This window comes from Nerophis ophidion, linkage group LG20 (genome assembly GCF_033978795.1).
Source record: "Nerophis ophidion isolate RoL-2023_Sa linkage group LG20, RoL_Noph_v1.0, whole genome shotgun sequence".
Classification (NCBI taxonomy): Eukaryota; Metazoa; Chordata; class Actinopteri; order Syngnathiformes; family Syngnathidae; genus Nerophis; species Nerophis ophidion.
Window position 1 is genome coordinate 8,619,377 of NC_084630.1, and position 105,000 is coordinate 8,724,376.

Below are 105,000 nucleotides of genomic sequence, written 5' to 3' on the forward strand. Positions count from 1 at the left end.
ATATATATATTATGCTCCACCAATGACTGAATAAAAACAAAAAATAAATAAATATGAAACCAATAAAAACAAAATAAAAACAAATATGATTAAAAACTATTTTAAAGGGTAAAATCAATTAAAACAGTAAAATAGAAATCAAAGTGTATAAAAAAACACAGAGGACAACAGAGAACAGAGGACCACACAACTCACGTAGTGTTAAAAGCCAAAGAATAAAAGTGGGTCTTAAGACGAGACTTAAAACACTCCACTGTGGAAGCAGTTTGAAAATTTGTCAAATTATCGGCCCATTTCCAAATTACCTTTTGTGTCAAAAATTTTGGAGAAATGTTGTTTTGACACAACTGCAGCCTTTTTTTAGATGAAAATAGCACTTTAGATCCATTTCAGTCTGGATAGAAAGCTTTGCACAGTACTGAATCTGCACTTTTAAAGGTTTTTAAAGGGGAACATTATCACAATTTCAAAAGGTTTAAAAACAATAAAAATCAGTTCCCAGTGGCTTGTTGTATTTTTTGAAGTTTTTTTCAAAATTTTACCGGTCCCCGAATATCCCTAAAAAAAAACTTTAAATTGCTTTATTTTCGCTATTTGCGATGCGACTATCCATTTCCCTGTGACGTCATACAGTGCTGCCAATGTAAACAAACAACGGCGAATACCACAGCAAGATATAGCGACAATAGCTCGGATTCAGACCCGGATTTCAGCGGCTTAAGCGATTCAACAGATTACACGCATGTATTGAAATGGATGGTTGGAGTATGAAAGTATTGAAGAAGAAACTGAAGCTATTGAGCGACTAGCTATTGACGCTATTCATAGCCATAGCATGGCCGAATAGCTGCGTTAGCATCGCCGGTAAAATGTGCGGACCAAACGATCAGGACTTTCGCATCTCTTGACATTGGAGCAACTTAAATCCTTCGATTGGTAAGTGTTTTTTTTGCATTAAATGTGGGTGGAAGGAAACGTAACGTAAAATTGGAAAATGTAGCTCTAAGTCAGTCCTACATAGAGGACTGCAGGTTATCCATACATCTCTGTGCCATGTCTGCTTTAGCACCGCCGGTAAATAGCATGATAGCATCGATTAGCATAGCATGTTAGCATCAATTAGCTGGCAGTCAACACCAACAAAACTCACCTTTGTGAATTCGTTGACTTTATAGTTGCAAATGCATCTGCAGGTTATCCATACATCTCTGTGCCATGTCTGCTTTAGCACCGCCGGTAAATAGCATGGTAGCGTCGATTAGCGTAGCATGTTAGCATCGGTTAGCTGGTAGTCACGCCGCGACCAAATATGTCTGATTAGCACATAAGTCCACATCAACAAAACTCATCTTTGTGATTTCATTGACTTTATAGTTGCAAATGCATCTGCAGGTTATCCATACATCTCTGTGCCATGTCTGTCATCGCCGGTAAAATTTGGAGACACTCTGGCACATTCATTGGGGGTCTGGCGGCAGACACTTTCGCATCTTCGGGCCAGTGGTGCAACTTGAATCCCTCCCTGTTAGTGTTGTTACACCCTCCGACAACACACCGACGAGGCATGATGTCTCCAAAGTTCCAAAAAATAGTCGAAAAAACGGAAAATAACAGAGCTGAGACCCGGTGTTTGTAATGTGTTGAAAATGAAAATGGCGGCGGTATTACCTCGGAGACGTCACGTTCTGACGTCATCGTAAAGAGAGCGATAAACAGAAAAGCGTTTAATTCGCCAAAATTCAACCATTTAGAGTTCGGAAATCGGTTAAAAAAATATACGGTCTTTTTTCTGCACCATCAAGGTATATATTGATGCTTACATCGGTCTGCTGATAATGTTCCGCTTTAATGACTTGCTTTTAATGTCTGATTTTGGCAGTTCTGCCATTTTAGTGCTTTTAGATCTTACAGCTGCTTTTGACACAATTCTTTTAGACCGCCTGAGAGACTGTGTGGGTGTCAGGGGGACTGCGTTTCAGATCCTACCTGTCTGAGAGGTCCTTCTCTGTCAGGCTGGGGGACGCCACTTCTTCTTCTGCCCCGCTTTACTGTGGTGTCCCCCAGGGATCTATTTTAGGTCCCATCCTGTTTCCTCTTTATCTCCTCCCTCTTGGAGAGATTTTTAAAAAACATGGAGTGTTTTATCACTTTTATGCAGATGACTGTCAAATTTATATGCCAATTTCAAAAGGCCACAGCCCCCTGACACCTCTTCTTAACTGTCTATGCGACGTCAAGGCTTGGTTAGCCCAGAATTTTTTAATAATGAATGAGGGAAAAACAGAAATTTCAGTTTTTGGTCCGGCCCTCACTGACTTGGGACCAATCCAAAATTATGTGCGTTCCAAAGTGTGATAGCAAAATTACTTGTACTCGTTTTAATTGATGACGTTCTTTGAACGGGTCGCCAAAAGTTGTTTATTGGGCTCAGGAATGTGACACTTAGCAAGTGATCTATTATCTGATCAAGCTCTGGCTCCTGTGTCTTTGATGTAACATGTGGACTTTAGTTGACCTGGGCATATGTGTCATCTATTCTTGACCCCCAACAGAGCTAAATTATTCCCCTTTCCCGAGTGACCCCCCCCTCCCCTTCTGGGCAAACGACACCCTCTCCCCTTCACAGGACTTTGGGTATTCATTCCACTGGTGTACTGTATGTAAATGAGCACGGAGGGTGGGACTTCTGAGAATGTATAATTGTCATGTCAAATTCTAAAGGAGTTAGAACAAGCTGGAACGAACGGATGTGTCGTTCTGGTTTGGTCTCGCTTTGCAAAGCTTGTTATTATTTGTTTGTTACTTTAATAAATCATTTTAAAGCTATTTGTCACAAAAGGATCGTCTTTAAGAAATTTCCACGACAAAAGTCACCATCCTTGGCGATTTTAAACTTGACAAACAAGTCAATGGCGTTTTAAAATCGTGTTTTTATCACCTTCGTCTTTTAGTACAGGTTAAACCGTTTTTATCTTTTAACCTTTTTGAACAAGTCGTGCATGCTTTTATTTCAAGTCGCCTGGACTACTGCAATGCACTTTATGCTGGCATTAGCCAAAAAGCTCTCTCCCGGTTGCAGTTAGTCCAGAACGCGGCAGCACGACTTTTAACAGGGGCCAGGAAACGCCAGCATATAACCCCAATTCTTCAGTCTGCACTGGCTCCCTGTTCATTTTAAAATTGATTTTAAAACATTGCTGTTTGTTTTTAAATCTTTACATGGACTGGCACCTCTGTATATCTCGGACCTCATCCAAATTTACACTCCTGCGCGCACTCTGAGGTCCGAGAGCCAGTTCCAGCTCGTGGTGCCCAAGACCAGACTTAAAACCAGGGGAGACAGGCGCCTTCTAAGCTCTGGAATACTCTGCCGCTCCTTGTTCAAACTGCTTTTAAGTCTCGTCTTAAGACCCACTTTTATTCTCCGGCTTTTAACACTACGTGAGTTGTGTGGTCCTCTGTCCTCTGTGTTTTTTATACACTTTTGAGTTCTATTTTACTGTTTTAATTGATTCTACCCTTTAAAATTGTTTTTAATCATATTTATTTTTATGTTGGTTTTATATTTATTTATTTTTTGTTTTTATTCAGTCATTGGTGGAGCATAATGTTTTTTAACATTGTTTTTAATGTGCTATATAAATAAAGTAGATTGGATTGGATTGGTAGCGGACATGACCGCGATAATTAAAAGAAGTAGGATTATTTTGATTAAAAAAAAAAAACATTTTTATGGCTAGAGCATGAAAACTGTTTATGATCAACAAAATATGTTTTTTTTTGACATAATCAAAGCTTTCTAAACATGAAATAACACCCTTATAGTCACCTGTACATAGGGCCTGACCTACAAAGATCTGAATACCATGCGCTAAACAGCGTGTGCAATTTATAAAATAGCGTGTACTATAAGTGGGCGTGTGATCTACTAAGACTGTGTATACAATTGAAAAGTGGTGCAGACTGCCTTATTTGAATGGATTTTTTGCATGTGCTATACGGCGGCTGAAGTGGAGAGTGCACCCCTTAAATTTGTCACGTTTCATGTGTCCGGTAAACCGCGACAAACCCCCTTTATACTGTAGATTTATGACCCACACACCCTGGCAACTGTTGGACTTCCGGTGCCAATCAGGAGAATTAAGGCACATTAAAGGCCTACTGAAATGAGATTTTCGTATTTAAACGGGGATAGCAGGTCCAATCTGTGTCGTGCTTGATCATTTCACGATATTGGCATATTTTTGCTGAAAGGATTTAGTAGAGAACATCGACGATAAAGTTCGCAACTTTTGGTCGGTAATAAAAAAGCCTCGCCTGTACCGGAAGTAGCAGACGATGTGCACGCGACATCACGGGTTGTAGAGCTCCTCACATCCTCACATTGTTTACAATCATGGCCACCAGCAGCTAGAGCGATTCGGACCGAGAAAGCGACAGTTTCCCCATTAATTTGAGCGAGGATGAAAGATTGGTGGATGAGGATAGTGGGAGTGAAGGACGAGAAGAAAAAAAAAAGACGAGGGCAGTGGGATCCATTCAGATGTTTTTAGACACATTTACTAGGATAATTCTGGAAAATCCTAGTGTTTTAGTGAGATTATATAGTCATACCTGAAAGCTGGAGGGGTGTGGTGACCGCTAGTGTCTCTGAGGGAAGCCACGGAGGAGCCAAGAAAGTCGCAGCTGCCTCTTTGACAGCTGCAGGAGCAACGACATGAGCTCCGCTCATGTTTACGGTAAGAGCCGACTTATTACCACAATTTTCTCACCGAAACCTGCCGGTTGACATGTGGTAGAGAACCATGTTCGCTTGACCGCTCTGTTCCATATTAAAGCTTCACAACAAACAAAGAAACACCGGCTGTGTTTGTGTTGCTCCAGCCGGCCGCAATACACCGCTTTCTACCAACATCGTTCTTCTTTGACATTTCCAATATTAATTGAACAAATTGCAAAAGATTCAGCAACAAAGATGTCCAGAATACTGTGTAATTATGCGATAAAAACAGACTACTTTTAGTTTAGCCGTGAGTGGTGCTGGGCTGAAATGTCCGCTACAACCAATAACGTCACAAGCACGCGTCAACATAAGCGTCATCATTCCGCGACGTTTTCAACAGGATACCTCGCGGGAAATTTAAAATTACAATTTAGTAAACTAAAAAGGCCGTATTGGCATGTGTTGCAATGTTAATATTTCATCATTGATATATAAACTATCAGACTGCGTGGTCGCTAGTAGTGGGTTTCAGTAGGCCTTTAACATATGTGTGTGTGTGTGTGTGTGTGTGTGTTCTGGCAATTCTTACTTAATGGGGACTTCGCTCTGTTTACACAGCCACCTTTAGGGGACCTCTGACGGTATGGGGTCAAAAAAAAAAACAGGTCCCCTAAAGGGAAACCTTTTTAAATGATAGTCAGATCCATTCTGAAGATGCCTAAGAGATTTTTAAGCTTTGGCCCATAAAACATGTTTATTGGTTAGTTTGAGTGCGAGACATTTGCACAGCAGCCCCCTCATCAGGCTGTAGCTGGTACTGCACTCGCTGCTCTGCTCACACTTCTTCCGTGTATAGTTAATCACTTACACTTGTCCTATAAGAAGACAGCTGTAGTGCTGTATTCTGAGGATCATGTCATATTTAATTTGAACTTTAAAAAAAAAAAAATGGTTCTCATTGTGTGTGTGTGTGTGTGTGTGTGTGTGTGTGTGGTGTGTGTGTGTGTGTGCGTGTGCAGTCCCTTGAAGCTATTGAACAGACACAACGAGGTGTGGTACGTGGCCGAGGGGGCGCCGGTCTGCACCGACCCCCAGGAGCCGACCCCCGCCCACACCCCCAGGACGCCCCCCAACTCACCCGCCGACCTCCCGTCGGAGCCCCTCCCTCACTCGCTCTCAGATTCCCCCTCCCCCACCAACCTGTCGTCGTCCAACACCTCGGACACGGACACGCCCACTCTTCCGCCGTCCGACGCTCCTCCCAGTCCGTCTTCCGCCCGTTCCTCGGCCCGGCCTACGTCCCTCACTCCGGCCCAGGTTTCAGTGGACCAGGACCCGGCCGCCAACGCCACCGGGCTCGACTTGGCGGCGCCCTCGCTGGAGGCCCAAGGGAACACCACGCTTTGGAACGCCACGGCGGACACACAAGCTGGAAATGGCGGCAAGCAACAAGAAGAAGATGGCATCTAAGGAGAGGAGAACGTTACTATTGCTCCAATGTCCGCCATGTTTAGTTCCGTGTTCTTTATAGCAGCAAAACCACAGCTTCTATCCGTCAAGTTTGCGTCATAGAAACACGTCAATGTTGCAAAGTTAGATCAAAGCTAATATTAGAGACAGGAAACAGTTGTGTATCATGAAACCTTTCAAGCTTCTTGGTCCCTTTTTAGCAAATATAACGTGATCCGAGGATGCAGCCGCTTGAATAGTTTCCTGAACCGGAACAGAAATCCACTCAATGAACTTTTCTCTCCATATTTTACCACGAGCCTACAAAATATTCAGCAAACTCCCGCAGTAAATGTCATCGTCGACTAATAGAACGTATTTGTGTCACTAAAAGCTACTTTGTGTGTTCTGAGGACGGTGAAATAAAAAGTCACAAACTCTTGCTTACTTGGTCCTTTTTATTTTTTTGTTTACCTGTATTTGAACGCCGCAAACAAAACGAAAAAAAGCTGTGAAAATGTCCGATACAAAGTCTGGAATTTGGGAAAAATATAGTAAAAACTGGTGGAATTAAAAAACATGACATACAGTGGGGCAAAAAAGTATTTAGTCAGCCACCGATTGTGCAAGATCTCCCACTTAAAATGATGACAGAGGTCTGTAATTTTCATCATAGGTACACTTCAACTGTGAGAGACAGAATAAGAAAAAAAAATCCAGGAATTCACTTTGTAGGAATTTTAAAGAATTTATTTGTAAATTATGATGGGAAATAAGTATTTGGTCAACCATTCAAAGCGCTCACTGATGGAAGGAGGTTTTGGCTCAAAATCTCACGATACATGGCCCCATTCATTCTTTCCTTAACACGGATCAATCGTCCTGTCCCCTTAGCAGAAAAACAGCCCCAAAGCATGATGTTTCCATCCCCATGCTTCACAGTAGGTGTGGTGTTCTTGGGATGCAACTCAGTATTCTTCTTCCTCCAAACACGACGAGTTGAGTTTATACCAAAAAGGATACATGGATGATACAGCAGAGGATGAAACCAAAATAGAACTTTTTGGTATAAACTCAACTCGTCGTGTTTGGAGGAAGAAGAATACTGACTTGCATCCCAAGAACACCATACCTACTGTGAAGCATAGGGGTGGAAGCATCATGTTTTGGGGCTGTTTTTCTGCTAAGGGGACAGGACGATTGATCCGTGTTAAGGAAAGAATGAATGGGGCTTTGTATCGTGAGATTTTGAGCCAAAACCTGTCTCTCACAGTAGAAGTGTACCTATGATGAAAATTACAGACCTCTGTCATCATTTTAAGTGGAGAACTTGCACAATCGGTGGCTGACTAAATACTTTTTTGCCCCACGCTATCTAGGATTCAGCTGGGTTTTTAAGATAGAAATGTCAATCAATCAATCAAAGTTTACTTACATAGCCCTAAATCACCCATCCATCCATTCATTTTCTACCGCTTATTCCCTTTCGGGGTCGCGGGGGGCGCTGGCGCCTATCTCAGCTACAATCGGGCGGAAGGCAGGGTACACCCTGGACAAGTCGCCACCTCATCGCAGGGCCAACACAGATAGACAGACAACATTCACACTCACATTCACACACTAGGGCCAATTTAGTGTTGCCAATCAACCTATCCCCAGGTGCATGTCTTTGGAAGTGGGAGGAAGCCGGAGTACCCGGAGGGAACCCACGCATTCACGGGGAGAACATGCAAACTCCACACAGAAAGATCCCGAGCCTGGATTTGAACCCAGGACTGCAGGAACTTCGTATTGTGAGGCAGACGCACTAACCCCTCTGCCACCGTGAAGCCCGCCCTAAATCACGAGTGTCTCAAAGGGCTGCACAAGCCACAACGACATCCTCGGCTCGGATCCCACATCAGGGCAAGGAAAAACTCAACCCAATGGAATGACAATGAGAAACCTTTTATTAGTACCTTTGGAAACCTTTAAAGTATTTTATTCTGAAAACAGGCTTTATTCAACTTGCAATTCTTAAATCAAGCATCCTGGAGATGTTGTAGAATCTTCAGACAAGGTATTGTGTGATATTTTTTTTAGTTATTTTCTCAATTATAATATTTTAAAACTAGAATAGAAACAATATAATTATTCATGCTAAAAATGAATAAAAGTCAATAACTAAAAAATAAGTAAATAGCTCTTAAAACCAGGGACATTTCTAGAGATAAAATGTTGAATCCCGTGCGTTTCCCACCTAGGCCTTCAGCTAATTCCTAAAATCGGGTTATTTTTTCAATTTCACTTCCTGTTAAGCCAGGGGTCGGGAACCTTTTTGGCTGAGAGAGCCATGAAAGCCAAAGATTTTAAAATGTATTCCCGTGAGAGCCGTATAATATTTTTTAACACTGAATACAACTAAATCCATGCATTTTTAATTGATAACATTTTTAGAGTATAATAAGTCTCCTATTATTTTTAATAACATTTTTATTCTGAAGCTAACCAATAATAAATAAAATACTTCTTACCAATAATGTGACTTCTTGAACAGGTGCGGTAGGAAATGGATGGATGGATTAAAATGCATGAGAATGTTTTATATTTTGAAGGTTATTTTTAACACTGTGATTACCTGCAAAATTATTCCTTACTTATCGTGTTAAGCAATGTCAGCTAAGATTTATCGGAGAGCCAGATGCAGTCATCAAAAAAGACCACATCTCGCTCTAGAACCATAGGTTCCCTACCCTTGTGTTAATCATTCTAATGTTGGGAGTTCATTAAAAATGTTTGGAAAAGCAACCAATTGCTTCCACAAACCGCCGCGTTGGGGAAATCCGCGTACTGCCACAACACATTCATTTATCAAATATTACAATTATAATAAAACATGGTGTCAGTTATCAAAACGACACAAACAATTAAACAAGGCGACACGGTAAAGAATCTGGGTATTATCTTCGACCCAACTCTCTCCTTTGAGGCACACATTAAAAGCGTTACTAAAACGGCCTTCTTTCATCTCCGTAATATCGCTAAAATTCGCTCCATTCTGTCCACTAAAGACGTTGAGATCATTATCCATGCGTTTGTTACGCCTCGTCTCGATTACTGTAACGTATTATTTTCGGGTCTCCCCATGTCTAGCATTAAAAGATTACAGTTGGTACAAAATGCGGCTGCTAGACTTTTGACAAGAACAAGAAAGTTTGATCACATTACGCCTGTACTGGCTCACCTGCACTGGCTTCCTGTGCACTTAAGATGTGACTTTAAGGTTTTACTACTTACGTATAAAATACTACACGGTCTAGCTCCATCCTATCTTGCCGATTGTATTGTACCATATGTCCCGGCAAGAAATCTGCGTTCAAAGGACTCCGGCTTATTAGTGATTCCCAAAGCCCAAAAAAAGTCTGCGGGCTATAGAGCGTTTTCATTTCGGGCTCCAGTACTCTGGAATGCCCTCCCGGTAACAGTTCGAGATGCCAACACAGTAGAAGCATTTAAGTCTCACCTTAAAACTAATTTGTATACTCTAGCCTTTAAATAGACTCCCTTTTTAGACCAGTTGATCTGCCGTTTCTTTTCTTTTTCTCCTATGTCCCACTCTCCCTTGTGGAGGGGGTCCGGTCCGATCCGGTGGCCATGTACTGCTCGCCTGTGTACCGGCTCGGGACATCTCTGCGCTGCTGATCCGCCTCCGCTTGGGATGGTTTCCTGCTGGCTCCACTGTGAACGGGACTCTCGCTGCTGTGTTGGATCCGCTTTGGACTGGACTCTCGCGACTGTGTTGGATCCATTATGGATTGAACTTTCACAGTATTATGTTAGACCCGCTCGACATCCATTGCTTTCCTCCTCTCCAAGGTTCTCATAGTCATCATTGTCACCGATGTCCCACTGGGTGTGAGTTTTCCTTGCCCTTATGTGGGCCTACCGAGGATGTCGTAGTGGTTTGTGCAGCCCTTTGAGACACTAGTGATTTAGGGCTATATAAGTAAACATTGATTGATCGATAGCTTTGGGATGTGGCTTTTGTGAACAAAGCCTGCCGGGACTTTAAGACCTCTTTTTAATTTTTAACTCCATATTCTTGTCATTGTGTTTCTTATACATGTCATAGTGTCTTCTTAGATGATCATTTTCATTACAGCCACACTTTCTCCACACATGTTTGCCTATTTTGAACATGTACTCTGCCTCCCACCTGGCTTGAAACCCCCTGTTCTCACTGTCCACCTTCTGTTTAGCCATTATTGGGGAGATTAGTTTGCCGAAAGTTAAAATCTGCCCTGGAGATAATTACATCGCAAGCCTTCACTTTGACACCTAGAGTAGTATTTTTCAACCATTTTTCAGCCTGGGATCATGTTTTGTTTTGTTTTTTGGACATTCAGTTCTTGCTCCTTTACTTCGTTACCATGCCAACTCACCAGTTTTCACCTTGTCTTCATGTCACGCTCCTGTCTTCATGTCCCACACCTGTTTGCACTCATCTTAGCTATTATTTAAGCCACAGTTACCAGGTAGTCAGTCCGGCAATATCCATGCTGCTTTTCTCATACCCTTGTCCCAGTAAGTTTTCTTGTTATTGATGCCACCGTGCAAGTTTTTGTTTCATGTTTATAGTTAATTGCCTTTGTGTTAGCCTTTTGTTTCATAGCCCAGTTTTTTGTACCGCCATTGTGCGCTCTTTTTGTTTGTTCCTGTTTTCAGTTTTAGTGTTAAAATAAAGATGTCTTTACCTTCACGCCGTTTCCACTCCATTTGCTTTGCACCTCGGGAAAACAACCCACGTCCAAGTCCAAGTTTGACCCATTTTTTTTCATAAAAAAAAAATACAGAGGCACACCCCTGGCAGAAAAGGTTAAAAAAACATGTAACTTCACCAGGTTGTCGTGCCTTATTTTGAGTTTGTTGTTGTTTCCTGGGTGTAGTGCTTTAGTTCCTGTCTTGCACTGTTATTTTGGTGACCCTTCCTGTTTTGTTGGTGTTTTCCTGTAGCAGCTTCACTCCTTTCTTTGAGTGCTATTCCCCGCACCAGCTTTGTTTTCGCAATCAAGACTATTTAAGTTGTCATTCTGATTGTCATGTCATGTACGGCTGTACTTGGTGGACGCCGTCTTTGCTCCAAACTCTGTAAGTTTTTGCTGTCGTCCAGCATTCCGTTTTTGTATACTTTGTAGCCAGTTCAGTTTTACTTTTGTTTTGCATAGCCATCCCGATGCGTCAGTGCCTGTATACCTCGGTTGGCCGTGACAGCAACTTGAGGGTTCCAGGTTCGATCCCCGCTTCCGCCATTCTAGTCACTGTCATTGTGTCCTTGGGCAAGACACTTTACCCACCTGCTCCCAGTGCCACCCACGCTGGTTTAAATGCAACTCAGATATTGGGTTTCACTATGTAAAAGCGCTATATAAATATAATTCACTTCACTTTTCCTAGCAGGACTTGCCTTTTGTTCATTTTTGTTTAAGCGTTACATACCTTTTTACCTGCACGCTGCCTCCCGCTGTATTGGGATCATGATAAACCATCCTCGACGACGTTCTGACTTATACAAAGCAATTAACTACCTGTTGCCACCTACTGATATTACTACATAGTATTACAAGGTTACCCTTCCAAGCTTTACACGGACAACGGCACATTATTATAATTATTGATTTGAAAACATTTTTGGGGGGGACCAATCAGGTGAAATTTCATGATTTCCCACGGTACACCAGACAATAGCTCACAGTGCACTAGTGTGCCGCGGCACATTGGTTGAAAAACACTGACCTAGGGCAGGGATCGGCTACACGCGGCTCTTTGATCACTCTGATGTGGTTCAAGCTGCATACTTAAAGACCTCCCCATTTTTTCCAGAAGGTTTCAGGACTTCGGTGTATCTTCTATTCTCCGATTTTCACCTGGACAACAATATTGAGGTAACCAATATTCACATGTAGTGTGTGACTTAAGTTGTCACACGTAAGTGACTGCAAGGCATACTTGCTCAATAGCCATGCACGCTACACTGAGGGTTGTGATATAAACAACTTTAACACTCATACTAATATGCGCCACACTGTAAACCCACACCAAACAAGAATGACAAACACATTTCGGGAGAACATCCGCACTGTAACACAACATAAACACAACAAAAACAAAAACCTCCGCCCCCCCCCCGACCACGCCCACCTCAACCGACGCACGGAGGGGTTGGGGGTGTATAATGTAGCCCGGAAGAGTTAAATGATAAATGGGTTGTACTTGTATAGCGCTTTTCTACCTCCAGGGTACTCAAAGCGCTTTGACACTACTTCCACATTTACCCATTCACACACTGATGGAGGGAGCTGCCATGCAAGGCGCTAACCAGCTCCCATAAGGAGCAAGGGTGAAGTGTCTTGCTCTGGACACAACGGACGTGACGAGGCTGGTACTAGGTGGGGATTGAACCAGGGACCCTCGGGTTGCACACGGCCACTCTTCGAGTTAGGGATGCATGGGATTCTGGGTATTAGGTCTGTTGTGTTACGGTGCGGATGTTCTCCCGAAACGTGTTTGTCATTCTTATTTGGCGTGGGTTCACAGTGTGGCGCATATTAGTAAGAGTGTTAAAGTTGTTTATACGGGCACCCTCAGTGTGACCCGTATGGCTGTTGAACAAAAATGCCTTGCAGTCGCTTATGTGTATTGGCAGAAGCCACATACAACATGTGATTGGGTTGACGCCATCATAGCACACCCTTACTTTGTTGATTGGGTAGAATTCATCAGACATTCGAGAGAATAGTTCTTCTGAAATTCAGGAGTCCCTCTGAAAATGTGGGAGGGTTGCACTAACATTAAATCTTCATATTAAGATGCGGGCCACGTGTCTGAGACCCCTGATTTATACATAGCACAAAGCAAAAAAAAAAAAACAATATATGCAGTGTTATTTAATTTTAAATGTCAAAAGAGTTTTGTAGCTCCTATTGTTTTCTTAATTTTGTGAAACGGGTCAAAATGGCTCTTGGAGTGGTAAAGGTTGCCGACCCCTGACCTAGGGTATAGTCCATATCCTTAAAGGCCTACTGAAATGAGATTTTCTTATCTAAACGGGGATAGCAGGTCCATTCTATGTGTCATACTTGATCATTTCGCGATATTGCCATATTTTTGCTGAAAGGATTTAGTAGAGAACATCGACGATAAAGTTTGCAACTTTTGGTCGCTAATAAAAAAGCCTTGCCTGTATCGGAAGTAGCAGACGATGTGCGTGTGACGTCACGGGTTGTAGGGCTCCTCACATCCTCACATTGTTTATAATCATGGCCACCAGCAGCCAGAGCGATTCGGACCGAGAAAGCGACGATTTCTCCATTAATTTGAGCGAGGATGAAAGCTTTGTGGGTGAGGAAAGTTAGAGTGAAGCATTAAAAAACAAAAGAAAAGGCGGCGGCAGTGTGAGCGATTCAGATGTAATTAGACACATTTACTAGGATAATTCTGGAAAATCCCTTATGTGCTTATTGTGTTAATGTTTTAGTGAGATTATAAAGTCATACCTGAAAGTCGGAAAACTGTGGTGAACGCCAATGTTTCAGAGAAGCCAAGATCACAGCTGCCTTTTTGACAGCTACAGGAGGAGGTCACATAATCCACTCAAGTCTCCGGTAAGAGACGACTTAATATCACAATTTTCCCATCCAAAAACTTGCTAGGTGACATAGAGAAACATGTTCGTTTGACCGCTCTGTGTTAAAGCTTCACAACAAACAAAGAAACACCGCTTTCCACCAACAGCATTCTTCTTTGACGTCTCCATTATTAATTGAACAAATTGCAAAAGATTCAGCAACACAGATGTCCAAATTACTGTGTAATTATGCGATGAAAAGAGACGAGTTTTAGCCGTATGTGGCGCTGGGCTAATATGTCCGCTACAATCCGAGATGTCACAAACACGCGTCATCATTCCGCGACGTTTTCAACAAGAAACTTGTAATTTAGTAAACTAAAAAGGCCGTATTGGCATGTGTTGCAATGTTAATATTTCATCATTGATACTCTCACTTCCCATTGGTCTTGTTTGCCGATAAAATGTTCAACTACATTAGCGGTATAGCTCGTTTGGTAGAGCGGCCGTGCCGGCAACTTGAGGGTTGCAGGTTCGATCCCCGCTTCCGCCATCCTAGTCACTGCCGTTGTGTCCTTGGGCAAGACACTTTACCCACCTGCTCCCAGTGCCACCCACACTGGTTTAAAAATGTAAAAATGAGATATTATATGTAAAGCGCTTTGAGTCACTAGAGAAAAAGCGCTATATAAATGTAATTCACTCTCACCTTAAAACTTGTCTGTATACTCTAGCCTTTAAATAGACCTCCTTTTTAGACCAGTTGATCTGCCGCTTCTTTTCTTTCTCCTATGTCCCCCCCTCCCTTGTGGAGGGGGTCCGGTCCGATGACCATGGATGAAGTACCGGCTGTCCAGAGTCGAGACCCAGGATGGACCGCTCGTCGGGACCCAGGATGGACCGCTCGCCTGTATCGGTTGGGGACATCTCTACGCTGCTGATCCGCTTGAGATGGTTTCCTGTGGACGGGACTCTCGCTGCTGTCTTGGATCCGCTTGAACTGAACTCTCGCGGCTGTGTTGGAGCCACTATGGATTGAACTTTCACAGTATCATGTTAGACCCGCTCGACATCCATTGCTTTCGGTCCCCTAGAGGGGGGGGTTGCCCACATCTGAGGTCCTCTCCAAGGTTTCTCATAGTCAGCATTGTCACTGGCGTCCCACTGGATGTGAATTCTCCCTGCCCACTGGGTGTGAGTTTCCCTTTCCGTTTTGTGGGTTCTTCCGAGGATGTTGTAGTCGTAATGATTTGTGCAGTCCTTTGAGACATTTGTGATTTGGGGCTATATAAATAAACATTGATTGATTGATTGACTTCACTTCACAACTTGATCATAGATGTTTCCAGAGATGAAAGTCGGTTTCTTAAGCACCATCTTTATTCGCCTGCACTCCTAAATAGAACAGGATGATAGACGGCCCCCAGTTAGTAACCTTCATGTTTCTAGTGTCCTGAAAAAAATAAAAATTAAATAAAATAAAATAAAAATCTGCTTCATTTGCAAGTCCTTATTTTGCAACCGGGAAAGAAGAGGTTGAATCTCACGTAACGACAACCCCCCCCACCCCCCGCATCATTATGACACATCATTCATGATAGGATGCTGGACTAAATAAAAACGTAGATAAAAAAACATCCTGACGGTTGCAATCATGTATAAAAGTGACGTGCGGGTGTAATTATCTCCTTAACAGACATTTTGACTAAAGCCTTTTACTGTATAGCAAATGCAAAAAATGTCTTCATGCACATCAATGACAACCTTGTTCATTACGATTCTTGATCTGACTTACAGTGCATCCGGAAAGTATTTAAAGCACTTCTCTTTCCCCACGTGTCGTTATGTTACAGCCTTATTCCAAAATGGAAGATCATTCATTCAATTCTACAGACTCATAATGACAATGTAATAGATTTTCATCCAGGATGTCTCTGTACGTTGCTGCGTTCATCTTTCCCTCTATCCTAACGATGCTCCCAGTTCCTGCTGCTGAAAAGCACCCCCACACCATGATGCTGTAGGGATGGTATTGGCCTGATTTCCTGTTAGAATAATTATGTTTGAGTTATCACACAACTCTTAGGTCCGGTGGTCATGGATGAAGTGCTGGCTGTCCAGAGTCGGGACCCGGGGGTGGACCTGTGCATCGGTTGGGGACATCTCTGCACTGCTGACCTGTCTCCGCTCGGAATGGTCTCCATGGACTGGACTCTCATCTCACTATTATGTTAGATCCACTATGGACTGCACTTTCACTATATTATGTTAGACCCACTCGACGTCCATTGCATCCGGTCTCCCCTATAGGGGCTGGGGTCACCCACATCTGCGGTCCTCTCCAAGGTTTCTCATAGTCATTCACATTGACATCCCACTGGGTTGTGAGTTTTTCCTTGCCCTTATGTGGGCTCTGAACAGAGTATGTCGTTGTAACTTGTGCAGCAGCCCTTTGAGACACTTGTGATTTAGGGTTATATAAATAAACATTGATTGATTATGCTTAAAGGCCGTTAGACTTTCTATTTGTGCAAGGAGAAAACTTCTTGTCCGAGGGGTGGCCTCGGCCGCAGATGTCATCTTTGTTGTAGCCCACTAACAGCCAAGGACTTCCAGGACCTCAACGAAGATAAGATGACAGCATGCAGACGAAGCAGAGACAAGGCAATCACAAAGCCCTCAGCACATTACGTCACATATTGTGCGTACTGGAGCAGCTTTGCATGAGATGTGTGGTCACGCTTTTTAGAGGCGGTCTCAGTGATGTTGACTGGGGACCTCCCAAATAGATAGAGGGACGCGGGAGCTGTACTTTAGAGCGTAGGGCGAGACAGTGACTAAGTGTGCAGCTCCATGCGTTCTCCTCATTGAGCCAAATTTAACTCTGTCTCTGCATGATTCCTTGCTTCTTGTCTGTTTAATAGATGTCATCAGTGCTTGAACCTGACAGAAACATGACACCTGGCATTCACGGCAAAGAATCAGATCAGAGAATTTGGTTTCTCGTGGTCAGAGTTTTTCAGGTGCATTGTGGGAAACTTTTACTAAGAAATGACTTCCGTCTGGCCACTCTACCATAAAGGCCTGATTGGTGGATTGCTGCAGAGATGGTTGTCCTTCTTAAAGTTAAAGTACCAATGATTGTCACACACACACTAGGTGTGGTGAAATGTATCCTCTGCATTTGACCCATCCCCTAGTTCACCCCTGGGAGGTGATGGGAGCAGTGGGCAGCAGTAGTAGCCGCGCCCGGGAATTCTTTTTGGTGATTTAACCCCCAATTCTAACCCTTGATGCTGAGTGCCAAGCAAGGAGGTAATGGGTCCCATTTTTATAGTCTTTGGTATGACTCGGCCGGGGTTTGAACTCACAACCTACCGATCTCAGGGCGGATACTCTAACCACGAGGCCACTGAGTACGTTTCTGGAAGGTTCTCTTCTCTTCACAGAGGAATGTTGCAGTTCTGACAGAGTGACCATCGGGTTCTTGGTCACCTCTCTGACTAAACTAAGATGAATGCAGCAATTTACAAACAAATCCTGGATGGAAACCAACACTTGCCATCCAACCTGATGGAACTTGAGAGGAGCTGGAAAGAGGAATGGGCAAAAACTTCGAATTCAAAAAGAATTGAGGCTGTAAATGCTGCCAAAAGGTGCATTAACAAAGAAATTAGTAAACATGTTTTGTCATTTTTATAAATTTACAAATGTAATTAAAAAATTAAAGCTGCAAGCAGCAATGGACGGGACCGCTTTGGCTGCTGCCCCTGTGACCCGAACCCGGATAAGCGTTAGAAGATGGATGGATAGTAGCTACTATTAGCAAACAAATACTTACCAACTTGGCGTAATATCTTAACATCAACACACTGGCAAAAATGACATTTTTTGGGAAAATTTTGTTTTGAAGGGGTCTTTGCCAACTTCCTGTTGATTTTTGCTGAAGGATGTCAATTATTAAAATGTAGGTCTAAGTGAGACCTACATAGATGTTTTTGTTTCATGTCTCTACGGCATTCCTAACGAAAGTTACAAGTAGTTTTGTCTGTGTTTTTCCTAGGGGGCGCTAGAGCGCAATTGTGATTTTTGGGGTTTGGTTTTTTATAAGATGGCAATTTTTGCCAGTCCTGATGTGTGTGTAAAATTTGGTGAGTTTTGAAGCATGTTAAGGGGGTCAAATTACAGCTTGGCGTTTCTGGATGTTGTTGATAAATGGCTTTCGCTTTGCATAGTAGAGCTTTAACTTGCACTTTGAAGCATTTTAAAGGGGCTCAAATTACAGCTCAAAGAGGCAAAATTGAAATTTTTTAGGAAACTCTGCGCAGGGATTCTTTGAAGGCGCGTAAAATCAAAACCGGAGCAGTTATTAAAACTCTGTCAATAACTTTTAATCAGAAGGGTTCAATCTCTGTTCTGTGCATCATGGGGTATTGTGTGTAGAATTTTGGGTCACAAACATGAATTTCTTCTCTTTTGAAATAAGGCTGTAACATGTGAATACCGATTTCTGAAGGTTTTAAGGACTTGGGAAGAACCAGTGAGATCAACAGAGTTCCAGACGGGCGCACTCATCTCCTTGAGTTTAAGAAACTACCTCAAGGTTTTGAAGATCAGTCAAGGAACGTCAACATCCATTCATCTGACCTTCGGTCTTCATTTTTCTCCGTCATCTGGGGTCCAGTTCAAAATACCTCCACTGTCAGGCACCGTGTAAAATCAATAAGACTCTCGATCCGCGCACCTGCTGAAAAACCTGTAACGGTGACCGTCTCGAACAGGACGTCCTCCGAAATCAACGAGAGTTCTTTTTCTGACCGTCTAAAGTTCTGGGTTACACCTCACCTTGTAGAATCCGTCACTTGGACACCAGCGCCTTCTTGGTGAGGCTCGCCCTCCTGCTTCCGACGCCGCCTCCGCCCGCCGCGCCTCCCCCGTGCCACAGATGGCCGGGGATGGTGAAGGCGTCCACACTCATGCCCATGGTCTTAGAGGGGATGGCGCTGAACTGCTTCCTGTCCGAGCTGTACTTGTACATGGACTCCACCTGGGCGCCGTTTATTGTCTTGGGCCCCACGCCGGCCAATCGCATGAGCTCCTGGGAGTCGGGGTTGGCGGTGTAGACGCCTCGGAACTGGCAGCTGGAGTCGCGGAAGAGGATAAGGAAGTGGTTGGCGGGGCTCTTCTCCATCTCCTGTGGTTGGAGGAGGAAAGAGTGAAATATGATATTAGTGGAGCCCCTAATGGGTTGCGGTCAAAATGCTTCGGAAGACATTCTATCCTAATTGTGTGAATGGTTTTCTACACCAAAATTCATCTATTTACTAAACTTCTTCTTCTCCAGATTTTGGCGGGCTTTACCGTCCACATTTTTCACCTGATTCAAAAAGTTCCAACTTCAAACTGTTCAGTTTATTCGGGAATCACGGGCTTTCCCTTTACAAGTTCCAAAAAATCCCAGATTTCCTAGAATTCCAGGTTTTCTGGGACATTTTTCCCCATTTAGGATGAATTGGCCATTGTGGAAGGGGCGTGGCCTGCGGACCTGCAGCGAAGCGGGGTGTGCCAGGACCGGAAATATGACATTAGTGGCGCCCCCTATGGGTTGCGGTCAAAAAGCTTCGGAAGACATGCAATCCTAATAGTGTGAATGCTCCAAGGCAACATATGGTTTTCTACACCAAAATTAATCTATTTATTAAACTTCTTCTTCTCCAGATTTTGGCGGGCTTTACCTTCCACATTTTCTCACCTGATTCAGAAAGTTCCAACTTCAAACTGTTCAGTTTATTCGGGAATCGCGGGCTTTCCCTTTACAAATTCCCCAAAATCCCAGAATTCCAGGTTTTCCGGGACATTTTTCCCCATTTAAGATGAATTGGCCATTGTGGAGGGGGGCGTGACCTGCGGACCTGCAGCAAAGCGGGGTGTGCCAGGACCGGAAATATGACATTAGTGGCGCCCCCTATGGGTTGCTGTCAAACTGCTTCGGAAGACATGCAATCCTAATTGTGTGAATGCTCCAAAGCAACATATGGTTTTCTACACCAAAATTCATCTATTTATTAAACTTTTTCTTCTCCAGATTTTGGCAGGCTTTACCGTCCACATTTTTCACCTGATTCAAAAAGTTCCAACTTCAAACTGTTCAGCTTATTCGGGAATCGCGGGCTTTCCCTTTACAAATTCCCAAAAATCCCAGATTTCCCAGAATTACACGTTTTCCGGGACATTTTTCCCCATTTAGGATGAATTGGCCATTGTGGAGGGGGTGTGGCCTGCGGACCTGCAGCGAGGCAGGGTGTGCCAGGACCGGAAATATGACATTAGTGGCACCCCTATGGGTTGGGGTCAAAATGCTTCGGAAGACATGCAATCGTAATTGTGCGAATGCTCCAAAGCAACATATGGTTTTCTACACCAAAATGCATCTGTTTATTAAACTTCTTCTTCTCCAGATTTTGGCGGGCTTTACCTTCCACATTTTTCACCCGATTCAAACCATTCCAACTTCAAACTGTTCAGCTTATTCAGGAATCGCGGGCTTTCCCTTGAAAATGTTTCCAAAAATACCAGAATTCCAGGTTTTCCGGGACATTTTTCCCCATTTAAGATGAATTGGCCATTGTGGAGGGGGGAGTGGCCTGCGGACCTGCAGCAAAGCGGCTGTGCCAGGACCGAAAATATGACATTAGTGGCGCCCCCTATGGGTTGCGGTCAAAATGCTTCGGAAGACATGCAATCCTAATTGTGTGAATGCTCTAAAGCAACATACGGTTTTCTACACCAAAATTCATCTCTTTATTAAACTTCTTCTTCTCCAGATTTAGGCGGGCTTTACCTTCCACATTTTTCACCCGATTCAAACCGTTCCAACTTCAAACTGTTCAGCTTGTTCAGGAATCGCGGGCTTTCCCTTGACAAGTTCCCAAAAATCCCAGAATTCCAGGTTTTCCGGGACATTTTTCCCTATTTAAGATGAATTGGCCATTGTGGAGGGGGGCGTGGCCTGCGGACCTGCAGCGAAGTGGGGTGTGCCAGGACCGGAAATATGACATTAGTGGCGCCCCCTATGGGTTGCGGTCAAAAAGCTTCGGAAGACATGCAATCCTAATTGTGTGAATGCTCCAAAGCAACATATGGTTTTCTACACCAAAATTCATCTATTTATTAAACTTCTTCTTCTCCAGATTTTGGTGGGCTTTACCTTCCAAATTTTCTCACCTGATTCAAAAAGTTCCAACTTCAAACTGTTCAGCTTATTCGGGAATCGCGGGCTTTCCCTTTACAAATTCTTAAAAACCCCTGATTTCCTAGAATTCCAGGTTTTCCAGGACATTTTTCCCTATTTAAGATGAATTGGCCATTGTGGAGGGGGGCGTGGCCTGCGGACCTGCAGCGAAGTGGGGTGTGCCAGGACCGGAAATATGACATTAGTGGCGCCCCCTATGGGTTGCGGTCAAAAAGCTTCGGAAGACATGCAATCCTAATTGTGTGAATGCTCCAAAGCAACATATGGTTTTCTACACCAAAATTCATCTATTTATTAAACTTCTTCTTCTCCAGATTTTGGTGGGCTTTACCTTCCAAATTTTCTCACCTGATTTAAAAAGTTCCAACTTCAAACTGTTCAGCTTATTCGGGAATCGCGGGCTTTCCCTTTACAAATTCTTAAAAACCCCTGATTTCCTAGAATTCCAGGTTTTCCAGGACATTTTTCCCTATTTAAGATGAATTGGCCATTGTGGAGGGGGGCGTGGCCTGCGGACCTGCAGCGAAGCGGGGTGTGCCAGGACCGAAAATAGGACATTAGTGGCGCCCCCAATGAGTTGCGGTCAAAAAGCTTCGGAAGACATGCAATCCTAATTGTGTGAATGCTCCAAAGCAACATATGGTTTTCTACACCAAAATTCATCTGTTTATTAAACGTCTTCTTCTCCTGATTTTGGCGGTCTTTACCTTCCACATTTTTCACCTGATTCAAAAAGTTCCAACTTCAAACCGTTCGGCTTATTCGGGAATCGCGGGCTTTCCCTTTACAAGTTTACAAAATCCCAGATTTCCCAGAATTTCAGGTTTTCCGGGACATTTTCCCCCATTTAGGATGAATTGGCCATTGTGGAGGGGGGCGTGGCCTGCGGACCTGCAGCGAAGCAGGCTGTGCCAGGACCAGCTTCGAGATCAGCAACAGGTGCGTAGATGGCCCACCTGGGCCTGCTTATCTAATCACCTGTCGCTCTTTTTGGTTTCAAAAAGGGGTCACCAACCTTTTTGAAACCAAGAGCTACTTCTTGGGTACTGACTAATGTGAAGGGCTACCAGTTTGATACACACTTAAATAAATTGCCAGAAATAGCCAATTTGCTCAATTTACCTTTAATATATAAATCTATATATACATTTAAAAAAATGGGTATTTTTTTTCCTTTTACGGAAGGTTTTTTGTAGAGAATAAATGATGAAAAAAACACTTAATTGAACGGTTTAAAAGAGGAGAAATCAGGAAAAACATGAAAATTAAATTTTGAAACATAGTTTATCTTCAATATTGACTCTTTAAAATTAAAAAAATTAATAAAAAAACTAGCTAATTCGAATCTTTTTGAAAACATTGAAAAAAATTTTTTATGGAACATCATTAGTAATTTTTCCTGATAAGATTAGTTTTAGAATTTTGATGACATGTTTTAAAAAGGTTAAAATCCTATCTGCACTTTGTTAGAATATATAACAAATTGGACCAAGCTATATTTCTAACAAAGATTATCATTATTTCTTGTAGATTTTCCAGAACAAAAATTTTATAAGAAATTCAAAAGACTTTGAAATAAGATTTAAATTTGATTCTCAAGATTTTCTAGATTTGCCAGAATAATTTTTTTGAATTAATAAATTTGAAGAAATATTTCACAAATATTCTTTGTCGAAAAAACAGAAGCTAAAATGAAGAATTAAATTAAAATGTATTTATTATTGTTTACAATAAAATAAATAAAAAATACTTGAACATTGATAGGAAGGAATTTAAAATGTAAAAATGTATATGTGTGTAAAAATCCTAAAATCATTTTTAAGGCTGTATTTTTTCTCTAAAATTGTCTTTATGAAAGTTATAAGAAGCAAAGTAAAAAAATAAAAGAATTTATTTAAACAAGTGAAGACCAAGTCTTTAAAATATTTTCTTGGATTTCCAAATTCTATTGAGTTTTGTCTCTCCTAGAATTAAAAATGTCGAGCCAAGCGAGACCAGCTTGCTAGTAAAGAAATAAAATGTAAAAAAAATCGAGGCAGCTCACTGGTAAGTGCTGCTATTTGAGCTATTTTTGGAACAGGCCAGCGGGCGACTCATCTGGTCCTTACGGGCGACCTGGTGCCCGCGGGCACCGCGTTGGGGACCCCTGGTCTACACAGTACTGCCAGCTAATGTCTTGGAAGAGCCACTGCATTCCAAATGAGACTCAAAATTTAATAAGAAAAGAAGATATAATAACAACCGAGCAGCGCAGTTATCATAATCAGCTCATTTTTAAATCTTCTACTGAAAAGTAGAACATTCAACATGTTTTAAATGTGTCTTAACATTTATAAACACATACAAAAGTACCGAAAATGTATACCGGCATCGATTCCCAGGTACCGTAAATTGGTATCGGATCGGTTAAAAAGTGAACCATAGCCATCCCTATTGGTGGGGTCCAACTTTAATAACAGCGCCACCATGTGGTGTATTTGTCAGAAAATTAAAGGCACAGTAAGGGTGCATGTTTTGACAAATTTCCCCCTTTTATGTGCAGTGATCAGGAGTAGAAGAGTGAGGCCACATATTGACATCACCGTGCATGTGGTGTGGTGGTCTGGCCTTGACACAATGAGTCATTACGTTCACCTCCACTATCTTGTTCTTTTGGCCCTCGTTGACCTTCCCAGCCAGGCAGCAGCGAGACAAAGCGTTGTGAATGATGAACTTGTTGGACTTGAAGCTTGGTTCTTTGAAGAGCTTTGGACCTGATCCAGAAAACACAAACATCAAAGCTTGTTGTTGTTGTTGTTAAATCGCTTGAAACCCATGCGTACTTCTGAAGCTGTGCTGGCAGACTACGTACCCGTGTATTCCGGAGCAGGCGAGGTTCCATTGGAACCAGTTTCCCAGTCTCCATTTTGCTTGGCCAGCCGACTTGGTGTCACATTTCCAGAAGGCGAAGCGGGTCGGCTGCCAAATGACATGACCCAGTCAGGGTGATGGCTTCAAACGTGTACAGTACTATGATTGTAACTGTGGTGGGCGTGGCCTGCGGCTTCGAGGTTGGCGACAGGTGAGTGGATGACACAGCTGAAAGTCTTCATCTAATCACCTGTCGTTCTGTTAAAAGGCGACGAGAGAGAGAGTTGGGCAGACGACAATGCCGAAAGGCAGAGCGTGACATTGGGAAGTGAGACAATTGCTGTAAAGCAGAAAATATTATTGAAGGAAATAAATATTGTCGAACTTGGAAGCTTGTCATGTTAGTCCTTGGTGGTCCCGAGAGCCCGGAATTTGCAAATTGTGGAAGTCTCCTGCTTCCAAGTTCGGCAATATTTATTTCCTTCAATAATATTTTCTGCTTTACAGCAAGTGTCTCACTTCCCAATGTCACTCTCTGCCTTTCGGCATTGTCGTCTGCCCAACTCTCTCTCTCGCCGCCTTTTAACAGAACGACAGGTGATTAGATGAACACTTTCAGCTGTGTCATCCACTCACCTGCCGCCAACCTCGAAGCCGGCCCTAACACACCCCGCTTACCCGCAGGCGCGCAGGCCACGTCCACCACAGTCACCATGCCAGAGTTGCAGTAGTCATTACCAATACCTTTTAATTTCCACAATTAAAGGCCTACTGAAATGAGAACAATGGATGTCCGCTAACTTTTTGCAACTTAACGCCAAAAAAAACGGAAATGCTGATTATCGGTCCTGCTAGACACCGACCTCTATTTAATAATACAACTTTAACATTTGACAACCAAATAATAAAACAAGGTGACTCGGTAAAAAATCTGGGTATTATCTTCGACCCAACTCTCTCCTTTGAGTCACACATTAAAAACGTTACTAAAACGGCCTTCTTTCATCTCCGTAATATCGCTAAAATTCGCTCCATTTTGTCCACTAAAGACGCTGAGATCATTATCCATGCGTTTGTTACGTCTCGTCTCGATTACTGTAACGTATTATTTTCGGGTCTCCACATGTCTAGCATTAAAAGATTACAGTTGGTACAAAATGCGGCTGCTAGACTTTTGACAAGAACAAGAAAGTTTGATCACATTACGCCTGTACTGGCTCACCTGCACTGGCTTCCTGTGCACTTAAGATGTGACTTTAAGGTTTTACTACTTATGTATAAAATACTACACGGTCTAGCTCCATCCTATCTTGCCGATTGTATTGTACCATATGTCCCGGCATGAAATCTGCGTTCAAAAGACTCCGGCTTATTAGTGATTCCTAGAGCCCAAAAAAAGTCTGCGGGCTATAGAGCGTTTTCCGTTCGGGCTCCAGTACTCTGGACTGCCCTCCCGGTAACAGTTCGAGATGCCACCTCAGTAGAAGCATTTAAGTCTCACCTTAAAACTCATCTGTATACTCTAGCCTTTAAATAGACCTCCTTTTTAGACCAGTTGATCTGCCGCTTCTTTTCTTTCTCCTATGTCCCCCCCCTCCCTTGTGGAGGGGGTCCGGTCCGATGACCACGGATGAAGTACTGGCTGTCCAGAGTCGACACCCAGGATGGACCGCTCGTCGGGACCCAGGATGGACCGCTCGCCTGTATCGGTTGGGGACATCTCTACGCTGCTGATCCGCCTCCGCTTGAGATGGTTTCCTGTGGACGGGACTCTCGCTGCTGTCTTGGATCCGCTTGAACTGAACACTCGCGGCTGTGTTGGAGCCACTATGGATTGAACTTTCACAGTATCATGTTAGACCCGCTCGACATCCATTGCTGGGTGTGAGTTTTCCTTGCCCTTTTGTGGGTTCTTCCGAGGATGTTGTAGTCGTAATGATTTGTGCAGTCCTTTGAGACATTTGTGATTTGGGGCTATATAAATAAACATTGATTGATTGATTGAGATGTTCTTATTTAAACGGGGATAGCAGGTCCGTTCTGTGTCATACTTGATCATTTCGCGATATTGCCATATTTTTGCTGAAAGGATTAAGTAGAGAACATCCACGATAAAGTTCGCACCTTTCGGTCGCTAATAAAAAAAGCCTTGCCTTTACCGGAAGTCGCAGACGATGACGTCACATGTTTGATGGCTCCTCACATATTCACATTGATTTTAATGGGAGCCTCTATTCGGACCGAGAAAACGACAATTTCCACATTAATTAGAGCGAGGATGAAAGATTCATGTTTCGAGGATATTGTTAGCGATGTACTAGGAAGAAAGAAAAAAAAGCGATTGCATTGGGACGGATTCCGATGGTTTTAGACACATTTACTAGGATTATTCTTGGAAATCCCTTATCTTTCTATTGTGTTGTTAATGTTTTAGTGAGTTTAAGTTTACCTGATAGTCGGAGGGGTGTGTCCACGGCTGTCTTGACGCAGCTAGTGTCTCAGGGAAGTCGACGGCAGCTGTATGAGCGGCACAAGCTCATCTGATATCCGGTGAGAAGCGACTTTTTACCAGAATTTTCTCACCGAAACCTGCTGGTTGACATTCGGTTGGGATTCATGTTCGCTGCGATCCATAGGAAAGTTTCACCTCCGTGAATTTTAAACAAGGAATCACCGTGTGTTTGTGTGGCTAAAGGCTAAAGCTTCCCAACTCCATCTTTCTACTTTGACTTGTCCATTATTAATTGAAAAAATTGCAAAGGATTCGGCAACACAGATGTCCAAAATACTGTGTAATTATGCGGTTAAAGCAGACGACTTTTAGCTGTGTGTGTGTGCAGCGCTCATATTTCCTAACAGCCCGTGACGTCAAGCGTACACGTCGACATTACGCGCCGTTTTAAAGAAAAAAACTCCCGGGAAATTTAAAATTGCAATTTAATAAACTAAAAAGGCCGTATTGGCATGTGTTGCAATGTTAATATTTCATCATTGATATATAAACTATCAGACTGCGTGGTGGGTAGTAGTGGGTTTCAGTAGGCCTTTAAATTTCAAAATCACGGGTACAAGGGGCCGAAATGAGCTTTGTGCACCGGGTGGCGGGGTTCTACCTTAGAGATAGGGTGAGAAGCTCTGTCATCCGGGAGGAACTCAAACTAAAGCCGCTGCTCCTTCACATCGAGAGGAGCCAGATGAGGTGGTTCGGGCATCTGGTCAGGATGCCACCCGAAAGCCTCCCTAGGGAGGTGTTTAGGGCACGTCCAACCGATAGGAGGCCACGGGGAAGACCCAGGTCACGTTGGGAAGACTATGTCTCCCGACTGGCTTGGAGAAGCCTCGGGATCCCCCAAGTAAATGGTACAATGGTAAATGGTTGTACTTGTATAGCGCTTTTCTACCCCTTTTTAAGGAGCCCAAAGCGCTTTAACAGTATTTCCACATTCACCCATTCACACACACTTTCACACACTGATGGCAGGAGCTGCCATGCAAGGCGCTAACCAGGACCCATCAGGAGCAAGGGTGAAGTGTCTTGCCCAAGGACACAACGGACGTGATTAGGGTGGTAGAAGGTGGGGATTGAACCAATAACCCTCAGATTGCTGGCATGACCACTCTCCCAACTTCGCCGCTCCGTCCCCAGGAGGAGCTGGACCAAATGACTGGGGAGAGTCTGGGCTTCCCTGCTTAGGCTGCCGCCTCCGCGACCTCACCTTGGATAAGCGGAAGAAGGGGGATATATGAATGGAAGTTTCATCCATCTCTGGATAAAGTTTCAATACTTAGACACTAAGGGCCAAAGTGCTAAAGCCGCGAATGACTGCTAATCCATCCATCCATCCATCTTCTCCCGCCTATCCGAGGTCGGGTCGCAGGGGCAACATCCTAAGCAGGGAAACCCAGACTTCCCTCTCCCCAGCCACTTCGTCTAGCTCTCCCCGGGGGATACCGAGGCGTTCCCAGGCCAGCCGGGAGACACAGTCTTCCCAACGTGTCCTGGGTCTTCCCTGTGGCCTCCTACCGGTTGGACGTGCCCTAAACACCTCCCTAGGGAGGCGTTCGGGTGGCATCCAGACCAGATGCCCGAACCACCTCATCTGGCTCCTCTCGATGTGAAGGAGCAGCGGCTTTACTTTGAGTTCCTCCCGGATGGCAGAGCTTCTCACCCTATCTCTAAGGGAGAGCCCCGCCACACGGCGGAGGAAACTCATTTGGGCCGCTTGTACCCGTGATCTTATCCTTTCGGTCATGACCCAAAGCTCATGACCATAGGTGAGGATGGGAACGTAGATCGACCGGTAAATTGAGAGCTTCGCCTTCCGGCTCAGCTCCTTCTTCACCACAACGGATCGATACAACGTCCGCATTACTGAAGACGCCGCACCGATCCGCCTGTCGATCTCACGATCCACTCTTCCCTCACTCGTGAACAAGACTCCTAGGTACTTGAACTCCTCTACTTGGGGCAGGGTCTCCTCCCCAACCCGGAGATGGCATTCCACCCTTTTCCGGGCGAGAACCATGGACTCGGACTTGCTAATTATTATCATAATTATATAATCATTATTATAATCATTACTAAAACCTACTCAGTGGCCTAGTGGTTAGAGTGTCCGCCCTGAGATTGGTAGGTCGTGAATTCAAACCCCGGCCGAGTCAGGCTCGATGCTCACACCAATAACTGACGTGTTTCAGCAACAAAATAGTTTTGGACAGTATTTGGTACTAACTATACTGAAAAACAGAAGGTATCTATGCATTTTCTGTGTGTTGGTATCTAAGTATCGATATTTTTGACAACCTTATAAGTCCTGGTTCATGGAGGATGTTGAACATAGAGATCGAATGAGCACCTGTGGACTTTCTTATCACCGCCATTGCTTTCATCGGCAGCTGCCAGGTTGAGTGACGAGTGAGACTTGGTCATCTTGGAGGCTGGAAGAACACAAGGTGACGGTCATTAAATTATTTGCATTCATCTAACTTGAAGACATTTTTTTTTTTTTTACAATTTGCTCTCTTGGCGGGGCTCAGAGACAACGGTTTCTCCTCCCTGGTCACGCTGCGAGGACGCGCTCGGGTCTTCCTCACAGGCGATCGACCTTGGCTTGTGGATTTCTGCTGCAGCACCTTGTCCAGGTTGTCCATGATCCTTAGCTGTTGGCGACGGGCATACTCTTCTCGTGTGAAACCTCCACGGCGGCCTGGAGTAGCCGGAGGGGTAGGGGAAGGAGAGATGGTTCCGACAGGTAGTGTATTAAAAGTGGAGGCTGCAGTCTTATCGGAAGACGGTGGTCTGGGGACAAAGGGAAAGTGAGTTTAGATTTGGTAACATTTGTTTTTGTAGTGGTACTTGCCTTTTTTCCTGTTCTTGTTCTTGACTTTGTCTCTTCTTCTTTAGCTCCTCTGCTCTCTTCTGCTGCCTCTCTAGAAGGAGAGCTTTGCGCTGAGCCATCTCCCCTTCATTAAGTCCGTCCTCCTGCAGATACCCCCATCTGTTTTCACAACAAGATTTGCAAAAAAAAACTCTTCTTCTAAGTAGCACTCACCTTGAAGAAAAATCCTATGCCTCCTCTGGCTCCAGGTTCACCGTTATTTCCAAGTTGTTCCACAGTGTCCACTTTTGCCTGCTCTTGACTGGATTCAGTTTGTTGGTCTAAAGAGTTCCCCGCTTCTATGGCCAAATCCAGTTGCTCTGTGGCATCAGAAGCAAGGGCTATGCCCATCTCCGCTGCAGATTCTATCCGGTCACTCATAGAATCAGAAGAAAGATCTGTTGGCTCATCGCTGACCCCGTCTGGTTCTCCAAGAGAAGAAAGTGACACCTCGATCATGCTGCCATGCTTCCCTTCATCTCCAGCTCTGACTCCATCTCTTCTCGTGCTGAATGCAGCAGAAATAGATAAGGTCTCGCTCTCAAAGGAGCATTCAGAGGGAGCGCCAGAGCTGCTGTCAACCCTTTGGTGAGGAGGTATGGGCACTACCGAGGCCCTTTGCCCTTCGGCTGCCTCAACATCTTCTTGTTCAAGCTCCAAGCTGAACTGGGTGGGTGTCTCACTCGATCCAGTGTCCGAGGTGCTCTCATCAGGTGGCGGTGCAGGCTGGGGGGACTCCTGAGGGGTTCGAGGCCCGCCAATGCGGAAGGAAGACGAGGTTTGCACTTGACACTTGCTGGGGGAAACCCTCCGCAGATGAGGGAGGCTGTCGACATTATAAGTCGGCGTCAAAACACGATTAAGAGGGGGGAACTTGAGCTCTGAGGGTCGTGGCTGAGGTTGGGGTCGGGATTGGTGTTTGGGACTGCGTGGCGTGGACAAGGTGTGGATCTTGGTACGAGGGGCAGGACAGGAGGAGGAGGTGACTGTTTTTGGTGAGGGTGATACAGAGAGAGCGGAAGTCCGACGGGATGGCGAGGAGACGGAAGAAGTATTGGGACCAGTGGGTATCATCCAGGCTTTGCTAATGCTCATACTAAGGTTTTTGGTGGGCGTTCTTGGGGGCGTCTTTGTGGGGGTATGGGGAGGGGTCTTGGTGGGTACTTTGGAGTTACTTTTAGGTTTTGACTTTGGAGTGGCTTTGTATGAGCTTCTGGGTCTTTGGTTGCCCAAAAGTTGCTGTTGCTGTTCAGTTAGCTTTTGCATGTCTTTCTGGAGGGACTGCAAAGCTTCACTCAGTTTCTGTACGACTTCATTGTACTCCACAAGAACGGCCTCTCCTCCTTTCTCTTGGCCTTTCTTGCTGTCAATTGAGAATGTGACCTGCTTCTCTAACCGAGGTGGGTTGGAGACGGATGGCATGGCTTTCTCCTTGTCTGCTTTGTTCTCTGTCTTTTCCTTGTCCTCCTCTTTTTTTAGCTGTTCCTCCATGTGAGTGAGGCGCTCCTCCAGGGTGAGACTGTCAACCTCTGATCCCTCTCCTCCGCCTTCTCCTTGCTCTCGTTTTATTTTAAGGAAAGCGGTTTTTCCGAGCCTTTGTCTGTGCTTGGCAAATATGGCTTCAATCCGTCTTTTTTGAGCTTCAATGCTTTTGCGTTTTTCCTCCAGACGAGCCCCTAGCTCCCAGGCTTCTGAGCCCGGCTCAGGAACTCTAGTTCCCGGGCTGTCCTGCTGGCCTGAAGTGCAGGGTGTGAGTGGCGTTCCAGGGGTGGTTGGGGTAGTGGTCAAGTCTTCCCCAGTAGCTACTGTATGTCTTCTTTTGCTGTCTCGTCGCTCAGCGAAGCTTGTCATGCGCGGGCTGCTGCTGGCGCTGTGGTGACCTCTACTGGGTCGCATATTACCAGGGGCATTTCTGGGAACGTCGTCAGATGCTTCCGATGAGTCTACGCTGCCATCTCGCAGTACAGAGTCATCATCACGTGACATATCAGAAGCTCGTGATGGCCTCTCCTGCCTCACCACGCCATTAGCCTCTCCACCGACCGGCCGGTACATGACTCCTGAACGGCAGGGGGCAGAGCTACTGAGCTGAGGATTGTCCTCCATTGGGCAATGCAGAAAGAAACCGGCGGGGGCGCCCTCGGGACACAACCTGGGCTCTGGCCTGGCTGCCAACACCCCCTTGACACCTTTCTCTGCAGTCCTTCCTTTCTTTCGATCCTTAACGCCAGGGGAAGGAACCACCTGAAGCGCCTCCTCAATAGTGGGCAACTCTCCCAGCGGCGCCCATGAAGACCGCTGTGATGGTGCCGCGGCGCTGACTAGATGGTTGAGGTCCTCGGCGGGGCTGTAGGGTATACACGTCGTCGTTGCTGGGACGGCGGCACTGAGGCTGTCCGTGCTGACAGAGCGAAACACAGAATCTATTGGGTTTCCCATGACAATATCAACATCACTGTCCAGCCCAAATGGGATGCTGAAAGTCACTGCTGACAGAGGACGACTGCAGGAGAGGTGGGGTGGGGAGTGGGGAGTGATAGTGTTGGTGATGGTGGTGGGGCAGGGATGGAAATGTGAGTGCGATGAGACCAAAGAAGCCAAAGTAGGAGGGTTTAGAAAATCAAGGCAACGTATGAATGCGATAGCACGTTGACTACAAAACCAACATGTAAGTGTCATACCTGATCTGTTTCTTAGTCCAGCTTTTGTTTTCTGAAAAGACAAGTGAGTGAAGTTTAATTAGTGGCAAAAACAGCTTCCGCTCTCTTGGCGTGGTCTTCCACACCAAACCTCTTTATGGGCCTCCTAACTGTTCCCACAAAGTTGGAAGCACACATATGTTCCGGCAATATACTGAATTTACGGGTGGAATCCAACTCCATCCATTTACTACCGCTTGTCTCTTTCGGGGTGGCTGGAGCCTATCTCAGCTGCATTCGTGCGGAAGGCGGTGTACACCCTGGACAAGTCGCCCTCTCATCACAGGGCCAAAACAGATAGACAACATTCACACACTAGGGACCATTTAGTGTTGCCAAACAACCGATCCCCAGGTGCATGTTTTTGGAGGTGGAAGGAAGCCCGGATGCAAACTCCAGATTGACTATTTAATAATATAGGGCTGCAACTTTTTATCAATTACCTCGTTTCGAAAAAAACATTGATTTGGATTTTGTTACTCCAAAGTTTTCTTTAATGAATACAATATGCATACATTTCTGCAAGACTGTTTCAAAACAGGGCTTCACGGTGGAAGAGGGGTTAGTGCGTCTGCCTCACAATACGAAGGTCCTGCAGTCTTGGGTTCAATCCCGGGCTCGGGATCTTTATGTGTGGAGTTTGCATGTTCTCCCCGTGAATGCGTGGGTTCCCTCCGGGTATTCCGGCTTCCTCCCACTTCCAAAAACATGCACCTGGGGATAGGTTGATTGGCAACACTAAATGGTCCCTAGTGTGTGAATGTGATTGTGAATGTTGTCCGTCTATCTGTGTTGGCCCTGCGATGAGGTGGCGACTTGTCCATGGTGTACCCCGCCTTCCGCCTGATTGTAGCTGAGATAGGCGCCAACGCCCCCCGTGACTCCAAAAAGGGAATAAGTGGTAGAAAATGGATGGATGTTTCAAAACAGTGCAGATGAGACTGGTGCACCTATTGATGCAGCTTGTCCTGCCGTGTGTGTGTGTGTGTGTGTGTGTGTGTGTGTGTGTGCTATCATTTATATTGAAAAAGACAACCACACATTCCTTTTCCACTGCAGGAACTTTTACAGGATTTTTTTCCACTTACTCGGGTAACTAAAGTTCCCCCTGTGTTAGCACCAAAAACTACCTGGGTAGATTTAGTTCTTCAGGAACCTTTTGGAGTTCCTGCCTACTAGGTGGGACTTATGGAAACTAGCCGGAACCTTTTCGGACGCAGGCTGTGCTGTCGAACGCTGATTGTTTGAACAAAGTTGGGGGCATTTCTGAAATGTATTTTTTCGAACACATATACACGGAGACTTGTTTATTTCTTACTTCTTGTGTATTTCTATTACAAAAAAAAATTGACAACGAGAGAAAGAAGAACGAAAGAAGAACAAAAGGAACTTTTGAGGGGCAACTTTGTGCTGAAGAACGCTGATCGGTGAAACTATCTTGCAGTGTTTTTTACTCAGTCGTAGTCTTTTAACTCTATGCAGTTTATTGTTTATTATTTTTTACAAAATTAATTTTGAAACGCGAATCTTTGAGAAGAAGACAGACTTTTTTAAACGTATTTACAGGGGCAACCTTTAGCACTCAAAGAGCCATTTTGACCCGTTTCACAAAATAAAGAAAACAATGGGAGCCACAAAACTCTTTTGAAATTCAAAATGAAATAACACTGCATACAGATTTTTTTTTACTTTGTGCTATGTATTAACCAGGGGTCTCAGACACCTTAATATGAAAATTTAATGATAGTGGGGCCCGCAAGTTTTTTATGAATGCCGCTTGACAGCATCACACTTGCCAACCATCCCGAATATTCCGAGAGACTACCGAATATCAGATCAACCATACTCGTGAATGTTTGCAGAATTTCCCTCGATTAACAATAATAAGGGCAACCTATGAAAGTGCTGCCTTTGATGCCGTCTACAACACGTCCAATTAGCTTGCCAGCCCAGCCACATGTGTACGAGGCTACTGCTGACACACAAACGATTGCTAGGCATACTTGTTCAACAGCCATACAGGTTACACTGAGGGTTGTGATATAAACAACTTTAACAGTCTTACTAATATGCACCCTACTGTGAACCCACACCAAACAAGAATGACAAACACATTTTGGGAGAACATCGGCACTGTAACACTACATAAAGACAAAAGAACAAATACCCAGAATCCCAAGCATCCCACTCTTCCGGGCCACATCATACACCCCGCTAGCACCAAATCCCCCCACCCCCTCCGTGCGTCGGTTGAAGTTTGTATTTACTGCTAACGAGTTGTTTGTCCAAAATTCAACACCACCACTCCAATTAATAGCTTTTCAAATGTGTACAAGTAAAATTATTCAATGCATTTTCACTCATTTTATCAAACTTTATCAAAAAGGATTTTTGCAAAATTTAGTTCTTTATTAGTTATAAATTACTTATGTTTCATGTTCAACTGGCTACACTGTTTGTTTTTAACTTTTTATATTAAAAGTAATTTATATTAATGTTCCCATTGTAAAGGTGCAATTTCAATTGTATGTGTATTAATAAAAAAGAAAGAATTGTTACGGTCGAGGTTCGTTCCCCTGGGATGCAAACGGACCACTCCGGACAGGACATGCAGGTAGGAACATGATTTATTCTTGAGAAATCAAGGTGGTACAAAAAACAGGAAACAAGCTGACGGAAAATTGTGCCGTCCGCACTGGAAGCTAAGGCTACCACTTAGCATAGAATAGAGACAGGCAATACTCGCGTAACTTATTGCATAAGCAAACAAAGAAGCCAGGACGAGTGTGGCGAGAGAGATGAATAAATAGCTCTCTGATTAATGGTCGACTGCAGGTGAGCCTTCTGACCACTAATCAGAGGCAGGTGAACCCAATTAATCCCCGTAGATACCAAAACAAACTCAGAGGTGCACAATACAGGACCTAAGGGAGTCCAAAAATAACAGAACATAACAAAAACATGATCCGGGCCACGGAAAATGACAAGAATAAAGAAGGGCTAATAAAAAAAGCTTTGTTTAGTTAAACAATTTTTCCTGAAATACGCATTGAGGGTAGAAAGTGTGTTTTTTTATGATTACTCGAGTAATCGAACACATTTTTTTTTAATTTAATAAAATATTGAAGGCCTACTGAAACCCACTACTACCGACCACGCAGTCTGATAGTTTATATATCAATGATGAAATATTAACGTTGCAACACATGCCAATACGGCCTTTTTAGTTTACTAAATTGCAATTTTAAATTTCCCGTGAAGTGTCCTGTTGAAAACGTCGCCGTATGATGACGCTTGCGTTTGACGTCTCGGGTTGTAGCGGACACTATTTTCCAGCCCGATCCAAGCTATAAGTAGTCTGCTTTTATCGCATAATTACACAATATTTTGGACGTCTGTGTTGCTGAATCTTTTGCAATTTGTTCAATTAATAATAGAGAAGTCAAAGTAGAAAGATGGAGGTGGGAAGCTTTTAGCCTTTAGCCACACAAACACAGCCGGCGTTTCCTTGTTTAAAATTCCCGAAGGTGAAGCTTTACTATGGATCAGAGCAATCAAGCGAAAATGGATCCCGACCACATGTCAACCGGCAGGTTTCGGTGAGAAAATTTTGGAAATAAGTCGGCTCTTACCGTCTATTACCTCCTCCTAAAGAGACACTGGCGGTCACCACACCCGTGGCCACACTCCTCCAACTTTCAGGTACTATATAATCTCACTAAAACACTAGCAACACAATAGGTAGATAAGGGATTTTCCAGAATTATCCTAGTAAATGTGTCTAATAACATCTGATTCGCTCCCACTGCAATCGCCAATTTTTTATTTTTTTTAACTTTTTTTTTCACAGCCGGTGTTTCTTTGTTTGTTGTGAAGCTTTAACACAGAGCGGTCAAGCAAACATGTTTCTCTACTTCAACCAGCAAGTTTTTGGATGGGAAAATTGTGATATTAAGTCGGCTCTTACCGGAGACTTCAGTGGATCATGTGACCTCATCCTGACGCTCAAAAAGCCAGCTGTGATCTTGGCTCCTCGGCTTCTCTCAGAGACATTGGCGTTCACCACAGCTATCCGACTTTCAGGTATGACTTTACAATCTCACTAAAACACTATTAAAACAATGAGCAGATAAGGGATCTTCCAGAAGTATCCTAGTAAATGTGTCTAATTACATCTGAAACACTCACACTGCCGCCGTCGCCTTCTTTTTTTTTTGTGCTTCACTCTAACTTTCCTCATCCACGAATCTTTCATCCTTGCTCAAATTAATGGGGAAATTGTCACTTTCTCGGTCCGAATAGCTCTTGCTACTGGAGGCTATGACTATAAACAATGTGAGGATGTGAGAAGCCCTACAACCCGTGACGTCACGCGCACATCGTCTGCTACTTCCGGTACAGGCAAGGCTTTTTATTAGCGACCAAAAGTTGCAAACTTTATCGTGGATGTTCTTTACTAAATCCTTTCAGCAAAAATATGGCAATATCGCGAAATGATCAAGTATGACACATAGAATGGACCTGTTGTCCCCGTTTAAATAAGAACATCTCATTTCAGTTGGCCTTTAAAAAGCTGCAGCCCTAAATTAATGCCATCCTTCATAATTTGTGTGCTTCTTACCTTGTGTTTCTGGAGACGAGATGGGCACAAACGGTTGTTTGAAGATGAGTGAAGGAGAACCGCTGAAACAGGACATTGTGGTGTGAGGCGGCATATGGAAACACCACAGTATTGTGATGGTGTAAAGCAGGGGTCACCAACCTTTTTGAAACCAAGAGCTATTTCTTGGGTACTGATTAATGCGAAGGGCTACCAGTTTGATACACAAACAAATTGCCAGAAATAGCCAATTTGCTCAATTTAACTTTAATAAATAAATCTATACATATAAAAATAAAAATGGGTCTTTCGGTCTCTCATTCCGTCGTAAAATTTGTTTCCTTTTACGGAAGGTTTTTTGTAGAGAATAAATGATAAAAAAAATACTTAATTGAACGGTTTAAAAGAGGAGAAAACACAAAAAAAATTAAAATTCAATTTGGAAAAACATAGTTTATCTTCAATTTCGACACATTAAAATTCAAAATTCAACTGAAAAAAATGAAGAGAAAAACTAGTTAATTCTAATCTTTTTGAAAAAATTAAAAAAATAATTTCTGGAACATCATTAGTAATTTTTCTTGATTAAGATTAATTTTAGAATTTTGATGAAATGTTTTAAATAGGTTAAAATCCAATCTGCACTTTATTAGAATATATAACAAATTGGTCCAAGCTTTATTTCTAACAAAGACAAATCATTATTTATTCTAGATTTTCCAGAACAAAAATTTTCAAAGAAATTCAAAAGACTTTGAAAGAAGATTTTAATTTGATTCTACAAATTTTCTAGATTTGCCAGGATAATTTTTTTAGTTTTAATCATAATAAGTTTGAAGAAACATTTCACAAATATTCTTCGTCGAAAAAACAGAAACTAAAACGAAGAATTAAATTAAAATGTTTTTATTATTCAAAAAAAAAAAAAAAACTTCAACATTGATTTAAATTGTCAGGAAAGAAGAGGAAGGAATTTAAAAGGTAAAAAGATATATGTGTTTAAAAATCCTAGAATAATTTTAAGGTTGTATTTTTTCTCTAAAATTTTCTTTCTGAAAGTTTTAAGAAGCAAAGTAAAAAAAAAAATCAATGAATTTATTCAAACAAGTCTTTAAAATATTTTCTTGGATTTTCAAATTCTATTTAAGTTTTGTCACTCTTAGAATTACAAATGTCGAGCGAAGCGAGACCAGCTTGCTAGTAAATAAATACAATTTTTTAAAAAAGAGGCAGCTCACTGGTAAGTGCTGCTATTTGAGCTATTTTTAGAACAGGCCAAGGGGCTACTCATCTGGTCCTTATGGGCTACCTGGTGCCCGCGGGCACCGCGTTGGTGACCCCTGGTGTAAAGAGAGGACGCAGTTACCTGTTGCTGTTCCCGCTGACAGGACTGGTACATAAAAGTAAACCTGAGACATCTGCAAGAGAAGGTGAAAAACTACCTTAAAAGCCCAAATTACCACTTCCATTGAATTAACCGATCAATAGTCATGTGTGTGTGTTACGAAAGCAAATAACCACCAGGGTGTGTAATTAGATTAAAAAACATTAGCATTATCAGTTGTGGCTGTAAGCAACCTCCTGATGTAATTTGACCCAAAACACACCTGTGAGATCAACAGCTTGTACCGGTCGAACAAAATCAGGCTTCTTGATCTCAAACCACTCCAGCAGCTCGGATACGAAGCTCATGATGTTTAGCTGAGGAGAGAAGCAGTGGATTAATAAAGTTTAACTCACTCAAAGAGCACTTTACAGATTTATCTCAATTAAATTGGCCTTCGCTCTAACAGAGGCCAAGCCCCAATTAAATGCCCTATAAAATGACTAATAATCCAACACAGAGCTGGGCAAATATATTGACTCGGGGGCCACATTGAGAGAAAAAAATGTGTATGTGTGTATAAATTATATATAAACATTAAGTTGTAAAAATCTGCTGTACAGTATGTGTGTGTGAGTCCTTTTTTTAAATAATTTATGAACACTTATACCAAAAGTCACAATGTTTGATAGAGTTTTAAAAAAAGTTATGGTCGACCACCTCCAAAAAACAGAATGGAGTTTTACAGATTTTTTTACTGAACGGGACACCCAAAATATACACAAAAATAAAGAGATTTTCAATATTAACTATGAACAATAAAACACTGAATATTAACAACCTTTTAGTTCAAAGACCAGCTCCTCCATAGACATCTTTTACAATAAAGCAAAACACAACACAAATGTAACAAACAACAAAATATGAATTCAAAGGGTAATGAACCCCTACAATATGATATATTATCACTTTTATGCGGACATTTGTTGTAAAAATCTGCCTCCGCATCTGTTCCTGGCACATGCTTTTCGGGCTGGCTGCGCCGAAAACAAACCCCGCCCACTCTGCTTTGTTCCTCTGAGCTGCTGCGACGTACATTACCGTATTAACTCGTATAACACCCAAAAGTGCAGATTTCAACCATTGAAATACTTTGTATTGTTCAAGACTTACGGTCATTTAAAAACAGCTTAATGACAGCTACAGCTTTGATGTTAAAGGTCTAAAAAAAAAATGGGTAAAACGTCAGGCAGGCATGTGGCCCGCGGGCCGTATTTTGTGTCAATTATCACCTGATCAGCATTTTCTATTTTAAATGTAATGGCATATGTCCTATATTGTTATACAGTACATTGAGAAATGGATTATCAATAATTCAATCAATCAATCAAAGTTGATTTATAAAGCCCTAAATCACAAGTGTCTCAAAGGGCTGCACAAGCCACAAGGACATCCTCGACTCAGATCCCACATCAGGGCAAGAAAAAACTCAACCCACTGTTTAATATTCGAAACTATTTGTTTTAATTATTTTGTTTGTTTGTTTTGAGAAAAATGAAAGAAATGACGTGTGTAAAATGCATTTGTACAACTACAACATTTAATATTCAGAGATGTTATGAATTGTGATATTTAAGTAATAATACACATATGATAAAAAAAATACATAAATATAATAATAAAAAATATACAAAACAAAAATATGCAGAAACAGAAACAATAAATACTAATAATTACAGATTAGTAACGATGAACTAGGGCTATGTCTCAGGTTTAAAAAAAACAAACGTTAATATTATTATTTTTTAATCCGCCCTGACAATTTGTTCAGGCAAATCCTAGGCAATGTTCACACTGCAGGTCAATTCTGATTTTTTGGGCCCATATGCGACCGGTGTGAACGGTGCAATTCCGAATTTTTCATATCCAACCCAGGCCTCTTTCGTGTGTGGATATAAAAACAGATATTTATACAAAGTGTCCTCAATGTGAACGCGCCCGCGCTGCAAGTCGCATTCGTTTGACCAGAACGTCATCAAAAAAAAAAGCATAATTATTTGCCAAAATAGACTGTTACAATATAAAAAAGGTGTGTCCAAACCTTTGGTTGGTACTATATGTATATATATATGTATATGTATATATATATATATATATATATATATATATATATATATATATATATCATCCATGTATCCATTTTGGTGTAAACTCAACTCGTCGTGTTTGGAGGAAGAAGAATACTGAGTTGCATCCCAAGAACACCACACCTACTGTGAAGCATGGGGGTGGAAACATCATGCTTTGGGGCTGTTTTTCTGCTAAGGGGACAGGACGATTGATCCGTGTTAAGGAAAGAATGAATGGGGCCATGTATCGTGAGATTTTGAGCCAAAACCTCCTTCCATCAGTGAGTTTTGAATGGTTAAACAAGTACTTATTTTCCACCATAATTTACAAATAAATTCTTTAAAATTCCTACAATGTGAATTCCTGGATTTTTTTTTCACATTCCGTCTCTCACAGTTGAAGTGTACATATGATGAAAATTACAGACTTCTGTCTTCATTTTAAGTGGGAGAACTTGCACAATCGGTGGCTGACTAAATACTTTTTTGCCCCACTGTATATATATATATATATATATATATATATATATATTATATATATATTTATTAGGGCTGTGAGTCTTTGGGTGTCCCACAATTCGATTCAATATCGATTCTTGGGATCACGATTCGATAATTTATCGATTTTTTTGATTCGATTCGATTCTCGATTCAAAAACTATTTTTTTTTCCCGATTTAAAAGGATTCTGTATTCATTCAATAGATAGGATTTCAGCAGGATCCACCCCAGTCTGCTGACATGCTAGCAGAGTAGTAGATTTTTTTTTAAAGATTTTATAATTGTAAAGGACAATGTTTTATCAGCTGATTGCAATAATGTAAATTTGTTTTAACTATTAAACGAACCAAAAATATGACTTATTTTATCTTTGTGAAAACATTGGACACAGTGTGTTGTCAAGCTTATGAGATGCGATGCAAGTGTAAGCCACTGTGACACTTTTTTTTTTTTTTTATAAATGTCTAATGATAATGTCAATGAGGGATTTTTAATCACTGCTATGCTGAAATTATAACTAATATTGATACCGTTGTTGATAATATTCATTTTTGTTTCACTACTTTTGGTTTGTTCTGTGTCGTGTTTGTGTCTCCTCTCAATTGCTCTGTTTAGTGCAGTTCTGAGTGTTGCTGGGTCAGGTTTGGTTTTGGAATTGAATTGCATTGTTATGGTATTGCTGTGTATTGTTTTATTGGATTGATTAAAAAAATAAATAAAAATAAATAAAGACATGCACCTGGGGATAGGTTGATTGGCAACACTAAATGGGCCCTAGTGTGTGAATGTGAGTGTGAATGTTGTCTGTCTATCTGTGTTGGCTCTGCGATGAGGTGGCGACTTGTCCAGGGTGTACCCCGCCTTCCGCCCGATTATAGCTGAGATAGGCGCCAGCGCCCCCCGCGACCCCAAAAGGAAGTAAGCGGTAGAAAATGGATGGATGGATGGATAAATATTTTTTTATTTTTTTTTTATTAAAAAAAATAAATAAATATTAAATTAGAATGGATTCTGAATCGCACAACATAAACGATTCCATTCGTGTTCGAATCGATTTTTCCCCACACCCTTAATATATATATATATATATATATATACATACAGACACGCACGCACACACACACACACGAGAGCTGCAGCGATAGGCTGTATTCTCGCTGTAGGAGCACTGGCATCAGCACGAACATCTATAAATTGCATTAAATATGAGAAGAGAGAGCACTATGCCAAAAAAAAAAAAAAAAATCTTTCAAGCTCTTTATAGTGTCCTGCTTCTTCTGTATGAATTATATATAACATATTTCTTTAAAAAGAGGTAATGCTTACATGCAGGAGAGGCGGTGCATAGAGAAGGTCCTCCAGGGGAAGAAGGCAGCAGCTCTGCAAGCTATTCTCACAAAAATCTTTAATCAGCTGCAGGTTGTAAAGACTGTCAGCCACCGACATCGTGTCCTTTAGGCAAACATCTGGAACAATAACAACAATGAAACCATTACTGTTGTGTCCAGAGGAAAACGTCCATATTTGATGACGTAGCGTGTGTGTACCCTCCAGAGGCAGCAGGCTAGGGCAGTAATAGTGCAGCACAGCAGCAATAGCACAGCCATTAGACAGATCTTTGACCTCAGTGACCAGCGGGAAGGTGGGAGTCAGCTTAGATTGCACTTTGTCCTTCCTGTAGCGGATCTAATGGTGCAGCACAAAGCAGAGGAGGTTCAGGGTGAAGACAGCCTAGACAGGGTTTGCTAAAACACACGTGTCCTTGTGTGATATAGAAATAAAGACAGTGAAGCCACAATAAAAAATAAAAAAAACAGTAAAAACAAGAGCAAAAAAAATAAAAAAAACTCACCGTCCAAAACATTAGGGACACCTGTGATGTGAACTGAAATACAATCCAAGTGCTGTCTCACAAATGAGGTTTTAGACATATAGTAATGTTTACTTTTAATTGACACTTTCAGGTTTAAGTATATTCAATATAATTCACTGCATATAAATAAACCTGTGACTCTAATGAGGATAAGCGGTATAAAAAACGGCTGGATGGATGGAAAATAGATATAAAAACACTGATTAGTCATAGATATAAGAAAATATATACAGTATATCAAATGATAAAATGTAATTAACTTAAAATTACCATATAGTCCAGTGGTTCTCAAATGGGGGTACTTGAAGGTATGCCAAGGGGTATGTAAAAAAAAATGTCTTAAATATTCCTAAAAATAGCAACAATTCAAAAATCCTTTATAAATATATTTATTGAATAATACTTCAAGAAAATATGAATTTAAGTTCATAAACTGTGAAAAGAAATGCAACAATGCGATATTCAGTGTTGACAGCTGGATTTTTTTTTTTTGTGGATATATTCCATAAGTATTGATGTTAAAGATTTCTTTTTTTGTGAAGAAATGTTTAGAATTAAGTTCATGAATCCAGATGGATTCATGTGTAGAAAGATGTCTACACTATGTGTAGAAATCTTTATTCATAATTGAATCACTTGTTTATTTTTCAACAAGCTTTTAGTTATTTTTATATCTTTTTTTTTCCAAATAGTTCAAGAAAGACCACTACAAATGAGTAATATTTTGCACTGTTATACAATTTAATAAATCAGAAACTGATGACATCGTGCTGTATTTTACTTCTTTATCTCTTTTTTTTTTTCAACCAAAAACACTTTGCTCTGATTAGGGGGTACTTGAATTTTAAAAAAATCACTGAAAAAAGGTTGAGAACCACTGGCCTAGTCCGTCACAAAATGGAGAAATTTGATTTAAAATGCATAAAGGTAGTTTATTAATTATAGTTTATAAATGCCTTTCTGGCTGTGGCCACCAAAAACTAGCCTAACTGTATTTTTCGGAATAGATACCACTACGTTTTCCCCACGCTTTGTATCCTATGGCTTATAAAATGGTGCGACTAAAATATAGATTTTTTTTATTCACTTAACCGTATTTTTCGGATTATAAATCGCTCCGGTACGGTTGACAAGCCTCTTCCAGCAGCACGTTGTTCAGGCCCCCGTTTGTGATTTCGTTCCTCGAGCTGTGGCCACCTAGCTTCTAGCCCGCGATTAGCTTTTTTAGTTTTCTTCATTCCAGTTAAGAGTAGCCTGCGCTTTTCATCAGTCTTACAAGTTTCTGGCTTACTCCAAACTTTCTTTCTGTCACGCCAAGGAAATCATGTTTTGTTCTGGTCATGTTATGTTTTGTTTTTTGGACACTTGTTTCCTGTTTTGCACTTCCTGGTTTGTTTTCGTTACCATGCCAACTCATTAGTTTCAGCTGTCATGTCACGCACCTGTTCCATCACTAAATATGTCACTGCTATTTTAGCCATTTGGTTTCTGTTCTTCGGCCTGGCAACTTTGTACTTACGTACCTTACCCACATTCCCACGACCTACCTACAGATCCCACATATTCCTTCCTTCTGCTTCATGCCACGTTATGCTGTTCGTTTTTGTCCACGCCACGTACGTTTTGTATTTATGCCTCAGTGCAAGTTTTGTTTTTTCATGCCACCGTGCAAGTGTTTTTGTTCTTGTTTGTAGTTTGTAGCATTTATGATAGTCTTTTGTTTTTTCATTAGCCAAGTTTGTTTTCCACCCTCGTGCGTGCCCTACTTTGGCCTTTTGTTGTAGTCTGTTTGTTTAGTAATAAATCAACATGTACTTACTTTTACGCCTGGCTCGTGCAAATCATCCTTTGCGTTGGAAAAACAAAATACCCCATAGTCCAAATTGTGACCCTTTCTGCTGCTCGATTACCATTTTCTGCTGTGTATTTTACTACTTCCAGCTTGTAACGTTCAGTATATGATTTTCTTTTCGGTGCCACTTTTGTTCAGCCCTTCTCAGTTTTTATAAGTTACCGCCAATGTTGAAATTATCAATTTTCAGAGGTACGGAAGTAGTAGCAGGTAGCATCTTTTTTCCCCACAATGCACTTCTGTCATGACCCGCTCCCGCCAAATTTTTATTGGTTGACTTGTGGAGTTTGCATGTTCTCCCCGTGAATGCGTGGGTTCCCTCCGGGTACTCCGGCTTCCTCCCACTTCCAAAGACATGCACCTGGGGATAGGTTGATTGGCAGCACTAAATTGGCCCTAGTGTGTGAATGTGAGTGTGAATGTTGTCTGTCTATCTGTGTTGGCCCTGCGACGAGGTGGCGACTTGTCCAGGGTGTACCCCGCCTTCCGCCCGATTGTAGCTGAGATAGGCGCCAGCGCCCCCCGCGACCCCGAAAGGGAATAAGCGGTAGAAAATGGATGGATGGATGGACTTGTATGTGACCATTGCTGATATACACCTAGTCTCTTACGTGAATGAGATAAATAATATTATTTGATATTTTACGGTAATGTGTTAATAATTTCACACATAAGTCGCTCCAGAGTATAAGTCGCATCCCGGGCCAAACTATGAAAAAAAACTGTGACTCATAATCGGAAAAATACGGTAGTAATCGTTTGCAATTAACACCAACAAAGACACTGAAAAGGTGTTTTATAGTTTGTGCTATGGGACCTCCTACTGGACAGGTTCGCGGGTTGAAAATGCACTTCCTGTTTCGTACCTTGAACCGGAAGTATAACTGCCCATAGCGTTTCTGCTGAAAAGGATTATAGTTTATACATAGGTTATGCTTTTATAGCGCTTTTCTACTTTTAAAGGTACTCAAAGCGCACTTGAGACTATTTCCACATTCACCCATTCTCACACTATGATGGCGGGAGCTGCCATGCAAGGCCCTAACCAGGACCCACCAGGAGCAAGGGTGAAGTGTCTTGCTCAAGGACACAACAGACATGACTAGGATGGTAGAAGCTGGAGATTGAACCAGGAACCCTCAGGTTGCTGGCAAGGCCTCTCTCCCAACTTTGTCACGCCATCCCCGATTCTTCATTTAACACTCCAAGAAAGATTATAAAATGTTTACAATAATACTAAAACGTTTCATACTTATTAAACCGTCTCACGTGTGTTTTGCTCTAATGCATATTTGTACGTGCAAATATAATGTAATCAAGCCAGCATCAGCGAATTTGCTAACGCATTTACAAGGGTCAGTTTTAGTATTGTTAACTTACAATGTCATTGTTTTCGTATTGTGTTAGTTTTGAATATTCGCCAAAACGCCCCTGTGGAGTTATTGAGTCTGTTTAGCTGACTGGAGTGCTAGCATCTGCAGCTAGTGGGTCCATGACAAGGACTTCTGTTTTGTTTCATCAGCCATTTTACTGCCGTGTGACAGGCACCGTTTGGCAACAAATGAAGGTACACTGCAAAAACTGAAATGTAAGTAAGATTTAATATCTCAAATAATGGTGAGATTTGCTTATTTTCTGTCTGATAAGATCATTTCTTCTCACTCAGCAGATTTTATGTTAGTGTTTTACTTGTTTTAAGGGTTTTGGTTGTAATTGAGCTCAGTAAGATATCACAGCTTGTTGCTGAGATTTTATGACCTATATTGAGTAAAACATGCTTGAAACTAGAATATAAAGTGTTGCAAAGCTGTGTCATCAACACTCACAAGTATAAAACTAATTTTTTAAAGTAGTTTCTTATTTCAAGCATGAAAAAAAAAATCATGACTGACACATTGTGTCTCATAATTAAAACAGATGACAGCCAAATGGACTTTTCTGTTTTATTTTCAATGGAACAATAGAAAATACGTACTCATAAAATAGTACAGTTGTTATTAGTGAGAATATAATTATTTTAAAAGGTATTTTGGGGTTTATTGAGGTTAGCTGATTCTACTAGTTTTGGAAAGTTTTGACAAGCCACATTTTCTTGTTCTATTGGCAGTTGTTTAGTTCAAGTACCCCTAACTTTTGCATTTTTTTTCTTTTGTTTTTGAACATTGAATTTTTGCAGTGTAGAGATGGCCTAAACATATGAAAAAAATGGATCCTTAATAAAAAACAAAAAAAACAAAGACATTTTTTTTTCTTTAATAGTTTTTTTTAAAATCATGAAAATATTTAGAAACTGGATGAATAAGAATTGCAATTTGAAAGTGAATCAAATTTTTGTGCATCCCTATTGTTCATATATTATCGGCCAATCTGCCTCATTAAGTCATTGGAAAGACTACCTATTAATCACTATGCAGCCCCACTCATTTTCATGTCAAGTCCTGGTGTCCTATAAAGTTAATGTTTTGTTTTTTTTATAACTTATATGATTAAAATAATGTTAGAATAATTATCTACATAACATCACACAACTCTTATGCTTAAGGGTCGTTGCTATAGTTATTATCAATTGTGCTGAAGTTGTACTTTAAATAAAATAAAATAAAAATCATGACTAACACAATTGTGTCTCATAATTAAAACAGATGTCAGCCAAATTAACTTTGCTGTATTATCTTCAATGAAACAATAGAAAATACGTACTCATAAAGTAATACAGTTTTTATTAGTGACAATATACTTTATTAAAGGTATTTTGGGGTTCATTGAGGTTAAATGATTTTACTTTTTTTGGAAAGTTTTGACAAGCCAAATTTTCTTGTTCTATTGGCAGGTAATTTTGCTTAGTTCAAATAAAGTACCCCTAAATTTTTTCTTTTTTTTTCTTGTTTTTGAACATTGACTTTTTGCAGTGTAGAGATGGCCTAAACATATGAAAAAAATGGATTCTTATAAAAAAAAAAAATTCTAAATATTTTATTTTCTATAGATTTTTCAAAGTTATGAAAAGATTTAGAATGGGGATGAATAAGAATTGCAATTTGAATGTGAATCGATATTTTGTGAATCCCTATTGTTCATATATTATTGGCCAATTTGCCTCATTAAGTCATTGGAAAGTCTACCTATTAATCACTATGCAGCCCCACTCATTTTCATGTCAAGTCCTAGTGTCCTATAAAGTTAATGTATTTTTTATTTTTATTATTACTTATAAGATTAAAATAATGTTAGAATAATTATCTACATAATATCACACAACTCTTATGCTTAAGGGTCGTTGCTATGGTTATTATCAATTGTGTAGAAGTTGTACTTTAAATAAAATAAAATAAAAATCATGACTAACACAATTGTGTCTCATAATTAAAACAGATGTCAGCCAAATGAACTTTGCTGTATTATTTTCAATGAAACAATAGAAAATACGTACTCATAAAGTAGTACAGTTTTTATTAGTGACAATATACTTTATTAAAGGTATTTTGGGGTTCATTGAGGTTAAATGATTTTACTTGTTTTGGAAAGTTTTGACAAGTCAAATTTTCTTGTTCTATTGGCAGGTAATTTTGCTTAATTCAAATGAAGTACCCCTAAATTTTTCTTGTTTTTGAACATTGACTTTTTGCAGTGTAGAGATGGCCTAAACATATGAAAATAATGGATACTTATATTAAAAAAAAAAACTCTAAATATTTTATTTTCTAATAGATTTTTTAAAGTTATGAAAAGATTTAGAATGGGGATGAATAAGAATTGCAATTTGAATGTGAATCGATATTTTGTGAATCCCTATTGTTCATATATTATTGGCCAATTTGCCTCATTAAGTCATTGGAAAGTCTACCTATTAATCACTATGCAGCCCCACTCATTTTCATGTCAAGTCCTGGTGTCCTATAAAGTTAATGTTTTTTTTTTTTTATTACTTATAAGATTAAAATAATGTTAGAATAATTATCTACATAATTTCACACAACTCTTATGCTTAAGGGTCGTTGCTATAGTTATTATCAATTGTGCTGAAGTTGTACTTTAAAGCATGAAAAAAAAAAATCAATAGAAAATAGGTACTCATAAAGTAATACAGTGGTTATCAACGAGAATATACTTTTTTTTAAGGTATTTTGGGGTTCATTGAGGTTAGCTATTTTTACTTGTTTTGAAAAGGTTTGACAAGCCAAATTTTCTTGTTCTATTAGCAGATAATTTTGCTTAGTTCAAATAAAATACCCCTAATTTTGGCAATTTTTTTTTTCTTGTTTTTCAACATTGACTTTTTGCAGTGTAGGTATATAAACACTTACAAAATCTTTCGTGTCGCTGTATATCTTCTGCTTATAGTCTGGTGCGGCTAATATACATAAAAAATTGATTTGTATCTCAAATTTGGTGGGTGTGCTCGATAGCCTGGAAAATAGGGTGTTATCTTAAGGATATCATTTTGGAAACAGCTCTTGTATTGACTCTCGTCGGATTGTACAAGTGCAACTAATGTTGTGAGGGCATGTGACGACAACCTAAAAAAAAAACACATCAACCAGAGGGCGTGGTCTCAAGCTCCAGAAAACCAAGCATTACAGAAATGATAAACAGTCACGAAAAAACAATTTCAAACAATGTGGTTTTATGTGAGGATGCATCAAACGCACACACACTGGCAGCCATGACGGCATTGTTGGAGGCCAAAGGTCTTCCTCAAACATAAGATGTGGGGAGTGAGGGTATGGGGTAGTGAGGGTGGGGTCACACCTCCCGTAATGTGATTTTTAGCACCAGTGCGGTAAAATTGACACCACAATGCAGCTTGGTGTTGGGGTGGACATAAGTCGGTGAGTTGGGTTTTTTTTCGTTGCCTACGGGAGAACGTAGAGGACGAGAATGGCGAGGTGTTATACGTTACCACTGGCGGTTTGTTCCCCGACTCCTTCAAACAAAAAGCGATAGCATGCTGGATGGGGGGATGGCAGAGAAGAGGGACACAAGCGTAAAAATGACAAAGGGGTCCGCTGTAACACATCGTCACAAAGCGACAGGAGGTGGGGGGGTGGGGACAGTGGTGGAGAGGCGAGGCGGGGGACAAACAAGGTGGGCGTGGTTTCACCTCCATTTCTCTCCTTCCTTCCTTCCTTCCCTCCTGGCATCCCTTTCACTCAACTGATGCCTGAGAGTCACCATGTCCTCAGAGGAGTGGCGTGTGTAATGGAGGACCACCAGAGGTCTCCCCTTTCTCTCTAATATGCATTTTATGTCGACTTGTTTTTTTCTATATCAGGGGTCGGCAACCCGCGGCTCCGGAGCCGCATGCAGCTCTTTGATCGCTCTAATGTGGCTCAGCTGCATAATGCCGAGAGATTTCTGGAGTTTAATGCTTCTCCCAGCAATCAGCCGGGGCTAACATTCTCCGATTTTCACCTAGTCGATAATATTGAGGGCGTGCCCTGATGGAAATAGCTTTACAACCCTCTAAGACCCGTCGCCGCGCCCGCTTTTACCCACAGCTATCTGCCTGCCAGCTGGTCACATGTAGTGTTGATAAACGTACTTGGTCAACAGCCATACAGGTTACACTGAAGGTTGTGATATAAACAACTTGAACACCCTTACTAATATGCGCCACACTGTGAACCCACACCAAAGAAGAATGACAAACACATTTCGGGAGAACATCCGCACTGTATCACAACATAAACACAGAAAAACAAATACCCATAATCCCATGCATCCCTATCTCTTCCGGGCTACATTATACTGTGGGCGGTATAGCTCGGTTGGTAGAGCGGCCGTGCCAGCAACTGGAGGGTTGCAGGTTCCGATCCCCGCTCCCACCATCCTAGTCACTGCCGTTGTGTCCTTGGGCAAGACACTTTACCCACCTGCTCCCAGTGCCACCCACACTGGTTTAAATGTAACTTAGATATTGGGTTTCACTATGTAAAGCACTTTGAGTCACAAGAGAAAAAGCGCTATATAAATAAAATTCACTTCACTTCACTGTACACCCCGTGCGTCGGTTGAGGTGGGGGGGGTTGGGGGTGGCGGGGGTGTATAATGTAGCCCGGATGAGTTAGGGATGCATGGGATTTTGGGTATTTGTTTTGTTGTGTTTATGTTGTGATACAGTGCGGATTTTATCCCGAAAGGTGTTTGTCATTCTTGTTTGGTGTGGGTTCACAGTGTGGCGCATATTAGTAAGAGTGTTAAAGTTGTTTATACGGCCACCCTGAGTGTGACCTGCATGGCTGTTGACCAAGTATGCCTTGCAGTCACTTACGGGTGTCAGCAGAAGCCACATTCAATATGTAAATGGGCTGACAAGCTGTTTATTACGCTTGTAGAGGGTGTTAAGCGCAATGTCATCACAGAACACCCTTAATATTGTCGTTTGGGTGAAAATCAGCAGACATTCTAGAGAACAGTTGGGAATGGTTGGCAATGGTGATGTTGCCGAACGGCATTCAATTAAAACTTGCGGGCCGCAGTAATATTTAATTTTAATATAAAGGTGAGGGCCGCATGTTTGAGACCTCTGGTTTAAACATAGCACAAAGCACAAAAAAAAACGTTGTACGCTGTCTTATTTCATTTTGAATTTAAGTTTTGTGGCTCCCATTGTTTTCTTTATATTTGTGAAACGGGTCAAAATGGCTCTTTGAGTGGTAAAGGTTCCCGACCCCTGTTCTATATAAAACTAAATTACACCATGAATCATAAAAATATTTGTGGACTACAGTGGAGCCTTTAAGGTCAAATGCAATTAGTAATGCTCTTAAAATAAGTTAAGATTAACAGGAAGAAAAAAAGTATTTTTATTTATTATTGGTTAGCTTCAGAATAACAAAGTTATTAAAAAGAATAACAGACTTATTATACCCTAAAAATGTTGGTCTTACTTAAAAATGCATGCATTTAGTTGTAATCAGAGAAAGTCCAAATAAAAGAGGAGGCATAGAATTCTCTTGTCAGAGCGTGGGAAGACACTGTACAAGGGTACAGGTCTACGCATTTCTCCTCATTGAGCTAAATTGAATCCTGTCTCTGTTTAATTCCTTGCTTCTTGTCTGTTTAATGGATATCATCAGTGTTTAAACCTGACAGTTTGTATTCAGTGTTAAAAATATTATACGGCTCTCACGAAAAATACATTTTAAAATATTTGGCTTTCATGGCTCTCTCGGCCAAAAAGCTTCCCGACCCCTGACTTAGTATATATAATATAAACCAGGGGTGCCCACACTTTTTCTGCAGGCGAGCTACTTTTCAATTGACCAACTCGAGGGGATCTACCTCATTTATATATATCATTTATGTTTATTTATTTATGAAAGAGACATTTTTGTTAACAAGTTAAATGTGTTTAATGATAATACAAGCATGTGTAACACATATAGATGTCTTTCTTTCACAAAGACAAGAATATAAGTTGGTGTATTACCTGATTCTGATGACTTGCATTGATTGGAATCAGACAGTAATGATGATAACGCCCACATTTTCAAATGGAGGAGAAAAAAAGTTGTCCTTTCTGTACAATACCACATGAAAGTGGTTGGTTTTTGGCATCTAATTCATCCAGCTTCCATACACTTTACAAGAAAAACATTGGCGCCAAATTCCGTAGCTTGCTTGATTGACATTCACGGCACCCGAGGGTCTTGTGAGATGACGCTGGCTGCTGCCAGTTCATTATTATGAAAAAATGACAGAGAGGAAGGCGAGAAACACTTTTTATTTCAACGGACTTTCGCGCCGTCCCTTCCGTCAAAACTCTAAAGGCCGACTGCACATTTCCTATCTTCACAATAAAAGCCCTGCTTCATGCTGCCTGCCCTAACAAAATAAGAGTCTCGGAAAGCTGGCGTGCACAAGTGATGTGCACGCCAGCTTTCTGAGGGATCGCTTGTGCACGCCAGTTTTCCGAGACTCTGTATTTAGTTAGCGCAGGCAGCATGAAGCAGGGCTTTTATTGTGAAGATAGGAAATGTGCAGTCGGCCTTTAGAGTTTTGACGGAAGGTACGGCGCGAGAGTCTGTTGAAATCAAAAGTGTTTCTCGCCTTCCTCTCGGTCATATTTTCATAATAATGATCTTGCAGCAGCCAGCGTCATCTCACAAGACCCTCCGGTACCGTGAATGTCATTTAAGTGACGTCTTGGTGAAGATTGATGATCACTATTTTTTAGGTCTATTTTTTTTAAAAGCCTGGCTGGAGATGGACTGACACACCCCCCGCGGTCGACTGGTAGCTTGCGATCGACGAAATGGGCCTGATACAAACCAAGTCATTGTGTTTCATATTTTCATTTAAATAAAAATATATGTTTATCTTTTTTAGATACAGTCAATAAATAATGTGAACATGTATCATAACATGAAAATCTAAGAGAACGTGTTGTGAATGAGGATGCTTGTGGACTGGGTATTTATTTATTTTTTACAAATTTTTATCAAAAAATAAATTGGCGGAAATCTTTTTTTTTGCCTGAGGCTGCTCCATGATCTCCGACGACGATACATTACAAATGACCAACGATAGAAGTGCGGCGATTCTGTTGGCAGCGGCATCTCGTTGACAGATGCGCTTCCTTATAAGCACAGTTTGGCGCGCAGGCGTCAGTTCGACACAGTTCGCGTATCGGTCACGTGACCGAAACAGCTCATGATCGGTCACGTGACTTTCTAAAAGCAGTACGCGCACACAGGGTTTTCCTCTATGAGCTCGACGGATGCGACGATGCACTATATAGGACAGGGGTAGGGAACCTATGGCTCTAGAGCCAGATGTGGCTCTTTTGATGACTTCATCTGGCTCTCAGATAAATCTTAGCTGACATTGCTTAACACAGGGCTGTCCAAAGTGCGGCCCGCGGGTCATTTTTTTGACGGCCCCACGGCACATTTTAAGAATAAAATTTAAAAAATAAAAAAAAATAAAAAAAGTGGTATAAAAGAGCAAAAAGGTGAAATGTAACAAGAAATTGTTGCAATGCTTACTCTAATAACACAAAGCTGCCATGCAGGCTGTTTCCTTCTTTAAAAAATAATAATGAATCAAAATCAATGTCATTTTGAATTATTGACCTATTCAAGGCTTCGATTACGTCTCATTAAATATTCCACTTTGAGATATTTTTGGGGGAAAATTTTGTGTTTTGCCATATATAAAACTGAGCTGTTTTTTTTTTTTTTAAAGAAGGGCCTAAAACAAATTAACAAAACATAAAGAACAATAAAACTTAAAATTGACGGATATATCTCAAGTTGATCTTGAGATTATTGTGCTAAAAGTAAATAGTAAAAAAAAATGTATGATTTATTTTTCAACACTTTAATAAGGAGGACACTTTTGGATCCCCAATTATTTTAGTGTGATTTGTTTTTAAGTGTCATTTCTCCAAAAATAATAATGAATCAAAATCCAAAATTAAGGCTCCAATTATTATATAATCTCAAATATCCCACCTAAAAAAGTTATTGGGTGAAAATATTGCATATTTTGTGTTTTTTCCATTTTTTTTTCTAATGTTGATCTAGAGATTTAAAACTTGCATGATAATAAAAATTATAATACTGAATAATGACACATTTTTTATTTTATTTTTTTTGACTAAAACCCTTTGGGGTCCCCGGGATCATAACTGAGTGGAGGCCTAAATGTATATTTTTTATACATATGTTGTATTGGTTTTTAAAATAAAAATTATGAAAATGGCCCCCGCTTGCTCTGATTTTTCAGTGTGCGGCCCCTCAGTGGAAAAAGTTTGGACACCCCTGGCTTAACCACGATAATTATGAATAATTCCGCTAGTAAGCACAGAGCTAAAATTAACGTTCAAAATACTAAACATTCTCATGCATTTTATCCATCCATCCATTTTCTACCAGACTTGTTCAAGAAGTCGCATTAATGGTAAGAAGTATTTGATTTATTATTGGTTAACTTCAGAATAAGAATGTTATTAAAACAAATAAGGGATTTATCATACTCTAAACATGTTGGTCTTACTTAAAAAATGCACACATTTAGTTGTATTCAGTGTTAAAAAATATATGGCTCTCACGGAAATACATTTTTAAATATTTGGCTTTCAAGGCTCTCTCAGCCAAAAAGGTTCCCGACCCCTGATATAGGACTTCCTTCCAAGTAACATGCTAACTTCCGCTTTCATCGTACAGTTGTGATCAAAATTATTCAACCCCCACACAATTTTGGTGTTTTAGCAAGTTGGACATTTATTCCGTATTTTGTTTATAGTCATATCAAATAAAGATGTGTCAAATAGACAAATGCAACTTCAATTGTAACACTGTATTTTACAAAATACCCAAAAAGGACATTTTTCTTTATATCTCATTGACAAAATGATTCAACCCCCTAGTTCCATGCATCTTTAGTACTTAGTAGAACACCCTTTGGCAGTAATGACATCCTTCAAAGGTGATACATAACCGGACACAAGCTTCTTGCAAGCATCTACAGGTATTTTAGCCCATTCCTCTTGGGCAAAGGCCTCCAGTTCATTCATATTCTTGGGCTTGCGTGCTGCAACTGCCTTCTTCAAGTCCCACCACAGCTTTTCTAGAGGATTTAGGTCTGGCGACTGTGAAGGCCACTCCAGAGTCTTCCAGCCCTTCTTCTGCAACCACTCTGATGTTGATTTGGAGGTATGCTTGGGATCGTTGTCCTGTTGGAAGGTCCAACGTCTCCCAAGCCTCAGCTTCGTCACTGACTTCATGACATTTGCAGCTAATATATCCTGCTAGGAAATAGAATTCTTAATGCCTTGAACGCGCTGGAGATTCCCGGTACCTGAGGCAGACAAACAGCCCCAGAGCATGATTGACCCCCCCACCATGCTTAACAGTAGGCGAGGTGTTCTTCTCTTTGTAAGCTTAATTTTTTTCTCCTCCAGACATAGCGTTGATTCATAGGCCCAAAGAGTTCCACTTTTGTCTCATCACTCCATAGAACAGTTTCCCAAAACCTTTGGGGTTTGTCCAGGTGATTTTTGGAATACTGGAGTCTATTTTCTTGTGCCTGGTAGTCAGAAGTAGGGTGCGCCTGGGAGTTCTGGCATGGAGGCCTTCATCTCGTAGGGCGCGCCTTATTATTGTCTGGGACGAAACCTGCGTTCCCCCCTATGCAATGTCCTGTTGTAGTTCCTCAGCTGTTACCCGGGGGTTTTTCACCACTGTACGCTTCAAATACCGGACAGCATCCTCTTTCTACCACGCCCAGGTAGTGTTTCCACTGTGCCTTTAGCTTTAAACTTGCGAATTATGCTCCCAACTGTGTCTCTTGGAATGTATAATGTCGTTGCTATTTTCTTATATCCATATCCTTTCTTATGAAGAGAAATGACCTCCTCTCTTGACTTCTTTGACCACTCCCTGGACTTCACCATGTTGCAAATACACCATTGACCATCTACAAGAAGCTGAGCGTCACAGTCTTTTTCAATCAGTTTAATTGTTGCTCGTTATGGTTCTAATCACATCTGCAGGTGTTTTCAACACCTGATTGCAAAGAGCTTATTCAAATTCTGTTCTTAAGAGTTATGATCTTCAAGGGGGTTGAATAATTTTGGCAATGAGATATTAAGAAAAATGTCCTTTTTTGGTATTTTGTAAAATACAGTGTTCCAATTTAAGAGGCATTTGTCTATTTGACACATCTTTATTTGATATGACTATAAACAAAATACGGAATAAATGTCCAACTTGCTAAAACACCAAAATTGTGTGGGGGTTGAAAAATGTTGATCACAACTGTACTTCTGTTGTGTTTTCCCCCCATTTTGCATGTGTTTTGGACACTCGTGCGCATTTCTGGTTGCGTGTGTTTTTTGACATGGCTGCGCGTTTGCCACTGTCGGCCACTGCTGTTTTTTCAGCAAGGCTGCAGGACAAATCAACACACTCTCTTTGATCAGCTGACATGACAGGCAGTTGAGTTAAAGGCAGTTTAAACACACACACAAACACACACACACACACACACACGCACACACGTAGTGTGTATGCAGGCACGGCAATTACACGCAGAGGACGCACTGCATGAGCAGGCGGTAGCACACTTACTGGGACTAGCTTCCAGTACCAGCGGTTGGACGGGCCCTGCTGGAGAGCAAAAGAGTACCGACAGAGACCAGCCCAGGGGAGACACAGTGAGGATGAGGATGTTAGAAGCTTGACAAGAGGGTAGGCTTGGTAAAAACATGTGTGAAGGTACAGTATGTATCACCACTAGGGGTGTAACGGTACGTGTATTCGTATTGAACCGTTTCGGTACGGGGGTTTTGGTTCGGTTCGGAGGTGTACCGAACGAGTTTCCACACGGACATATTAAGTAGCGTACCGCACGTTGTGTAAACAATGCACGGCATGCTAGCAGCGGTTTAGCTCGGTTGGTAGAGCGGCCGTGCCAGCAACTTGAGGGTTGCAGGTTCGATTCCCGCATCCGCCATCCTAGTCACTGCCGTTGTGTCCTTGGGCAAGACACTTTACCCCCCTGCCCCCAGTGCCACCCACACGGGTTTAAATGTAACTTAGATATTGGGTTTCACTATGTAAAGCGCTTTGAGTCACTAGAGAAAAAGCGCTATATAAATATAATTCACTTCACTTCACTTCACCGGGCTACGATAGACTGACCATACCTCCTCTTTTCACCGGATATGTCCTCTTTTGCCGGGCTGTCCGGGTGGAGTTTCCCTAAATGCCTTAAATATCCGGCATTTTAAGTTAGGGTTGCGTGTGTTTTCAATGTACGTTCAGGGTTACAAAAGGGGTTAAAAACAAAACAAATTGTGCACGAAGCATTCGTGAGGGAGGGGCAGAGACAGAGCGAGAGAGTTATGATAAACGCGCATGCGTCGCTAGGCTCTGCTTTTTATCCATAGATTTATCAGATTTTTTTTTTTTAATTATCTATAGCAGGGGTGTCAAAAGTGCGGCCATTTGCGGCCCACAGCTAATGTTTGAAAGGCCCACGGCACATTCTAAAAATACTATTAAAATAAACAAAACCATAACAAAAATGCAAAGAAGCTTAAAAGTTAAATGTAATTTAGAAAAAGTTGCAACATTGACTACCACCTATTCAGTGGCCTAGTGGTTAGAGTGTCCGCCCTGGGATCAAATCCCGGCCGAGTCATACCAAAGACTATAAAAATGGGACCCATTACCTCCCTGCTTGGCACTCAACATTAAGGGTTGGAATTGGGGGTTAAATCGCCAAAAATGATTCCTGGGCGTGGCCACTGCTGCTGCTCACTGCTCCCCTCACCTCCCAGGGGGTGATCAAGGCTGATGGGTCAAATGCAGAGAATAATTTCGCCACATCTAATATGTGTGTGACAATCATTGGTACTTTAACTTTAATAAAACAAAGCTGTTTTTTTCTTTCTTTCAAACTGTTATTGCTCAAAACATAATATTGAATCCAAATAAATGTTATTATGAATTATTGACCCATGACCGCACATCAAATATTCCACTAGGAAAAATATTTTTGGTGGAAGATTTTGCAAATTTGGTAAATAAATAACCCAAAAAATTCATATTTTGTTGTTTTCTTACTGTACCGAAAATGAACCGAAGCGTGACCGAGGTACGTACCGAACCAAAATGTTTGTGTACCGTTACACCCCTAATCACCACCATTGACCATTTGGCCACCTTTACTGTGTGTTTACCGTTTCCTGAGACGGCTGTTGGTCGGTACCCGGCTGAGACTTGGCTGGCTCCTCTTCCTCGGTGCTCTCCCTCAGTTTCTGGTTCAACTTAAAAAAAGACAATAACGGGCTAAGGATGAGCGCTTGTCTTTTCTCAACACCCTCGACTTACCCTGTTGACCCAAAAAAGCAGCGCGTTTTCCCACGGCGCCCCCACGCCCATCTGGGCCGCCTCCTCTGCCATATTGACCCTGCCCACCACCTCTCTGGCGGCCAGCGACATCAGGGAGTCGATCATGGCCAGGTGGGCTTTCTACAACCGGGACACAAAACTGTCACTTGCACAGTATTTTTCTAGTCATGTGTGGTGCAGTGACCGAACTGATGGAGCTATAATGTTTATAGCGTTGATTACTTTGTTATACAGTAGGAAAGGGACTTACTGTATATGGGCCCATTCGTCATTCAAAACATGAAAGGTGACAAATTGGGCGGGAGTGCACTATCCACTTTAGCCGCCAGATGGCAGTAGTGTGTTGAATATCTTAAAGGCCTACAGCAGGGGTGCCCACACTTTTTCTGCAGGCGAGCTACTTTTCAATTGACTAACTCAAGAGGATCTACCTCATTTATATATATCATTTATAATTATTTATTTATGAAAGAGACATTTTTGTAAACAAGTTAAATGTGTTTAATGATAATACAAGCATGTGTAATACATATAGATGTCTTTCTTTTACGAAGACAAGAATATAAGTTGGTGTATTACCTGATTCTGATGACATGCATTGATTGGAATCAGACAGTAATGATGATTACGCCCACATTTTCAAATGGAGGAGAAAAAAAGTTGTCCTTTCTGTACAATACCACATGAAAGTGGTTGGTTTTTGGCATCTAATTCATCCAGCTTCCATACACTTTACAAGAAAAACATTGGCGGCAAATTCCGTAGCTTGCTTGATTGACATTCACGGCACCCGAGGGTCTTGTGAGATGACGCTGGCTGCTGCCAGTTCATTATTATGAAAAAATGACAGAGAGGAAGGTGAGAAACACTTTTTATTTCAACAGACTTTCGCGTCGTCCCTTCCGTCAAAACTCTAAAGGCCGACTGCACATTTCCTATCTTCACAATAAAAGCCCTGCTTCATGCTGCCTGCGCTAACAAAATAAGAGTCTCGGAAAGCTGGCGTGCACAAGTGATGTGCACGCCAGCTTTCTGAGGGATCGCTTGTGCACGCCAGTTTTCCGAGACTCTGTATTTAGTTAGCGCAGGCAGCATGAAGCTGGGCTTTTATTGTGAAGATAGGAAATGTGCAGTCGGCCTTTAGAGTTTTGACGGAAGGTACGGCGAGAGTCTGTTGAAATAAAAAGTGTTTCTCGCCTTCCTCTCGGTCATATTTTCATAATAATGATCTTGCAGCAGCCAGCGTCATCTCACAAGACCCTCCGGTACCGTGAATGTCATTTAAGTGACGTCTTGGTGAAGATTGATGATCACAAATTTTTAGGTCTATCTTTTTTAAAAGCCTGGCTGGAGATCGCCTGACACACCCCCCGCGGTCGACTGGTAGCTCGCAATCGACGTAATGGGCACTCCTGGCCTACAGAAACCCACTACTACCGACCACGCAGTCTGATAGTTTATATATCAATGATGAAATATTAACATTACAACACATGCCAATACGGCCTTTTTAGTTTACTAAATTGCAATTTTAAATTTCCCGCTGAGTGTCGTGTTGAAAATGATGACGCGTGGTTGTGACATCTCGGGTTGTAGCGGACATATTAGCCCAGCACCACTTACGGCTAAAAGTCGTCTCTTTTCATCGCATAATTACACAATAATTTGGACATCTGTGTTGCTGAATCTTTTGCAATTTGTTCAATTAATAATGGAGACGTCAAAGAAGAATGCTGTTGGTGAATTGCAGCTGCCTTTAGCAACCGAAACACAGCCGGTGTTTCTTTGTTTTGTTGTGAAGCTTTAACACAGAGCGGTCAAGCGAACATGTTTCTCTACGTCAACCAGCAAGTTTTTGGATGGGAAAATTGTGATATTAAGTCGGCTCTTACCGGAGACATCAGTGGATTATACCTCCTCCTACTGCAGCTCAAAAAGGCAGCTGTGATCTTGGCTCCTCAGCTTCTCTCAGAGACACTGGCGTTCACCGCAGCCATCCGACTTTCAGGTATGACTTTACAATCCCACTAAAACAGTATTAAAACAATAACCCAGTGGTTCTCAACCTTTTTTCAGTGATGTACCCCCTGTGAACTATTTTTTTATTTCAAGTACCCCCTAATCAGTGCAAAGTAAAATACAGCACTATGTCATCAGTTTCTGATTTATTAAATTGTATAACAGTGCAAAATATTGCTCATTTGCAGTGGTCTTTCTTGAACTATTGGGGAAAAAAAGATAGAAAAATAACTAAGAACTTGTTGAAAATTAATTAAGTGATTCAATTATAAATAAAGATTTCTACACATAGAAGTAATCATCAACTTAAAGTGTCCTCTTTGGGGATTGTAATAGAGATCCATCTGGATTCATGAACTTAATTCTTTTTTTTTTTTTTGACTTAATTCTAAACATTTCTTCACAAAAAAACACATCTTTGACATCAATATTTATGGAACATGTCCACAAAAAACCTAGCTGTCAACACTGAATACTGCATTGTTGCATTTATTTTCACAGTTTATGAACTTACATTCATATTTTGTTGAAGTATTATTCAATAAATATATTTACAAAGGATTTTTGAAATGTTGCTATTTTTAGAATATGTTTAAAAATCTCAAGTACCCCTTGGCATACCTTCAAGTACCCCCAGGGGTACGCGAACTCCCATTTGAGAACCACTGCAATAAGCAGATAAGGCATCTTCCAGCATTACCCTAGTAAATGTGTCTAATTACATCTGAAACGGTCCCACTGCCACCGCCTGGAGCGTTCGCTTTTTTTTTTTTTGTGCTTCACTCTAACTTTCCTCATCCACAAATCTTTCATCCTCGCTAACATTAAGGGGGAAATTGTCGCTTTCTCGGTCCGAATAGCTCTTGCTGTTGGAGGCTATGATTATAAACAATGTGAGGATGTGAGGAGCCCTACAACCTGTGACGTCACACGCACATCGTCTGCTACTTCCGGTACAGGCAAGGCTTTTTTATTAGCGACCTAAAGTTGCGAAATTTATCGTCGATGTTCTCTACTAAATCCTTTCAGCAAAAATATGGCAATATGGCGAAATGATCAAGTATGACACATAGACTGGACCTGCTATCCCTGTTTAAATAAGAAAATCTCATTTCAGTAGGCCTTTAAAAATGTGCTTTGTGGCAATTCCAACTTTGACCACAGTAGGGTTGTAAGGTATACCGGTATTAGTACAATATTCGGTACTATACCGCCTCGAAAAAGTACCAGTCACCCACCTCCCACACCCCAGTCGTCCATTGCTGGTTTACGAGTAGAGGGGCACGTTCGGCAGCGCACAATCCCGGAGTACTTACAAGCAGACAGAGTGTGTAAACAGAAAAGGGATAACGGACACAATTTGGCTTAAAAACTGACCATAAAGGTGAAGTTATAACACTGAAACACCCACAGGAAGAGGTGCTTTAAGACATGGCTAGCTAGCTAGCAGCTAACGTCCTGCCCCAGTCGGCAGGGTTTTAGATACTTCTCAATCACTAATCCTGGTCTCCATGGCGACAAATAAAGTAAGTTTCTTATAAGTATCATCCCTGCAGGACGAGGAATAACTATCATCGTAGCTCACCGGCGTCAAAATGTAAACAAACGCCATTGGTGGATCTATACCTAACATCCACTGTAATGATACCAAGTACAACAGGGTATCTAGTCGATACTACTATGAGTATGATATTTTTTGGCATCACATCATCTTCTTTCCTTTTTTTTAAAGTTAAACCAGTTTTATAAACTCAGGAAATATGTTCCTGGACCCATGAGGACTTTGAATATGACCAATGTATGACACCGTAAATCCTTGGTATCGGATTGATACCCAAATTGGTGGTATCATCCAAAACTAATGTAAAGCATCAAACAACAGCAGACTAAATTAGGAGCCTTTGTTTGTTTACTTACTACTAAAAGACAAGTTGTCCAGTATGTTCACCATTTTATTTAAGGATTAAATTGCAATAAAAAAACATATGTTTAATGTACCGTAAGATTTTTTGTTAAAATAAAGGCAATAATAATTTGTGGTCCCTTTTATTTAGAAAAGTATCGAAAAGTACCGAAATGATCTCGGTGCCGGTACCAAAATATTGGTATCGGGACAACACTGGACCACAGTATTGGTTGCTATGTAAAGTGGCACTTTCCATCATTTTCAGCAGATTGCATTGCGAAATGATTAACCCCCCCCCCCAACTTCCTCACAAGCGAGATCCACCCAGGAATGGGGCCATATGAATCCCTTCCCTACTGTATAGAGTTATGGGAAATAATCGATTTTTTAGCTGCATCGCAATTTGGACATAGATGATTATAAAATCGATCAGTAAACATTAATAATGGATAATCGATTATTCATTGTAAACAAAGTAATGTAGACAGTTCTAAAATTTGGCTGACTGCCGAGAGATCCGACCAGCTCCTTTATTATTGGGCACTGATGTTCCAGTTTTCCACACATATCCATTCATGTACTAAATGTGGGAACTTATTTTACTGTATTTTTTTTTTAAACAAATGCACTGCTTTAAAGGCCTACTGAAATGAGATTTTCGTATTTAAACGGGGATAGCAGGTCCATTCTGTGTGTCATACTTGATCATTTCGCGATATTGCCATATTTTTGCTGAAAGGATTTAGTAGAGAACATCGACGATAAAGTTCGCAACTTTAGGTCGCTAATAAAAAAGTCTTGCCTTTACCAGAAGTAGCAGACGATGTGCGCGCGACGTCACGCGTTGTGGAGCTCCTCACATCTGAACATTGTTTACAATCGTGTCCACCAGCAGCGAGAGCGATTCGGACCAAGAAAGCGACAATTTCCCCATTAATTTGAGTGAGGATGAAAGATTTGTGGATGAGGAAAGTAAGAGTGAGGGATTAGAGAAAGAAAAAAAAACTAGACAGCAGAGCGATTCAGATGTTATTAGACAAATTTACTAGGATAATTCTGGAAAATCCCTTATCTGCTTATTGTGTTACGAGTGTTTTAGTGAGATTATATGGTCATACCTGTACAACCTGAAAGTCAGAGGGGTGTGGCCACGGGTGTGGTGACCGCCAATGTCTCCAAGGGAAGCCACGTTTCTCGACGAGGCGAAGGCAGCCGTTGGGGCCAGGCTGAGATTTATTTATTTTTTTCCTCCATGGTGGAAGCATCCGACGGTCGGGGGCGGCCGGTGGGAGGAGGCAAGAGAGTCCGCAGCTGCGTCTTTGACAGGTGCAGGAAGAATGACCACAACTCTCCGCTCACGTCTACGGTAAGAGCTGACTTATTACCACCATTTTCTCACTGAAACCTGCCGGTTGACATGTGGTAGGGAACCGTGTTCGCTTGACTGCTCTGTTCCCTAGTAAAGCTTCGCCGTCATCTTTCGGGAATGTAAACAAGGAAACACCGGCTGTGTTTGTGTTGCTAAAGGCGGCCGCAATACTCCGCTTCCCACCAACATCTTTCTTCTTTGACGTCTCCATTATTAATTGAACAAATTGCAAAAGATTCGGCAACACAGATGTCCATAACACTGTGGAATTGTGCGATGAAAAGAGACGACTTATAGCTGTGAATGGTGTTGAACCAAAATGTCCGCTACAATGCGTGACATCACGCGTCATCATTCCGCAACGTTTTAGCATGATACTTTTGCGCGAAATTTAAAATTGCAATTTAGTAAACTAAAAAGGCCGTATTGGCATGTGTTGCAATGTTAATATTTCATCATTGATGTATAAACTATCAGACGGCGTGGTGGGTAGTAGTGGGTTTCAGTAGGCCTTTAAAAAGTTGCAAGTTAAAACATTTTGGGGGGAAAGGAAAATAAATTTAATATGCATCAATAATTGATTCGTGCCCAAAGAATCCCACCTCTACTACTGTATTTACCAGGTTTGTATTTATATTATTATATTCCAATAGATGGACATGTATAATCAGTGGCCTAGTGGTTAGAGCAGGGGTGCCCATTACGTCGATCGCGAGCTACCAGTCGACCGCGGGGGGTGTGTCAGTCGATCTCCAGCCAGGCTTTTAAAAAAAATAGACCTAAAAATTAGTGATCATCAATCTTCACCAAGACGTCACCTAAATGACATTCACGGTACCGGAGGGTCTTGTGAGATGACACTGGCTGCTGCAAGATCATTATTATGAAAATATGACCGAGAGGAAGGCGAGAAACACTTTTTATTTCAACAGACTCTCGCGCCGTACCTGCCGTCAAAACTCTAAAGGCCGACTGCACATTTCCTATCTTCACAATAAAAGCCCTGCTTCATGCTGCCTGCGCTAACTAAATACAGAGTCTCGGAAAACTGGCGTGCACAAGCGATCCCTCAGAAAGCTGGCGTGCACAAGTGATGTGCACGCCAGCTTTCTGAGGGATCGCTTGTGCACGCCAGTTTTCCGAGACTCTGTATTTAGTTAGCGCAGGCAGCATGAAGCAGGGCTTTTATTGTGAAGATAGGAAATGTGAAATCGGCCTTTAGAGTTTTGATGGAAGGGACGGCGCGAAAGTCTGTTGAAATAAAAAGTGTTTCTCGCCTTCCTCTCTGTCATTTTTTCATAATAATGAACTGGCAGCAGCCAGCGTCATCTCACAAGACCCTCGGGTGCCGTGAATGTCAATCAAGCAAGCTACGGAATTTGCCGCCAATGTTTTTCTTGTAAAGTGTATGGAAGCTGGATGAATTAGATGCCAAAAACCAACCACTTTCATGTGGTATTGTACAGAAAGGACAACTTTTTTCTCCTCCATTCGAAAATGTGGGCGTTATCATCATTACTGTCTGATTCCAATCAATGCAAGTCATCAGAATCAGGTAATACACCAACTTATATTCTTGTCTTCGTGAAAGAAAGACATCTATATGTGTTACACATGCTTGTATTATCATTAAACACATTTAACTTGTTTACAAAAATGTCTCTTTCATAAATAAATAAATATAAATGATATATATAAATGAGGTAGATCCCCTCGAGTTGGTCAATTGAAAAGTAGCTCGCCTGCAGAAAAAGTGTGGGCACCCCTGGCCTAGTGGTTAGAGTGTCCGCCCTGAGATCGGTAGGTCGTGAAGACTATACAAAAGGGACCCTTTACCTCCCTGCTTGGCACTCAGCATCAAGGGTTGGAATTGGGGGTTAAATCGCCAAAAATGATTCCCGGGCGCTGCACCGTTGCTGCCCACTGCTCCCCTCACCTCCCAGGGGGTGATCAAGGGTGATGGTGTCTATTGGCAGAGAATAATTGTGCCACACCTAGTGTGTGTGTGACAATCATTGGTACTTTAACTTTAACTTTATTGGCTTACTGTTTTGATGGGAACGTGGCAGAGGTCGTCCCCAGTGACGTCCACTTCTTGGACCTTCGGGGCGACGCCTTTCTTTGTGAGGAACTGCAGCAAAGCGGAGTTGTCATCCGGTGAGTCCTGTGCTGCTGGCCCAGTGCCACTCTGCCCCTGGGCCAGCAGGGCTTGAACTCGGCAGTAGAACTCCGCGGAGAGGAGCAGCTTGGAGACGGCGGGCTTGAGGTGCTCTTGATCATACTGATCCTTGTAGAGCGGTTCCCGTAACTCCACTGGGACGTTCTCTGGGGACGGACATGTAAAAACAGACTTAAGTCATTACCATCAATTTGTGATGCAGCCATGGCCGTAACTATCAATGAGGACACCAAGATCATATCTTCAGGATTTGTTCAGAGCAGGGGTCACCAACGCGGTGCCCGCGGGCACCAGGTCGCCCGTAAGGACCAGATGAGTCGCCCGCTGGCCTGTTCTAAAAATAGCTCAAATAGCAGCACTTACCAGTGAGCTGCCTCTATTTTTAAATTGTATTTATTTACTAGCAAGCTGGTCTCGCTTTGGTCGACATTTGTAATTCTTAGAGAGAAAAAACTCAAATAGAATTTGAAAATCCAAGAAAATATTTTAAAGACTTGGTCTTCACTTGTTTAAATAAAGTCATTTATTTTTTTACTTTGCTTCTTATAACTTTCAGAAAGACAATTTTTGAGAAAAAATACAACCTTAAAAATGATTTTAGGATTTTTAACCACATATACCTTTTTACATTTTAAATTCCTTCCTCTTCTTTCCTGACAATTTAAATCAATGTCCAAGTAAATTTTTTGTATTATTATTGTAAAGAATAATAAATGCATTTTAATTTAATTCTTCATTTTAGCTTCTGTTTTTTCGACAAAGAATATTTGTGAAATATTTACTCAAACTTATTGTGATTAAAATCCCAAAAATTATTCTAGCAAATCTAGAAAACCTGTCAAATCAAATTTAAATCTTATTTCAAAGTCTTTTGAATTTCTTTTACATTTTTTGTTCTGGAAAATCTAGAAGAAATAATGATTTGTCTTTGTTAGAAATATAGCTTGGTCCAATTTGTTATATATTCTAACTAAGTGCAGATTGGATTTTAACCTATTTAAAACATGTCATCAAAGTTGTAAAATTAATCTTAATCAGGAAAAATTACTAATGATGTTCCATAAATTATTTTTTAATTTTTTTCAAAAAGATTGGAATTAGCTAATTTTTCTCTTCATTTTTCTCAGTTGAATTTTGAATTTTAAAGAGTCGAAATTGAAGATAAACTATGTTTCAAAATTTTATTTGATTTTTTTTCAAGTTTTCTCCTCTTTTAAACCGATCAATTAAGTGTATTTTTCATCATTTATTCTCTACAAAAAACCTTCCGTAAAAGGAAAAAAAATGTGCGACGTAATGACAGACAGAAATACCCATTTTTTTTTATATATATAGATTTATTTATTGAAGGTAAATTGAGCAAATTGGCTATTTATGGCAATTTATTTAAGTGTGTATCAAACTGGTAGCCCTTCGCATTAATCAGTACCCAAGAAGTAGCTCTTGGTTTCAAAAAGGTTGGTGACCCCTGCTTTAGAGTGAGGAAAAGATCACGACTGACTGCAATTGTACTTTGTGTAGGACATTGTGTGGACTGCATCGTGCTTCTACATCACCATGTGGTAGATCATCCTGTCACAATAAACGATCTTTGGTCATGCACAACCGGCTACAACTTTAGCAGCGTAATGTAATGAAATCCACTTTTGCTACATACATCATCCGATCCGAAATGTGCTGTCAGCATAACAATGACGTTAAATTTTACTGACGTAACTATCCAATCCGATCCACTTTATTTGTATAGCACATTTAAACAACATGAATGTTACCAAAGTGCTGCACAACAATATTAAAAACAATATTCAAATATCCTTAGCTCCACCAATGACTGAATAAAAAATAAAACCAATATAAAAAATAAAAAAAATATGATTAAAAATGATTTTAGAGGGTAAAACCAATTAAAACAATAAATAGAAATCTAAATTAAAAAGAAAAAAAACACAGAGGACCACACAACTCACGTAGTGTTAAAAGCCAAAGAATAAAAGTGGGTCTTAAGACGAGACTTAAAACACTCCACTCTGGGAGCAGTTCTAACAACGGAGGGGCAGAGTGTTCCAGAGCTTAGGGCCGACCACAGAGAAGCCGCCTGTCTCCCCTGGTTTTAAGTCTGGTCTTGGGCACCACGAGCTGGAGCTGGCTCTCGGACCTCCGAACGCGGGAAGGAGTGTAAATTTGGACGAGGTCCGAAAAAGTACAACTTCAGCACAATTGATAATAACTATAGCAACGGCCCTTAAGCATAAGAGTTATGTGATGTTATATACAGAATTATAATCATATAAGTAATTTTAAAAAAACATTAACTTTACAGGAAAACCAGGACTTGACATCAAAATGAGTGGGGCTGCATAGTTATTAATAGGTAGACTTAATGAGGCAAATTGACCAATAATATATGAACATTAGGAATGCACAAAATATTGATTCACATTCAAATTGCAGTTCTTATTCATCCCCATTCTAAATCTTTTCATAATTTTCTAAAATCGATTAAAAAATAAACACAACTTTAAAAATGTTTTTTTTTTATATATAAGAATCCTTTTTTCATATGTTTAGGCCAGCTCCACACTGCAAAAAGTCAGTGTTTAAAAACAAGATGAAAAAAAAATACAAAAATGAGGGGTATTTTATTTGAACCAAGCAAAATTATCTTCCAATAGAACAAGAACTTTTGGCTTGTCAAGACTTTTTCAAAACAAGTAAAATTAGCTAACCTCAATGAACCCAAAAACACCTTAAAATAAGTATCTTCTCACTAATAACAAGTGCACTTCTCTTGGTAAAAAAAAGGACATTTTTGCTCAATATGTTGAAAAATATTCTTAAATTAAGTAAACGCTAGTGCCATTATCTTGACATAATGATATGCGCTCGGCATCATGATATTTTTTTCATGCTTGAAGTAAAAATTACTTTAAAAAAGTAGTTTTATACTTCTGAGTGTTGATGACACAGCTTTGCATCAGTTGATATTCTAGTTTCTGTCAGAATTATTTGTTGACGAACCCCAAGATGCAGAGATGGAGGCTAGCATGGAGTGAGCAAACATGATTTAATAAAGATACTAAAACAGAATCAAACAAAGGGTTCAAACCAACAGCGCGCACGTGGGCGGAATAACAAACTAAGAGAGCTAGCACTGGGAGCTAGAAAAACAAAAAGGAACTTTAGCATGGAAGCTAGAGGATAACAAACAGAAAAACTGGAACTAGCTATGGCTAACAAAAACAGCTTACCGCTACAACGACGAGGACAAGATGTAGCATGACAGGTAATAGCTGAAATGACGCCAGACACGACAGGTAGCAAAGACACAAGAGTGACATGAGGCAACGACAATACAAATGACAATACAACGATCCAGCAACTGACACAAGACAAAGGAGATACAAATAGGAGCAGGCTGATTGGCAACAGGTGTGGCCAGATGCCAATCAGCCGCAGCTGAAGGGGAACACAGCACTCAGGGAACAAGACAGGAAGCTGACAAAATAAGAGCACCAGACAGGAACTAAGGACAGGAAATACTAAACACACTGAGAAGGAACACAGCACTCAGGGAACAAGACAGGAAGCTGACAAATTAAGAGCACTTGACAGGAACTAAAAGACAGGAAATACTAAACACAGGAAACAGACAAATGCAGAGGAAAAAACTAAAACATACACTTGCCCCTGACAGTTTAAAGCATGTTTTACTCAATATAGGTCATAAAATCTCAGCAACAAGCTGTAATATCTTACTGAGATCATTTAGGACCAAAACCCTTAAAACAAGTAAAACACTCTAACATAAAATCTGCTTAGTGAGAAGAATTATCTTATCAGACAAAAAATAAGCTAATGTCACCCTTATTTGAGATATTTCATCTTACTTAGATTTCAGTTGTTGCAGTGTATGCAATCTGTTTTGAAAAAGTTTATTTATAATTATTCTACCAAATAACACATTGCGAGAATCGGTTCGAATCAAGAATCGTGTTGAATCGAAACTGGGTTTTGAATGAAATTATCACTCTGGATATCGGAACCTGATCGAATTGCCCAAAGATTCACACACTTAATGAACACTGACAAGTGGGTCAATGAAACCAGACTATCCATCCATCCATCCATTTTCTACCGCTTGTCCCTTTTTTTGGGGTCGCTGGAGGCTAACTCAGCTGCATTCGGGTGGTAAGCGAGGTACACCCTGGACAAGACGCCAACTCATCGCAGGAGACCGAACTAATCATAACTAATTCGTACTGCAGCATCTGAATGATAGGTAAATCAAATCACGCAGATACTATATGATCAGTGACGGAAATTGGGTCAGAATGAGCATCCAGGAAGGCAGGATGAAGAACGAAAGACATCAGAACCAATTAGTGTTTTTTCTTGATGGGTCGACTGCATTAAAGGCCTACTGAAATGAGATTTTCTTATTCAAACGGGGATAGCAGGTCCATTCTATGTGTCATACTTGATCATTTCGCGATATTGCCATATTTTTGCTGAAAGGATTTAGTAGAGAACATCCAAGATAAAATTCGCAACTTTTGGTCGCTAATAAAAAAGCCTTGCCTTTACCGGAAGTAGAGCGGCAAGAGCTATTCGGACCGAGAAAACGACAATTTCCCCATTAATTTGAGCGAGGATGAAAGATTTGTGGATGATGATATTGATAGCGAAGGACTAGAAAAAGATAAAATAAAAAGCGACGGCTCCAGGCGGCGGTAGTGTGAGCGTTTCAGATGTAATTAGACACATTTACTAGAATAATTCTGGAAGATCCCATACAGGATTTCCCACACATTCATTTATTTGTGGCTGCCCGCCACGAAAGAATTACGGCTGCCACAAATTTAAAAAAAAATAAATAAATAAAAATATATATATTTATTTTTCCCGGCTTAAGACTTGCTCGACCGCTCATAAAAGCAATGGGACTCTGTCTGTGAATGGAGCTAGTAGTTACATATTATATAAATATGATATAAATATGTATATAAATGCGTACATAAAGTGTTGTAATTATATTCCAACTCTGCGTTCTTGGTCATCGCCGCCGCTGCCACCCCCCACATCACTTAACCCCCTGCCCCCATGCCGGACCACACCACCGCAAATAGATGCCTGACCTGTGGGAAACACTGCCTTATCTGCTTATTGTTTTAATAGTGTTTTAGTGAGATTGTAAAGACATACCTCGAGGTCGGATGGCTGCGGTGAACACGCAGTGTCTCAGAGAGAAGCCGAGGAGCCAAGCTCACAGCTGCCTTTTAAACAGCTACTGCAGGAGGACAAATAATCCAATGATGTCTCCGGTAAGATATATATCACAATTTTCCCATCCAAAAACTTGCTGGTTGATGTAGAAAAACATGTTCGCTTGACCGCTCTGTGTTAAAAAGAAAGAAACACCGGCTGTGTCTTGGTGCTAAAGACAGCTGCAATGCACCGCATTCCACCAACAGAATTGTTTTTTATAGTCTCCATTATTAATTGAACAAATTGCAAAAGATTCAGCAACACAGATGTCCAAATTACTGTGTAATTATGCGATGAAAAGGGATGAGTTTTAGCCGCAAATGGTGCTGCGCTAATATTTCCTGACAGTCCGTGACGTCACGCGCACGCGTCATTTCCGCGACGTTTTCAACAAGAAACTCTGCGGGAAATTTAAAATTGCAATTTAGTAAACTAAACCGGCCGTATTGGCATGTGTTGCAATGTTAATATTTCATCATTGATATATAAACTATCAGACTTCGTGGTCGGTAGTAGTGGGTTTTAGTAGGCCTTTAACAGTATGTAAAAAGCCAACCAATGATGATACAGGAAGGCCAGGCCTATACAGAAAACACTGCAACCAATCAGTGTGATCAATCAGTGCCTAACCCTCTTAGTGTATTCATGGTGTAAACTTTTGCCCCAGTGGACGTTTGCTGACGTCCTATGCGAGACGATAATGTCGTCTTCTGCATGAACAGCTCAGGGGGAAAAAAAGCGAGGATCATGTCACGCTATTCACAAGGAAGACGAAAACATTCCAAGAGCGGGACAGCAACGGAACACTGACCCACATTCTGAACGCTGCAGTCTCAGAAGGATGCTGGAGCTGTCGGGCTAACTAGAGGGAAGTCTCCAATGTCTATGCACATTTATAAATGTCTTCTTCTCTTGTGTAACTCCTTCTCCACTCACCAGTGTAGCATCAATAAAATCTAAAAAAATAAAGATCCGTCGCCCCACTTTTTTGCTGACACACTTTGGCTGTGTTAGCTTTGTTGAATCCTCTCACACATTGCAAAAGTGGTGGCAGGAAATGGGACGGTCGTCGCTATGGAAACGATGGAAATGGAAAGCTGCAGTCATTGTGTCCCGGCAGCAACGGCGGCAGTGAGACACGACTACAGAATAGTAGATCAGGGCGCCGTTAACTCGTTTTAGCATAATTCAGAGCTAATCTTATACAGGCAGAAGCCTGTTTCTGTGCCTCAGAAACGTGGATTTACAGAATGTGCATGAACAACCATGGCGAGGACCATGTTCACGTTTCATGACAGGTATTTATTGCTCTGTTTTTGCTTTCCTCTATGTCAGGGGTCGGCAACCCAAAATGTTGAAAAAGCCATATTGGACCAAACATACAAAAAAAATCTGTCTGGAGCCGCAAAAAATTAAAAGCCATATTACATACACACAGTGTGTCATGGGATATTATTTTAATTATAGGACTTGAAGGAAACCAAATGAGCTCAAATATAGCTACAAATGAGACATAATGATGCAATATGTACATACAGCTAGCCTAAATATTATGTTAGCAGCGATTAGCTTGCAGTCATGCAGTGAACAAATATGTCTGATTAGCACTCCACATAAGTCAATAACATCAACAAAAACTCACCTGTTTGCATTCATGCACAACGTTAAAAGTTTGGTGGACAAAATGAGACACAAAAAGAAGTGGCATAAAAAAAGTCTCAGAAAGTCAGATAAAGTTATACATGTAAACAAACTATGGTGAGTAGGGATGTCCCGATATAACTTTTTCACTTCCGATACGATACCGATATTGTAGCCTTGAGTATTTGCCGATACCGATATCAATACGATACGATATAGGCACGAATCATACATATATTTATCCCTTATTTTGTTTTGTAGAATGTTAGAAAAGGCTTGATAAAGTGATGTTACTGTTACTGATGTTGTAGGGTTAAAACAGAAAACAATAGTCAGCAAGTGTAGGTATAGGAAAAACTGACCCATTTATTATTAACCAATTGGTTACATAAATTTTAACCTTCAACATAAGAGTATTACCTCAACAAATCCAATAAAAACAAAATGTTATATTTAAAGTGCAAAATAACCACTAATACCAACATAATTATACAATTGAAAAGAATAAATTGAAAATAAATTAGAAGACCCTGAAAAATAACCTAAATAAATCCAATAAAAAAAACAAAAAACATTTTAAAGTGCAAACAATTCAAGTTCACTTCAGTTATTTTTTTACTGTCAGCATATGTTGGAAACAACTGTAGGCAGGGACAAAAACCACAAAAACAACACAATATTGTCCACTGTCCAACTGCTCTAAATTAAGAGTTCACAGCTCCAGTTTCACTGACTGACTATGCCCAAAACAATGTAGTAATTACTCTTAGTCTTCACTGAAGAATAGTGTAAACACAATAAACATATCACTCTGATAACAAGAGCATAAAACAAATAATAATCAGTCAGTGCTGACTACCCTTACTACTCCTCCTCCTCCTTCTCCACTTTCTGCAGTCCGAGCATAATGTGGAGATTTTTTTTTTAAGAAGATAAGCATTTCGGCATGCTGTGAGTTAAAATACTTCCACACAGCCGACATCACTACACTTTGCTGAGCACACGCGTTGTCGTTGTTGTGATCACGTGACCTGTGCATGCTGGATCAGAGACGCTCTTCTTCCGCGGCCGGCACCAACGTTAATTAAGGGGCATTGCCGCCACCTACTGTGTTGGAGTGTGATCAAACCAGAGTCACCTATTATAGAAGTGCTGCAGCGGCAAAAGGACAGCTTATATCGGAGCGCTTATATCTGAGTTTTTAGATTCAGTCCGATAAAATCCGATATTCACTTTTTTGGCTGATATCGGACCGATTTCCGATATCAATATCGGATCGGGACATCCCTAATGGTGAGTTCAAGGACCGCCAAAATTAGTAGGACAAAACGGCGCTCAATACTCGAATCAATGAAGCATGTTTAATATTAACAGTGTGCTTTATAACAATCAGTATGGCTTGTGTTTGTCCTCCTCCAGAAACCATATTTAAACAAAAAATAGGTATTTTTTCCCCTCATCTTTTTCCATTTTCATATATTTTTGAAAAAGCTCCAGAGAGCCATTAGGGCGGCGCTATGCGGCTCCAGAGCCGCGGGTTGCCGACCCCTGCTCTAAATCAACTCTGTAAGCATGTATTACTCAATGACTTTGCCCTTGTCTCGGTATAACCTAACTAAATTTAATGGTTTAGCTCGGTTGGTAGAGTGGCCATGCCAGCAACTTGAGGGTTGCAGGTTCGATTCCCGCTTCCGCCATCCTAGTCACTGCCGTTGTGTCCTTGGGCAAGACACTTTACCCACCTGCTTCCAGTGCCACCCACACTGGTTTGAATGTAACTTAGATACTGGGTTTCACTATGTAAAGCGCTTTGAGTCACTAGAGAAAAAGCGCTATATAAATATAATTCACAATTCACAACCTATCCCATAACCCTGGAGGGTCGGTGGGGCACCACGGACGATCTGTTGACTAGCTCTCTCCATCCCTCTCTGTCCTCAGCAGCTCCCATTGCCTCAGTGAGTTTCAGGTGAGTCCATTCTCCGATGTTATCTTCCCATCTTTTCTTTTGTCTCCCTCGGCTCCTGCCACCTTGTACGGTAAAGCTTTTATCACGGTTGTGGGTGTGGAGGCTTGGTGAGGAGGACCCAATAACAGGGAAGCAAGGTCAAGGAACACGGTTGTGTAGTTCATGAGGTTTATTCCAACAACGAGGACAAGACATACGATGATCGGACAAACAGAACTAAATACATTGACTAATTGAATAAAGAATTCAGCTGGCTGAACTAAAGAGGAAGGGGAGAGTTGATTACAGGAAAGAAGGCCCAGAGCAAGTCACTGGTGCAACCGATAGTACTAACATGCACATGAACACAACTAGACTAAAATATAAGACAAAACCCAAGCCATGACCTGGGAAAGAAATGATGACAGTACCACCCGCCCTCCTTAAAAGGGATGATTCCAGACGTCCCCAAAATGAAAATGAAGCAAGTCCACAGTCACGGTGGGGGATGGGAGGAGTTGCCAGTGGGTCGCCAGGCCAAGTGTCCCCAGAGCCAGTGAGGACGAGTCAATTGGCGGCGCAGAGTTGAACGCCGTTGCAGCTGGCGTCCATGAAATAGCTACATCTGTGGTCATCGAAAAATGAGGCTGCGAGCACCTGACGGACACTTCCAAGCCAGGCGAGCAGGAGCTTTATGTGGCATAGTCGTAAAACCCACTGGAAGAGCGGCCTCGCATGACAAAGCTGTGCGTCCACATTAGCACAGCCGTTAGTCGTTGCCCCCCAGGAAGCGGATTCCAGACACCCTGTTTTTCTGCTGGAAAAGACACCAAGGGTTGGAGGGGAGAAGGTGTGGAGGAGGGTTGGTGACTCTTTCTGCACTGACAACTGGATGGGAACCATGATGATTGAACCTCCTAGGCCTTTCCCCCAGGAAGCGGATTCCAGACACCCTGTTTTTCTGCTGGAAAAGACACCAAGGGTTGGAGGGGAGAAGGTGTGGAGGAGGGTTGGTGACTCTTTCTGCACTGACAACTGGATGGGAACCATGATGATTGAACCTCCTAGGCCTTTCCCCCAGGAAGCGGATTCCAGATACCCTGTTTTTCTGCTGTAAAAGACACCAAGAGTTGGAGGGGTGAAGGTGTGGAGGAGGGTTGGTGACTCTTTCTGCACTGACAACTGAATGGGAACCATGATGATTGAACCCCCTTTAGCCATTGAGACACGACTCAGGGTCACAGGAGAATGGGTGCCATCAGCCTGCGGCCTTTGGGTCAATGAGGCCGTATAAACTAAAAGGGGACGCAAACGGGGAGAAGCTACACTGCAGGCCTTAGGACCAGGTGAACAAAATTTGACCAAAGAAGAAGCTTATGAGATTGACAGGTTTAGACAGACCATGCGCCTACTTGGGTGACTTCATTGACCACTACATGGTGGGCCAGAGTACATGGTCAAACAATTGCCCAAGTAAGTGTCAGAAGTCAACTCATGGGAAGAGGACAAATAAGGGGAGTGCCATCTATTGGTCAAAGTGGTCGGGACACAAGAAGGATCTAACTCTAAATCAGAATCCAGGAGGTTAAAAAGCTCATCCAAGATTCACCAAGGTCAGAAACGTCAGTCATCCCAGGAAGTGTGAGACAGAGTATTAAGAACAGTGTTGGAAGTTGAACTAAGATAGGCAGGGTCATAATCAGAATGAGAAGGATTATTTTAATAGTTCACGCTCAGAATGTTCAAGGTTGGCGGACTCAATCAGACCAAAATGTGGAGGCTAAAGGATAAGAAACAATATTTAAAGTTGAAACAGGGATTGAGCACAAAAGACGAGTCTGACGTGTAAAGGTTGGACAGACACAAGACAGCAAACAAAGGACTAAATAGATTGAAGATAACTAAATCCACCTGGACTAAACACAAGAAGAGGAAGGCGAGAGTGGATTGGAGGAAAGCTGGGCCAGATCAAGACACAGGTGCAACCAATAATACCAACATGAACATGGGGAACACATCCATCCATCCATCCATTTTCTACTACTTTGTCCCGTTCGGGGTCACGGGGGGCTGCATTCGGGCAGAAAGTGGTGTACACCCTGGACAAGTCGCCACCCCATCGCAAGGCCAACACAGATAGACAGACAACATTCACACTCACATTTTTAGTGTTTTCAATCAACCTATCCCCAGGTGCATGTCTTTGGAGGTGGGAGGAAGTCGGAATACCCAGAGGGAACACACGCAGTCACGGGGAGAACATGCAAACTCCAAACAGAAAGATCCCGGGTCTAGGTTTGAACTCAGGACCTTCAAATTGTGAGGCACAAACACTAACCCCTGTGCCACCAAAAGTTATGGATCAAAGAGTTTGTGCACGGACAACATATCTTTGGGTGGACATCCAACCCATGTTTTCCAGGTAGGAAAGTTTATTTAGACCAGAACCTCCTCTGTTTTCAGGTGAACTCTGTTTACACTGCTATCATCTGTGCAACGTTTCCCTATTTGCAAGTTGCCTGCTAGTTTCTCCATGCTTCTCCTTGCCAACCCTCCCCGATTTTCAAGGAGACTCCCGAAATGTATCGCCTCTCCCGAAAACCTCCCGGAAGAAATATTCTCCCAAATATCTCCCGAAATTCAGCGGAGCTGGTGGCCATGCCCCCTCGAGATCCATGTGGACCTGAGTGGGGACAGCCTGTTTTCACGCCCGCTTTTTCACTATATAAACAGCTTGCCTGCCCAATCACGGTAAAACATCTACGGATTTGAATAAAAAAATGCACACACAAGGAGACGAAGCAGAAGAACGAGGAAGTTACAGCCATGGCGACGCCGTCTGTAATAGAGTGATTCTATGTTGTCTGTTGCCATCTCCTGGTGAATGTTGGCTATAGCGTTATGGGGTTGCTTTTGGATTGGCCAACGATTTACGTGGTGTTGCGCACCTGACGGCAAGTCACTCTCGCCAAGACGCAAATGGCAGAACAAAGGTTACTCAAATAGTGAAAGGTAAGTGTTGTTGGGTTTTTTTTTAGTAACCAGCAAGCACAGTAAAGTTAGTAGAACAACTGTGTTTTTATTACTGTGTATTTGATAGGTGCCGTCTGAAATTCAAGTATTTATTTTATTTATATATAAAATAAAATAACTGTATAGCTAGAATTCACTGAAGGTCAAGTATTTCATACATACATATATATACATACATATATATATTATATATATATATACATATATATATATATATATATATATATGTATATATATATATAATATATATATGAAATGTATATGAAATACTCGAGTAGGTGAATTATACTATACTCCCCTCTTAACCACGCCCCCCTTAACCACCTCTAACTAGATATCAAATGAAATGATGGTAAATAAAAGGGTTAGAGAAGTCTTCATTTGATCACTTGGCCTTGTCTGGTTGAGTAAGCCTCATCTTGAATAAGCTTCAGCTCGGTGTGTGTGTGTGTGTGTGTGTGTGTGTGTGTGTGTGTGTGTGTGTGTGTGTAAGTGAGTGTGTGTGCGTGGTGTTCTTGTATTTATACCTTTCTTGAGAGATCAACAAGGAAAAGTATCTTCCATATGAGGAGGTGTGAACAAGTTAGGACATAAATCATGGTCCCAATACAAAAAACCATTGCATCTGAGAGAGAATGTCTCATTTGCAGCCCTGGTGGTGAAATCTATCAAAAATAGGGTGGTCCCAAAAAGGAGGGATTTTTCCAATTGACTGTGTGTCTGTTTTAAAAGTGCTCCCCCTCTGGTAAACATATGAAATAACAAGTGTGTGTAAAAATTTGAAGTGCTCCCCCTCTAGCCAATATATGTAATAATAAGTGTGTGTGTAAACATTTGAACTGCTCCCCCTCTGGTCAACATATGAAATAACTGTGTAAACATTTGAAGTGCTCCCCCTCTGGTCAACATATGTAATAACAAGTGTGTGCAAACATTTGAACTGCTCCCCCTCTGGTCAACATATGAAATAACTGTGTAAACATTTGAAGTGCTCCCCCTCTGGTCAACATATGTAATAACAAGTGTGTGTAAACATTTGAACTGCTCCCCCTCTGGTCAACATGTGAAATAACTGTGTGTAAACATTTGAAGTGCTCCCCCTCTGGTAAACATATGAAATAACAAGTGTGTGTGAAAATTTGAAGTGCTCCCCCTCTAGCCAATATATGTAATGACAAGTATGTGTAAGAAATTTAAATGCAACCCCCTTTGGCAAAAATTAATATAAAAAAATCGAATAAATATCTATATCGAGACATACTGATTACCAACCAACTAAAAACAAAACATTCAAAAAAACAAATAAATTAACTTTTTCTCATAATGTGACGACTTTTTTCTTAAAAAATTGGGAACAATTTCTCATATTCTTTCTGTTTCTGTAATATTGCATTACTTTCCTCTTAAAATTAAAAAAAAAAATTATGTTAAATTATTACTTTTTTGTGCAAAATGGTGACATTTGTCATATCGAATTCTGAATTTAATCAAAATATTGCCAATTTATTTGTTGTTCTTGTAAAATAGTGAACATTTTTTAGCAAAATTATGACTTTTGTCAGGATTTTTCCAAGCAAAATTTCGAAAATTATAATACTGTTGACAAAATTTTTAAGCTTTCTTATAAAACTGTGACTTTGGTGGAGTAAATATGCCAAAATGTTAAACTTTTCTGGTAAACTCGTGACTGTTATTGAGTAAAATTCCAACTTTTATAATAATATTGCACAAATGTTCAGTTTTTCTTGTAAAATTTGTACTTGTGTTGAGTAAAATTATATTAAATTGTATTATAATACTGTCAAAATTGTAACTTTTTCTTGTGAAATTGTGACCTTTTTCTTGTGAAATTCCAACTAATTTTCCACAACAAGCTTTTATTTATATTTACATCCATCCATCCATTTACTACCGCTTATTCCCTTTTTGGGGTTGCGGGGGGCGCTGGCGCCTATCTCAGCTACAATCGGGCGGAAGGCGGGGTACACCCTGGACAAGTTGCCACCTCATCACAGGGCATGCATAGTATGTATATATTGTTAATGTTGTGATTACAAATTGTCAATAAGCTCCTTCTTTGTTGCTATTTCTAATATAAAGTTGCGTAAAGTTCTAAGATATCCATGGAAGGGCTTAAAACTATCGGTACAAGAACGATGATGGGGAGAAGATGCTATTGAAGTGGAGGCACGTAAATAAGACCGCATGCTAAACAGCGCATACTGAAAAGACGGTCAGAAATCGGCTTGAAGATGGTCTGTAAAACATCATCCATGCAACTTTTTGACCAAATAACCATTACATGTTATGTTGACCATCGGTTCTCAACCTTTTTTCAGTGATGTACCCCCTGCGAACATTTTTTTTAATTCAAGTAACCCCTAATCAGAGCAAAGCATTTTTGGTTGAAAAAAAAAAAAGACATCAAGTAAAATACAGCACTATGTCATCAGTTTCTGATTTATTAAATTGTATAACAGTGCAAAATATTGCTCATTTGTAGTGGTCTTTCTTGAACTATTTGGAAAAAAGATATAAAAATCACTAAAAACCTGTTGATTCAATTATAAATAAAGATTTCTACACTTAGAAGTAATCATCAATTTAAAGTGCCCTCTTTGGGGATTGTAATAGAGATCCATCTGGATTCATGAACTTAATTCTAAACATTTCTTCACAAAAAAAACAATCTTTAACATCAATATTTATGGAAAATGTGCCAAAAAATCTAGCTGTCAACACTGAATATTGCATTGTTGCATTTCTTTTCACGGTTTATGAACTTACATTCATATTTTGTTGAAGTATTAATCAATAAATATATTTATAAAGGATTTTTGAAGTGTTGCTATTTTTAGAATATTTTTAAAAAATCTCACATACCCCTTGGCATACCTTCAAGTACCCCCAGGGGTACACGTACCCCCATTTGAGAACCACTGATGTACACCACAAAGAAAGTGTTTAAAATGAAGAAAAAAAAATTATAGTGTGACCCCTTGTATGCGCCTTTTGTGTGAAAATACACATGAATAGATCCACTCATAAGCAGTGGGCCTTGTATGGTCCGAAGAATACGGTAAATTATTTTACTAAATTCTTTCAATTTTGTCCCAAAAAAAATGCATATCTTTTAAACTTTAATATCATCTGATCATGCCTGATATTATATTAATAAATACTTTCTTACAAAAATATTTGGTAACACTTTAGTATGGGGAACACATACTCACCATGAATTAGTTGCCTATTAACATGCAAATTAGTAAAATATTGTCTTATTAATTAGTCATTATTAAGTACTTATTGCTTTATTCTATTATACAACAGGTAAGGCCTACTGATATGAGATTTTCTTATTTAAACGGGGATAGCAGGTCCATTCTATGTGTCATACTTGATCATTTCGCCATATTGCCATATTTTTGCTGAAAGGATTTAGTAGAGAACATCCATGATAAAGTTCGCAACTTTCGGTGCTAAGAGAAAAGCCCTGCCTCAACCGGAAGTCGCAGACGATGACGTCACATGTTTGATGGCTCCTCACATATTCACATTGTTTTTAATGAGAGCCTCCAACAAAAAGTGCCATTTGGACCGAGAAAGCGACAATTTCCCCATTAATTTGAGCGAGGATAAAAGATTTGTGTTTGAGGATATTGATAGCGACGGACTGGAAAAAAAAAAAAAAAGTCAAAAATAAAAAAACACGATTGCATTGGGACTGATTCCGATGTTTTTAGACACATTTACTAGGATAATTCTGGGAAATCCCTTATCTTTCTATTGTGTTGCTGGTGTTTTAGTGAGTTAAATAATACCTGATATTTGGAAGAGTGTGTTGACGCGGTGTCTCAGGGGAGTTGACGGCAGCTGTATGGACGGCACAAGCTCAGCTTTTCTCCGGTAAGAACTGACTTTTTAACCACAATTTTCTCACCGAAACCTGCTGGTTGACATGTGGTCGGGATCCATGTTGGCTTGACCGAGCTCTGATCCATAGGAAAGTTTCACCTCCAGGAATTTTAAACAAGGAATCACCGTGTGTTTGTGTGGCTAAAGCAGGGGTGCCCACACTTTTTCTGCAGGCGAGCTACTTTTCAATTGACCAACTCGAGGGGATCTACCTCATTTATATATATCATTTATATTTATTTATTTATGAAAGAGACATTTTTGTAAACAAGTTAAATGTGTTTAATGATAATACAAGCATGTGTAACACATATAGATGTTTTTCTTTCACAAAGACAAGAATATAAGTTGGTGTATTACCTGATTCTGATGACTTGCATTGATTGGAATCAGACAGTAATGATGATAACGCCCACATTTTCAAAAGGAGGAGAAAAAAAGTTGTCCTTTCTGTACAATACCACATGAAAGTGGTTGGTTTTTGGCATCTAATTCATCCAGCTTCCATACACTTTACAAGAAAAACATTGGCGGCAAATTCCGTAGCTTGCTTGATTGACATTCACGGCACCCGAGGGTCTTGTGAGATGACGCTGGCTGCTGCCAGTTCATTATTATGAAAAAAGGACAGAGAGGAAACCGAGAAACACTTTTTATTTCAACAGACTTTCGCGCCGTCCCTTCCGTCAAAACTCTAAAGGCCGACTGCACATTTCCTATCTTCACAATAAAAGCCCTGCTTCATGCTGCCTGCGCTAACAAAATAAGAGTCTCAGAAAGCTGGCGTGCACAAGTGATGTGCACGCCAGCTTTCTGAGGGATCACTTGTGCACGCCAGTTTTCCCAGACTCTGTATTTAGTTAGCCCAGGCAGCATGAAGCAGGGCTTTTATTGTGAAGATAGGAAATGTGCAGTCGGCCTTTAGAGTTTTGACGGAAGGTACGGCGCGAGAGTCTGTTGAAATAAAAAGTGTTTCTCGCCTTCCTCTCGGTCATATTTTAATAATAATGATCTTGCAGCAGCCAGCGTCATCTCACAAGACCCTCCGGTACCGTGAATGTCATTTAAGTGACATCTTGGTGAAGATTGATGATCACTAATTTTTAGGTCTATTTTTTTTAAAAGCCTGGCTCGAGATCGACTGACACACCCCCCGCGGTCGACTGGTAGCTCGCGATCGACGTAATGGGCACCCCTGGGCTAAAGGCTAAAGTTTCCCAACTCCATCTTTCTACTCCAATATTAATTGAACAAATTGCTAAAGATGCAGCAACACAGATGTCCAAAATACTGTGTAATTATGCCGTTAAAGCAGACGACTTTTAGCTGTGTGTGTGCGCAGCGCTCATTCTTCCTAAAAACCCGTGACTACTTGCGTACACGTCATCATTACACAACGTTTTCAAGACGAAACTCCCGGAAAATTTAAAATTGTAATTTAGTAAACTAAAAAGGCCGTATTGGCCTGTGTTGCAATGTTAATATTTCATCATTGATATATAAACTATCAGACTACGTGGTCGGTAGTAGTGGGTTTCAGTAGGCCTTTAAAAAAAAATACCAGCGGGCCGCACTCTGGACACCGCTGTAGTATTCCAAAAGCATTGGACGACATGTACCTAATAAAGTCATCGATTAGGTTTTTTTTGTTTTTTAAGAAGAAAAAAAAAAAAAATAATCGATTCACTATTTCTAGTCAGGGCTTCACGGTGGCAGAGGGGTTAGTGCGTCTGCCTTACAATATGAAGGTCCTGCAATCCTGGGTTCAAATCCAGGCTCGGGATCTTTCTGTGTGGAGTTTGCATGTCCTCCCCGTGAATGCGTGGGTTCCCTCAGGGTACTCCGGCTTCCTCCCACTTCCAAAGACATGCACCTGGGGATAGGTTGATTGGCAACACTAAATTGGCCCTAGTGTGTGAATGTTGTCTGTCTATCTGTGTTGGCCCTGTGATGAGGTGGCGACTTGTCCAGGGTGTACCCCGCCTTCCGCCCGATTGTAGCTGAGATAGGCGCCAGCGCCCCCCTTGACCCCAAAAGGGAATAAGCGGTAGAAAATGGATGGAAAAAAATGGATCGATGGACAAGTCGCCACCTCATCGCAGGGCCAACACAGATAGACAGACAACATTCACACTCACATTCACACACTAGGGCCAATTTAGTGTTGCCAATCAACCTATCCCCAGGTGCATGTCTTTGGAAGTGGGAGGAAGCCGGAGTACCCGGAGGGAACCCACGCATTCACGGGGAGAACATGCAAACTCCACACAGAAAGATCCCGAGCCTGGATTTGAACCCAGGACTGCAGGAACTTCGTATTGTGAGGCAGATGCACTAACCCCTCTTCCACCGTGAAGCCCTAAATAAAACCCCTTATTTAAAAAATACAAAACACAGCAGTTTGTACCAGACTTAAATAGGTTCACAAAAAGGGAGAGTTTTACGGCCAAATGCGCAACATTCGCACAAAAACAATCCCAGACACACAAAAAAAAAACAACCCAGAAGCCTTTGCGCTGTCTCTCCATCAATCCATCCATCCATCCATTTCTACCGCTTGCGGGGGAGTGTGCTGGAGCCTATCCCAGCTGTATTCGGGCGGAAGGCGGGGAAGTCGTCGATTAGTCATTGTGGAGTGACGTCACCCAGCAACTACACAAAGGCCAATCAAAAGACAATATGCAACGTTGCACTTTTACTGCCTTTGTTTAGATTAGATGACTTAAAAAAAAAAAAAATACAAGTCACCTTGTACCAGTGACACAAATATTATGTAGCCAGCATCCAACGGGGTCACCCACTTCCATGCCGCACAGCAGCACTTTGCAGCAAATGTGTCTTTTGTTGCACCGCAGGCAATTATCCCCACGCAGGGGCAATAATTAGCTTAAGCATGTGGGGGGAAAAAAAGCATAAAAAGGCCATGTTTAGCATGCCAGAGGAGGACGGTGATAAGGAGTAAACCTCCAACAACACAGTGGAGATGGAGGGCCACACCCATCCACCCTGGAGAAGTGAACGTGGAGGCGTTTTTACCTGCGCGTCCGTAAGACTTGCACAGCAGCCACCGCACGCTGGCTCGGATCCGAGCCCGGCTGAAGTCACACCGGTCTAGAGGCGGGATCTCCGGCACGGTGAAGGGCTTCCTCTTCGTCGTCGTCGTCGTCGCCGTCGTGGCCTCGCCGGGAGAGTCCACCATGTCCGCGCTGTGGCGCACGGAGCACCGGCTGGAGCGATGGGGAGAGGAGGGATGGAGGATGGAGACAGGAGGGGGAGGAGGAGGCGGCGGAAGAGGGTAGAGGATCTTGTGACGTAGACCCGGAAGAGCGTGAATCACATTCTCTACAATAGAATAGAATAGAATAGAATAAAATAGAATAGGTCCGACCAGCCAGCATCCAAAATCCGGCCTCGCTGGAAATTTCAGGTAAAATAAAATACTTGCCAACCTTGAAACCTCAGATCTTGGGAGGTGGGGGGTGGGGCGGGGGGCGTGGTTAAGAGGGGAGGAATATATTTACAGCTAGAGATAAAAAACTGTATAAAATATATTCCAATTGAAAAAAATATATAAAGATAGAACGATAAGATCATATGGACAGCCATAAGTGTTTTTATTTATTATTTTACTTATTTTTTGTCTGGTTTTGTATTTGCTCTGTATCATTCCGTGAGGTGTATATTATATTATTACTATTATTTTCTTGGTTTGGTTTATACTTTATGAAGTTTTGCACTTGTTGTGTTTTTTGTTTTTGGTTGTTTCATTACATTTGGATGTATGTGTCAACTTAAATGATATTCATGAAGTAAGATAATGTATTATGTCAAAGGGGGCAGGAAATTATAAGATTTTCTTCATCCTGCTCCTTCTCAGGAATTGTGTGAATTTAAATGGTATAATTGTGATATAATTATTTATCGTTCTAAATGCACATCAATGAATGAGATAAATAAAAATGAAAAAAAAAATGAAATTCACCAAGTCAGGTATTTCATATATATATATATATATATATATATATATATATATATATATATATATACACATTTATATTCCATCCATTTTCTACCGCTTATTCCCTTTTGGGGTCGCTGGTGCCTATCTCAGGTACACCCCGGACAAGTCGCCACCTCATCACAGGGCCAACACAGATAGACAGACAACATTCACACTCACATTCACACACTAGGGCCAATTTAGTGTTGCCAATCAACCTATCCCCAGGTGCATGTTTTTGGAAGTGGGAGGAAGCCGGAGTACCCGGAGGGAACCCACGCATTCACGGGGAGAACATGCAAACTCCACACAGAAAGATCCTGAGCCTGGGATTGAACCCAGGACTACTCAGGACTTTCTTATTGAGAGGCAGACGCACTAACCCCTCTGCCACCGTGAAACAGTCTTGCAGAAATGTATGCATATTGTACTCATTAGAGAAAACTTTGGAGTAACAAAATCCAAATCTAAGCTTTTTTCGAATCGAAGTAATTGATAAAAAGTTGCAGCGCTATATTATTAAATAGTCAATCTGGAGTTTGCATGTTCTTCCCGTGACTGCGTGGGTTCCCTCCCACCTCCAAAAACATGCACCTGGGGATTGGTTGTTTGGCAACACTAAATGGTCCCTAGTGTGTGAATGTTGTCTATCTGTTTTGGCCCTGTGATGAGAGGGCGACTTGTCCAGGGTGTACACCGCCTTCCACCCGAATGCAGCTGAGATAGGCTCCAGCGCCCCCCGCGACCCCGAAAGGGAATAAGCGGTAGAAAATGGATGGATGGATATATATAAGAAATACTTGACTTTCAGTGAATTCTAGCTATATATATATATATATATATATATATATAGAGAGAGAGAAAAATTATTAGAATTTCAGGGCTCATTTATTTACTCATATACACACACATAACACTCATTCCTCGTTCTGCTCTTTCGTCTCCTTGCTGTGTGCGCAGTTGTGCACTGCACTCTCTAACAGCCGAAGATGTTATCGTCTCATATGCATGTACAGTAGATGGCAGTATTGTCCTGTTTAAGAGTGTCACAACATTGCTGTTTACGGCAGACGAACTGCTTTACGGTAGACGAAAACGTGACTGCTGTTGTTGTGTGTTGTTACCGCGCTGGGAGGTTAATGAAACTGCCTAACAATAAACCCACATAAGACACCAAGAACTCGCCCTCGATCATTCTACAGTTATAACGTCATTGGGCAGACATGCTGTTTATATTGTGGGAAAGCGGACGTGAAAACAGGCTGTCCTCACTCAGGTCCGCATGGAGCTGGAGGGGGCGTGGCCTCCAGTTCCGCCTGAATTTCGGGAGAAAATTTGTCCCGGGGGGTTTTCGGGAGAGGCGCTGAATTTCGGGAGTCTCCCTGAAAATCCGGGAGGGTTGGCAAGTATGTGGTAACACTTTAGTATGGAGATGAATGGTAAACGGGTTTTACTTGTATAGTGCTTTTCTACCTTCAAGGTACTCAAAGCGCTTTGACACTATTTCCACATTCACCTATTCACACAAACATTCACACACTGATGGCAGGAGCTGCCATGCAAAGCGCTAACCACGACCCATCAGGAGCAAGGGTCAAGTGTCTTGCTCAAGGACATAACGGACATGACGAGGTTGGTAGAAGGTGGGGATCGAACCAGGAACCCTCAGGATGCTGGCACGGCCATTCTCCCAACTTTGCAACAACGTCCTCGAACATATTAGTTATTTTGAACATATTCTAAATAACAGAGACGTAATTTAGAGTTATTTGGTTAGGGTTAGGGTTAGGATTAGAGGGTTAGTAATGGTGAATATGTTCCCCACACTCAAGTGTTACAGGCTTACTGGTTGTATAATAAGGCCATGCAGAATAAGGCATTAATAAGTAATTTATATGTTACAAATTTTTATGTTAATAAGCAACCAAATGATCGTAAATATGTTCCCCATACCAAAGTGTTACCAAAAAAATATATATATATTTTTTTATTTTTATTTTATTTTTTTTAATCTGTCTTTTCTAATCCATTTTCTACCTAACTGCTCAGGAAAGTCATATCGTCTAAAAATATGTATTTATATCCAGCCCGCCTGAAGTCCCAGGTTAAACATTTTAAATAAATAAATAAATAAAATTATAAAATTATAATTTTTTTTTTTTTAATCAGTCCTTTCTAATCCATTTTCTAGCGCTTGTTACTCCCGGTGTCTCCAAGTTGCTCAGGCAAATCCATCCATCCATCTTCTTCCGCTTATCCGAGGTCGGGTCGCGGGGGCAACAGCCTAAGCAGGGAAAGCCAGACTTCCCTCTCCCCAGCCACTTCGTCTAGATCCCGAGGCGTTCCCAGGCCAGCTGGGAGACAGTCTTCCCAACGTGTCCTGGGTCTTCCCCGTGGCCTCCTACCGGTTGGACGTGCCTTAAACACCTCCCTAGGGAGGCGTTCGGGTGGCATCCTGACCAGATGCCCGAACCACCTCATCTGGCTCCTCTCGATTTTGGAGGAGAAGCGGCTTTACTTTGAGTTCCTCCCGGATGGCAGAGCTTCTCACCCTATCTCTACGGCGGAGGAAACTCATTTCGGCCGCTTGTACCCGTGATCTTATCCTTTCGGTCATGACCCAAAGCTCATGACCATAGGTGAGGATGGGAACGTAGATCGACCGGTAAATTGAGAGCTTTGCCTTCCGGCTCAGCTCCTTCTTCACCACAACGGATCGGTACAACGTCCGCATTACTGAAGACGCCGCACCGATCCGCCTGTCGATCTCACGATCCACTCTTCCCTCCCTCGTGAACAAGACCCCGACGTACTTGAACTCCTCCACTTGGGGCAGGGTCTCCTCCCCAACCCGGAGATGGCATTCCACCTTTTTCCGGGCGAGAACCATGGACTCGGACTTGGAGGTGCTGATTCTCATTCCGGTCGCTTCACACTCGGCTGCGAACCGATCCAGTGAGAGCTGAAGATCCCGGTCAGATGAAGCCATCAGGACCACATCATCTGCAAAAAGCAGAGACCTAATCCTGCGGTCACCAGGACAATCATATTGCCTAAAAATGCATTTTCTCATCGATAACTTGACATTGCGTTCTGAATATATATGGGTCGGTCAATTTTTTTTTAACCCAATGCGGCCCCCAAATCAAAAAATTTGGGGACCCCCTGGAATAGAGCATGGCTATATCGTCTGTTTCTACGTGAAAAAACATACATTTGACTTTGACACAGCTGATGTTAAATAAGATAAAGAAAACATTGATCAGGAAAACACACACAGAAAAATCTCATCATTATATTACAGAAATGGCTATCATTTTTCCCACACTTCATTAAAAAAAACTATTTTAAATGAACATGATGAAAATAATGTCAAATATGTCATTGTGATCTCAGGCCATTCAATCGATCGCAAATGCACTGTTTGGTTTGTCTTAAAAGAAGTTTCGCCTCTGATCCGAGTAGGCTTCATAAATTCTTGCTCATAGACTTAGGTTGGTCAAATTTAGTCTTAGACTTAGATTGGTCAGACAGACTTAGATTGGTCAGATCTAGTCATAGACATAGATTGGTCAGATAGATTCAGATTGGTCAGATCTAGTATTAGTTTTAGAATTGGTCAGATCTAGTCTTAGACTTAGATTGTTCAGATTTAGTCCATCCATCCATCCATTTTCTACCGCTTATTCCCTTTCGGGGTCGCGGGGGGCGCTGGCGCCTATCTCAGCTACAATCGGGCGGAAGGCGGGGTACACCCTGGACAAGTCGCCACCTCATCACAGGGCCAACACAGATAGACAGACAACATTCACACTCACATTCACACACTAGGGACCATTTAGTGTTGCCAATCAACCTATCCCCAGGTACATGTCTTTGGAAGTGGGAGGAAGCCGGAGTACCCGGAGGGAACCCACGCATTCACGGGGAGAACATGCAAACTCCACACAGAAAGATCCCGAGCCTGGATTTGAACCCAGGACTGCAGGACCTTCGTATTGTTAGGCAGATGCACTAACCCCTCTGCCACCGTGAAGCCCAGATTTAGTCTTAGCCTTAAATTGATCAGATCTAGTCATGGACTTAGATTGTTAGTCCAGTCCAGTTGCGATCGATTGAATGCCCTGAAAAAATATAAAATATGAAGTAGCACAGAGGGGCCTGGACCCACTCGGAACTCTGAACTACAAATCGTATTCTTGATTTTAAATGGTATTAATTTTCTTCTTTGGTTCCGTCTAGTCGACGTCGACCTTGAAAGATATCATGGACCAGTCTTTTCCACTCTGCTCTTTCCAACACTCTAGGACCAGTCTTTTCCACTCTGCTCTTTCCAACACTCTATCTCTTAGCTCAGCTGATGTCATTCCTGTTGTTTTTGTAATTCCTTCCATCCACCTTTGCCTTTGTCTTCCTTTTTTGACGTTTCCCCTCACATTTTCCAGGCCTGATGTCTTTACCTAAGTTGTTGTTTCTAATTCTCATGATATGGCCAAAGTAACCTTGCTGTTGTTTAATGATTCTGTCTAAAAATGAAATACTTGGTTTAATTTTCTCTAGCACTTTTTTACTTGAGATTCATTTTGTCCACAGAATTTTTAAGATTCTCCGCCAACACCATAGCTCAAAGTATTTTTTTTTTCAGTGTCCAACTTTGGGAATATTAAAGTCTGTATCATTTTTATCTTGGTGCTTAGAAGAATGTGGTTGCTCTTGAGCATATTATTCAGTTTAATCAGTGATGATCAGCCCATTCTTAATCTTATTTTGATTTCCTTTGAACACCCACCATCTTCATATATTTCACAGAATGACTGCAAAATTGCAGTTTTTTTAATCCAACTTGAACTCTGATGTTTTCTGTTGCCATTATCTTGTTTTGTTTTTTTCACATTTAAGTATAGGTCCGACTTAGCACTTTCATTGTTGACTTGAGCTAATAACATTTTTCAATAACTATATACACGTGTCAGGACTTTGACTTGAATTTGTATTGCTTCTTCGATGCAGAGAATATTTGGAACGAGCCGGGCGTGAATGTGAGTACATGATTATTTTATTTACACACTAGAATACAAAACAGACAAAACAAAGGATGCGCTCAATGGCGGATAAAAACTAGACTATACTCAAGAAAACAAAAACAGCACGATGGCATGGCTATATACAAATGAAACAAAAGATACTATCTATGATGCGAAAAACCAAAAACTTGCACTGAGGCATAAATACAAACAAAAATCTTACGTGGCGTGGTCAAAACAATTAGCAGCGTGACAAGGCATGAAGGTCAGCAAGGAAAGGTAGGTGCGTGGTCATGAGGGTTCAATACAAAGTCCGGTAGGTAGCTAAGTAGTGTGCAAGAAAATTTCCCAGAGCGAGGACAGAAACAGAATGGTATAAATAATGACTGTGATGATGATTACTAACAGGTGTGAGGCTGAGGACCGGGGCGTGACTTGGAGACCAGGTGGAAACTAATGAGTAACTATGGAAACAAACAAAACCAGGAAGTGCAAAACGGGAAAAACAAAACATAAACATGACCAAACTGATTTACAGGCATGACAACATGTATATAACACATAATCCTTTGACTCAGGTAAGGCTTATTAGAAAAATAAGTATTAAAAATGTATTTATATACAATTATTTTGGCTAAAATAAACTAAATGAATATGTTTATTAACTAAACTGTCAATAAAATTTAAGCTATAATGAAAATAAAGCCTCAAAACTTAAGTCATAACTGTTGCGCTTAAGAAATGTATATGATTTTAACTCCAGACTTCTTCCTTTTGTTTGATATTGTCATTACAGCTTCAAATGGTGGAAAGGTGTATTAAAACAGAGTACCACTGCTTCTGTAAGTACAAATGATCTTTTATCTATTATTATTTAGAATACATGCATATGACCTCAATATTTGTGATAAACATAATCACATATTTTCAAGATAATAAATGAATGTTTTTATTATTTATCGAATATTTCTTCTTATCCCCTCCTAAAACTGTATCAAAAAATACATAGACTAAACCTGGGAATAATTACATTGTTTGTTTCATTACAGTAGTACATTGTAACATTAAAAACATTATGACTTATGTCTTGTTTTTATTTTAATAACTTGTAACATTAAGTTCATAAATGAAGGTAAATATATTAAAATGAGTACTGTCCATTTTTTAAAATATAATTAAATTGAATTTGGATTAATCATGATTATTTACAGGTTATTGCTCGCTTGCATGATTTAAATTAACCTAAATAAGACCTTATTATTTGGACACAAATGCAGTTTTTTGTCAGAATGTCGTACAGAAACATTTAAAAAGCTGTTTTAACTTGAATACATGTAATTTATTTATTTAAAACTTGGTAACAGTTTTATTTAAAGTCCAGTAAGGGTGTATTTTGAAGTAAAATTTGCAAACAAGCACACCAATCAGAGTCTCTTCAGTCATATTTGCACTGACGTATATGCAATGATCTGATCACTGACCCTATAGCAAACGGTGCCGCCTTTCAGGCAACCAGAACATATATAATCAAAATAAATTGTGTGATTGATCTGCGTATGTCAATTAATAATGTGATTGTTTTTTGTGATTAATCACATGAGTTAACATTTTATTTTTGACAGCCATAATAAAATTGAATTAAATTAGGACAATAATCATAAAAATAATAAAAATGTATTTTATTGTATTATTATATCAATTTAATATGTATATATACTTTTTTTTCATTAAAATAACTTAACTGTCACTGTTTTTTTTGTGAACTCTTGTTAAGTAATGCTGCTATTTGGCCACAAGATGGCAGTCTCATAAAGCGCCGGCACAGCTTAGGTTTGAAATAAGGCTAATTGGAAAATGTTAAATGTGCTGTTTGCGACTTGCTCAAACTTACATTTTACAATCTATGATGTAATATCAAAATACCACCTAGCTGGTGGATAAACAGAACATATATTTTTAAAACATTTTTGAAAACTGTTCACAATTACAAATTACATTGAATAAAAATTGCACTTTTGACTGATTAATTTGTCAGGAATTCATGGTTGTCACTCACAGCTGTCTCGTACACATGCACACGCCTGCTGGGCATACACACGCCTGCAGAGCATGCACACGCCTGCAGAGCATGCACACGCCTGCAGAGCATGCACACGCCTGCAGAGCATGCACACGCCTGCAGAGCATGCACACGCCTGCAGAGCATGCACATACACCAAAGTAGTACCACAGAAGCAACTAACAATTTGCAGGTATGTTGTTGTTATGATAAAATATCCATTCAATGACCGCTAATGTTAGAAAATATAGTCTTTACCAAATCGCTATCATTATAGCTGACAACACACAAATGCATATGTGTAGCTTAGTTTACGTCCATCCATCCATCCATTTTCTACCGCTTATTCCCTTTTTTGGGGTCGCGGGGGGCGCTGGCGCCTATCTCAGCTACAATAGGGCGGAAGGGGGGGTATACCCTGGACAAGTTGCAACTTCATCGCAGTTAGTTTACGTCATTTTGTACTAAAAGTCGAAAGAGGTCAGGATATACTGCTCACATTGCAAAAAAAAAGGCTGACAAAATATAAGCTAAAAAGACTAGATTTGGGGAAAAAATACAAAAAATGTGTGAAATTATCTGTCAGCGCAGTTAGTTCATTTACTTGATAAGAAATCCTGTTTATCTAGAAATTAGCAGGATTTTGAAGCTAAAAATAAATATTTTATTTTGAAAACAAGCATTATTCAACTTGGAATTCTTAAATTGAGCACCTTCGGGACAATTTTCTATGTAGGAGGAAAAATATCTGATTTGAAAAGTTATTTTCTCAATTTTAATATTTTTAAACTACACGCTAAAGTGAAGATTATAATGTCAAACCAGTGACTAAAGTTAAAGGCCTACTGAAATTAGATTTTCTTATTTAAAACGGGGATAGCAGGTCCATTCTATGTGTCATACTTGATCATTTCACGATATTGCCATATTTTTGCTGAAAGGATTTAGTAGAGAACATCGACGATAAAGTTCGCAACTTATGGTCGCTAATAAAAAAGCCTTGCCTGTACCGGAAGTAGCAGACGATGTGCGCATGACGTCACGGGTTGTAGGGCTCCTCACATCCTCACATTGTTTAAAATGTGAGCCTCCAGCAGCAAGAGCTTTTCGGACCGAGAAAGCGACAATTTCCCCATTAATTTGAGCGAGGATGAAAGATTCGTGGATGAGGAAATTTAGAGTGACGGACTAGAAAAAAATTTAAAAAAGGTGACTGCATTGGGAGCGAATCAGATGTTTTTAGACACATAGGATAATTCTGGGAAATCCCTTATCTGCCTATTGTGTTATTATTGTTTTCGTGAGTTAAATAGTACCTGATAGATACTATTTAAGGGGTGTGGCCACGGGTGTGTTGACGCCAGAGTCTCTGAGGGAAGTCACAATCAGCTGCAGCACGACAGAAGCTCCGCTGATCTTCAATAAGAGGCGACTTATTTTCACAATTTTCTCACCGAAAACTGCCGGTCGACATGTCGTCGGGATCCATGTTCGCTTGACCGCTCTGATCCATAGTTAAGCTTCACCTCCGGTAATTTTAAACAAGGAAACACCGTGTGTTTGTGTGGCTAAAGGCTAAAAGATTCCCACATCCATCTTTCTACTTTGACTTCTCCATTATTAATTCAACAAATTGCAAAAGATTCAGCAACACAGATGTCCAGAATACTGTGTAATTATGCAATGAAAAGAGATGACTTTTAGCCGTGTGTGGTGCTGGGCTAAAATGTTCCCTCCAACCAATAATGTCACAAACACGCGTCATCATTCCGTGACATTTTCAACAGGAAACTCCGCGGGAAATTTAAAATTGTAATTTAGTAAACTAAACCGTCCGTATTGGCATGTGTTGCAATGTTAATATTTCATCATTGATATATAAACTATCAGACTGCGTGGTCGGTAGTAGTGGGTTTCAGTAGGCTTTTAAGTAAATAGCTTTAAAACTAGGTACATTTCGCAAAATAAAATGTTTAATTTTGGCAAGTGGCAAATAATTTGCGACGCACAATACTCTGAAAAGTTTACTTTAGTTGTTACAGCCAAAATTCTGAACTATTTTTAAATTCTCGTTCTAACTCTGCATTCTCAATGACTCAACATCAAACCTGCAAACATTTTTCAAACAACTTCACTGACATTTATGTTTATCAAACATTATACATGCAATACATGCCTGTGAGCAAGACCTCCTAGAAGAATTTACTTCCGTGCAGGGAAGGGAGGTGGGAGTTTAAAAGATTTGGGATCGTGGTTTCCAGGAACTCCTGGCGGCCGACAACCAGCTGTCAACATCTGTTGGTGAGAGAGGTCTGTGAATGTGCTACCATGGCAACTTTTAGGGTAAAACACAATACATTCTGTAACTTGTTTGGATTTAGAAACTATTTTGTCCATACTGAGGGAAAAAATTGGAAGAGAAATCTGTAGAAATCCGTCAAACTGTCCCGATCATAAAACAGCAACTAACACAAAGTTGCATTTAAACACTCTTTAATGTCACCAGAGTGTAAAGGCTAAACACTTCGAACTGTAAAACCAATGAAATACTGGGGCAAGTTCTCACTTTCATAAGGTAAATTATTTAATTTACCTTAAGCCATATTTGCCAACCCTCTCGGATTTTCCGGGAGACTCCCGAAATTCAGCGCCTCTCCCAAAAATCTCCCGAAATTCAACCAGAGCTGGAGGCCACGCTCCCTCCAGCTCCATGCGGACCTGAGTGGGGACAGCCTGTTTTCACGTCCGCTTTCCTGTTATATAAACAGCTTGCCTGCCCAATAACGTTACAACATCTACGGATTTTAATTAAAACTGCACACACAAGGAGAGGAAGCAGAAGAACGAGGAAGTTACAGCCATGGCAACGCCGTCTGTCATAGAGTGATTCTATGTTGTCTGTTGCTATCTCCTGGTGAATATTGGCTATTGCGTTATGGGGTTGCTTTTTGATTGGCCAACGATTTACGTGGTGTTGCGCACCTGATGGCAAGTGACTCTCGCCAGTACGCAAATGGCAGAACAAAGGTTACTCAAATAGTGAAAGATAAGTGTTGGTTGTTGTTGTTGTTTTTTTAGTAACCAGCAAGCACAGTACAGTTAGTAGAACAACTGTGTTTTTATTACTGTGTATTTGATGGGTGCCGTCTGAAATTCAACTATTTATTTTATTCATATATATATATATATATATATATAACAAAATAAATATATATAGCTAGAATTCACTGAAAGTCAAGTATTTCGTACATATATGTATATGAAATATCTATAAAATACTTGAGTTGGTGAATTATACTCCTCTCCTCTTAACCACGCCCCCCGCCCCAACCACGCCCCCCCCCACCTTAAGCCAGGCATACACACACAGCAAGCCCAAATAGGCGAGTCATCTTTGAGGGCGGATCAGGCCATGTAAAAATATGTAATCAAACCAGTATTACCCCATTCCAGAAATGCTTCCCAGCTTTACGAGTATTGAGCCTAGGTTCCTTTCCTTCTCTTCTTGTACAATAGCCTACACATAAACTTGTTACATTATTAGTCACCAGAGTGTCATTGATGAATGAAAAATTAATTGCTGGCTCCAATAAATTCTGTATTGCAAAACGTACGGCTTCTTAGGTTTGTATGAAATCCAATATGTGACAAACTGGGTCGCTTGTGTAATTAAATGCTTTTGATGACTTGCAGAACTGTCAGGATTGTAAATATGGATTTTTGCACACATTTGATTGAAAATGTTAATGTTTAATGATGAACATTTTTAAACATGCAGAAGTAAAAATTGTGAAACATAACATTTCGGTATTATATAATAACTCCGTCATGTCTCCATGGTTTGAGTTAAAATTTTACAGACTTTCAGAATCCCAAATACACAAAAAAAAGTTAGAAAAGTAGGTTTTGCATACCCCCTTAAGTCGAATAAACTCCTAATTTGGAGCAAGTGCTATTTAACAATAGCTTGAAATAATTAAGTTAGGGCTGTCAAATTATATATATTTTTAATCAGATGAATCACATTTTGGAATTTGAATTAATCCCCGTGAATGTGAGTGTGAATGTTGTCTGTCTTTCTGTGTTGGCCCTGCGATGAGGTGGCGACTTGTCCAGGGTGTACCCCGCCTTCCGCCCGATTGTAGCTGAGATAGGCGCCAGCGCCCCCCGTGACCCCGAAAGGGAATAAGCGGTAGAAAATGGATGGATGGATGATTACAGGAGATTACTCACTTGTATCATTGAAATTTGTTAAGGAAGAGACTCATATATTTGTACAATAATGCTATTTTATTGTCGGAATGTCATCCAGGAAGGTTTTGAAACATTTTACTTGACTGCATGTCATTTATTTGCACAAAATTTAGCAAGTTTTATCTAAAGTTTTCCCAGCGAGCACACCAGTCTGAGTCTTCTCACTCATTTTTGTACTGATATATGCAATAGGGGTGTAACGATTTGATTAAATTCAGAATTTGTGGTTGCAAATAAGATCCAGGGACCATAATATTTTTTGAAGTACAATACAAACCAAAACATTTTAGTGAGTTGATATTAATTTAGTAAATTGTCAGCAAAAATTCAACCAGTGACACTATGAAATGAATACTGGATAATGGACACTACAAGTGAAGTTTGATATAATCCTGGTATTTCTTGTAAGGTAAGTACAAATGAATCATAAATACAAACAACAAAAAAGGCATCTTTACATATTATACAATCAACACTTTAGTTGAGAAAACATTGTCTGCTCACATTTTCGACAATTCCAATAAAAGTTAGATCACCAACATTTTAACGGTGTATTTACTTGCTACTTCTGCTTTTGTTTTTTGACATACAAATAAATAATACAATATTGGTAATTGGGGGGGGGGGTGCATCCAACATCTCGTCAGGTTGAATGAACAATGTTTTGACCTGCTTGTACTCTCATTTTAATAAAATTTACATACAAACGGAGAAGTTTGGGCGACACAGAGACCAAATGGTAGAAGATGTAATGAACAATGTTGGAAACAGAAGTGTGACCACTTTTTCAGTCATGATTAACTTTTAACTTTTTCAGTATTACTAATATAATGTTAGTGTTTATTACACTGTTTTTAACCTTCCGTCTTATTCAGTCTGTCTGCAAACTTGCTTCGTTGTCACTTCCGTTGTGTCCGTCGCATCCTCCGTAAAGTTAAGTCGTGGCTCTATGTTATTGGGTTAGGTCGTTTTTATTTGTTGTGGCTTTAGCAATCATGCAATTGCTGAACGTTTTTATGCTGTAGTTAATTATATTGTCTTGTGGCGTTTGCATTTGGTATGACCTTTCTGGAACACCATTTTTATTTTGATATTTGACATCACGATCAGACAGGTTAAACGTTTACTGTCCTTTTCAATAAAAGTGCTAAATTTCATATAAAGTCTGCCGTTCTAAAAGGCCTACTGAAACCCACTACTACCGACCACGCAGTCTGATAGTTTATAAATCAATGATGAAATCGTAACATTGCAACACATGCCAATATGGCTGGTTTAGTTTACTAAATTGCAATTTTAAATTTCCAGCGAAGTATCCAGTTGAAAACGTCGCGGAATGATGACGCGTGCGCGTAATGTCACTGGATGTAGCGGACATTTTCTTCCAGTAACGATCACAGCTACAAGTCGTCTGCTTTAATCGCATAAGTACACAGTATTCTGGACATTTGTGTTGCTGAATTTTTCTAATTCGTTCAATTAATAATGGAGACGTCAAAGAAGAATGCCGTTCGTGGAAAGCGGTGTATTTCGGCCGGCTGTAGCAACGCAAACACAGCCGGTGTTTCTTTGTTTACATTCCCTAAAGATGACGGTGAAGCTTTAACATGGAACAGAGCGGTCAAGCGAACACGGTTGGATTGGACAACACACAAAGTACAGTGTATTATGGTGGAGGCGTTCCATAGCCTTATCATACAGGTAAGAATTAGGCTGATCGCCTGTCGGTGGTTGTCGGAGGTTACCACCTGCCCCTAGGACTTTGGGGGCCAGGGAGCAAAATACTAGAGCAGTGGTTCTCAACCTTTTTTCAGTGATGTACCCCCTTTGAAATTTTTTTTAATTCAAGTACCCCCTAATCAGAGCAAAGCATTTTTGGTTGAAAAAAAGAGATAAAGAAGTAAAATACAGCACTACGTCATCAGTTTCTGATTTATTAAATTGTATAACAGTGCAAAATATTGCTCATTTGTAGTGGTCTATTTTGAACTATTTGGGAAAAAAGATGTAAAAATAATAACCAGTGATTCAATTCTTAATAAAGATTTCTACACATAGAAGTAATCATCAACTTAAAGTGCCCTCTTTGGGGATTGTAATAGAGATCCATCTGGATTCATGAACTTAATTCTAAACATTTCTTCACAAAAAAAGAAATATTTAACATCAATATTTATGGAACATGTCCACAAAAAATCTATCTGTCAACACTGACTGTTAAATTCTTGCATTTCTTTGCACAGTTTATGAACTTATGTTCATATTTTGTTGAAGTATTATTTAATAAATATATTTATAACGGATTTTTTGAATTGTCGCTACAAAACAGCTTCATTATTGCAGATCAATCTTTAATAGCTGACTATAAACAGTTTAATACACAAACATTTGTATTCAAATTTACAAACAATTTATACATTTACACACACATTGTATGGATGCATGACTGAAAAAAGTGTCTATCTTTTACGGTTTGCACCGAAAATGTATGTCTTCTCAGACATCGGAATGTTTCCACACTAATCTAAATGTCACTAGTGTGTGCCGTACTTTATTACTTTTGCATATCAATCAATCAATCAATGTTTACTTATATATAATCCTATGACATCATTAAACACACACGTTCAAATGTATCTGTTCTTTCTGCTGAGTAAAGTACACGATTTCTAATTATTACATTATTCTGTTACCACACCTAGGAACCTGCTTGCTGGACTGCACTGGAATGAAAACTCCAGCCGCACTACAACCACTAGACAAGCGGGTGCTGAGCGCTATGCAGTACGCTACCCGAAGTATAAAGCAGGGGGCCATGTGGTCAAGAAAATCGCGACAGAACTGTAGAGGACACAAAACATGCAAACGCTCGACACTTTGTATCATGATAATAATACTGTCAGGTTTCACTCTCCATGAGTTTATCAGGGAGGATGTTGCTAGCTGCAGACATACCCCTGACGAGAGAACACCAGTCAGCGTCACCGTGGATGTGCCTCCCTTCCTCTGCGATGAACTGGAGAAACCAGACAAGGAGGAAGCCATCGCCAAGCACAAGAGTCGCTTTGTTAAGCGTTAAAGGGGAACATTATCACAATTTCAGAAGGGTTAAAACCAATAAAAATCAGTTCTCAGTGGCTTATTATATTTTTCGAAGTTTTTTTCAAAATATTACCCATCCGGAATATCCAGAAAAAAGGCTTTAAAGTGCTTGATTTTCGCTATCTGTGAAGCCACCGTCCATTTTCCTGTGACATCATCCAGGGATGCCAATACAAACAAATGGATAGCACAGCAAGATATAGCGACTTCAGCTCGGATTCAGACTCGGATTTCAGCGGTTTAAGCGATTCAACAGATTACGCATGTATTGAAACGGATGGCTGGAGTATGGAGATAGCGAAAACTAAATTGAAGAAGAAAGTGAAGCTATTGAGCGAATAGCTTTTAACGCTATTCGGCCATGTCTGCCTTAGCATCGCCGGTAAAATGTGCAGACCAAACGTTCGGGGCTTTCGCATCTTGTGACACTGGATCAACTTAAATCCGTCGATTGGTAAGTGTTTGTTTGGCATTAAATGTAGGTGGAGGGAAACGCAGGATGCAAATATAGCTACAAATGTACATACAGCTAGCCTAAATAGCATGTTAGCATCGATTAGCTGGCAGTCATGCCGCGACCAAATATGTCTGATTAGCACATAAGTCAATAACATCAACAAAACTCACCTTTGTGATTTCGTTGACTTTATCGTTGGAAATGCATCAGCGGGATATCCATACATCTCTGTGCCATGTCTGCCTTAGCACCGCCGGTAAAATTTGCAGACACTCCAGCACATTCACTGGGGGTCTGGCGGCAGATTTCTTTGACTTTATCGTTGGAAATGCATCTTCTTTGAGTGTGGCAGGATATCCACACAATCTTGCCATCTCTGTAGTAGAATAGCTTTTGTCGGCAAAGTGTGCGGAACAAACGACTGACCATTTCGTCGGCTTTCCCCCCCACCCTCGTATTTTGAACAAATTTCGTCCAATTTCTTGCCACTTTCGCATCTTTGGGCCAGTGGTGCAACTTGAATCCCTCCTTGTTAGTGTTGTTTCATCCTCCAACAACACACCGACGAGGCATGATGTCTCCAAGGTACAGAAAACAGTGGAAAAAACTGAAAATAACAGTTTGTAATGTGTTTGAGAAAATGGCGGCTTTATTACCTATGTGACGTCACGTTCTGACGTCATCGCTCTGAGAGCGATAAATAGACAGGCGTTTAATTCGCCAAAATTCACCCATTTAGTGTTCGGAAATCGGTTAAAAAAATATATGGTCTTTTTTCTGCAACATCAAGGTATATATTGACGCTTACATAGGTCTGGTGATAATGTTCCCCTTTAACTACAGTGGCCATGTGGATTCTGTTGCAGTCACTGCACGTCTTGGAACCCCGTGGAAATGTTGTTTTAATCTTATGTACTACAAAAGCTGGTAGTGCCACCCTTATCTCCTTTCCCAGATATCCCCAGCAGAAGCGGACAAACTGTTGATATGCTGTGTATCAATCCCGCCTGGAAGTACAAAATAGTTGATGGCAAATTATGGCACCTGTTATTATCCAGACATGGATACAAAGTGACTCACTGTTCTCTCAGATGCAAAAGACATTGTCATGCATTCTATTCATTTGTCATTTACTGTTGCATCCATCCATCCATCCATTTTCTACCGCTTATTCCCTTTCGGGGTCGCGGGGGGCGCTGGCGCGTATCTCAGCTACAATCGGGCAGAAGGCGGGGTACACCCTGGACAAGTCGCCACCTCATCGCAGGGCCAACACAGATAGACAGACAACATTCACACTCACATTCACACACTAGGGCCAATTTAGTGTTGCCAATCAATCAGTAAATTGTAAATATTGTTGACATCTATGGTCCATGTATGTAATACTTCTATGATATATGATGCCATGTACATTGTAGCATAGTACATTTCACAGAATAAGAATAAGAAAAGAAAGTGCTCATTCTGACTTATCCTCCAAAGGTTGATAAAATAAAGAATTATTCAAACTTATTAGTGCCTCACTCATTTTGCTGTTGCTGCAGCACGCCATATTGCTGTTTGTAGGCCTAATACGCTGTCTGCAGCACTCATTCATCCAGACACGCAGATTGAAAGCCAGGGTGGTCTATGATGCACGTCTCCACCGCTTCCTGCTCCATTGTTCTGGCCACTGCCTGTATCTCATGACAGCAGGCACACTCAGCCACTGTCTCCATGTTCACACAGTTGTGATATGTACACCTGGAAATAGAAATATTCATAATATTTGTAAATCAATTCATATTATTGACACCTGCAATCTGCATACATGTGCAATAGTTAATATTATCATTGTCTTGTTGTGGATCTTATTAATCTACATGCATATTTTTAGTATTGCCGGTATATAGAGCTGTGGCCCATAGGAATAATGTCTCCCGGCTGGCCTGGGAACGCCTCGGGATCCCCTGGGAAGAGCTAGACAAAGTGGCTGGGGAGAGGGAAGTCTGGGCTTCCCTGCTTAGGCTGCTGCCCCCGCGACCCGACCTCGGATAAGCGGAAGAAGATGGATAGATGGATAATTAGGTTTGACATTGTGTCAATGATAGATACTTAGTCTATAGATAGGCCTGTGCCTGGGGTGTAAGTTGTAACACTAACAGTAACAGTGCAAGACTTGGCCACAAGCTAAAACTAGTCTATAAATGAATAACATTTGACCATTCTGTATTCTGAAGGCGATCTATGTCGTGTGCTACTCCAGCATCAATATCATCAGCGTCCTCCTGACCGTCACCGTCAAAGCGTCACCACCAACAGCATTCACCTTAAAACTCATCCGTATACTCTAGCCTTTAAATAGACCTCCTTTTTAGACCAGTTGATCTGCCGCTTCTTTTCTTTCTCCTACGTCCCCCCCTCCCTTGTGGAGGGGGTCCGGTCCGATGACCATGGATGAAGTACTGGCTGTCCAGAGTCGAGACCCAGGATGGACCGCTCGTCGGGACCCAGGATGGACCGCTCGCCTGTATCGGTTGGGGACATCTCTACGCTGCTGATCCGCCTCCGCTTGAGATGGTCTCCTGTGGACGGGACTCTCGCTGCTGTCTTGGATCCGCTTGAACTGAACTCTCGTGGCTGTGTTGGAGCCACTATGGATTGAACTTTCACAGTATCATGTTAGACCCGCTCGACATCCATTGCTTTCGGTCCCCTAGAGGGGGGGGGGGGGTTCCCCACATCAGAGGTCCTCTCCAAGGTTTCTCATAGTCAGCATTGTCACTGGCCTCCCACTGGATGTGAATTCTCCCTGCCCACTGGGTGTGAGTTTTCCTTGCCCTTTTGTGGGTTCTTCCGAGGATGTTGTAGTCGTAATGATTTGTGCAGTCCTTTGAGACATTTGTGATTTGGGGCTATATAAATAAACATTGATTGATTGATTGAATGATTCTTTGACGTCTCCATTATTAATTGAACAAATTGCAAAAGATTCAGCATCACAGATGTCCAAATTACTGTGTAATTATGCGATGAAAAGAGACGACTTTTAGCCGTATGTGGTGCTGGGCTAATATGTCCGCTACAACCCGAGATGTCACAAACACGCGTCATCATTCCGCGACGTTTTCAACAAGAAACGTAATTTAGTAAAGAAAAAAGGCCGTATTGGCATGTGTTGCAATGTTAATATTTCATCATTGATATATAAACTATCAAGACTGCGTGGTCGGTAGTAGTGGGTTTCAGTAGGCCTTTAAAAAAAAAATAGTCACTTCCCATTGGTCTTGTTAGCCAATAAAAGGTTCAACTCCATTAACGGTATAGCTCGGTTGGTAGAGCGGCCGTGCCAGCAACTTGAGGGTTGCAGGTTCGATTCCAGCTTCCGCCATCCTAGTCAATGCCGTTGTGTCCTTGGGCAAGACACTTTACCCACCTGCTCCCGGTGCCACCCACACTAGTTTAAATATAACTTAGATATTGGGTTTCACTATGTAAAGCGCTTTGAGTCACTAGAGAAAATCGCTATATAAATATAATTCACTTCACTTCACTTGAATTTAAAAAATGCTCACAGTAGGTACATCATTGAAAAAAGGTCGAGAACCACTGCCCTGGACAAGTCGCCATCTCATCGCAGATGGAGAGTAACTGACGCACGAGAATTGTAACTCCGCCCCTGGGAGGACTCCGCCTTCATTTTCAAGCATCACGCCACTGCTGTAGCCCCGCCCCTTTGTGGTCCTGTGCCGCCGTTGAAAATGGACCAAATGCGGTTAGAGCGCCTTTCACTCTCAACGTCTACTTCCTCTGCTTGACACTCATTTGGTAAAGGGGAGCCCACTCACGCTCGCTGTGACTTTCCGGAGTGGCTGACGTTCACGAAACGACGAAGGAAGAAGATGCTGTGGTCGCGACAGGTGGCGTGTTGCTGCCTGCTGATGCTCGTCCACGCTTCTGCTCTGTCAGGTGAGACTAATTTTCTTCATTAATTGTCGGCAGCGGGCTGTCCTCCTTTATTTTTTGTCCGGGTGCAACACGGACGTATTCGTTTGTTTGCACCGAAATGAACCGAAATAACCCTCATTATTCCAAACTGGCCTTTTAAAAATTAGACACTATAAATGTATTTACTGTTACTCGTTATTTGTTTGATCAAAGGACGGTCAAGCTTTTTTTTTTTTGGACATTTCTCTATAGTGCCGGTGCCGTTTTTTTTTTTTTTTTTAAAGGTTTATTTATAAATTTCAACAATTACAAACAGTAAGACAAACAACAATATACAACATTATGAAAACAGTACAAAACAGCGCCAGGGGGTTGTAAGTTCAAAATAATAAAAAAAAGAATACAAAAATATATATATATAAATAATAAACAAAATGCAAAGCCGTAGGCTTATTCAGATTCATCAAACAACTTAAATTTGGAACACAGCATCATCGTTTTTACAGCTTTTTTGTTGTTAGAGGTAGAGAGCGTTTTAATGTAAAGTTCCAGATCTTTTTTAAAGGCACAAAAGATAGGACGGGTATTAAGAAACTTACATTTATGAATATAAAACTTAGCCAATAAAATAATGAAGTTGCAAAGGTGGAATTCCTTTTCAAATTTTTGTTCATACAGTGTAAAACCAAAAATCACATCTTTAAAGTAAAGCACAAATTTGTCATAAATATTGTAAGTGCCGGGTGCCGTTTGATAGCTTCCGGTGGGCGTGGATGACGTCATTCGTAGTAGCTGGGTGGGC

At 41.0% G+C, this 105,000-nt stretch overlaps 3 protein-coding genes and 1 long non-coding RNA gene across 10 annotated transcripts in view; 2 read left to right on the forward strand and 2 right to left on the reverse strand.

Annotated features, from left to right (window-relative positions):
* soul5l (heme-binding protein soul5, like) overlaps positions 1–6,619 on the forward strand; it is a 14,611-nt gene extending 7,992 nt beyond the window's left edge. Inside the window, exon 7 of the mRNA XM_061880407.1 lies at positions 5,743–6,619. Coding sequence (XP_061736391.1) covers positions 5,743–6,193 — 451 coding nt within the window. The 3' untranslated portion in view covers positions 6,194–6,619. The remainder of the gene's footprint in view (positions 1–5,742) is intronic.
* An 8,514-nt stretch (positions 6,620–15,133) lies between these two features.
* On the reverse strand, positions 15,134–84,703 carry LOC133538695 (calmodulin-regulated spectrin-associated protein 3-like). 5 transcript variants are annotated; one of them, XM_061880409.1, is made up of 19 exons: positions 84,409–84,703; positions 65,439–65,716; positions 58,077–58,217; positions 57,926–58,012; positions 56,310–56,345; positions 49,133–49,180; positions 42,055–42,193; positions 41,834–41,973; positions 38,162–38,255; positions 37,921–37,972; positions 36,576–36,637; positions 31,937–31,967; positions 29,430–31,758; positions 29,238–29,359; positions 28,890–29,176; positions 28,734–28,815; positions 23,879–23,985; positions 23,662–23,780; positions 15,134–18,969 (listed from the first exon to the last, which is right to left on the reverse strand). In XM_061880409.1, exons 1-19 carry the CDS (start codon positions 84,569–84,571, stop codon positions 18,634–18,636), a joined length of 4,653 nt encoding a protein of 1,550 aa, XP_061736393.1. In that variant the 5' UTR covers positions 84,572–84,703; the 3' UTR covers positions 15,134–18,633. The 5 variants fall into 5 exon arrangements, with proteins under 5 accessions (XP_061736393.1, XP_061736396.1, XP_061736392.1 ...); XM_061880412.1 differs by having other exon boundaries at positions 29,430–31,656; positions 56,310–56,348; XM_061880408.1 differs by having other exon boundaries at positions 56,310–56,348.
* Positions 84,704–90,405: 5,702 nt separating this feature from the next.
* Positions 90,406–104,325, reverse strand: LOC133538699 (uncharacterized). Of its 3 annotated transcripts, none has more exons than XR_009803083.1 (3): positions 104,099–104,325; positions 99,665–102,014; positions 90,406–94,750 (listed from the first exon to the last, which is right to left on the reverse strand). It is a non-coding gene; the product is annotated as an uncharacterized LOC133538699 (long non-coding RNA). The 3 variants fall into 3 exon arrangements; XR_009803084.1 differs by having other exon boundaries at positions 100,439–102,014; positions 104,099–104,278; XR_009803082.1 differs by having other exon boundaries at positions 101,796–102,014; positions 104,099–104,268.
* Positions 103,990–105,000, forward strand: part of LOC133538696 (low-density lipoprotein receptor-like) — a 47,410-nt gene continuing 46,399 nt past the window's right edge. The window contains exon 1 of the mRNA XM_061880413.1: positions 103,990–104,219. Coding sequence (XP_061736397.1) covers positions 104,153–104,219 — 67 coding nt within the window. The 5' untranslated portion in view covers positions 103,990–104,152. The remainder of the gene's footprint in view (positions 104,220–105,000) is intronic.

Coding starts and splice junctions, on each gene's coding strand:
- LOC133538695 (XM_061880408.1), bottom strand. CDS start 84,571: ATGGTGGACTCTCCCGGCGAGGCCACGACGGCGACGACGACGACGACG. Junction 56,349..57,925: donor AACAGCCGTCTCAGGAAACG/GTAAACACACAG, acceptor TTTGCTCTCCAG/CAGGGCCCGTCCAACCGCTG. Junction 29,360..29,429: donor GCATAGGATTTTTCTTCAAG/GTGAGTGCTACT, acceptor GGGTATCTGCAG/GAGGACGGACTTAATGAAGG.